The following is a 109,175-nucleotide window of genomic DNA, read 5'->3' as shown; positions in this document are numbered from 1 at the left end:
CTTCCATCCCAGAAAGAGGGCTCTTTGAATCAGTTTAGGCTCAAAATGATAAAGAAGTTAAATTACAAGTAAATAGTCTGACCTGGAGTAACTATCCTGGGGAAGTGACCCAAGGTAATTACTATTTTAGCATGAACTTGTTTGGCTTATAGATGATGTAATTTGGACTTAAAGCCCTGTTTTGTAGTTTGCACTCACACTCTCCTCGTACTACTCCCAACTAACCATCATACAGGTTATTTGGGAATGCAGCTGCTGCTGTTGAATTTAATGAAATCTTGGAGGGAAATTAGTGTAAGCATGCCTTCTTTTTTTTTTCCCCTTACAAACCACTTTTTTTTTTTTTTTTTCATAGTATTATGCATCTATTTGAAAGAGGAAAATGTAATCTTTTTTTCATTACACTGACTATGTGTGGGGCAGAAGGGAATTGCATTGTACATCAAATAAGTGGTATAACTAGTTACAAGCCTGTAATCAAGCTCTAGAATATTAAAGCAGTTCTATGCATTTTCCACCTCAGTGACCCCTAAGTTCAGCAGCTGATAAGTGTTGTTTGTCAGAAAAGATCCGTTACAGCTTAGCTTTATGAGAAAGTGTTCGAGCTACAGTCAGGTAAATCAGAAAAAAATAATTCTCTGTAACAGATCTTGAAGGGCAACTAACTATTTCTTAATGGCAGACTACATCTGTAGCACTATTACTGCACGTATACCAGAATCTAATTCTGTATTCTCAGTAATAGAGCCACAACTCAGTAGAAAGGTGTTTTCATGAACTAGTGCTGTAACCATCAGTATTCTCCATAAACTTGTCCTACTTTGCCATAGAAATATATCGTGATAATATATCATGCTATATATATATTGAGAGTAGGTAATATATGAGCCAAGAGAAGGTAGGAACTCAGCATTGCAGTGTAACTAAGAAGCTGTATTTTCACCTGACATACATAGTGTTTTCATTGGAACTTTAAAATCTGATTCTTGTTTTGTTTGTTTGTTTTTGTCTTTGGTTGTGGTTTTTTGTTTGTTTGCTTTGTTTTTGCTTTTCCTAATTTTATTCTGTGACTTATTCTTAAATTATGCTACTACTTTTGGGCTCTTCCTGTGCATGTAGTTCCTTTGGGAGCAGCTCTTGCACCTGCAACCGCAGCTGTTGCTGCAAATGAAAAGCAGACCAAGTGCGTCTCCTTTCTTGTTTCTGCAGCAAAGAGGGAGGCTGCACAGAAATGCTTTTATTTAAATCGCCACATTCAGAGTGCTTTTGTTTGTTTTCTTGACTTGAAGTGTTACTTCCATTTTCACTTTTCTGCTGGAGTGAGAAAATGATGGGTGTGAAGGTGAGCAATGGTGGAATGAGGGTTGATGTCTTGGAAAAAAAAAAAAAAAAGAAATGAGTACTGGAAAATATATCGATCACCCAAAATCTAGGTCTTGATGGTGGTTTGATATGTTTATGCTAGTAAGTATATGCTTTATTTAAAGGATACTTTTCCACTAAAACTTATTCCTGCTATGTTTAAGCTTGGCTCACTTTGAGGTGGGGGATGTCAAAGAAAACAAATCAGAAGAGATATGCTGGCTCTAAAAAACATTTTATTGCTGATGATCTCTGAGAACATAGTTTCTTGAACAAAAAAAAGCATATCTGAAAAATGTGAAAAAAAAAAATGTGTTGCAATAAATTCTTTACTTACAACAATAAATCTGAAACCTCCCTGCTAAGTTCCATGTATATTAATTTTATGCTAGAATGTGAGACATCTTGTTGTCTTGAAACATAGAATACAGGGGCTAATTCTTTTTCTGGGGAACCACATAGTTTACAGATGGACAGAGAGGACATTATCCCTGGTTTAACAGAGAGTTGGCCTGGCTTTATGAGCCAAATCTCTCTAGTACTCAGTTTCTTTCCTTTGGTGCAATCCTGTTTTTCATATGTAATTATTCTGATCTTTTCTCCATCTGTTACAAGGTTGTGGTCTGTTCATGATTTACATTTAATGTTCCATGATATTGAGAATATACAAAAGTTCTTCATACTCCATTTCTTTCCCTTGTAAAAGTTTTAAAGTTTATCTTTCTTTTTATGTCTGTGAATTGTTATGCATGGAATGGCCATTGGAAGATCCCTAAAACAAATTATTAATCTTACACAGTATTCCACTTCAAGAACTTCATTTTTCTAGATGCCCTTTCCTTTTTTTCATTTTAGCTTCTCTTTCCTGCCATATCTTTTAGCTATCTAAATCCAGCTGTCCACCTTCTACTGGCTCATAAACTTTTCTTTTTCTTTGACAAGTGAATGCCATCATCATCTCAGAGAGGATAAAGCAGAAGGATAATGAATCACTGCTGCAGAAATAAATGTCATAAGGAAGAGCCAGCTTCGATGTTAACTTGCTTTCTAGAGCCTATGGGAATACCTAAGAATAGAGAAATATTCTCCTTTTGTTCAGATAAAGCATTTAAAACCTGCCTTGTACCAGCCTGCTAAAAGCAAGCTTTGGCTAGTGTACATGTCTCATACCCTATATGGACACAGCTCTTTCAGCTCCCTCTGTTAGCAGGGCCTCTTGCTGCTTGATGATGGAAGTGTTTTGCCTCCAGAGACCCTCTCCAACTCCTCGGTGCCATTGGAGCTACATTTCCTTCCCAAGAAGTACAAAGCTGAAGCTGAAAAATAAGCAGAAGGCTGCAAACCCCTACTAATCACTGACTTTGGGAACAGTGTCTAGGCAATATACCAAATTTTCACTCATGCTGCCTGGGTAATCCATGGGTGGATTATGATCTACTTCATGCCTTCTTGAAAAAACATGCCATGGGGATGCCTCAGCTCCTCATTTCCATCTAAAATGTGACATGAGGTATTAAGAAAAAGATGTTTTTACTTTTTAATTTTGTTAGACAACCAGAACCCTCAAATCTTCACTCTCATCACCTCTACACTGTAAGATTATTTGCACCTATGCTTTTACTATTTTAAAAAGGATCTACGCATACATTACTTAGAAAAATATTACACAAATCAAGTAGGACAGCCGTAATTAAACAATTTAGTGTTTGTCTAGTCAGTGTGATTAACTTTTGTCACAGTAACCCCTGAAACAATAGGACTAACAAATATTGCCAGGCATTTTAAAATTAAATGAAACGTTCCTTTGATTACATTAAAGATAATGCATTTTAGAACTATCCTTTCAGGAGCTGTTTCTCACCAGTGACAGCACGGATCAATTTGTCTTGTCGTTCCCTCCAGAAGTAATCTCTGAGTCTCCTTGAGTCATTGTTTGATCAAAGTGCATTTGCAATTGGGTGATTTGAGCAGTCTAAGTTGTTATTTTAATGTAAAAGTCCTACAGGAAAGAAAAAATGAGAGAGAATGCGCTTATGCATACATTAATAAATTGATCTGAGTATGTGGATAATTACACACCGACAGGAAAATGCAAAAGTTGGAGGCGGGGGGGGGGGCGCGGGGAGTAAGGGAAGGGAAAGATGTGACTATTCTTAAGAGGCTTGATAAAGATCCGTATGAGCTACTATTTTTCCAGAAAAACCAAATCATAACTTAGCTATCAAATTATACTACTTACAGATGTTTGCAGGGGAAAAACAATTCCTGGATAGGGCAGGGCACAGAAGTCCAGTGTTACTGCTTCTCTCACAACTTAGTTTCTTTGTAAAATTTTCTCTGAATGAGGAAATCATAAGAAGGATTTCCAGCATCAGTCCAGTAAGCTCTAGAGGCATGGCTTGCTCATGCTCCAGTGCAGGCACTCAGTTCACCCGGGGAAGCTCTGCATTCCCCTGAGGGGACTTCACCAGAGAAGAAAAAGCACTGCAGTCCTCACCTTTGGGAAAGGTAATACTTCATTTGTGGATGGTATTACCTTATTTAGCAAATTCCTGGCTATGCAGAAATATGGCTTTTGTTTCCAGCCCAAGCAAGTTTGATTGAGTTTGTTTTTACACTGCTATAACTGAAGGTGAACCCAGACCCTTCTCAAACCCCATACTGGGGAGAGGACGTTGTGTATATCCTTATAGGGAAATGATGGCTGTGTGTAGGGAAAAGTAATTTTCTGGACAAAAAACATATGACATTTAAAAAAAAAAAAATACACGCAATTAAAGATATATGTTTTGTTAGTACATGTAAAAACGACTTCTGATCTGGGGATCAGAACTGTGGGAAAAGTGTATAAGAAATCTGTATTATCCCACACTTAGAGTAAATTTCTGCTCTTTAAGAGGAGTAGATATTACTTTTTCCGGGTAATTTTGTGGGCATTTGGAACCTAAGAGAGGATAGCTAGAGAGTATGAGGGCAACAGCATTGTCACTCTCATGCATAAGTCAGTAAAGCCAGGGAGAAAATAAGGATATAGTGGTATTTGGAGCAACTGCAGACTTGGCATAGCAGGTTTTAGTGCAGGTCACCCTAGGGAATTTCGAAGTTAGCTTAGCAGCATTCCCACTGCTGACCAATAACTGACCTATATCAGGATATAAACTCCTCTACGCAGCCTCTCAAATACCATTCACTTTAATTAAAACTGCTAAAACGCTATAAGACTTGGTTTGAAGATTTTAGCTTTGGGACTACCAGTCTGTTATGATGAAACTTAAATGGAGCCAATGTTGTCCCTCCCTTTCCCACTTTTTTAATGGATTTACAGCTTCAAGAGTTGTTAGAAATTAGTGGTTCCAGATGGCTTGTCAGCTGCTTGTAATTCAAATATGTGTTTTCTGAAAATGATTTTCTTTAGTCCTATGTATTTCAAAATATGTTCAGAAGGAAAAATTAAACAATTTCATTTATAATTAGAGTTTACTTTGTGAAGGGACATTGAAAAATTAAATAAAAAGAATATTTCATTTAGGCTGGGGATTAATGCATGTGAAGAACAACACAAAGTAGTTCACTGATTAAGTGCCAATATATTCATTGACAATACAAGCTATTATTTTATTTAATCAGTTGATTTATTTTATGTCACTGAGACCACGTGAATTTGAACTGATAGCAGGAATGAGAAATCAAGCATTTTCCTTGTTTTAACCGTTTCAGCTCTTAACAGTTTGAAAGTTCATTTCACCTTGGGAGATGTACCAATGCGTAAAGAATCAGAGAACTTGAGTTTAAAATTACAGTGAGGATGGGGAAAACATATTCTGACTCAGAAATTACTTCTGTGGGTTATGCTACTCCAGCATAGTAGCTACTCCAACAGTAGAGACTGTTCTGCTTTTACCTGAATAAATGGATGAAAATCTTTGTAATTCTCAAGACTTTTCTGCTTTGGGTATTGTTCATTGCTCCTGTTCATTGAAGCCAATTGTCATAAACCAATTTAGTAAACATTTATTTTCACTTTATCAACTTTTGAACATTGAAATAAAGCTCTAACCAAAGGATTGTGAAATTACCCTTACTTGCTGCTATGCAATGGCAAATCTATATTGAAGTTGAGGTTGGAAATCTCACTTCTGTTTGAACACAGAACACTTTTTATTCTGCGACGGGATGCTGAGGCCTAACAACGTTTCAAAGATTGTTTGAGACACTAACAAAAGCCTTTTGTGAGCTAAGAATTTCTTTTGACTTTAAACTTAACCTCAAGGGAAATCTGTGTGATTTTGGGAAGAAGAAAAAAAAAAAAAAACAGTGCTGTGCAATCTGTCACTACACGGTACTTCAGTGAAGTCTACTGAGGCAAGTTTTCTATTAAAAGAACTTGAAACATTTTCTGGTGTGCCAGGTAGCATCTTATTTCACTTATATCATATATCATATGATATAATCTTACAATCTCCAAAAATATGCCTTGGTAAATGTTATTTGGGGTACAGCTGTGCCAGGTGCCTGAATTAATTGTGGTTGCTCTTTGGCATGCTGTTTTTCCAGTATTCTGTAAATTCCTAACAAATGCCACCATACACAGTTATATAAAGATATGTTTTCTTTTGAAGAGTATAACTCTAAAATTAGATTGAAACTTTTTTCAGAGATACATAACTTAGAAAATTAAAGAATTTCAAGAACAGATTGCTAGGAATTGGTTTTGGTCTTGATTGCTGAATTTTTATGTTTCCATGAAAGTTTAGGAATACTTTTTTTCTAATATAATTTCCTTGAAATAATTTTATTTATGTAAGAAAAGAAAAATACAATTTTGTTAGTAAATTTGAGACATGAAAAATCTGTTAAATTATTAACATGAATTTTAAGTAATGCATTATGTTTTTTCTCACTGCAGAATGCAGAAAGATGTAACTTTCTAAAGATGAAACTAAAGATGAAAATGTGTGCTGCAGTGATCTTTAATAGTGTGGCCATGAAGAGCAAGTATGTGTTTTCTGTAGATCTAAGTTTTCTTACTTAGACTTTTACCTTTTCCCAAATTCAATTCAATTACATATTTCTATAAAAAATATGATTTGCCCAAACAGTAGTGAATTTGCTCCCGTCCCCCCCCCCTGCCCCCCCCCCCCCCCATTTGCTGCATAATCATGGCTATATTGATTTTAGTGGATATATACCTATTTGTAGGTTGTTACCTTGCTGTTCACAGAGAATGTTTTTACAGCTTGAACACAAATCATTCTGAAGAAAGTGCGGGTGCAGGTTTCATTGTGGCAGTATGTACGCATCTAGTTCAAGTATAGCCAAAAGAGCTATAAGTCACTCTGCATAGTCACATTCTGTATTAGATCGCAATTGGTTTATATATATATATATTATTTTTTTTCCTTTGGAGATATATCACAGCTATTTAACTAAAACATAGTTTCAATAATTTCTAACCTATTTTTTAACTAAGAAAAAATGTAGATAACTACAAAGATAAGAATGTTTAGATACAACTTGGTATGCATCTAATATACAGTTATGTTGTTTTAATAGAAAAAATAATTTCTAAAATCTAAATGCAACATGCTGAGATATGTTTAAATCTTAGAAGATTTTAGTACCTGTTCTGTGTGAGAAACAATTATCCATATCTTACATTCTTATTAGCATTTCTAATAGAGATGTGACTTAGGGGATCATTTTTGAATTTATTTTTTCCTGACATTTTTAAATTCTGTATATATAGAGAGAGACTGTTATATATATATATATATAGACTGTGTCTGGTGTTAGCTGCAAGGACAGAAATTTATTTTCTCCTTTCAAATCATGTTTACCACCATCCTTGTTCTCCTGGCATTGGACCACAGTCCTGTAATCCAAATCCAATCCCCATTATGTGAACCAATACAGACATCAAAATCTCCCAATGGACCTTTTCAGAAGTAAAATAATCTATTTGTCCCAATTACTGACATTAAATATTACAATGAGATGCCAGCAATGTACTGTTGGGGAGAGGTAGGGGGTAAATTGAATGCATATTAGGGAAAAGTAAGGCAGGTTGAGCTGGTATGAGCTATAAGATTACTCCAAAGCACAAAGGACTTCCCAGCAATAATGCATATTGAACAGGACATGAGAATGGAATTTAAGATGCAAAATAAAAGCCTTTAACATCTCTTCATAGCTTCAATTTGAATTTACAGACAGTTTGGAGGATGAGAAGTTTAGTATTAAGACTGCAGTTTGAAAGATACTGAGGAATTTAAATCCAAGGCTTGAAGTTCTCATAAATCTTTCTATTAAGCTCCCTGACAAGTTTCAGAAATCCAGGCAATTGGATCTGCAGTTATTTACGTGCTACCTGACAGTAGGTAATAAAAGTGTCCTGCTTTCTTAGAGGCATATAAAAACCTAAACTGTTTTGAAACATCTTTAATTTACACATTAGATTTATTAATATGTATTTCACTTTTTTTTTTTTTTTTTTTTTTTTTTTTTTAATGGACGTTATAGCATGGAGGGAGAAAAATACCTGCAAAATCCTACAAGGCTTTATATATCCAGATATTCTTTCTGGATGCCACTCTACCTACTTATTCATGCTCTCTAGCATTGCTCAGAACAATACCTAACAGCCCCAAGACAGGGAAAAAACAGCACTCTGTGAGTACTTAAAAGCAATTCATGCATTAGCATTAGGTTCCTTATGCTATGAGATATTTAAATGAATGGCAAACTTCAAGCAGCTGAGTAATCCTGTTTAAATCCTGGTACCTTGATGAACACTTAATAAAAACTTTTAATTGAAGGAGGAAAAACTTGAGGTTTTTAAAAATGAAGTACACATTTTTTCTTTATGTACATATTGCCTCATTAATTCCCCTCTTTACTTGTAGACTGTAACACGTGACAATTTGATGATGTGGTGACATCTGCCTGGTGACAAGAAATTGCAAGTTCTCTCCTCAGTGCATTACTCTGTGGTGCAGGAAGGCTGAAAAAGCTGAGACTGAAGAGGAATTGCAGTAATTGCTCAACCAGCAGGAATATTGCAGTGCAGTATTGTAATGATCATTGTAAAAGGGTATATTTAATATTCCTGTGGGAGCGAACTTTTAGAAGCAGCTTATCCTTCATTGTTCACATTCCACATATTTCCTTTGCCTCTTCCACACAGGGCATGATTTCATCCCTGCTACTTGGACAAATGAACACAGAGACTGAGTGAAACTTTTTCCAGACCAATTCACTGAGCTTCAGTTTTTATATTGAAATTTTCCAAGCTACTTATGGGATTTTCCCAATAGAATTTAGTCATGTATTTCCTATTAAATTACAAATTAAGTCCCCAAAGTCATTGTATGACTTTCAAAATCACAGCCTTAGTGCTGTAACACCAATAATGATTTCAGTCAATTGGGTACATCAGTTCCCCATACAGTATGTATTTTATGTATTTTACTTACCTGTAAAAGACAAATCTGGTTTATTTTCCTCTGTGGTCAGATTTGCCTCACATGATATGTTATGACACATTGGAAAAGTCTGAATATTTAAAGAAGGAAGTAGGTAGGCTGTTGGCTTTGGGTCTTGAGCGTGGTTACCTTATAAGCAATGCTGATGCATAAATCAAGAAGTAATTGCTGCTAAGATGACAAAATATTTTCAACACCTGTTTTTAGGATTTCATTCCCTGATTTTTTTACGTATAATGTTTTCAAATGGCCCATTATGCATGTGTACAGTAATCTCTTCCTTATATGAATGGGTCTCCATTGGTCTTACTGGGATTGCATGTGGCATGGAACAAAATCCCAAGTACTTCTGACACTGCATGCCTGGCTCTATCTCTGCAAAGATCAACTGGACTTTGATACATCTCTGACACATACATAGGCAATACTCAAATCAGGACAATCTGTATTGTATTCATCTTGGTGGATCAGTGCTGATAAAATTAAAGCTAAAGTTAATTTTTAAGGGGAACTTTTATGAATTGAATGTTCTGAATTGGTGTACAAAAAGAGGAAAGAAGAATAAGTCAAAAGCCTGTAAAAAAGAGAATGAGAAAAAAAAAATCAAAAATCAGTTCCGTGATGTTAAATAAGCACCAATTATTAAACACCGTAATAATAAAAAGTTTGTTCATGCAAAACATAAAGCTGTACAGGAACACATAATTTAAAAAAAAAAAAAAAAAAGAATAAAGCATTTTTCCTCACACTGTTTTGCTACACTGTGAAAACTCACTCTTATGCTATGAAATTTCAACACTAGAAGAGACTGAGTAAGAGGGGTCAAAGAAAGGATACCTTTAATGAATTCCAGCATGTTACATCTGTGTTTTATGCATGGGAGTTATTTTGTTACACCTTCCTTTTTCTTTGACCACTAAGGACTGAACTGATGAAGCAAAGCTCTCCATTAAAAATTGTCTCATAAATTATACTGCAGATGTGAAAAGAACAAAGACAAGGAGATAGAAAGCTTTCATAAATTGAAGACATATGGCCAGGAATACCTAGGGACCTTGTGTGCTTTTTTGTTAAGTATACTCTTCAATGGATTACCAATTTTTTGTTTGTTTGTTTTTGAATTATAACATTCTTGCAGTATTAAAGAGGATTGTTTTTTTTTTGTTGTTGTTGGTTTTGCCTGTGAATAATGAAATTCATTTTATAATTTTTCCATATTTCTTAGCTTCACTATGTTGTTACAGCACAGGCTTTAATTTTTTTACTTTTCAATAGAACTGTGCAATGCAATAGTGGCAAAAAAGGTGCAAGGTCAAAACCTGTTTTGGTATGGAAGAGAAAAAAGAGAAGAGGAAGGGAATAAGAAATATGGGATTCAAAATCTGGGAGCAGGACTTATAGGAAAGTTAATACTGTACTATTATATTTATTGAGTTAACTCAGTAAAAATCTCACAGATTATGGTACCAAACCATACGTAATGGTATCAAACAGTATTGTATTTGTGCAGTGTTCTGTCTTTTTGGCTTGGATGCCTCAATTTATTATGATGCAAAGCAATTCATTTAGCTTTATTAATAAAAGTAATTTAACAAGCAGTGCCTAAGCTGTCTCTCATTGAAACTGGAGAGAATGTTCTCCTTGGCTTTGAGACAGAAGGGAATAAGCCTTTACAATGTTATGCACCAGGGGAACATAGGCATTTCTGGAAAAAAACTTTTATTTCTCCATACAATGGGGCAAAGTGAAGAACAGGGAAAATACATTAAAACTTAGATGAAATACCAGCGGTGAAATACCAAGTCAGTTGTCTAACTCATTGATAATATTTATTCCATAACTTCAAATTATTAGGTAGAATAAATGGAATAAAAGCTGTACAAATAAAGTTCACAGAGATGTGTGACTACATCATACATTGCAAGCAGCAGTACAACATTGCAGATGTGCTTTGCAAAGCAGCTACATGAGGAAATAAATGTATACTATAATGTAAGCCAATGAAGGTTTAGATAAAACGTGCTGTTTATCTTATGCCATTTCATACTAAAGAAAGAGTGTCCCAAAGACCCCTCCCTGTCCTTTCTTCAGATACATGAATTGCATCTTGAGTGCATTAAAACCAGAGGTGTCAGCTCACATGGACTGGAAAGGGACAAGCCCCACCTGAGGAAAACCCCAGCCACAGTGTTCCCTACCAGGAAATATGCAGATTATCAGTGGCTGTTCTGTGATGTATCACTAGATACGTGTTTTGACTGTTCCAAGTGTTTGCCTTGACTGTAGACTTGTTCTTAATGTTAGAAATTTCCATGCAGTTGTCTGTTGTTATCAGTCTATCTGGACTCTAAGAATACCTTGTCTCTTTCAAGAGCTCAGGAGATACAGTGCAGAGGTTAAGGTCTTTGCTTAATGGAGGTGGAGGGAATGAACAGTATGGTAGCAAACCTTGACCAAAACACCAAAGAAGGCCTTACATTCTATCAATGATATTTATCCAGTACAGACCAAACCAATATCACTCCACTACTTGCATTTTGCTTGAATTTAGATAAGGAAAAAAAGCTGTTTTGTAGCATTGAGGAATTATTATAACTTGATGTATTCTCACCAGAATGTCATATATTCTCTCATCCTGCAATTAATCTTGTAATGGAGCAAACAATGACATAGAATTAATCAACCACTGTGACAAAAAAAGATTGTGATGGAAAGATGAACCCAGCTAAAATTAATTTTTTGAGCGACAGCTTGAAGCTCAAACAAGTGGAAAACATGGTGCAAATTGTACCTAGCTTCAAGAAAGGGATATTAATGAGAAATGCAATGGCACAGCAATACTAATCGGTTGTTAAAACAAGATCCTCCTTGGACCACTGAGTGAATATCCTCCCCTTTCCTGTAGTTTCCCTTCTCTTGGATAACACACTGGAGGGAAGCAAAAACTGTACTGCACCACTCACCCGGAGCCAACAGCAGAGCCAAAATGCCACTGCATCAGAGGGAGCAGTTGTGTGGGTTTGTGCTCATGTGCAAATAACTGAGCCAATGTCCCCTGGCAAATGCAGTATGATTATTGAAAATAAAAAGTGATTGAGCTTTCCTTGTATGCTCTGTTCCTTGCTAGATATAAGATAAACAGAAAATGTCCCGTGAGCTACCTTTATGTCTGTAATACACTGACACCTGTCAGAAAAGGAGAGAAACCCTGGAATCCTCATGCTGGCATCATTCTGCAGCTGCAGACTGGACAAGCATCAAGCAAATTACATGAAAGTCAGTTGATGCTCAGACCCTTAAGCCTCAATTCCTGCCTATAACACAGCAGACATCATCACCTTCTTATATTTAGGGATGTTTAGCTTTATATATTTTTTTATTTTATTATTTTATTTTATAAGCTGAGAAGTTTTCCGGGCTCATTATTTCCTTGAACTGTCAGAGAAAATCAGATAACCTTTCCCAAAAATGTATGCTTTCCTCTATTGCCAGGGTTGGTGGAAGTCAAGGAGCAGCCTGATAACTTCTGCCATAGACTCCAGGCTGAAGAGAAATTAACCCTCTCAGTTTACAGCTGAATTTCATCTTGAATAGCAGAAAGGGAGGGTAAGTCTCAGCTGTTCCTCATGTCCTGCCCAACCGCTGTTTATCATTTAATTACCTCTGTTAGTGCTGTCTGAGTACCTGAAATGTTGCTGAATTTGTTGCAATATTCTTACTTTTCTAAACAAGCATTTTTGAAAATATCAATTTTATTGTGTGGTTTTCCTTTTCCTTCCAGAGTTTAAGTCTGACTGATCAGTGCAAGGTAACTTGCTAACTTTTTCATTTTTGAGCTTAAAAATGCTGATTCCCTTTGAATCCTTTTGTTTGTTTGTTTGTTTTTCCTTACAAGTATGATTTTAAAACTAATTAATATTAAAGTTGTAACAATGATAATAACATACATGACTTCTCTTGGTTTTCAAACCCATATCAAGATTTTCAAAATCTTGTTTTTAAGTAGCAAAAGCAAACATAGAAATCTCTTGGCAATAAGTTGTCTCCTTTATCTAAGTGTATATTAGATTAATTCCCTTAATGAATATATTTAAAAAGTACTGTGAGACAGAATAATATTAAGGATCTTTAGGAAGAAAGAAATACAGTGATAAAACATTATTGATTGGCTTAAAGATGTCTTGTCCTATGTCTCATTATTTCATAAGGAAACTGTATCTTCAGCTGATTAATGATCATCTACTTTTTCTGTGATTCCTTAGCATGGCTAAAATTGGACGTTTATGTGGAGCTACAGACAGACTGTTGTGATGTACGTGTTGTATATTAAGAGTGAATATTTTGAAACTTCTCCTTTACTTGCTTTCTAAGTTGTGTGGACTGCAAAAAAACGCAGATCACTTAGTTGATAACAGAAGATAATATGGCCTCTAAAGAGTGTTAAGTCTGACTTTTGTGCAATGTTATATCTTAAGCTAGTGAGGTTTCTCTGATTGTAAAAAGAGGCCTATCTTGGGTACTGTTAGTGGAACAAGCATTGTTATCAGCTTTGTGCATCTGCAGTTTTCTTCCTTCACTTCTCAAAAAATTCTTGCTTTCACTGCATCTTTGCAGGATTCTTTTTGAGTGACTTTTTTCATACATCCAATTGAGACACACAAATCTGTCCCTTACTCACCTAAGGTGGGGTGAGCTATTACAAAATCACTTCTAAATGTCATTGTCACACTATATTCAGGATCTGATTCTTAAGTCAGGTTTCTAGATTAATGTCACTTCCCTTCAAGCCTTTTCTAGTCCAGGCAATCTGATTCAAATTACTTCAACGGCTCATTGTAGGTCATGTTTTCTACATCTTACCCTTTTCATTTTAATTCTAAATAATTAAAAGATACGAAACAACACATAAATACCAACTGAGAGTAGTACTTTAACCCCTGGATAATTCTGGGTAAAATGAAATTATTACTACTTGTGTTTTCTGAGGAATATCCAGTTTATACATCTTAATATATCATTATCCTTTTCTACACTGTCTTTGTATGATGTGACCCATCTTCTTGCCTTAAATCTTCGTTACTTCACAAATTTCACAGGATGAGTCTATTTTCTTTTTCTTGTATATTTATGGAAATAATGTACTGAAAATCTGAGAAGAACACTACTACAACCTAGAGCATACCTCATTCTGCTGAATTTTGCAAGAATTAAAATGGCTTTTTCCTATTTTCACTATTTCTTTTTTACTTATATATAGCTAACATTCTTAATTTTGTTTTACTGCTTAGAGTATGACAGAACAAGGAAAGTGTTCTATTAAGACACAGGAATCTTATTTTTTAATTGATTGTAATTGCAGAAAAAATGCACTCAGTTGGATGCAGGTCTTCATAATCAAGGCTACCTCTAGATCCTCTCACCATAAATAACCTGATCTGCGAACTGCAGTAGCTCATCTTTCTTCTTCACGTCTCTCCCACATTGAACCATACAGTGACATCTGCAGCTAAGCTCATCACACTGTGCTCCAAGGTTAAACACTCACAGAGCTGGGAAAAAGCAGAATTTTTTCATTCCCTATCATGGATGGGTTGTAAAGGTTTCAGCTTAAACAAATCCAGCAAAAATACTTTTTAAAAAATCTAAAAGTTTAGTTGAAATTTTACATTCAAGCTTCTGTTTTGTGTAATGACTTTACAGCACACAAAAAAGAAACAGATGTGATTATAATCTTCCTGTGACTGTTCTGCCTGCTGTATTGATTTAGTTGTCTCTCCTTGTACTGGATTTTTCTCCCATGATTTTCTTCTTGTAAGAAAAATGTCATCAATTAAAAATTCTCATCTCTGCTGATTATTTTTGCAAACACCTCTTGGAATTATACTTTGGGTTTACTATAAATTTTTTGTTTTTCAAAACTTTCTAGTACAAGAAAGTACAAGAGCTTTTTCTATACCTTTCATGAGTAGCTATGTCTGCGGTATCTGAGCTTGTGACTCAGGACAAGGTGGTAGTCATTCCTGAGCCAGTTGCTATCCTGTTTGTCTGAATGCTTTGAGGGGTCCATTTACTGGCTCAGGAATGACTACCATCTTCTAGACAATCCTCACAGTGCCTGTTTTGGGAACACCCTTGCTTGCAAGCACCTGGAGGAAAGGATCATCAGAACAAAGATGAAATAAGTTATCTGTCTGCAATCTAGAAGATCTCAGGACAACAGGCAGCTGTGGGCTCCCTGTCATCCTGACAGTATCTGTAGTTTGAAAGGAAGCAGAGAGATAGAGAAGGACTGGGAGACCCCAGAGGAGCATGAGAAACATCTGATCTTGTCCCTTGTGGCACTGGCATATGGACCCTCATGAGTATTGGCCTTTCTCTTCTGGTTTTCAGCATATATTTGAGACTTCTGGGGACTCCCTTGCCTTGATGTACAGCTGGATGCCAACAGCATATGTCTTCTGCAACAGATGTGCTCTCCAGATGTCCACAGAACTTGAACAGAAGTTGATGCAGACCAGCAGCCAGCTACACTCAGGTCCAGAGGAAGAGGGTGCTGATAAAAGGCAACGCTCCAGGAGTCTGTCCCAGTGCTGGCTTCAGCTGCTGCTGTTGAAGCAGACTAGAAGGTTCTGCACCAACAAAGGAGATCCTCCCCTGTACAGGAGCTTGAACACATCCTGTATGCTGGTCACCGTGAAGCTGTGCAAGCGTTGGGGGTCTCAAATCTTTCAGATAGTTATAGGTTGTTGGGAAAGTGGATGAGCACTGCAGAGCCATTCCTTCAGTCACTTTCTATATATAATGTCCTACCAAATATGTTTATATATTTTAGAGGGAGGGGGTTCCAGATATTAATTATATATGACATAATCCAAAGTAGTTTGTCTTTCAAAAACGATATATTCCATGGCAAGCTTTATTTTGAAATTGGTTGTGAAATCTGGATGTATATAAATTTATTTATTTATTTATTTATTCCCAAAAGAAATAAACACAAACCATACAATTTGTACATAGTTAGTGCTAGGGTCCACACACAAGTTAAACATCTCCCCAGGCAGCACACTGCATGTTCTTTGTGATATTTCTCTTATCAAGCCTATTAACATTAGTACTTCCTGATCAAGTCTCCTTTTTGCTTTTTGTTGTTGTTTTCTTTTTAGGCTTATATTTCTTTTCCTTGTTGTTTTCTTTACTTGGCACTTCTCTTCCCCCCCCCACCCCTGCAGTCTGAAAGGGTGTGGTGATGGCTTTTGCATACAGAGTATAGCAGAAAGGAGACTTTTGTCTGGTTCCTCTCTTCCTCTCTTTTATAATATAATTTGAAGTGAGATAACATGTTCCTGCTGTATCTAAATGCACAAATAGTTTAAACACAATAGAAATACAAACAACAACAAAAACAGTTCTAGCCCAGAAATACTTCAGCGGAATCATTTTGACTTATGACTACTGTTGTTTTTTTTTTGTTGTTGTTGCCAGTCTGGACATTCCTTCTGTTGGATCTTTTTTTTTTTTTTTCATGTCAATCATCTGCTAACAGCAACAGACTCCCATTTTAAAGAGTAGATCTTTTATCAGAAATCAACTTTATCTTCAAAACAGTTATCTTTTCAATTACTGCCATGGAAAGGATGGGAGGAAAAAGGTTTATTTTCCAAATTTTTCTCCAAGAGCTTGCCTTTTATGCACAAAGACTCTGGAAGGAAAGGCATCATTAACGCAGCATCAAAGAATCCAAAGAAAGAATAACCTTTTCTCAAAGCAGGGGTGGCTATTTAATGAACAATTCGCTTAATTTTTAGACACCTTCTCCTTTCAGATGAAAAGCAATAGAAATACATGTCAAAGAAACCAATCATGGCAAAATCTCTGTCCAATAGGCAGACTCTAATAGAAAGAGATGATAGTACAAAGGACTGAAAAAAGCAGATCTTCTTTCTCTTTCTTTCTTTTGTTGCGAGCACAAAGATAAGTGCATGGCAATCAGATGATTTTAATGAACAATCCAGTTGTTTGGCCTGGATGGTATAATTCCAGATGCACTCTGTAGAAGTTGTTTGAATTTGAACTAGTTCCTTTCTAAATTCTCCCTCAGCTGGCAGTAGTACACTGCCGGCTGTCAAGGCAGCCCCAATGCAGTGGAACTGTTTTCTCTGGAGGGTGAAGATAAAGGTGTGTGAGAGAGCAGTTGCAAGAAAAAATAGGTTTTGAAAGCTTGTTTCCCTCCATACTCTGCAGCAGTTCAGTTTTATCACAGTGTGCTGGACTGGTCTGATTTTGAGTAGGGAGTTCCAACTGCACTGAATATAACATCTGCAGTGATTATAAAAAGCCCTAAAATTTCGAGCTAAAACTTATACTGCGTGCAATCAAAATCTTGGAGTACAAAAACAAATATATGCTTTTTTTTTTTTTTTACATTACACTTAACAGCTGGTTTTGCAACTATCTGTGTGGCAGGCATAATGTAGATGTGGGAGACGTACAGAAGACCCCTGAGAGGAGTAATTAAGCATGATAGTACAAAAATTCAATTAGCAAGTACATAGAAAATCTTCAATGTTCAGTGAAAGTACGTAGTAACAAGATGGCTGAAGAATTCATGTAGAAAACCTGCTTATTTTTATAGTCTTTTAAACACTTTGAAAGGTCCCTTAAACTTCCAGGCAAATATTAAAGAAATAAGTATTTGGGGACTTTTGAATTTAGCCACTGTCCTCTTTTTCCTCACTATTTTCCACTACCAAAGTCTGTTTAGCATTGTTTCAAAAATCAGGTGTCCTTTGAGCTGTATTTTACACTAAGGATGGCTTTCTCTTCTTTCCATCTTCTTCAAAATCCAGACAACATATTACATAGTGTTCAGGTTTTGCATCAGTTTAATGTTTTTCTCAAAAGTGAAGTATGAATAATAGCTTTGTATATGTAGAGGAGTTGATTGGACTTCAGAGTATGAAGAACATCTATACTGTTGACAGTAACTATAAGGTTCTATTTTCTCTACTAACAGTTTTAATACTTCTATTAGTGTTGTGGGTTTGTTTGCTTTTTTTTTTTTTTTTTTTTTTTTTTTTTTTTTTTTTTTTAATGAATGTTCTCTGTGGAGCTTGCAAAGAGATTCCAATCTGTGAATTACATGTAAGCCTGGGGAGATGGAGTAAAAATCTTACTCATCACTTAACTCATAGCAAAGTATGGTAATAATAACTATTGGAAAAACTGAAGTGATTTACGTCATTAGTGTTTTGTGGTTTTTTTGTTTGTTTTGTTTTTTTTTTTTTTTTATCTTGGGCTCTAAAGAAAAATAAATGTTTCTATATACGTGTGTGCATATATATACATGTATATGTTTATAGTTGTATGCCTAAATCCAAAAGGTTATATGTAGACATTAGAGGCTTCCTGGATGATTGTGCTTAATTCTCATCTACTGAAAAGAAAACCATGTTTCAACTTGGTTCAGTAATATGGCTTCAGTAATTAAGCATTGAAGGAGTCTGCTTCATATGAAGAATACTCTAAAGTCTTCAAGGTTCTGGGCTTCTTTCTTGCAGCTGTCTGTACTGAGGGGGATCCAGGAAGAACTGGTGTCTTTGTCTGTCTGTGTAGTACCTGTGACTCTGAGGTGTTGGCTTACCTCTGCAGCCTGAACCTGACAATGACGAGTGTCATTAGTGCCTACGAGTTTGCAGGGATAGGAGATCTGTGGAGGTTTTAGGAGAGGAATACTTTTAAGATATTGCTTCTAAGGGAAGTTCAACTTTTATTTTTACTATTCTTTTGAGAATACCTATTTGCTTTTATCTTCTCTTTGTATTCTTGTTTGTCTGTTTTTCTTTACTGTGACTCTTAACAATAGCGTAGTACAGTAAACAGTTTTTCTTTTTAGTTCTTTGCCTTTAAAGATGCTCCCTCAGACTTTGAGCTGGTAAATGCTTTTTCTAATTGCATGGTCCTCTCTTTTCCCTAGTTTTACATATGCAGGAGATTTTTCAAATCTTTACAAACTTTCTAGGACATCTAACACTATCGCCTACAAGCCATTTCAATTATGCCTTTTTCCTTTTTTTTTTAATGTAAAACAAGCCAGCCCCATTTCCACACACCCCCCTCCCCAAAACAGCCCCACAGACAAACAAAAACCTTTGCACCAAGGATCTCATGGTGTGAGAGAAATGATGAGAAATTGTTAGGTTTTTGTTTGTTTTACTTTTTTTTTTCACAGCTGATTGTTTGTTTGTTTTTGTGCAATGAACTCTGCTTTTGGCTTAAGAAGAGTTTCTGTGTCTACCTTAACAAGCAGAGGTCTACAAGGGCAGATTGGTATAGCATAGTAGTTCTTGCTGAGGACTTGCCACATTTCAAACTGTTCAGCAGCTGAAGGTTTTAGTGTCCTTGAAAAGGACTGAGCTCAGTTAGCTGTGATAAACTCTGCTAATGTGAAGGTTATGTGTGAAGTCAGACTTATATTTCTGCCTCTGCCAGAGTCAGGTTGCAATTTGGATAGTTGCTCTTTGTCCTGTCAACGAAGCATCAAAACTAACTAACTAAATATACATACATATATATATATATATACACACAGATATATATATACATATATAATATATAGTAGTAATGCAATAATTATTCTTTAAAGAAACAGAGTTGAGTGATATCTTCAGGATTCAGAAATACATTTAAAAGTGGGAACTACATAATGCTGTGGTGACTTCATGTTTCCTGTACAGAGCTGTCCTAACATGCATGTTCACAAAATAGTTTTGCTAGGTCAGTCTTACAGTTAGCTCTTGGGCTTTTTGATTTTTTTTTCTTTTATTTTTTTCTTTTCTTTATTTTTTTTGTCTGTCGTTCAGCAATCCTTTTTTCATTGTTATAGTAAGGGTTTTGATTTCTAATTTAAGCCAGTTTTAATTTCCTTCTTGGCTAGATTTGAAGGGGATCTATTAATACAGTCCATTTCCCCAGAGAAACTTGATGGATATAGCTTTTGTAACATTGCATAAATTAGAAATATTTCCTCTTTATTACTTTGTGTAGCTGTTTCATTTATTAGCTTATGTTGTAGAGAAAAAAAGCTTTGAATCGGATTCTCTTTTACTTGCACTTAATTTACTGTGAGATGTTTTGGTTTATTGATTTCAGAGTTAGCTTCTAATATGTCAAGGGAGAGAATTAACCATATAAGGGAAAGCATGTATTTTGATATTGTATGAATCTATTTTTGTTTTTACTTAGCTCATAATTTCAGCTTCAGCTCTTGCTATTGCTTTTGTGTGACATCCAGAAAAGTCTTATGCCAGAATATCCTATATATTAGGTGTTTTGGAAGAGACAAATAAGCGCTGGCGTACTTCTATAACTTAGTTGCCTTGAAAAGGGTGATCAGACTAGCCTTATCTAAAAAAAATAAGTATTGTGCTTGTAGCACATCTCGGAGGTCATCTGAGATTTTCCGTGAGAAAATGAGAGATCATTTGTGCCTTTGCTGCATCTGATTCCCAACACTACAGTAGGAGGACAAAAAACAAGCATAGCCATGTCCTTGTGTGCTTGGCATTCAGCTAACAGACTTTACACAAGGGAGCTAACAGACTTTACACAAGGGGTAACTCCTTCCCCCTCCCCCCCAAGAAAAGACCAAAAATTCTGATGTTGTCTACAACATCAGAGGTGTGGCAGAGGTGGCCAGCAGCAGCTCTCATTTTTCATCCCCATTCCAGGGTTCCCATCAGGCCTTGGCTCTTTCACTGGCAGTAGTTCCTGTTGAGCGCTTTGCAGAACATTTTACTGAGCCAAATAGTGAAGATGGGTACTTGGAAAAGAAACCTCTGGATCACTGCTATCTGGAGTCAAGTATCTAGTTTTCCACAGGCTTAATGAAGTTTAACATCTTGGCCAAAGTCCTCAGGCTCTTGTTCCCAAGTAGGTGAGGGAATGCCTCTCTTCCCACCCTCATGCATCAGTGAGAGCTTGGATTTCATCTCATGAAGTCAAAGAATAGCTGACTGGGGCACGCATGTGAAGAAGTCTGGGACTTTCTTTGGTGGATTTTTTTTTTTTTTTTGGGGGGGGGGGAGGGGAAAAGGTGCAAGAATGGTTAACTTCCAATTTGAGAGCATTGGTTTGCAAAGTTAAGCAACACCTTAAGGAAACATATTAAGGCTCTGCCACATTCTGTGCAAACCCTGTAATCCAGCTGTGGACCGAGGATAGGGACCTTGTTTGAAAGTCCCTGTCCCCTTTATATGCAGGTTAGATAAGTCAGAAAGTGGTATATGTATCTATATATAATTTTGCATATAATTATTACACATACTTAATTGCACACATTCCCTCTGTCTCTGGGTGAAATATGTATATTGTGTGTTTGTGTGTATATATATATATACACATACACACACTCTCAGGGTTCAGAGATTAGGAGTGGAGACCCCAGAAGTGGGTCTCTATCACTGACTGTGTATCTGTGTTTCTCTGCAATGCTGGGAGGAGTAGGGAAATGCCTGTGCCTGAGGAGGCTGAAGTGAGACTGCAAAAACATCTTCATTAAACTCTTTTGTGTGTCTGTCTTTAAATATAGGTTTTCTGTATGCAATTTCCTATATTGGTTTATAATAAGGAACAGTTTTCATGTCTGCTGCACTACAAACTCCTCCATCTATCAGTGACTCATCTGGCTGTTCAGCACAAAGAAACAGCCTGATTTTAAAATCCATTTGTATATAGAGCTGACAGAGACTTGTCAATGTTTGAAACTTTCTCATCATGAAAGTTTTTTTTTCTTTTTTTTTTTCATTTGGCTGCCACTAGCTTACAATATCATTCCTCATCTTTTAAGACTAAGAAAAACTAACAAAGAATGAAAGTACAACGAAAGTGCTTTTTTTATTTTTATTTTTTTAAGGTAAGAGGAGTGAGGTAAATTTTCAAAGTTTACTTTTTCTTTTTTTTTTTTCTATTGCTGCCACACAGTCTGCTCACACTTGGCTGATGGTTTTCCCTGTTCTGTGTAAACAATGTGATCTGCACTTACAGTTTGATTCATTTCCATAGCCTCATTTGTGAATGTTATCTCACAAGGAAAAGCCATCAATTATGCTGCTGTTTAATTTACTTTTATTGGACTACAATAGTAGAAATGGATGCTTATGTTTAGATTTCATTATTCAGAAAATTAATCTTTTTTTACACTTTCAATAAATATGAGCAATTGCCCAACTCTTTCAATTTTATTGCTGCTGCTTTCAGGCTCCCTTTGCAACGAGTTCAGTTCTGCTATTTATCTCAAGGTGGCAAGTAAGTGTGAAATCCTTTTTATTTTATTTTTTATTTTTGTGCATTTGCTTGATGATGACTGCATGTGTGTCAGGTATGTTCCTAGCACAGAAACCACAACCCTACAGGTAATTTCATAACCAAGAAAATCTTGCTTACACCAGTTAGCATGAAAACCCAACCCCTGCTGTTAGAATCTTTTACAGCTCATTTTTCAGCTTAAAATTTGTCTAGATTCAGTAACACTTCAGATGTTGGAGCTCATGCTCCTTAAATACTATTAGATTGTCTCTTTAAAACTTCTTTCTATTGATGGTTAGGTTAAGGCATACATAATTAATAGTAAATGACCAGTAAACAATTTTATTAAGGTAGCAAGTAACTGGGTGCTTTGCAGAGAAAATTTCTGTAACTTATTCTGGTTATTTATTGTGACACTGGGAAGATCCTGAAGCTCCATTGCACGGTGGTGTACCACTGGCAAGTTTTACAGGCCAATATTACAGACCTCTAAATCTAGAGGCTGCTTTTCTTATATATTTGTCTCCAAGACTAGACTGATACATGCCAGACACTGTTTGGGGCATTCTCCTGCTGTCACTGAAGTGAACAGCAAAATGAATATTCCTCATGTTTTACAGAAAATGTGTGGGTGGCAAGAATAACATAAATGACACATCAGGTCTATTAAAGCAGAGGCTGCCGTTGGTGGCAAACTGTTGTTAAATCATGTCAGAGAGAAGCTTTGGAAATTACTATCATGTGTTGGGCTTTTTTTTTTTTTTTTTCTCCATTCCGCATACTCTTATGGATCATGAATTTTGGGCTAGGATTCAGCAAGAATCAGGCTGCTTTTAATAAATAAATAAATAAATATTGCCTTCAGAGGGCCCTGTGGTAATTGGGAAAGCACAGTAATGGTCCAGGTATCCTCTTGAGAAGAAAGTGTCATCTTCTGTCTGCATTTGGGATAGATGTGACAGACTGCTGGACCTCATCCACCTCTGTAGCAGCCCAGTAAAATACCCCTGCAGCCTGACTCAAGTCTAATGAGATTCATCTCCTCTTTTACACACCTCAGAAGCTCACCAGGACTGTAACAGGGCTGCTGTATGTACACAGCAAGGTGTTGGGTTGATGGGAATGCAAACCCAGTTGTTTGTGCAAATGTCAGGGAGATTCATGGTCTCCTTTCTTACCCTTCTTCAAGAAAAAATTTAATAAAATGACAAGTCTGTGAGAGAAATTAAATGAAACAAAACTAAAAAATATATTTTAATATTTTAATGTACTTGGTATTAACTCACTAAAAAGATATTTAAGTACTAAAAAGATATTTAAAGCTTAAAATATATATTAAAAATATTAAAATATTTGAAGTTACCAGGTATTAACTCACTGGTAGAACATCGATATTAAAGACAAAAAAAAAAAAACCAAAACTTCAGTTCTTTAGTTCAGAAATTAAGGTGTGTGGTTTCCAGTTTTGTTTAGGTTTTTGTTTGTGTTTTGTTGTTGTTTTTAAATAGCACTAACCTGTAGTGGAGTGTTCTTTTGAACGTTTCCATTGCCGGGATGGTGCTGAACATGATGGGGGAAATTGTTTGAAAGGAAATGAAATGCTAATTATACCTAAAAATGGCAGCGTCTGTTCCATCTGCATAATCTAACTTGTATGGCTGTCAATAAAATGTCAAACCTCTAAACAGGCAAGTCGAGTATTTACGAAAATAGACTTGCCTTACAATTGTAAATAGAGCAAAAATCTTTTAGGTCTGAACAGAAGACATATCTTGGACCAGTCAATTCCTTTGCTGGGACCCAGAACAACAGTGGGACAGGCACTGCTTGAACAGGATATGGGAAGGAAAAAATTTTTATTCACTAAGGAGTTAGTATTGCATTAGAAACTGCTTCGGACTTGTCTAGGCTCACTTTACACAATGGGTATTGTCAATCATAGATAATCCTTGAAAATTAAGTATTGATCTCTTTTTCTTCTTATGTATGGCAGCAGGAAAAACTGTCCCCATGCAGCTGCTCCTGCTCAGGTTACCCTTTTAAAAAGCACGGTCAATTTGAGTAGCCCCCCTTCTGTGTCTGTATGTTAGATGCAGTTCCCTGTTGGCTTACCTTTTTGTCTTCAGCTGTAAATGTAGGTCACCTGGCTGCCATGCAGTATGTTCCTTATCTGGAAAACCACAGGTCCTTGCATGTAACTTCACAGTACACTCTATTTGTCTGTCTTGTAAGAAAGTTCATTTTGCTGGAATAATGAGTGGCCCAGCTGCTCTTCTGACATCGGCAGTACCAGCAGCCCTTCTTATACCCATCCTGGGCAGCCCATATCACTCTTTGTGACACAGCCACCTCCAATGTTCTGTCTGCTGTGACACAGCCAGGGCAGGTGCCTAGAGTTAGTGCTGTGCTCTGAGGTGTGACACACCTTCCACCATGTAAGCAAGAAGAAGAAATATAGATATCATTAATAATAAAAAACAATAACCTCTTTAAAATTAATAAATCCCAAATAAATAAATAAATAAAGCTCAACCAACACAATACTGGAGAAATTAAGTAGCTGTTGCAGCATTTTAAAAAACAATAGTTCATCAAATGTTAAATGGCAAGCAAAAACAGGTTCTATCCACTGCCCAATATTGAAGACTTATGTGGTACTTGCTGCTGAGATTTATGGGTTTGAAGGCTAAACCTTGGGAGAAAAATGCTTTTTACTGAAGTAAAGTGATGGAAGGTTCATACCTTAGAATTAAAGACATGTTCCACATGTCCTTACCATATCACAACTGCATCCACAAGTGGCTGGCCGTAGGTGAGGAAATGCTTTTTCCTCACAACAACAACAAAATAAAAAATTGTTAGGGTGATGGAGCACACTGGCCCTAGTTGCCCAGAAGGTTGTGGAGTCTTCTCCTTGGAGATACTGAAAAGCTCTAGTGACCCTGCTTGAGCAGGTGGCTGGAGCAGATGAACTTCAGAGGTCCCTTTCAACCTTAACCCATCTCTGATTCTGTGAATTCAAAATATGTGACCTAAACAAAAAAAAAAAAAACAAACAAAAAAACAATATTTATAAAACTTTTTCTTCATTAATTGCATAGTGGTTATGAGTCGTCTCTTGTCTTTATGTATTTTGACTCATTTTTCTGTTCAGCCAAGAAATTCATTTGCTTTTCATTCATATAATGAATAACACTGAACCGTTTATATGAGTTTTTGCCCGGAGCTAGCTCAGGGTTTTCATACCTAGAGCCAACTTGTTTCTGTCCTCTCTGCAACTCTGCCTGACTCAAGCCTTTCAGACTCCAGAGCAGACCACAGGATTGCATGTCCTCAAAAAAATCCTCTTGTCACTGTAATCACGTCTTAAGAGGATTCTGAACTTCATATTCTTTCCAATTCCTCCATGTTTTCAATAGGATATTTTAAAAGGGATGTTTTTTCTTTCAGTTTCAAGCACCATTAAGAGGCTGCCTGTGGAGTTTTGCCTCATCTCTATGTGCAGATACTGCTGCTAGTTTATAGGAACACTTTTCTCCTTCTCTGATAGACATATTTATCATTTGAAACATGATTAGGAAACTGCAGGGTTTATTTTTTCCTTTAAAACACTTAATTTTTACCCTTAAGGAACAGAAACCCATCAGTTACATGTAACATTCTAAATCCCTCTTTTAATAGGCATGCTGTTTTCTCTTTTATTAGGTAACTACTTCACCATCTCCAAAATATCCATGTTTCAAGATGAAAAAGCCAATTTCATTTTGAGCATTTTCTTGTTTCTGTATAGTCTTCTTTTGTAGATTTTCCTCACCACTTTCATCTCTTCCAATCATTCTGAATAGACAGAAATTCACCAGCAGCACTTAAATTCAAAACAAAATAAGCTCTAGGAGGGAACAGTTTTATTTTTCTTAGGCAACACATAATTATCCACTCCTCATTTCATGTGGAATTTATTTTCCCATTAGGCTTTCAAGGGGCTGCAGCTGTATCCTTCCCTTCAATCTCCCCAAAATACTCCCATGCTGGATTTGCTTTCTGGTCATTTTAGCAAACCAATTTAATTGGGGAAAAAAAAAAAAAAAAAAAGAAAAAAAAAACTGCCATTTCTGAGAATGAATCCCTCTGATAATATACCTAAACAGGGAGAGCCCCAGGGAAGAGCAGACCTAAATTTTGGTCATCTCTTTTTCTTCCTAAGCATCTTCATTGGGAACCTTAGTCTACAGGCACAGTCTCTCCTTTTTACCTGCAATAGCTGAAGAGCTGGTTCTGTACCCAACACAGCAGGTAGTAAAGTATGTTGTTTTTTGCCTCAGGAAGTAGCAAGCCTGTAGTAGTTCGGACTTTCCTTGCTGGGTAGCAAGATGAAGTAGGCAGACTAGTGACTAGGGAGGTACATGTTTATTCAGGATTTCTGCTTAAATGAATGGAAATGATAGATTTGGGTGGAATAGTATAAGTATGAAGTATGTATGACCCCATAAATTTCATGCTTTGGGCTTATTGTTTTAATTTGGAGAGAAAATTAAAAAGGAGCCTAATGAGAAGGCTCATATATAATCAAAACAAAGCAGGTTAGAGGAGCATAAAACAACCTGCTCCTCTAAAAGCAAAGACTAGTGGGAAAAAAATAAAAATTGCTATCAGACACCGGGAAACTAAAACCTACATTGTCAGAGTATCATCTACCTGACCTATGGCTGAGAAAAAGGATTCTTCTTTCATTTTTTTTTCTGCTCATTCCACAAATGCACCAGTCTTTTAACCTCCCTGCATAGTTTGGGCACTGTTTGAAGAGTAAATAATGTATCTGATCTCTAAGTCAGGCTTAATGGCATCAGAAAGGAAAATAAAGGACACAGAGAACCTTCTTTTCACCATGGTTTCAATGGCCAAAATTTTATTTTTTTTTTTTTCCCCAAATAAATGTCTAGTTAAAAAAGAAGAAAATGTTCTCCTAATCGTGTCCTTTAGTTGGTGTCATCCCTTTCTGCGGGGAAGGATGTGCACAGCAAAGATGTTAAAAAAGATGTTAAATAACCACAGGTGTGTTCTAGAATGAATTACTGTTCTGGTCACAGTGTGCTATATTTTATGTTGCCTTATACTCAGCACACTGCATTTTAGAAACAATGCTTCTATTTTATTATTTTTTTTTTCTTTTAAGTGTGCTAGTCAATCTTCCTTTGCTCAAAATGTTTGCATGTTTTTCACCTATCAACCACCAAGTCAAAGTTTCTGAAGGTTCAGTCATCAAGAGTCTTAAATGTCACAGTTGATTACTACATAGATTAGAAATCACAGTATAAGCACGATGTATTTATCCTACCCGTTAGGTTCACAAAAATATGACGTGAAATTCAGAATGTGAAAGACCAGAGAGACTTCCAGATCCTTCAGCACTGCTTGAAAAGTATGTAATGTTCTTGCCACCTTTTTGTGATGGCATATCATGTCTGTTTGTAAATCTGATATTCTTGTATCCTTCCTTGCAAAATAGGAGCATGCCAAGTATAACTGTAAGTGACTCACAACTGTACTTGCCATAGTGAAATGAAAGACCTATTTTGCCTGACTCTCAAAGGTGACAGTATTGACATTTTGTTTTTATCTTGAAACAAAATGTGCAGTTTCAAGGGTGCTCAAATTATGCTGCCTTCAAAATAAAGTGTATTGTACATTTCAAATGCTCTGAGGGGCTCATTCACAAAGTTAATTTCCTAGAATAATAAAAAGCAAGAAATATGTTTTCCAGGCACGTGAGCAAAAGAAAGTACATCTTACTACCCCTGGGTAGTAAATGCAATAGAACAGAAAAAAAAATGAAGTCAATTAGCATGTACACTGATTTACTGCAATGCATAGCCTGGACTAATGATATTAGTCAGATTATGTTGGCCCCCAGTTGAACTGATGCTGAAGGATTTTGTAGGGTATTTAACCCCTTCATCCTCAGGTTGCTAAATAGATGCCAAAGAGCTGTCTTGTCTTTGGTTTGGTTGGATACTAAGCAAGAACCTTAGTAATACCCATATGTGGATTATTACTAATAATCACGACATTTTAGAGGTGTAAAATTTCACACCTAAGATGCCTGAGTAGATGTGTGCAACACAGTGTCTGAACTGTTATGTTATGGCAGAGTTAAAAAAAAAAAAATTCTTGTGCTGAATCTGATGCTTCCCATTTCTGAGAGCATCCTGTGACATACTGGGATATGTACTTCAGGTTCATTCTGCACATTGCCTGTACTGAATCTGTGATAGAACTATAGCTGATGAGAAGGTTGCAACTTCTTAATCCAAATATAAGAACCCATTGTGAGCTTAAAACACCTATTTCTGGGCTCTCTTCATTTCAGCAGGGACTGAATTGAAAGTGATAACCGATAGCTTATATAATTGAAGCATTGAATTAGAGTACAAAAGATGAGGCAAAGGAAGAGGACAAGCTCTGTTCCTTTCTTGAGTTTTTCTTGTCCAAGACTGAGCAAGCAAAGGCAGTAGCCAAAATAGAAATAGGGGTTTAAGACAAGTAATGGATTTCTAGCCTTCAGAAAGAGATCTGAGGTGAATTTATCTTTAGTATTTCTTCACTTGCAGCATGTAACACAATTCAACCTAGGAAGCTAGGTATCATGTATCTAATACTAATAACTATTTAAAGTAGTCTTCAGATTAATGTTTATGTAATACCTACTTTGCGAGGGTGTTTTCCAGACAGAGTCATCCAGAGTTATCTCACTGGACAAATAAACTTGCCTTTGAAAGAAAAATAGTCTTTGCTAAATTAGGAAATATAACCAGAAAGCTATCAATCTAGTCTCTCTCAGGATTATATTTTATTTTATTTTATTTATTTATTTTTAATCACTGAAGGTAAGGACTTTAAGTACATCTACAACATGGATATTCTTTATTATAGTATTTCAGAAGGCATAGAAAATGTCTATTTTTTTTGCAAACTATTTCTGGTCATTGACAAAAGAGGATGCCTGAATGCTTTTAGATGATAACAGTTGCATGAAATGAATCCTCAGCCTTTGAGTCATCCTAAACACATTTCAACATTTCTGATTCTTTCCTCACACTGCCAAAATTTACATAAGTGTAAAAATGTGTTTCAGATGTTCTGAAATTGTTTTTCAACAAAAGACTGAGATCCTCAACCCCCTTCCCACCACCACCTTGATACACTCATGAGTGAAGATTTTAAGAAGAGAAATACCTTATTCACTCCACAATAAAGCAGATTAATGTGAATCTGCTCAAGTTTTGGAAAAGGTTTTGTTTGTGTAGTTTGTCCTGAGGTTTGCTTCAGGTTCTGCCCTCAATACCACATATAGACTATTAATTCCTTTTTAGCATTAATGTGTGGGAAAGCTGGTAGTGTTGGTGACAAAATGAGTTTCCCTCTTTGTAATGAAGATGTTTGGAGGATTTGAATTTTTCATAGCCATCCCCCATATCCCCATCTTGTAATTACCAGGATCAAGAAATTTCCCAGCTTTGCTGGGATGCAACCACAAGCCAGTTCCATTTTGGCACACCATTACTACCATTATATTTGATTTATGCATGTATCAAACCAGGGGACACTTAAAAATACTGTTAATAGAGTCACTGAAAAATGTCTCATGAGCTAGTCACATTTCATAGCACAATGATGATACTAATGCAGACTTTGCTAAAAGGAGCTAAGTCATATAGACAAAAAAAAAATAAAAATAAAAATAAAATAGTATTTTGTTTTGAAATACCAGAAGCTGAGAAGGGTGCCAGTGAGAAATTCTGTTTTAGCTTCTGGGGGAAGCTGAGGAAGCTACTGTAGTCGTGTGATGCTTTTCTTGTCTAATACTCTCACAGTGTTCACTATATGTGAACCTGACAAAGCCAATGTGGACACTGGCAGAAGGATTGTGCTGTCTCATATTTTCTTTCCTTATATTTTCTTCTGTCCTGAAAAGGCAGAATGAGACAAGGGGCCCACAAATCCAAGCTGCGTGCTAAAAACAATAGAATGTAATATGGAATACCTATTCTTTTGTGGATATTGTTTGAAGGTCAGAAAAATTATTAGAGATGAAAGACAGAAGGAATGAGTTAAATACAGTGCCTATGGAGCATGTTAACTTCATTCAGAAGACTGTGAACAAGGAATTTACTAGTGGTTTTCTTAACTGAGCTGGCATCTTTGCTAGTTTTCACTTTTGTTCTATCAATGAGTAGATACATTATGTGAAGCACTTTGGAAAATGTCTGGCATTTCTCCAGGCTAAATTTGGCGCACTTACTAAATCTTTCTGTCATCAGCTTGTAGTGCTGGACCTGCCTACCCAAAACCTTTATCTTTTTGATTCCTCCTGTTGATTCTAAAGAGAACAAAGAGGGACTGTGGTCTCCCATATGAAATTGTTAGTTACTTTGGGAGTTATTTTCTTCAGGTACCGAGATTGATGTGTGTATGAACTGATCCTTTATCACTGTCTTTATCTTAAAGTGAAAAGACACCATTGCATGATCTCTCTCTCTCTCTACTGCTGCTCAGGCTTTACTATTTCCAAGCATACTGCTTTTGACTAGTTACTGACAGTCCTGGACGACAGTTTCTACCAACTTTTTTTGTTTCTGAGAGATCTTAAATAACTATTTACCAATTTATGTTATTGAGATTAAAAGTTTTTGAAGTACTGCTGGGAAGTTCACCTTCAGCTAGCTTGCATTAGCTGATAACTCTGAGAGTACTGGCATCACACCAGCATCCATAAGCAGCTGTGTTTTAGACAAGCTTGGTCTGGTGATAACACTGTTTACAATAATGTTTCAGAGAGGAAGAAAGGCCAAAACAAAGTTAGGTTCAGAAATGTATTTTCAGATGTTGTCTTTCAGGCCCAGGAAAAGTAGGATACTTTAGGACATACAGGCTGCTAACTGCAAAAGTTGACAATATTGGTGCTTAAGTGTACTGCCTTGAATGTCACAAATACAGCTTGAACCCTCTGTGTTTGCAAGTATTAAAGTGAAAATTTAATGGAAACACTGATTTCAAGGGCTAAGCTTTTCCATTTTATAACTTGGGTTATTACCTAAGACTTTTTTAAACTAAAGTAAAATTGAATGAAGTTGATTATTATCTGTCATACATTGTGTATTGTTTTCAGTGTTTGAAAATTGAGATGGAAAAGCTTATTTTAGACAAGCACAGTTAATCTTGGTTCTGTTTTTTTGGCCTCTTGAAACGCTTGAAGGAATTGAAAAGCTATCCCAAAATGTTATCTGATTTCCCCTGTAAAGAGAGAAAATGTGAAGAGTAGCTCCCAGGAGCTTGTCTCTGCATGAGACTCATCAGAATCACACTGGCCATAGTGAAGACTTGCAAACTCCTGCTTGTCAGCCTTAGTGATGATCCCTGTGGGAGTTCAGAGCTACTCTGAATTAACCTGCAACAGTGAGCTACTCTAAATTACCCCTGATGAAAAGTGGGAGTGGAGAAAAACAGCTTTGATATCATGCTTCTATTCTCTGATTGCTTCAGCTATCTACAGGGTAAGTATGGCACAGCTGAGGGTTTGGAATGCCACTGGTAGAAGTTGTGTTCACCTCTTATGAGGCATCAAGAATACAGTATTTTAGAAGAACTAGGAACAGTGCGTACTTCTGGGGGTTGAAAAGTCAAATAATATTCTTGTGCTCAAAATCTGAAGCAGAAATGAAAGGTTAGTGTAGACATATCATTTCACATGGAATGTCTATTCTTCAAAACATGTTTAAATATTACTTTTAAAATATGATAATATTTGCATTTATTTTCCATTTTGAAATGGCTTTATATTTACAGATTACAATCTAGAATCAGATAATGAAAGTAAGCATGAAGTAATTTTCTGTCATGGAAGCAAAAATATCTCCTTTGATCTATAATTAATTGATTTTTTTTTTTTAAAGTTGTAATTTTATAATGGTTTATTTTTGTTTTGCTTAGAAAACAAAAAAATCTGAGATTTCTCATTATGTTTTTGTTCTTAGACAGAATATCTAGTTTTATTTTATGTCCTTTTCCCCTCTTGAATATTGACTGTTTTGAGATTTTTACTCTAAGAGATGGGTAGCTTATTCTTAAGGGCTCTTATTTCAGCTCTTCAATGTGTTTATTAATTCTTGCTAAAATGAGCTAAAAATCAGTCATATGTTGATTTTCTTTATGGACAGTGTTTTAGGGCACACTCTTATCCATACTCTTATCCATAGGGATACTTGAATGGAAATAAAAATATGGGAATGTCATTTTGTAATAATCACACAATTGTATTCTTTTTTTTCTTTTCTTTTTTTTTTTTTTTTTTTTAATTTGTGAAGTTCTTTCTCTATAGGTATTTATTTCATTTTACAGAGTACAGAGAGATTTCTGTAATAACAAATGTAAAAATTCTTTATTATGTAATTACAGTAAAATCCTTTTTCCTTGGAATTACAACAACTTACAGAGGAACAAAAAGACAAACAGAATGTTATGAAAAATTGGGAAGGTCTGGAAAGGAAATAAATAAATAACATAAATAACTCTACTGGGACAAAAATAAATAAGTAAATGTTATATTGGAAATATTCTCTTGTTGGTCATTGGTTTCTATATCATCTATGATCAAGAAAAATATTACTTTACTGAATGCTTCTGAATTTGTCTTGTTATATGATACTTCTGGAGGGAATAATATTTAACTGAGATATAAGTAATTCAGAAGACATCAGTGGAAATGTTAAGATGGGACATCTTTGTGAGAGTAAGACATATGTTCTGACTTTTAAATGCAATTAGAGTGGAATGCAGAATGAGAAGGTATCATGGGGAAAAATGTCCATAGGGATTTTAACCAAACATATTTTGGAAATGTGCAGGAAGTGTTGCATAAAATCTGATTAGAAAAGACAGCAGAGGGAAAGGATTCAGAAGGGAAAAGGGAAGTGTTGAATACTAAATTAATACATGCTCAAATGTAAAAGTGTCCATCTGGCAACTCACCCTTAACCTGTACCTTGAGGAGAAAAGAAACAATGATTTTTTACATCTAAAACATTAGTAGAAACAAGCAACCACTTAAAAATACAAATAGGGTAAAGAGAGTTAGGAAAAGTCTAGAAAGCTTATGTAAAGTTTGGGAAGATACAATGGAACTGGAGATGAACTGAAAGGTAAGGTATGGATTGTACAGGGCAGGGGTTAATAAGGCAATTGTAAGCATGTAGCCTTTCACAGACTTCTGCTGAGATATGTTTAACAAGGATACAGCTGCTGTTGTATAAATGAAAATGAAAGAAAAGTTGTTGTACTGTGATGTTTCTGACTCCTAGCATGACCCTGACCTGCAGAATCAACAGAATTCAGACTGTAAAGAACAGATGACAGTACAGACGACAGCTCTATTCTTCATATTTGTGATACAGTCACATGCATGCACGTGTGGCTTTAGATATGTGCTCAAAGTAATATAGCGAATAAGTATGGATTTGAGCAGGTGCTTAAAGTTAAATACACATTCAGTTGTGTTGAATGAGAGTCTAAGCTAACATGGAGAAATTTAAACTTTTTTTTAAACATATATCTGAAATTTGCTGAAGTTTATCATCACAATTTTATGTGGAACAGGACATACCACGTGAGGTGGGCTGGTTTATGTGGTAATTTCACTGGAGTGTATTCTGTGATGGGGATACTTGTGTCTCTGTAGCAAGGGTCAGATGGGAACAGCACTGATGGGGAAGGACAATAAATGTCATGGCCTTGGATGGACCCATATGGCTGGCATTAAATGGGAGATTGTGGAAATATCCTGGGAGGGGTTCCAGTGAACATGTCAGCTGTTACCATTCAGGAGAGAGTGCAGAAGGCTGCTTTACACAGAGATCCTGGGTACAGTCTGGAGCTGTTGTTCTGGTGGCCCTCCTCTGTCAGGGGAGAGAGGGGATTGATTGCATTGATTGTTTTGTTTGTTTGTTGGTTTCACTTTCTCCCTCCTCCCTTACTTCCCCCCATCACATACACACATTTCCTTGGGCGGCCCCCCTAAGAGACAAGCTGTCTAAAGACAGAAAACCGATCTCAACCTGTGCCCGGAAGACGGAGAAGCAGAGGGGGTGGCACGGTCAAATGAGGCAGACGTGCAGCGTGTGAGAGGGAGAGACCCCAGCAGAGCCCCCCGCCCAGCTGGGCGGCCCAGAGGCAGCTCTGCCCTCTCCAGGAGGGCTCTCTCGCCACGCCTCCTCTAGGGCAGCCCTTGGAAGGGCGCGAGGGCACTTGCTGAGCTCCGGACGAGGAGGGGGCGCCCTGAAAAAAAAAAAAACAAAAAGAAAACAAACAAACAAACAAAAAAAAAAACAACAAAAAAAAACACACTGAATCCACACCTACAAGAGGAGGACGGCGTGGGAAGGGAGGGAGGGCGGGGAGGACAACGCAACCCACATGCCAACCTCGCAGCAGCAGGCTCTTCCATCGGGAAGCGAATCCACGGCTCTCCCGGGGAGCTCTGCCCCAGCCGCGCGGAGGGGATGATGATGAGGAGCCGCCTTCATCGAGCCGCCGGCGGCTGCAGCAGCGTGGACAGCTCCCGCCCCGTCCGGCACGGCTGAGCTCTGCTCCAGCACCACGGACAGATCCAGTTCAGCACCACGGACAGCTCCGGTTCAGCACCACGGACAGCTCCGGTTCAGCACCACGGACAGCGCCGCCATGGGGGGCCGCGCCCGCGCAGCTCCGCGCAGCGCCCCGCGCCTCTAGGGTGAAGCGGACCCGGCCCCGACGCGCACATGTAAGCTGCTACACCTAAGCCGAGAGGCTAGGAGCCCCCGGGCTCTGCCTCATCCAGAACCGGCTCGATTTTCGGTTCGTCTGAGAAGCGCCCTGGCTCCAGTGTCGGCCCCTAGTTGTGCTCCGGGAAGTTTTGTTGGGGTTGGACATGTCTCGGTGCAGCTTGGTTTCCTACGAGCCTGGGTCTGGGCTGGTGCTGAGCGGGGTGGGTGGCTGTGGATAAAATCGGTTCGGCTTTCTAGCCTTGGAATTTGTGCAAATCTGTTTGGTCTTGGTGTACCTCGAAAGGGCTTGGTGTTTGTTGCTGGCCACATGGTTTGGAGCCATGCTGTTGTCATCTCTTGTAGCTGGGTGATTTTTTTTAAAAGGGTTTATTCATCCTGGAAATAGTTTGACCAACACAAAAGGGGGAAAAATGACAGATGTTAATTTTGGACATTATATCATGCCTGTTTCAGCTTGCTGGGTCTGAGTGTCAGGAGTCTTTCTCTATATTTTTTTTCCAGTCGTATTAAGTATCAAGCAAATAAATATCAAGTAAAAAGGGTGCAGCAATAGGGGAAAATGAAATACACTGAGAACTGAGATTTTCATTTCTTTTCAGACCCTTTTTTTTTTCTTTTTAATGGAAGAGTTTGTTGAAATTCAGCATTACAGTGCCCCCTGCTTGCACAATTAGAAACAATTTTCGTTGCTGTCATCAGTAGTAAAAAATTATGAATGAACAGGTATTCCTCTGTTGTGTTCTGGGTGTGATCTAAGACTGACTTTTAAAGTACTTCAACGGTGAGGATAAATCATTCCTAGTTCAACTAGCCAGATTTTTATTTTAAAGGACAGATTCTCTTCTTGATAGTTCATTTGGTGGCTAAAAATGTTAATGAATGGACAGCTGGAGGTAATGTAATAGTAGACTTGATTTTGATATATCTCATAAGAGGTCCATTATACCTTTGCAATAATCAGTCATTTTCACTACTCTATATATGAAGGAAAAATAAGGAAGGGGAAAAAAAAAGAAAAAAAGAAAAAAAAAAAAAAAAAAAACAAAACACAGTAAATAGATTATAAAAACAAGAGGAAATTTAACACAAGAACCAAGGTGATTATTTCATGATCTCTTTTGATGTAAAAGACTTGTGTTGGTGAGTGACTTTGCTTTGGAAAGGGAAACAACATGCTTATTTTTAGTTTGTGAGGGGAAAACAGCTAAGAAGTGGTGGGTGTTTATTTTGTTGTGTTGTTTATTATTATTATTATTATTATTATTATTATTATTATTTTGGTTTCATTTTTGTTTTTCTGTGAAAGATGTCTGGTAAAAGTCAAATTCCATTTCCTTTTTTTTTCAAGCCACAGGGAAGAGTTGGATCCCTTCTACTAGACTTCAGAGAGAACATGAAAATTTACGTGTCAATAAAGCTTTAGTTCTCTCTCAGTGTTTTGGGGGTATTAGCCTCAGACCTCATGCTTCATGACAAGAAGATTATGAGACTGTTAGTGTGTGTCATTCATCAATGTCCTTTAATGATGTGAAAGACTTTTTTTTTTTTTTTTCTGCCTGAATGTATCTCACCATAGCATTTATCAAAGGGATTTCAGAAGGTGTGGCTTTGCTGTCTGCACCTGTACTTCCACAAGTAAAGAGGCCTCTTTTCAGAGACTGACCTTGAAATATCATTTTCCTTTATCTATAGGAGCTGTTGGGAATACAGCTTCCTGCAACTGCTTTGTAGGACTACTCTGCAAAGGAATGAATATCTGCAATATTTATTGGGTATGTGCACACCGCCCACCCCCACAACCCCCAGCCTGAATAGAACTAAAATAGTCTATTAATTGTCCTTGGATATGTATGCAGAATGACCAAGTTTTTAGTAGTACTGTAACAGTTTTAGCTATCTCAAGACTAAATAGAAAGGTACTTTTGCATTTCAAAGCATAGAAAGCTTCAGAATTAACTGTTCTAAATCCAAGCCAGCTATCCCAAATGATATTCAGCTGTATACATAGTAAGTCAACAATATATAAAAAACAACACTTAAAACTTTTGTCTTAAAGGATAATGTCCTGACTTAAAGTAAGACTTAGAGAGTTTATTTAAGATACTAGAGAAAATAAAGATCTCAGAGAGATCTGATAACATATGCCTACACAGCACTTGGAACTCCAGAGTACCCTGTTGCATATACTATAATAAATATTTGCAGTTTGTGTTCAGTCTGTGTTCCTCACCTGAAGTCTGGAGTCTCCTACAAAATATATTGTTAATTTTTTAACCAAAAGGTACAACATCTTACTATTTTTGTTCAGAGCCATTTTATTCACTGTTTTAAATGTGTTAATTTCTATATATCGATTTGTGTCTACTTGTAGAGCTTTGTTCCCTTATTTTTTCTTCATGGTTATAGCATGGCTTCAGTGAACAGAATTTCTTTGTGGAAGGGCTAATAGGGAAAAAATGTTCCATTTGATATATAATAGCTGTGGCAATTCCAAAGAGGCCTCAGGGATTCTACAGCCTTTCTGTGCCCAGATTCTTTTTATAAACATTGGTGTAAGTAGAAAGAAAAATAACAAGTAAAATTTCATTCTGACAGTTTCTGAGGCTGCACAAGAACCAAGGGTTATGTCTGAGAATGGCTTTCCAAAGCTAAAATTTACTTTTCACCATGACACAGTATATGTTTTATCAAAGCCTCCCCTCATGGTTGTTTTACCACGCGTGGCTCATAGTAATGGTTACTTACCCTAGTTTTCTGTAGTAGTTTCTAGACAAAGAGGCTAATTGTAAGGGAACAAGGGAGAATCCTGTCAGCCTCTCTTCACAAAAATTTAATTCAAAGACTAGTCAGAGTCCTTAAGTTCCTAAAGGCACCTTTGTGAATGCCCTGCTCAATTTTCAGGCTTTTGGTCGTTTTAAAGGTGACATCACTTGAGAATTCCAGAATTACTATGGATCCTAATACCCATTCATTTCAATACCTATTCAGACTTCAGATATATCTACTCAACCAGATATCATTCAGCCTGTTCTACATGCTTTTAAAGTTCTGGTTCAAAGCCCTGTTGTAAAAACTCCAATTTAACCTCTTAAGGTATTTGTGTCTTTGAACATTTTCTCCAAGCCTGGTGTTGAGATGGAAGTTTTGCTGATCTAGAGTTACTTTTGCTGTGTGGGAACATGCTGCATGGGAATATGCTGTGTGGGACATGAGAGGTGACAAAAGAGAAAAAGAGGTGACCAAGGAGAAAAAGCATTTTTTAGGGTAGTCTCAAAATGAAGCAGCCCAGTTTCTTCTCTGTGTTTCCCTTGTCCTACATGTATGGCACTCAACCAAGAGAGTTTTGTTGCCAGAGTAAGATTTTCAGCTTCAACAGTGTTTTCAAGTGACAACACACCAAGAACAAACCTCATGTTATGCCATGTTCCCATGTGAGATGTTGAGTGTCTCAGCTCCTGGTAACTTCAGTGCAAGTTCTAAGTATCTATTCTTAGTCATTTTAATTAAGAGCTGAGATACTCCCAGATGATGATTTGTTAAGAGCTAAATCACCTTTCAGAAATGGCTATTCTTCTTCACTTACCACAGGAGTCCAGATGTATTATGGCTCAGTTGGCTTTATAAAGCTGGATGCACATTGCTGCAGGCAGTATTTAGGCCCTGAAATTTTTGGTTTCCTTTTCCCAGAACATTTTCTCTCCAACAACACCGCATACATTGGCATTCTTTCCTAGAAAAACACAATATTTAATTGCAGTGCCTGATGAGTTTGATCGCTAGCTGTCTCAATAAAATATGCAAATGCAGAGTCATTTCAATGCAAACCACCTTTAAATAAAAATGGTAAGATAAATGCAATCAAGTTACAATTACTTTTTTAAGAGAGCACATTACACACATTCAGTAAATATAATTATTTCTGAAACTGCCTGCATATAACTGAAAAGCAGAATAGAAAATGTGCCGAGTACAGTCATGACATTAGAGAAGACTTGGGTTTCCAAGATTCTCAGCTACTGCATATATTACTCTTTGCACTGCCACTTCTCTATCACGATTCAGTGTTCAGGTCAAAGAGTAATTATAACTTTATTTTCAGAACAGGAGTTGATAGCTGAGCATTTCTCATGAAATCATTTAAAGTTAAAAGTATAAATTTTTATTCTTCTCCTGCTCTCTAGAAAGACAATAAAGTGCAGTGCTGAGATATTGATCTTCCCTGCTCATGAACAAGACTGGGGGTCATAATTCCCCTGAGGTGAAGCCCTCTGATTTACGGTGCTCTTGCCCCTGTCTGTAAGCAGTGGAGATTAACTCTGTGCTGTGGGAAATCCCTGCAGAACATTTATTATAAGAACAATGTTGTATATTAATTATCTTTTTGGAGGGCAGGTATGCTATTCTGTTTCCTTTTTTTTTTTTTTTCTGACACAATTTCTGTTGCTAGAAACAGTGTTTGAAACCAGCATTGTCTCTGGATTGAAGAAAGTGAAATGAAGGTTCTTTTTTGTCATGTCGTTACTTATACAACAGACCAGTGTGAAGTAACTCTAGGCCTAACTCTAACCTCTTTCCTCAGGCAAAGCTCTTAGAAATGGGCCAATGGTAGTATTTTATGTAGTTTTATGTTTACTTTAGGTGTCATTATAAGATTATTTGTGCATCTCTTGCCTGGATTCTAATTTGGAAATAATATTTCAGTATAAAAAGGCTTTTTAAACATGTATTTTGTCACTCTCTCTATATATCAAGAATCATACTTGTACAGCAGGCAAAATATCTAATAGATTCTTCCCTGCTGGAAATGCTCCATGTTTCTGGGGAGCTTCCAGTACTGACCATTGAATACAATAATAAATGTAAGCTTGCCAGTTATCTTACCATAAAACATTTTAGAACATAAAAATTCTTTTTGTATATCAGAATAATCCAATGGCATTCCACTTTCTTGAAGTAGCTATCACGATTAACTTCCTAAAATATTTAGGCATCTGCAATCCCACCACACTCGTGGGTGATCACTGAGCAACTACTGGAGAAGGATTAATTTCCAGCAGTTGTTTGAACCATTGCCAGATCATCCTTTTGAGGTTCTTAACATTTTAAGATATTTCTTTTATTTCTTTTAACATCCAGGAAATCCCAAGACTGAAAATGTGTAAAGTGTTTTGGGGTACTGTATGTCCTCAATGAACAAAACCACAATTCAGATGGAAAGCATTTATTTATGTGTGAAGATCTTGCTTGAACTCAGAAAGTCTTCAATTTTCTGTTTCTTAACCTTTACAGGTTTCTTAAGTGCTGTCCTGAATAGCTATGGACATGGGCTCCAGTTTACACAAGCACTTTAGCATATGGTTCATAATAGTTCATTTTAAGCACATTAGTCTTCTTGACCTCACTGAGACTGGCTGTGAGATGAAAGCTAATTGCTGTTAGTAATATTTGGGCTCCACTGCAATCAATGGAACCTGTTTAGTCAACTTCAAAGAGGTCCCAGTTTTACTCCAGGCATTTTGCTGCTTTAGAGACCCCTGTCTCCTTCTCAATGTTAGGTATGTTAGTAGCACAGTATTTTTTATTTTATTTTATTTTATTTTATTTTATTTTATTTTATTTTATTTTATTTTATTTTATTTTATTTTATTTTATTTTACTTTATTTTACTTTATTTTACTTTATTTTATTTTACCTTCTGCTGTTTTCTCCTATAAAAAATTTGTGCACTCTTGAGGATTAATTTATTTAACTCTTTGTCCTCCATTATTCTGCCCCTCATCTTTGTGTACTTCCTCAACTTTTATTCATCCTGGAAGGGATTAATTTTAAGATTCATGTAGAATTTTATCTCCCAGTGGAGCATGGAATGTTATGTTCAGTTCCTTTCAGTTTTCAAGTTGTTCTACTGATGTATTAAAGCCTACGGGGAATGGTTCTTACTTAATTATAAACCTCATTTTCAACCTTGTATAGTCACAAAAAAAAAAAAAAAAAAAAAAAAAAAAAAAAAAGCTTTATTAGGATTTGTTTGAATTTTAATGCAGCTGTTAAACAATACTGTAAAATTTATATATAAATATAAACCTCTCTTTGATACTAGTTTTCTCACCTGGATCAGCTGAAAAAAAAAAAAAAAAGAGTTAAAATGACAGGTATATATGTGTATATCTTAATTCCATAAGAACAGCTATCTGAAGAATTTCTGTGTCTGGAAACTGGTATTTGGGGGTTCATATATTCTCTCTCTCTCTTTTTTTTTTTTTTTTTTTTATTCTTGCTTCCTTTACTTTTTTCTTCTCCCAAAGAACACATTACTGAAAGCAATGTTTCTACTCCACTTTGTCTCTTTGTCTCTTGGTATCTTTTCTTCTCGTCATTCATGACACCACTTTAAAACTCCAGTAGTAATTTTTTTTTTCAGAGCACCACATGAACTTTTCATTGAGTGAAGGTCAAAACTGAGTTGGAGAACAGATGGAGCATGGAAAGATGAACCTTTGCCACCCACTGAGCATTAACACCTGCTTATTTGTTACATCTGCCTGCTACAGCTTAGATGCTCCTGAAAATTTTACCCAAGTGATTTAGGACTTGCTATTGGACTGAGTGCAAATGCCATTTGTGAAAGTGTTTTTGTTTTTATCTTTTTACTCAAGCTGTGCATTCTTTGGGGGTGTCAATTAACTTCATGTGTTTAGAGTCTAACAAAGGGATTTTGTTGAGATGTTATTGAAGTAAAATGTAAAGATTAACAGTGAGACAGCACTAAATGTAAAGTGTGAATTTTAAGAAGGTAGGGAGATTCAGGATTTCTTTTGATTTTGTACAATGGGGGAGTCTACATCCCCTTGGAGCCCAGTTGCACATAACAGTTTTCTTTGAAGATTTCAGTGGAGATGGAATAAGAGTAGTTTGTCTTCACCCGTCTACTCCAAGTGAAGGCTTCTCCACCACATAATCAGTGCGGAAACTAATGATCCTTTCTGATCAGTTCATTCCTTTATCTTGTTTGTAGTCTTTTTGTTTTTCAGTACTAGCTCTCAGAAAACTGCTTATTGGGAAGTGACATGATCCTAAATCAGGAATTTTACCTGTGTTTTACAGTAGTGGGCCCTAGATTTGAGTACTTGTATTTAGAGTAACTACCAACTGTATTTTAGCATGAGAATTTAAGCAGTCATACATTGAACTACTCTAGATCAGGAAACAGAAAAATGATATAATGTAACACAAAAGCAAGCAGTATTTCTTGTTTAAGTCTAGAAGGGTGTATGTCAGAAGAAAACTTGCCTGTTGTCAGGAAAACTCTTATTTATTCCACAGATATCCTAAACAATTTTAAACATCTGTTTCATATCATAAAAATCCAGTAAGATCAAATAGTAATGAGGTATTTCTAACCTTACTTCAAGTTACGTGAAATTCTAAATCTCCAAGAATAAAACCAACATTCTTTTCTGTTCTCCTGCAGGTTGAGAAACACCAATTATAAAAACATGCATCGAAGGCACACAACCCTTCGGGAGAAGGGCCGGAGGCAGGCCATTCGGGGTCCAGCCTACATGTTCAATGAGAAAGGCACCAGCCTGACTGCAGAAGAGGAACGTTTTCTCGATTCTGCAGAATATGGCAACATTCCAGTTGTCCGAAAAATGCTGGAGGAATCCAAAACCTTGAACTTTAATTGTGTTGATTATATGGGACAAAATGCCCTACAGTTAGCTGTAGGCAATGAGCATCTGGAAGTGACGGAGCTCCTCCTCAAAAAGGAGAATCTAGCTCGAGTTGGGGATGCACTTTTGTTAGCCATCAGTAAAGGATATGTGCGCATAGTCGAAGCAATATTGAATCATCCAGCCTTTGCACAAGGGCAACGTCTCACACTCAGCCCCCTTGAGCAGGAACTGAGAGATGATGATTTTTATGCCTATGATGAAGATGGAACTAGGTTCTCCCATGACATTACCCCCATCATACTTGCTGCCCACTGCCAGGAGTATGAAATTGTTCACATCTTACTACTAAAAGGCGCACGGATTGAAAGGCCACATGACTATTTTTGCAAGTGCAACGAATGTATTGAGAAACAGAGGAAAGACTCCTTTAGTCACTCTCGATCAAGAATGAATGCTTACAAAGGATTAGCCAGTGCTGCTTATTTGTCTCTTTCCAGTGAAGACCCTGTCCTTACCGCTTTAGAATTAAGCAATGAATTGGCCAGACTAGCCAACATTGAAACTGAATTTAAGGTAATTTACTACCATGGCTTTATCCTTGGTTTGAATGTGTTCAGAGTACTGTATATTTCATATGTCTGATCAAGTCTTGGCTTGCAGTCTTGGGGGGAGGAAACAGAAGCAATAAAATCTGTCATATGCATTCTCCAGATAATAAATATTTGGGACTGAATATTGCTTATTTTAACAGAGCCATCCTTACTTGGAATTTTTATTTTGTTTATTGTGATTACTTAGAATCTTTAGCTTGCAGCAGGAATAAAAATCAAATTATTTTATTCCAAAAATGAAGACCCATTTCCTGTAAGAAAGGTAAGTCTTTCTTAATTGATTTTTAATCTATTTTAGAGACAAAGATCAACAGATTGTCTTAATTGATTAAGAATTCAGCATATCTAGTTGTGTTACAATGACAAAAAGTGTAAATTCAGCACTTTTGCTTTTCTGCAAAACAATTCAAATTGCGTGAATGATGAATTGATGACTGATGAATATCATGAAAAAGGAGGGGGGAAATGATAAAGAGATTGTTATGGAGTTTATTATCGTGCCAAACATAACAGTGACACTTGCAGAACTCTTTGACACGTTCTTCAAGATTTGCATTATCATAATGAGTTTGTAAATATCCAATGTCATTTGCATTATTTCACTAAGTCATGTACATGGGATAAATAGTGTTGTCTTCCTTTATAACATAAATTAATTATGGAAAAAATCATTTTCAGTGGCTCAGTCATCAAGTTAAGACTGTTTTCTGACTTATAACTACTGTGCAGCTACACTCGTGATCAATGACTCTGGGGTAATAAAGTCTATGTTGTGGGTAAACTGGGGCAGGATGCCTGTCAGGAATCCATTATTTTCAATTTAGTAAGCTATTCAAGCATTAAAGCTTTCCTTTCAAGGTATACAGATTATGCTCTCTAATTAAAGAGTGACAAGAAGCATGCTCTCAAGCTGTTACACTTGAAACTTTGTAGTAAGTCTGTAATAGGGGAAAAATACCCAAACCACAGACCTTTTTAGGCAACAAAATTAGGGAAAATCTTGCAAACTCTTTTTCCCCTTGTGAATCAGAATTGGAAAGACATAACATTTTAAAAGAAAGTTTTTACCCATGTAACATTCAGTCCTGGAAAAGCAGCTAACAACATTAATATCTCATTAATGTTCCAGCTTCTTTTTAGTAGGAAAACATATCCTGTGTGAAGCATGAGAAGTCTCCGTATTGCATGTCTGTCATCTCTGAAAAGTGGCTTGTTGCAAAAAAACAAGTCTACCAGAATCCTTCCTTTTGTTCATAGAGCTGCCAACATAGTTGAGACTGGCACTGGCAGATACATGAATCCTCTGGGAGCAAACAAGATCTTGAGTGTTGAATAGTCTCATGGTGGTTAGCCTACAGCTCCCCAGGCTGACAAATAGAATAAATCAATAGATGAAAATCATTAAAAATCCTTTTCCAATTTTTTTTTTTTGTATTTCCAGTAAGGTTTTCCAATTTTCATTGCCTTATTAGAAGGTTCTGTATGTTAGTGAGGTACCTCAGCAGTAGTGCACTTCAAAGTTTTCATATTCTTTTAATATATTTACATTTCCAGAAATAGGAAACATCTGAATATTATAATGTATTCTCATTGTAGGAAAAGAAATTAAGATGTATGTATTTATTCAAAAATATTTATTCTTATTAATATAATCATTGTGGTACAGAAAAGGGTATTAATACAGCAGTGTTTTTTTTATTGTTTTATTTTTTTTTACAGAAAATTATAGGATTTTATTTCTAGAAAATATAACATTTTAAGAAAATGTATTTAAGAAGTTCACAAATGGTGAAAAATTTATGAAATCAGACAAGTTCCAGAAGACTTCTTTTGTGTGTGCTTTTATAAAAATATTTTCCTCAACCTTTTACTTTTTTCTTTTTTTTTTTTTTTTTGAAGTTCTGTAATTACCATCAGCCCAGAGAACTCAACATTTCTCATGCAGATATCTTCACAGCCAGGTGACTCTTCTAAGACTGAAATGTTAATAGCAGAGATAACAGAATCATTTTTATATTTTCATTGATCCCCTTGGCAGATTAAATTTCTAGGAAAACATCTGCAGGAAGTGCCCTTGCAACTACTTTTAAGAGCAGCAGCAGGCTTACATGTAATATTACTCTACATAGCCTGAAAACTGACAGAAAGGCAGGATAGCAGCTGTGTTTATTTACTCTTGTCTTAAAGCTGTGACTGTGAACTCCTGGTTCTGATGGGATCCTACTCTACACCCAGGTCTGTGTTACAACCTTCCATGCTCCCAAAATAAACTACATTCTTCAAGATCAGGAAATGTCCTTGTGATGAAGACAATCAGCCAATTCATTCCATTTAGCAACCCAAGCAAATTAAATTACAGAATCACAAAGTAGGCTATGAAAATATCTCACCAATTGTAAGTGGTAAATAAGATCTCAGGTCCTGTTGATTAAAATGTTACTGAAAGCATGATCAAAAACACCACCTGGAAGACATATGGTGTGTGGTCTTTCTTTATCAATCCTACCAATGTTGTCAGTTCATTTACTATAGCATGTGTTTTGTTTCTAAATGATATGCCTCCTGCTGTTGCTCTTTTGCCTGTTGTCCTTTCTTTATAAAATGCTGAGATCCAAAATTGACCATGTATTTGTGGCATGTCCAGGCTGATGGGCTGCAACTGGCTGCTGCCCTATTTTGAGGAACAATGGCTCTTGTGACAGCAAGTCAAGTGTGTAGATGCCTACAGAGATATGCCTGCTAGGAACTGCTTGTCGTTTCAGTGGGGCTGCAGTAATGTGAGACAGCTGAGGCTCAAAATACTAAATCCTCACGGTATCAAAAAAGAGTGGTAAAATAGCCCAGGAGTTTCAATGGCTTGTATCAGTTAGGGATGATCTGGTATCCCCACAATTAAACTCTTTTTCCAGTAAGATAACACCATCTTTTTTCTACCTAAATTTTTAACTTCACAAGTACTTGACCTAAACATTTTATGAAAAATGACCTTATAAAGCTGTTCAGATTTCTGGCTTTAGCTGTGTAAATGAGGAACTTGGACCAGATCCTGTACCACTTTTTATTTATTTATTTATTTATTCTATATGGAATGTAAAAATAATGTGAAGTTCTAAGAAAACTTGGAAAGAAGAGCTGACCGAAAAGATAAATCTCTGCAGTCCTGACTGGGAAATATTTTGGCATAAAAACATATGGAGTTAGGAAAAAAAAATTATTTGTATTATTGCTTTTTGAAATGAATGATAAGAAAATGGAAAAGAGCAGAAAACTTGTGGAGGCAAAATAGCTGGGAGAGGAAGCATTTTGTGAGAAGGGAAATAGCAACAAACTTAGACAAAAAAATACTGAAAACCATCCGGATGATAAACAATAAGATGCTACTTTGAAATTGGAAGGAAGATATAATAATCTTCCTTAGACCTTTTTGTTCTCAGAACAGACTGGTTGGAGACAGCCCCTGAGATTCATCTTCCATTAAAAAAAAGACACTGTTGTGGGAACTTTCCTAATTAGCTTCATGAACACTCTTGCAAATCAATTGCTTAATTTTTCTACTCTGACCTGCTCTTCCTTGAGTGATCCTTTTATCCCTCCATAATCCCTTGCCTTGACATACTCTCTGGCAAGCATCTTACTTCAGATATGTTCAGAAACACCTTTTATTAGTCGTATTTATTAATTCAGCAAGATGTTTTTTGAGACTTTAGTGTTTTTTTATGTGGAGTTACTTTAGATTTTCATTTAATTTTCCAGCATTTTTGTTCTTTCTATTATTTTTTTTTTCAGTCAGATGGGACCTGTGCTTTTAAAAAGACATCTTTTCACTTGTGCAGCCTTTTCTTTGCTGCTTCTCTTTGTTGGGTTTTAAGAAGAGAAGACAGAAGAAACTTCTAAAATCTAGTCCCATAGGTGGAATATACTCACTCCCTTTTCCAACAATTTTATTTTTTCCTCCACAAATACAATCAATTTATCTAGTTCGTATTTTGAAAAGTAAGACTCGCCATTATAAATTCGTTCGAGTATATGAATGGTCAGAATTCCCAAGTGATTGTTTCTTGCACCAGCTCTGTGCACGCTGCAGTGGAATGGTTATTTCTCTTCCTGGGGATTCTCCGGCAACTGCTCCAAAGAGCATCTGCTCAGGAGTGAAAAACACTTCTCACTGTATCCCTTTCCTCTGCTGCCTCTTGTGACTCATTGCTAAATTTCCTATTGAGAGAGCAGGCCAGCAGGTTATTCAGCTTTATCCAAAATTAATGCCTGATGACACTGACCTTTGATGTGGCTGGGCCAAAACATCCCTTTCAGATGCCTGTTGATCTGCAGTCTGTGTTGTAATTAGCTTGTTCTCTTCTGTTGTCTCTGTGCTACATCAATTATCTTTGGCTCCTCTAAGGGAAATCCCTGCTGCCTTAGAGGCCATCTTGGTACCAAAGTCAAAAGGATGACTCACTTTATGATTTATTTTTTTACTCAAATATGACCCCTGAGAAAGAAGAAAAATCAATACAAAGCTAAATGCATTTATACTTCTAATACACAAGACTTGTACACTTCTGTAGAAATGATGAAAGCTCTTATGTTTTAAAGTATGCTTGTAACTTATAATCTTTTTTTTCAATTTTTTTTTTGGGGGGGGGGGCATATAAACATTTCAAGGTCAGTCTTTAATGAGAACATTATTTGTTCTTAGAGGTGAGGTTAGGGATGTGGTTTGGTATTTTTTAACTTTAGAAAATAACTGTCCCTTTTCTTTTTCACTCTCACCTAAAAGCCCTTTAACCTTACTGCCTTGAAAACGTATATTTAAAAGATATTGGTCTTTTTTTTTTCTTTCTTTCTGTCTTTTTTCAGTTTGCAAATGCATAAGAGGTCTAACCAATTACTCAGCTCATAATACAGGAAACAATCAAGTCCCAGTAAAGCAGAAAAAACAAATTTCTTATTATTAAAATTTTAACTTGTTATTGGAAGAACGTAGGTATTAAAATAAGAGAGGAAATTAAAGACAGTCATGGGAATAACCTGGGAGAAGGAAAATATATTTAAGTCTTGTAGTGAAATTTGTGTTTCACTCACCAAGTGGGATTCTGCACATGAGGAATTCATTCTTCATGCTGTTCTTTATCAAATACCAATCCACTAATAATAGATTGTACACTGGATTTGTCTGAGCTAAATTAATTAACCACAGATATATTTTGCATTGATATATATAACAAGGACTCTGGAAAATTGATGCAGATAAACCTTCTGACCTTAAAAACAAAGCAACAACAAAAAAACAAACAACCAAACAACCAAACAACAAAATATTACTCTTTTATTGTTTTATTTAAATACTTATAAATTAAGAAATATCTTTTTCTTTTTTTTTTTTTTTTTTTTTTTTTTTTTTGAGAGAGAGAGAGAGAGAGCTGTTATTTCAAGTGCTTTCTCTATGCCTGTTCTGTGATTAAATCATTTTCTGCCTGGCACGTTGCCCAAGCAAAATGGTTTTAAAATGTTGCTTGAGAAGAAAATAAGCTTTTCAGCATGGTTTAGAACCAATGCCAAAGCTGTGATGCCTGGAGCTGTCTTGAAAAAATAAATCTGTATCTGTGAATGTGAAAGTATGTTAGCATCTGTCTACGTCTATTCACAGTAAAGCAGAGTAGTGGATGCTATGATTCATAGTAAAGGGTATAACTCAGCTATATACAACCCACATCTGCATCTGGAAAAAATAAGACTTATTCATGAAAGTTGTAACTCTAGCAGCAGTACTCACTGCTTACAAGGTCATTTAGCCTACTTTTTGGGTGGTTGAGTGACGTTGTTAAAATCTCCCAGCTAATATTGGTTAAAAAAAAAAATAAAAAGAGAAATCTTCTTTAAGAGTTGACTTTTGATAATAAGTAGAAGGGGAGAGTCATTTACTCTTGATATAGACCATCTCTGAATATTTTGTAGTCAGGATAAAACATAATAATCTTGTAACAAGTTAAGCAGGAATATAACATATTTTGATAGCAGGGTACAAATAATTTAGAAATAATTTCAAAATTTGATTGCATATAAAAACTTCAGCTTCTCACAATTGTATTAATTTCATATTTTGTAACAGGTTTAATGTGGGAGAAAAGCTCCAGTACTTGGTAAAATCATGGCTTATTTGACCATCCCATCCTCTTGGGATTTGTTGAAACCAGGATTTCATCCCCCCTTTTGAAAGAAATACATAAAGTTAAACCAGTAGGTTTGATCTACAGCTGCTTACTGCTCATAGGTTTCTCTCTTTGTACAAATGAGAAATAATCTGTCACATCTTGGATGGAGAGATCCATCACAGCAAACTAAACAATCAGCAATTGTTTTGGTTGATAGGATTTATGCTCCATCCCAGCCTTTACCAAGAGTCTGGGCTATCCCAGAGCAGTTTATTTTTGTCTCTCCAGTCTCTAGACAGGATGGGCGGGGTGAATTTCTCTGTGCTGTCCTGTGCTGCTCTGCCAGGGGACATGGGCTTGTGCAGGCAGATGGAGGTGGCTGCTGCTGCAGTGCTGAGCTGCTCAGGACTGGCTCAGCTGCATCCTCACTGCTGCTGCTGCGGAGAGGAGCACTCCTGTTTCCCTGCTGTTTTGCTGCCAGCTGCTAGTAGCACTGGGATAAATAGGAGGAATGATTTGGCCAGTTGCCTGGGTTTAGTTAACAGTGACGGAGTGTTTTCTTTTCTTACCCACTGAGTGTGCAAGGCCAAATGAGTCCTGGTGTTCAAAACTGGTGCATCTACTTGATGGAAATGCGGACGGGGCTCCTGCCACATGCAGCTGGCCATTTCTAGAGGAGACTTGTTGGCCCCTTCCATGCCAGCTCTCCAACAAAAAGCACAGAGTTTGTGTGCCTTTGAGCTTGCCCTTACCAGCACACTCACCATTCATTTTAGAGAGTTTTCTCGGAGCACTTATGGAAATAAAATTGCACAGTAATGCAATTACCCTTTCTCCTCCCCTCAGCAATAAATGGTACCAAGAGGTATACTCTAGAGCACCAAAGATGAAGACATTTTTCAGAAAGATGAAATCAAATTATTGATGGGGAAAACAGATGGAAAATGATTCTATCACTATTGCAATATCAGAGTAACACAATATTGGTAAGCTTTGTGTTTAATTGGAAACACCAAATGCCCAAGCTTTCAGCTAATACCAGTGCATTGGTTTTTAGGGAATAGTTAGGAGCCAAGCAGTTTGTGATGAGCAAGATGACTGGTTTCCAAATACTGCTGCTTATTATTCACATTGGGCAAGGATATCTACTGGAACTACAAAAGAGCATAATTAGAACTATTGCTCTGAATAGAATAATAACACTAGATCAGCAGATGGGAGAATAGAGTCAGGTACATTTATCCAAGGCACTGTAGGGAATTCATATTGTATTAATGAATGTAAACGAAGTAATACATTCTGAGCATCTCAAGTCCAACATCAAAGTGGATGCAGATGGGAAGTGATTTAGTTTATCGCTCATTGTGTTGTTAATTGTTGTTATTGTAGATAATTATAATGAACCCATCCTCACTGCATCTAGGCAGGCTATCCACTGGATTGTGGATAAACAGGAATGGTATACAAACAATTTTATATTACCACAAAATGGAGCTAGGTACTTTAGTGTCTATGGTTTTTGGCATTTATGTGATAAAAAATACCAATTTCCTGGAATACAATTTGTTGCAGAGAATTTTACACCAGTGCAGTGTAGAAATTGCTCATTGCCGAGTGTGTCATTTCATTGTCACCATTTGATCATCAGGAACTGGACTCATTTCAGAACAGAGAAATGTAATTATATACTTTCTATATTCATACTTTTACTTTAAAAAGTGCCACAGCATCATTTCTTAGTGCTCTAAGGGAGAGGATTGATGTCCATACAGCTCAGTGCTCTGCAGTTGGAAAGGTTTTCTGAAGTGCTCAGCTGCTGGTTAGATGCTGTGGGGACCACTATTTCTTCCACCAGCACTTTGTACACTGGTGCTTGTTTCTAGTTTTCCAAGGAGCTGTTGTTGTTGGACATTGGGAACTGTGGCTGTTGACTGTTTGAGACCTGAAAGACATACACGTGTTTTAGTAATCAATGTAGTTGCATTGTGGCTCTCAATTAAGCCAGCATTACTTGCAGGCTCAATTAAAAGGAGTCTGCCTCCTTATATACTGGTGCAGCCTGTAATCAAAACTCTTCTGAGAGACGGGACTTAAGCAAGCTGAAAGTGACAAATTTAGGTCATCTTAGGAAAAAAAAAAAAAAAAAAAAAAAAAAGCATAGGTGTGTTAAGTAATTGATTGATTTAAATTTAAATCCATTATTTTTTCCATCTGGTTATGAGGAAACACGAGGGTTTTAAGCAGCTGATCTGAAATAAGCCATACAATTGAGGAAGAGTAGCTAATGCATTTAGTGCAAACTACCTAATCTGTCTCAAGTTATATAGGAAATGTTGATTTCTGCCAGTGGAGCTGGTAACAGAAAGGTCAGGGAAGTAATAACCATGGGAAAATCCCACAGAGAAAAAGTATGGAAGGAGTGTGAAATGAGGAGTGTGGCCCAGAGGTAACTTTTGCTTTTATATATCTACCGCATCTGATTTGCAGATGTGCTGCACATCCTCTTGTTGTGTGCAAGTGCTCTTGAAGAAAACAAAATAGGTGACAAAAATTTAAGTTAACTCCTGCACTGCACTGGGCTCCTGTTTTTATGAAATGCTTATGGGGTAAGAAAAGGAATTCTTTCTGCAAGATGACGGAATTAAGGTTGTGATAAATGTTCCTCTAATGCAAGGGATGCTTCCATTTTTTAAAAAATAAGAAAAGCCATTTCTCAGTGTCATATCCACACAGAAAGAGCAAGCAAATATTTGTGAATAATGCAGAAGGATCGAGCCTTGCACTGTATCATCATGGGCTTGATTTTGCAGCTGGTATTAATGGATGTTAAGTTCTTCACCAATAGAATTAGCAGGATATTATTTTGAAATTAGTATTTTGTAATTAATAAAGAGAAGCTGTCGACAAGGCATAGGGAGACAGACCTCCTTCACTGAATGTGTGCATCCCTGCACTTTGAATGCCAAAGCATTTAGCTAATACCCCTGTATAGCCTGTCCTGTTTATGTTACATCCAGGGCTGCTATCTTCTGAAAACAGGTGTTTCAGCATAAACATTCAAATGAGCTTGAGAAAATCTGCAGGAAGGTAAAAAACACCTTTTAATTAGTTGAGCAATCAAAAACACGTGGCTTACTTGTGATGTGGGTTTGAAAACCAGCTGAGATTTTATGAAAGAGAAGCATATCAAGAATCAAAGTTTTTCAGCTTTTTTCTTATGCTAAAAAGCTACTGTGCCAACTCTGAGATTTAAATACTCTAATTTAAAAAAAAATAAAAAATTGTCGATTAACATCATTTATGTTGTAAGTGTATTTAAATATCTACAGAGACCTGGAATAAAGTGTTAGTTCTCTGCTGAATAAGATTGATTTTATTCTGTGCCCTGGCATGCAATGGAGATGTTCAGTGACAGTATTTGGCAGGATGAAGGTGAAAGGAGTGCAGGAGCAGGAGATGTTCTTCAGGTAACTTCTTAGATGCCTTTAAAAAAAAAAAAAAAAAAAAGGTATTATGCTCTGTTCAGGGTGAGAACTTTAAATAAGTCAAATGATCTACCAATTTCAGTATTCACTTGTACAGGAAATATTTAAAATTCTCTTATGCTAAGGAATCTAAAGTTTTGGCTAAAGAGTTAGGAATTGTCTTTTTTTTTTTTTTTTTTTTTTTTCTTCCCCATAGGATATTTGAAAAGATTATTGTATTTACTTCCTCAAATAATCCATTTGTACAATCCAAAGTAATTTTAGATTACAATTTATATATATGTGTGTGTGTGTTTTTAAGATCTTTGCATAAAATGAAAGTTTTTAGGATATAAAAGTGAAGTGTTTTCCATGTTCCTATATTTTTATTAATGGAAAGAGTGCATAAAATCTGTTAGTTTAGGTCCTACAGAAGCTGTGTATATTGGTATAGTTGGTAGACATATAGGAGACACAGAGAAAAATAGTAGACATAAAGTGGGGAGGTTTCTGCTGCCTTTGACCATTTAAACTTTATAGTTCTTGGAATATTCAGTGATAAATTTACAGGATCTGTTTCTCATAGTTATCACTTTCAATAATGAACTTTATTCTGCATTCAGTTTTATGAACTGATAATGGATATAAATCATACTGCATAATGAGGTTTTTATTGAGAAAAAATAGAAGGAAACAACCTTCTGTTGAACATAATTTATATTTAGTGACATCTGGTGTAACATCAATAATCTATTATTGCAGAAGCTCACTCAATGTTATTCATCTGGACCTGTGGAGGATGTTATAAAAGCACAGTCATAAATTTTAAGGGATTTCCTAAGTCCACCACAGAAATCCTTATCACTGTCTTGGCTAGCTTCTTTAATGGTCTGGTGTATCTGTCGGAAAAAACTGCAAGATGAATTGCAGTCAGTGCATTGTTTTCATACAGCTCCATCCCCTTGTTGAAGGGAGATGTCTCAGAGATCAGCTTCAGCAATGCATATGAGGAGATGAATTGCAGCTAGAAAGCCTGACCTATAGAGAAAAAAAAGAGGTAAAAAAAAAAAAAAATAAATGTGATGAATCAGTCAGTGCCATTGAAATCCCTGTAATGATGCAAGGGATGATATTTTCATGGCTCGTTGGAAGGCACGCAATTTTTGGTCCTCACTCAAAGCATACTGTTGTTTTCTGGACTTCTTTTGCCAAAAATAACATGAACACAGACAACACTGTCTGCTTTGTCCTTGGGCTCTTTTATTGCATGCATCTCTTGCTGTCTTCTGACACTCCCTTGCAGGACTTAAAAGCACTTTGCCTTGAGGCATTGCCCCTCTGCACCGCCACACAACGACCTGGCACTCCTCAGAGAGCAATGCAGGTGCCATGCTTAGCTTGGCTCCATTTAGAAAGGACCAAATTGTTTGGAAAACAACACAGGCACATTTTTGAAATGTCAAACTCTTGTATTTGAACAGCTTGTTTATTATATTATGCTCTTTGGGGGTGAAGAAGTCAAGGTCTAGATGGTTTCAAAATGAACCAGTGGCATCTGTTGCCATCTCCAGACAGACTTAGCAACATGCACCTGAGTAGTGAAATGTTTAAAATGAGCACTTGGCTTTATTTTCAGAGATATGCCCATTGAATGTGACACAGCACACTCAAAGCTCTAAAAAATCACTGATGTGCTGCCACTTAAGAAATAAGAGAACATAAACCAATGAGATGTTGTTCTTTCTGGAAGATTAACTCTATAGCCTTGGCATCATCTGTGCATACAGGCATTCAGTCTGGAAATAATAGAAATGCACTTGGCTGTATTCAAAGATACCAGCAGTTACATGCATAGTCAACAGAGCTCTGGGGAAGGGTTTTCAGTGCCCCTGAGAAGACAACATGGTTACAGGAGCAGGAGCAGTGCTAGGACCTTTCATAGCAACTCCTCTCATCTCCCTTCCTCCCACAGACCTTGTGCTTTTTTTCCTTCTGAAGCATATGGCCAGTCATAGACAGTGTAAATACCCAGAAGGAAATTGGTCCAACAGCTTCTAAACTGGCTCTTGCATTTTTCATGTGAAATCTAATTGGTAAATATTTATAAGCACTTTGAGTATTTGACATGATTGTTATTTAAAATCTTCATTTCAAATCTGGCATGTAATATTACTGGCTTCCCCCCTCCTTTCTCTTATCTTTTTTTTCTTTCTACATTCATTTTTATTTGAGGCAGTTTTACAGAATTATTTTACATTTTATTTCCTTTCTGCTGCTTCTCCTCAAAATGATAATCTCATCAATGCAGTATTTCCCTCCGTGATATATGTGTATGTGTGGTGCGGACTAAATGCAAAGAGCCAAGAGCTTCAAGGAGATATCAAGAGTCTCTGTGCTACATGCCTACAGCTTTTATGTGCACTGCAAATTTAATGCTAGGCAGAAATGCCAGATTTACTGCCAAATACATAGCTCACAGAGAGAAGGTTGGATTTAACAGGTCTGTGCCATGCAGTTAACCTATGAATACACTGAGAGCACACAGAGGTTTTCTGGTGCCATGACAGCCCCAGTTACAGGTGCTGGACGTGCATGGTCAGGAGTTGTAGACATCCTAGATTTGTGTGGAAACCCTCACATTCCAGAAAGCCAGGTTTATAAGACAGGCAATATATGATGGACATTATATATACATATATATATATATATATAGTATATAGACCAACCATCCTCTCTGCTCCCCTTTTTCTTTGCTGACTTTTGTTTGGACATGAAATGTGTATTGCTAAGCAACATTAGGCTGTATTTTTTAATAGAAAAAAGGGTGTAGGTGAAATCATCCTGAGCCAGATACATTGTTGTATATTCAAATGGGTACTCTTCTCTGATATTAACTTTCTTGATCTGACCTTGTAGATTTAGCAGAGGCTAACAGAACAATTAGTGGTTGTGGTGCCTGCCCTGCTTTTTATACATGTTATTTGGATGAAGTTAGAGTGAATTTAATGAAATGCCCTAAATGGTAACATATGGACTGATTTTCATGAATGGTGCAGGTTGTATTTTACTCATGTATTGTGCACTATCCTGTGGCTCTGTGGCCCATTTACAGCAGCAACTGTGTACTGAGTAGTCTACAGCAATTACCACCCCAAAAAAAAAAAAATAATTAAAAAAAAAAAAATGATTGACAAAGAAGATGGTTTCAAGCAGATTGCTTGAAAGTATTTTGTTAGCATTCATAGAACTAGAGCCTAAAGTGCACTCTTGAAGCTGGGATTGTGAAGGTAGAAGGCTTGAAAGCAATTTTGAGGGACATGGGGGATTTTCATAATTGTATACAAAGTTGTTTGATCCTCTTTGTTTCTGAACCATTGGCACCACTTCAGTTTCTCAGCTGCACTGATGGGTTCAGCAAATCTCAGACCTGTTTGCTGCACGTCACAGCATTGACACCAAATTTCTCAACTTGCCATCCAAAAAGCACTTGCAGTGCTGGCATATCAGAGGTAGACTCCCCTGGATGAGGACGTTCCTCTTCAATCTTTGATGAGAATTGCTTTTGAAATAGTTATTTTTTCATTAACTAACCAAGTCAGGTGACTGGTCTTACTTTTGCCATTTCACTTAACTTTTTAATCAGACTGTATCCCTCTGACCTGAAACAGTCCTTTTCTGAAGAAGTATGGGTGGTTTTGAACAGATGTAGAGATATGACAGACTTCATTTAGAACATAATCAACAGATAATAATACGGTACTCAGAGAAATTGCAGTGAATGACAAGTACCATTAGCCTTTTCAAAACATCAAAATCAGACATTTTTAACTCCACATGAACAACAGTGTCAGGAGGAGCAGGAAATGACTGATTTGGATTTTTTTTTATTATGTTCTAGTTTTAAAAATTATATTGTAACATTCCCAAGTGTTATCCAGATTTTTCTCTGATCACTGTCTCTATAGGAAATAAAATACTGTGTTATCTGAAGCAGATTGGCACTCTTGTGCCCTTGGTTGCATCCTTCATCTCCCTCCCTGAGGCTTGCCAGCACTCAGGCTGTGAGGATGAGGCCCCAGCATCCCTCATATATGATTTGTGGTTTTCATTACTGTAAAGATTAGTCTGCTTTATGAAACTCCTACTTTTCAGACTTTTCTAATGTGGTGGTTAATCAGAATACACAGGAAGTGTTGGGTTATAGTCACTGCCTGGGTACAAAACCTGTCTTTTGCATTGCTGCCCAGAGAACTGAGCTGGGTTTCCTCTTGGCTCTGCCAGCCCTCACAAAGCCATGCCTGGGGGTGAGGACTTTCATCCTTCTCAAAAGCTCATCTCAGCACTCCTTGTGCAGTATCTCAGATGCCCCCAAATGTGTGAACTACAGGCAGTTGATGCAGCACTGGCATATACACCGATACCATGTGCATACACTTGTAAATCTAGTTTTCTGTCAGATTTTACCCTTTCCTGTGACTCATAACTCAGTATTTTATACACAGGTAGGGCATTTCTGCTTGCATCATCAAAGCTGTCTGTGCAAGCCTGGGTCAGGAGATGTTTGCCTGGCAGTGTCCTTCTAATCTCAGTTTTTACTAAAGATACAGCCAACAAACTGCTTGCAAAGGGAAAGACACTGACCTCAGGAGAATCACTGGGTGCTGTGTTCTCATCATCAAATGGAGTAAGATTTCTATGCTGACAGTGAGCATCAAGGAAGCCAGAAAAAAAAAAAAAAAAAAAAAAATTGTATAAGAGATCTAGTCAGAAGTCACACCACTTGCAGTGATCCTTGATGGAGTTTGCCAGCTGGGAGTATGCCATTTATATCTGCACCTTCCTGGTTGCTAACTAATTTCCTTAAAAAAAGCAGAAAAGGAAAATTAATCAGAGCTAATGCATACTAGTTGTTCAGATGATGTGGAAATGGTGATGAGAATTACCTAAAATGTGCTGGCTAAGAGATAAGCTTCTGAACTTTCTAAACAGTGTATAAATAGGGAATATTATTACAGCTTAGCAAAGTTTTCACCCTGTTTCTTTTCAATCTGCTGGGCTAATTAAGTGTCTGCATTACCTGGGGCAGTTACACATTTCATTTCCAGCATACATCTATTTTTAGATCTATCTATATTTGTTGCTTTTCATGATTCCTGCAGTTATTTCTTTGCCAAAGTGTTTGGTCATCTATTCTCTCAGTGAACAGGCAAGTTTTCTACGTGCTGAAACATATCTTGGCAGGGTGAAGATTAAAGCACAGAAATGATTAGAGAGGAGTGCTTTGAATCCACACAGTGCAATCTGTCTTTCATTTACATTTCAGACTCTAATTCACACTGTATTTGATAACATTCACTCTACAAACCCTATCTTCACATAATACTTAGGTATTAGATTTAGATGTAAATGTACAATCATTTTCTGCCTGACCTTGAAGACACCTTAAATCTTACTGTCCTAATCTGGCCTTTCGATGGATGTCTTGAGGTCAAGGTTACCTCTGCGGGCAGGTTCCTGCCCTACCAGAAAAAAAGATGTGCTTGTGATTATATTAGATCCCCTTTAAATGAAGGAGGAAAAGGGAAACCTTTTCCAGATTTCAAAATTTTGGGCAGATAGGCTGTAAACACGTTTCCCCTCACACAAGACGTCACCACAAAAATACAGGCTATTGTCCAGCTCCTCTCACCAGCCCATTCTCCCAAACACCTATCAGAACTGGCAGCTTCCCATTTCTGCAAGAATGCTCCATCTCTGAAGCACTTTTGTGCTACCTGTAACTACCAAATTTGTTTGTATTGGGTGAAACAGCTCTTCCATGCTGCAAGAGAGCTGCCTTGGGACAGAATTCCTGTTCTCAGAAGGAGGCCAGGGCTGGGGAACCCTGGAACAGGAACTCTGTTTCCTCCATCACTTCCTTAATGGGCTAATGTGAATCCAAGTTTTGTTGGCAAATCCTTGTGCATGAAACTGGGAAGCAAACTTGATGCTGGTGATTTCCCTAGTCTGAAGAACCCTAAAAGTGGCTGCTGTACAAATAAACACTTATGCATTTAAAAAGGTAGTGTAACAACATCATATTGTGACCTGGGAAAAAATAAAAGCCATAAAAAAATAATCAAACCAACTTTGTTAAAAAAGCATTTATTACCAAGAACATCTCAATTCTAAAGAACAACAACAACAACAACAAAAAATACATACAAAGAAATTTATTCACCTCTAAGCATAACACCATCTTTTAGCCACTGCTGTGCTGCCCAACTAATATTTGCACAGTGCTTTGAGATCTTTGCCCAACAAGGAAGGCCAATATGTTGCTATGTGTAAATGTAAGAATTAATAATTTAGAAAATATAAGAGTACAAAGCCAGGTTACTCTTATCATTTCATCAAAGTCAGGTTTAACTATCCTCTCTTTTGGCTGTTTGCTTAATTAGATAAGCTGCTGAATTTAATTAACTCATCAAACCTAATTTGAAAAGATCTCTCAAGTCAGTAAGAGCTTGTCTTATGCTTATTATTTCTATTTGTTGCATTGAGTCTTTAATATCACCATTTTGTCAGGATATTAATGGTAGCCTTAATTGTGTTCTAATTTACTGCATTTACTCAGATGGTGGCATTTTCCTCATTTTTAAGTGTCAGCATGTGAAAATCAATCACAATTTAAGGCAGTAAAATTACTCTTCCAGTCAGCTATCAAGTCAGCTATGTACCATCTCTTTTCCCACAAGTGTAATTTGGGTTTGCAAGGTGAAATTATTTCATAGGAAATCATGTTGAGTTTCTGAGGTCCTATTTCCTGGAGAAGAGTTATGACAGAAATTACCCTCTGGATACTCTTTTGGGACAGTTTTGTCAAATTGTTAGGTAATACATTTGAAACTGAAATTGATGTTACAACCATATCATTTATTTGAACACATCTGGGTGTGATGTTACAGTTAGATGTAGCAATCTATTTCTCAAAAGTTATTAAAGAAAGTTATTAGTAAAGGATCTAAATAGTAAAATTTGATATAAATTCAAACCCAGTAGGAAGATCTTGTGATATTTCTAGAAGATAGCCATGTAAAAAGAAGAGGTTGTATGATTGATTAAAATAAAAATTCCTTTATATATTATTTGTTTATTTTTATTTATTTGTGTTAATTTGTTATTTATTCCAGAGAGGGTTTTTTTTTTTTTTTTTTTGTAATGCAAAATATGCTGCTGATAGGACCATTGCTGATTAATTGTGGAGAATTTCATATATGTATTTCATATATATTTGCAAAAGGTTAGCTGTATGTTGGCTGAAATCAAGTGCTTTCTTACTATTCCAGGCAGCAGGTTTTGCAAAAGTAACCCTTCTCACAGTTGCTTGCTCTGGCTTTTTCTGTTGGGTTGTTTGAGGCATGCTCTTAAGTGCAGAGCTGAATATCTTGTGTTTCTCTCTTTTCCCTTAGAATGACTATAGGAAGCTATCTATGCAATGCAAGGACTTCGTAGTGGGGGTGCTGGACCTCTGCAGAGACACTGAAGAAGTAGAGGCAATCCTGAATGGAGATGTGAACATACATCTGTGCCCTGATCACCATCGACCAAGTCTGAGCAGAATTAAACTGGCTATTAAATACGAGGTCAAAAAGGTAAGCTATTTATTTGATTGTCTGCTAGATATGTATTCACATTTAAATTATGATTCTTTGAAGTCACCTGGAAAATAATAATTGAAAGATGGATTTCAGTGGAACCAGAACTGTCCCTCAGGTTTTAGCATTTTATGGCATGATTTGCTCACATACTTTTATGTGCAGAGGGATATTTGCAAAGGACATGTTATAGAAGGTGCAACATTTCTGTTAATATGATAGACATGGATATACAGATGAGGTCTGAGAAGTCTTCAGCAGTGATCAGAGTGTGTTTCTGTAGCAGACTGTGAGGGTATTCCTTCACTGCAACTTACAGGGAGATGAGCAATGAACCTACCAGATGCTGTGGCAGCTTTAGCCTAAAATTATAAAAGCAAAGGATATAAATCAGCTGCTTACTGGTCCCAGACTATCTGTCTTTCCTTCAAACTAGATCTCTGTTTAGACTGGGGATGACTTTATAGCCTGATTGAAGTTAGCAGACCAAGTCTCTGGTTGCCTCAGTCTTCTCTCAAATGCTCCCTGATCACTTTGCTTTGATCCACAGCTCCGGTTAGTTACTCTCCAAAAGCACTTGCAACCATCAAAAATGTTCCCTTTTCTGTAATGTTACAGAACTAACATATACAAAAAGTACCAATTTCTTCATAGTCAAGACCCTTTATAGCAGTCCACAGGAAAGTGGAATTTGAATTAAATATATATGTATATATAACTTGATTTTTGATCAGAGTTGGATTAAAACCTTAAAAAAAAATAACCTGATGAACTCATATTATTTATTTTTTGGAAACTTATTAAAGCAGATAAAGATTGCTTAAAAGTGATAGTTTCACAACTTCCACTCCCCCAAAACTCCCATCCATATTCTAAGTGTGCAGATTTCCATAAAATCTAGTAAATAGAAGGGACATACATATTGTAAATTTTTGGAGAAAAAAAAAATACTTCTAGAAGTTTTATAAAAAATAATAATAATAATAATTTTATGCAATTATGTTCTGTGAGTGGAAAATTTGATTCTGGCAAATCCTGGGACTGCATGGTCCCAATTAATTGCTTCTTCAACATGCATTGATGAGAACTGGGCTCCTGCAACAGATCTGGAAGAGTGTTCCAAATTTGTGTGCTAACATCTGCTCTCTCTTCCCCCTTGCAAACCCATCACCTGCTCCAGTTTGCCTCTTGACTTTGTTACTGTGCTGGCCAGAGAAGGTCTTTTCCTATTATGAAAGCCATTAGTTAGAGAATCTTAAAACTTATTTCAAATGAATTGCTTTCACGCAAGACCTCAGGGTAAGGAGTGAGATATTTCCTCTTAGGGTGTTGTCTGTCTGCATCGTTCCATCACTAAAACTGAGCATAACATCTCAGGCTGTGCTTTGTAAGATGCTTTTCAACAAGCTGGGTCAAATTCAGCTATTGAAGGTATTGCTTTGGTAACAGGGGACCAAACTTATTCTGATGCTCATGAACTCGTCTAAAAGACACAGCACATCATCAAGGAGCAGCCCCCAGTGACCCACGGTCCAACAGTTACCACAAAGCTGGTCAGAACATCAAGCCCTTTCAATGTATGAAGTTTTCTTTACCATTTTCCTTGTTTATTCTTCTAAATATTTGTCATACTTTATACACCAAGATCATTAGCCAGGGCTGAATTCTACAGTGCTGCTTTGAGCACATTTGTCCTAAGAGCCGGTTTCAAAGGAACATTTCCTCCATTTCTGGTATTTTATATTAGTGTATCATTTCTTAACGCATGGCCACTAATCTAAAGCATCTGTGGTAGGTCATAGGCAGTTGGTCTCTTTATGTATAAATAACTTCCCATGCCCAGGAAAGCTGATTATCCTTTCTGGATCAGAAACTTGTTGTTCACAGATAATAACTGTTAAACTAATTACAAAACATAAACATGAGCATTAGTCAATCTCATGGTGACTCTCAGCTTAGCACTTTTCAGAATAGTCATTTCAACAGGCAGTATATGTCTGTGTAAGATGAGAGTTTAACTGCTAACTCGAAAATAAGATAGTTTCATTTGTGGGAGGCAGAGATACAGATGAATATTCAGATAAATGGCTTTGGTTATTGGCAGTGACTTATGATAATAGACTGATATTTATTACACATACTTGCTGAACAAAGAAATTGTGTTATGGTAACACAGAAATGATTTCCTGAAGAGGCAATAGAATTCAGATACAAATTTTGTAACCATCGGAGAGGCGTTTAGGCTTAAGTATACAAAACCTGTGCTGTAAAATCTATTTCATTTTATGAAAAATCATATAATAGAGAAGGGTGAGATGGAGAGTGAATTATAATACAAATTTACTAAATTCTTGGACTGATGCTGTAAATTTCAAGTCACATTTCCTAAGCTAATGCAATGACTCACAGGCATCATCTGACCCTCCAAGTGTGAAATGCAGACAGAGGTGCTCTGGGTGACTTCCACCTACAGCACGCAGACCCCCAGACCTCATCAACTTGTCTGACAGCACTGCCTGCCCTGGCCAAGTCTGGGTGCTGAGACAAGGCTGTATGCAACTCACCCAGAAACAGCCCCAGAGAAGTCTGATTGAGGGGAAAAAAAAAAAAAAAAGTTGTTCAATGTTATGTGGTGAGGTTTATTATTAAGTTAATCTCTGGATTAAATATTTGCATTTTCAAATGAAATTTTAAGATTATTTTTTTTTAATTTATCTCTACCACTAGCTTCTTATTTCACAGTCTTATTAGTACTGTAAGTGCCTGTGGTAAGCTTCATTTGATGAAAATTTGCAGAGAACTATTTATATTGAAAATTGTTATTTAACACTTTTTATCACACTTTCATATCCAGAGTCTGTGAAAAGTGTCAAGGGCTCCCATCCTCAGGCAGGATAGCAAATTGCATCTGTGGAACTTCATCAGGCCTTTGCATAAACTTTGAAAATCTTCCCTGTTCATTTAGATTTCTTGAAGTCTCTTACTTCATCACACTTCATAGAATCATAGAATATCCTGAGTTGGAAGGGACCCTTAAGGATCATCAAGTCCAACTCTCGACACCGCACAGGTCTACCCAAAAGTTCAGACCATGTGCCTAAGTTCACAGTCCAATCTCTTCTTAAATTCAGACAGGCTCGGTGCAGTGACCACTTCCCTGAGGAGCCTGTTCCAGTGTGCAACCACCCTCTCTGTGAAGAACCCCCTCCTGACGTCCAGCCTAAATTTCCCCTGCCTCAGCTTAACCCCGTTCCCGCGGGTCCTGTCACTAGTGTTAATGGAGAAAAGGTCTCCTGCCGCTTGACAACCCCTTACGAGGAAGTTGTAGATTGCGATGAGGTCTCCCCTCAGCCTCCTCTTCTCCAGGCTGAACAGGCCCAGTGACCTCAGCCGTTCCTCGTACGTCTTCCCCTCCAGGCCTTTCACCATCTTCGTAGCCCTTCTCTGGACACTTTCCAACAGTTTCATGTCCTTAATGCAGTGCAGCCACAACTTCCACAGTGTCTAAGACTGGTATTTTTATTTAACTTCAGCAGCTGGCCTACCAGCTTCTCCCATACCCTGACCAGCTCAGCAGAGTTGTCCTCCCCCTCAAAGGCCCCACAGTGTTGAGTTTGGGAAGAGGTAGAGGAGGCATACCCTTGAAACGGAGAGCCATTGCTTTCCATTTCATGGATTTAATTCAGCTCTTTCACCTTCTGGCTTTTATTTCCTTTATACCCTTATCAAAACTTTAGGAATGCAATTAATTTACATGCAATATAAATTATTGGTGCTAATTTTGGTCCCATCACAATATCTCCTTCATCTGAAATTCAGCGATCGTGTTCCTGAGTAAGTCACAGTTGGCTGGAGGTACAGGCTGCTCTTCTCCTGCATGCACAGCAGCATAACAGGGAGCTTGCCCATCAACCTCATGGTTGCTCTTAGCTAAGAACACAGTGCTTCTCAGGCCTCTGTTTTTGAAGGGCAAATCCCTGCTTGAAAATACCCAGTTCCAAGGGCAACCTGGCTTTGAACTGAATAGGAGGTCAGAGCTGCTTAGCCATCACACCCTGATGGTGCAGGAAATATCTTGAATGCTAAGAGGACAGAAGCCTCCTTACCTCCTCCGTCCAGTAAACCTGAAGCTGGAAACTTCAACACTCAACTCATTCAAGAAAGCATCAGAAGCTCCAGACATTGGAGCTCTGTCCGTTTCTCCTTTTTCTTTCCTTTTTTTTTTTTTTTTTTTTTTTTTTTCTGACAAACAACCTCCTAGCATATATGGCACACTGGCTAGAAAGCAAGTTTAACTCTGTAACATAATTGAAATACTTTATATTGAAGGTCACTGAAGAATTAAGAGACTCTGCTTGTACATATTTCACAGCAAGGAAAAAGCCAAAACTACAGTAGCTTAAAAGCCGTCTTTAAAAACCATATTACTCTAATTCTATACTTGAAAGAACTAAATCATTTTGTACCCCAGGATTCTTGGAAAACTGCGCTCAAATGTCCTCTGTTCAAGTTTTTCAGAGTTATTGCTCCCTTCAAATTAGGTATCTTAATGAGTCATGATTCCTTGAAAATTATTACAATCAGAACAGTTTGTCAGGAGTGAGGTAAACAATTTGCAAACATTTGGGCATGTATTAAATTCTGGATGCTTTTCAAGAAATGGACTTTTAGCCCATGTTCTGGAACTGTTGTAAATTTACTGTTGTCACCCCCGGTATTATTTAATTATGCTTTGCATGTGCATACCCCAGTCAAGGACAGATTTCTTTCTCCTCCAGCTGTGCAGGGCTGCTGGCAAAGGGAGGAGAAAGGCTGGGTGCCGAACAAGCAGCAGAGCCCTTTGTGTTGCTGCTGTGCACACGAGTCCTTTGGGCTGCCATGGCTCCCAGCCCTCTGCTACGCTGCATGAGAGCAAACCCTGTGGAGGAGTCCAGCAGCTACTCATGGAAATGGCAAAATTAAAAAGTAGCATTAAGGTGAAACAGTAATTATTTAGATTGGCTGTTTCAGATGGATTATAACCAAAAGTTTGAGATGCTAAATTTGAGTTCTGGTTTCAATGAAAGAAAATAAAATTACTCTCAACAACCAAGCCTGTTTCTCTTCTACACTTTTTCATGTGGGCTATACAAGATCCAGATTAGCCCCAAACTAAGTGAATTCCAGCAGAATTTTGATACCTTAAAAGTTCATCTGCCCTGAAGCACCGGGCCATTCCCCATCTCCATAGCTGGTTAGCAATAGGCTCATAAGATCTGAGAGATCATAAGATCTGATTTTTTTTTTTTATTGAAACAATTGAAGAATTCCAGGTACTGGAAATGTAAAGTTTCCCTTGTGTGTGAATTCATTTCTAATTAAGCCAGGGTGTGATTTTTGCTAGTGAGAAGTATAGATATAGAAGCTGGGATAGCACTCTCTTGGACTCTTCCCTCAGACCACCAATAGTGTAGAAACATGGTTTATGGATGGACCCCAACAAAACCATTTTACTAGTGTACATCAGCTTTACAGAGCACTCCGTGCTTTCTGTTCTCATTTTTGTCCATGTTGCTATGCTCCTTTCTTGTCATCCTTTAATAATGGCAGGGGGCTTCCATGTTGACATTTACCTTTATGTCTAAAGCTGTTGTTTCTCTGTAGGAGGTGACATTCATTCTCTTCTTCCCCAAAGTCAGACTCATTGTTGCTGTATTCTTTTAAATGCAAATGTTGAGTGCCCATCTCTATTTTCTCAGCAGCTCTGTTCATATTTATCACAAAGCCAGAGCACCTCTTTCTTTCACGAGTTTTAAATTAATTAACAGTAAGACACACAAATTGGGTTTAAAAAAAAATTAATAAGAGTTAAACAGAACACCAGATGGCTGTTTAAATCCTATTTAATGGAGAGCTGGAACAGGAACTTTTCTCATAAATGTATTATTAATAATTAACATATGGAGGATGCTCCAAACAGAATACTCATGGCTGCATTAGATTATAATTTTTTCACTGCCTTGGTCACGCGACTCAGGTTCTCAAGGACATGAGCAGTCCTAGCTATTGTACACTGCTGCAACAACCTGTGCTCCCCGTTCGCTTGCTCAGAGAATGCGGTTTCACCTTGCACAATGTCTTGTACACAAACTGCCTTCCAGGGTGCTCCTCCCCATTGAGTGGGGCACCAGCTGCAGTATTTCCATGCTGCAGGGAAGCCTCAGGTTAGTCTGCGGAATGGGCAAAAGAGGCAGCCCTTGCTCCTGTTGAAGGGCCAGGTCTTCCTCTCAAAGCGTGTGATACCAGCCACTTCCCCAAGCACAGGCTGGAGCAGAGCTCAGCTAGCAAGAGGGACTGGGAAAGCTCAGTGTTTGCAAGAAGGACACAAGGAAATATGTTGGAGAATGGATGGCAGAGGAAGCGTGGGGCCAACAAAAAGTACTGCAGCTCCTCTCTTCAGAGAGCAGTGAGCATATCTGTGCCATGCACCATCGTGGGCGAGCTCTGAGTGCTCTTAGTTTGCAGTTATTCTGCAAATTCCTGCAAGGCTGTGCCCTGGGGAGCATGCTGCAGGGCAGAGGTGGAGAGGGCACACCACCCACAGCCTCACTCACAGCCTGTGTGCTCTTCTTAACACCAATGGAAAATGGCATTTCAGTAACCCAAATGAAGAGTTTCACCTCCACAGCTTTCAGAGCTGTCTAGGTCACAGAAAATGTCTCTTGTGGCTGTTTGTCCCTCTTTGGAACAGGATGAAAGTTAGGAGTTTCCCATGGGATGAGCACTGATTTTCTGTACTCCTATGGCTGTAAAGTGCACAGATGAAAGCTTGAAGCAGGACAGGGCTCTGTTTTACCATCCAAAAGTGAGGTCTCAAGGAGAACTCCCTGAGAAAAAAAGCTTTCAGAAATTGTTTTTTTTGTTTTTGTTTTCTGCAATTCCTCGTCTATTTTTTTCAACTCTTTAGTTTCAGGAATGTTTAACTGAGGTCATTCTTTAATAGTTGGGACTGTGGTGGGGAATGAAAAGTGCCTCTTGCCTCCATCACTGGAGCCAGCTGATATTGTATAAATGTCATTAGTTTCTACATGAACAGTCATGTGTTTAATAGTTTCTATGTGACTAGGGTAAACACTCAGGTCATTGTGGACTCTTAAGTTTATCCATGTAACTACTCTTTTTATATTTTTATTTGTGTATTAATTATTTTTTTTAGAGATAGGAAAGGGAAGAAGTTATCTCCCTCACAGAAGCAGTTTCTATGTCTGAGTATTTCATTAGCAAGGTTCCTTCCTCCCACTAAAATTCATGGCTCTGATGATTTTCTTTTGCCCAGATGTTTTAATTTCTTTTCTATTCCAAGATGAATCTCATTTTGTTATTTCCTGCCCATACATACATCCTCTCAAGACTTGAATGAATCATTTCTCCATCCTGAGTGGTGTTTGCAATATTCCCAATTTACTGTAATATGCAGACTTAATTACTTTCATTTGCAAAGTGTCACAGGGTCTTAGATGTTCGTCAAGACATTGACAAGAGAGCAGAGGAATACATCGAATCTTTTGCATGTATCTCCATCGTAGACAAAAGGACTTAAAAATATCTTTATTAATATTAAAAACCTCTTAGAAAAGAACAATTTACATTGTCTGCTATAAACCTGACCTTAGGTGCCCCCAATTTGGGCTTCATCTATCTCCCCATAGGCAGTAGGCATGTAAATGTGTATTTGGGATGGAAAATCAGATGGGGATGGATACCAACCCTCAAGAAAAGAATAAGATTCAATATTTCAAATTGAAGAAATTTTCCTAAGTGGTGTTTAAATTTGGATGTTTCCATGGGTAGTTACCTAAGCTGCATCTATCCTATTCTTGTCATACACCTGTAGATGGCTACAATTAATAATTTTGGGGGGACTGTCTACCTCCTAGTGAGGAGTCTTATCTTACAAGCAAGTCTTGTAGCCTTGGGAGTGGAGTTCTCTACCGCGAAGGCATACTCTGAGTATGAACACCAGCCCAGCCTTTCTTCATCACGCAGTCAAGGAAAAGAAGTTGGCACACTTGCTGGGGAGAGGAAGAGGCAAGGAACTTGTTTTTTGGTAGCTTTTTATTGTGGCATACTTTCAGATGAATAATTAAATAATAAGGATTTCCAAGGGGATTTGATTCTGCAGAGATATGAAAAACCTGGAGGCTGGGATTGCTAATTCATTTGCTTGTTTTCAGATAAATAATTCAGTGATAAGACTTATTCATACATGTAAAAAGGCATACTAGACATTAGCAACAAATCTCTTCATAAAACATGCAACTCATTAGCTTGTGAAACTGGAGTTTTCTCAGGAGCCAACCACCATATTCACTACCCTAGAGAAAAATGCCTAGCACTAAAAAAGAGCCCCCATTCTTGTCTCACCAAATTATGAAGAAAATTCAGACAGAACAACATTTAAACTGAAATAATTAAAGAATTTTTGTAAACACATTTTCTGGTTATGTATCTAAAATTTATCAGACTAAATTTTACATAACATGAATTGAAAATATGAGAGAACATCAACAATTAAAAAAAAAAAAAAAAAAGAAGAAGAAGAAGAATCCATTACTAAAAGGATTATTAACTTTGTGTTTTCACTTGGCACTAGAGAGCATTTCTGTCAATAGGCAAATTGCATTTGAAATGGTCCTGGCAGCTTTATTTATGCCATTATTTTTGTTTTATATTAGGCTAATTTGTTTTTATTTGAGTTTAGTCTGTGCCTGTTTAATATGTTGTTCCCATTTCATATTTTGTGCCCAGTCAAATCCTGTTTCTATTCGCATTGCTCATTCACATGGGACCAGGCTGCCTCCTTTAAAGCTCTGCACTGCATGGGTAGTTTAGGCAATTACACCAGCATTGGGATGCTGTGCTGACCTTTGTTGCTTTAGCCCTAGCTTCTTGTCACTTTTACGAAGTGAGATCCCAACCGTGTTAACGTGCTCGCTGATTTAGCAGAACATCTATCCCAAACATGCATGCTTTTATAGAGCAGACTGAGTCACAGGAAAGCTATATGGTTGCAGACAGTATCTATGCTAAAGTCTGAAGTGTACAAAACCAACATTTTGCACTAGAGATCTCAGGTTAACCAGCAAGTGGATCCAGATATTAGATAAAACTGCACAAGTGTCTTGGGATCTGACGCAAGCATGTATTTCCCCATTGCCAAATTGCTCCAATAAGAAAGATTTCTTAGTTAAGAAAGGCACACGTGAGAGATTTTACAAAAGGCTTAGTTTATTACTAAAAGTGTAATAAATACCTTTTTTTTTTAAAAAAAAAAAAAAAAAAAAAAAAAAAAAAAAAGCCTTAAAAATAACTCAGAGATCAAGGTAGCACAATTTGTTTTTATTTTGTCCTGATAATTTCAGGTCATCTGGGTTCTGAATGCAAATAAAATCTCTTCCCCTTTACCACAAAGTTTATAAATGCTGATGTTTGACTCCAGATAGCAGGTCTGAATATTCACCAAGGCTGTCATAAAGATCATCTACAGGATGAGCAAGAACCTCATGAATATTTGTGCGATGATATTAGACAGTCAAATGAACCCCAGGGAGAGAGGAAAAGCTGCAGAAATCCTCAGGGCAGGGACATTTCCTTGCTTCATGTTTTCTGTGTGTCTCTCCAGCAACTGCAACAACCCAGGGGACCCTTCCTCATGCATGGTTTATTGTTATGCTGTGGTCAGATCCCACTGAAGCTGGTTTGATCTGCTGAATTTTCTTTCATCCAAGTTGAACAGGGATCCATTAAATTCTTTTTTGCTCCCCTGGATGAAGGAATTTGGGCCAGCTGATGCGCTTTCCCTTGTAAGGCTACTCTGGTGCAAAGGGTTTTAAAAACTGGGCCTGTGGCCATGGATAGCATTTAACTGTAATTGGAGTAGGTCTTATTTGTGAAGAGGTCACAGTCCCACAGCATGGATATTTGGGTTGGAACTTCACTTATTTTTTTAAAAAATTAATAAATAAAGGGATAATGATTTGAGTCCAAGTACTTTTCTATTTCTTTCTTAAAATTTCTACAGTGTTCCTTGCACTCCTTATCAGGCCCGACAGAAATTGGAGAGTCAAGCTGCCACAATATTTACCCTCTGACAACCATGTTTGTTGGAGTTTAGCAACACAAGCACTGCTGAAGGCAGATTTTTTTTTCCCCACTCTGGATCATGAAATAAATATGTCCCATCTTGTTTTGTTAAGGTATCTCAAAATAGTTTATTCAAAACAAAGCTCTCTCTGTTCATTTGGAAGTTCAGAGAACACAGAGTACAAGGTGAGAATAAGAAAAGGCTTATCTGTATATATGTATTGGCCTTTTCCTCTACTGTGTATTTCTTAGAAAGCTTCAGTAATTTTCACCGTGCTCTTTCATCTCCCGTTCTGCATTGGTGAAAAAGCACTGCAAGTATGGGGGTCTTTTACTAGATCAGAAGCTGTTTTCCTTTTTTCTTTTTTTCTTTTTATTTCCAAGATTTTTGGAAAAAAAAAAAAAAAAAATGCTTCAGTTCAGACAAAAGCTGTTATTCAGCATAAATGCAGATATTTAGGTCCCAAACCTTAAAAATGCTTTAACTATCAAATGAATCCTCAGAAGTAATAAGTGCTTTGATAGCAATATATATATATTTGTTTTTAATTTCTTTAAGTTATGTGCATGTGGGCACCTGTTTAACCCTTTGATTCAGCTCATCCTCTTTGGTGAAATGGCAGTAAATTTGTTACTCTTCAGGGAAGCAGCAGTAATATCCTGCTTTCTGAGCTTCATCCACCTCTACCTATGTTTCTGATACTCCCAGAATATCTCCAGCAGCCCACTGAAAAAGGATGATTTCATATCTCCTTTGATGAAGGATTTGGTGCAAGAAACATGACATGTTCTACACAGAGGTGGAGGAGGGCAAGTCTTGCTTTCCTGCCCTCTCTGCCTCTGTTTTTGCTGCTGCCTGGATCAGGGCTGGCCTCCATCCTGCTGGAAGCAGCAGCACAGCAACTCTGTGAGGTATAACAAGAAGTTCTCTAATAACAGTAAGGTACTTTCATCATCTCAGAGCACATGAGATGCATGTTCTTCAGGTCCCACCTGGGTTTTGATATGAGTGGATTCCAGGTGCACCATTGTTTCTTAGTTCCCTGCTGACATCCCTGGCAAAACAGGAGAAGCCGCGTGTAAACACCATGCTATGCTCACCTCATTTTCCCTTGTACATGGTGGCACAGAGAGGCAAGGTGGTACAGAGGCACAGGGTGATTATGTTTGACTCAAATGTGTCACAGGATTACTTTTGGTGTTTTCTCTAGGATCTCCAGTGTTGGAAACATCATGCAGCCAAGTCAGGGTTCCCATGAACAGGTGCTGCAGTTTTAAGCCTGTTAGAGAAGGTTTGCAGAAGCAACAAACTACATCAAAAGACAAATGTTTAATAACTCAGAAAACTGGTTCAAAGGAGATGAACACAGTTACATGATTGAAAGAAAAATGGCCCACCTCTGCCTCTTGCAGTGTCTGCTGACATTACAAATGTTCTCCTGCAAATCTGTTGATGCGGCTTCTTTTCTAGCTCTCACTTGCTGATTAAACACACCACTGCTCCTCTGAATTGCCGCTTTCATTTGCTGATATTTGCCAGCACTACGGGGCTTATGGTGAAGGGGTGAGCGGGAGGGAATGTGACAGGAGTGTTCCCTGTGAAAGCAGAATGTTGAAGTGTCTGGTTTGCATTGTTGGTTCTGGCATGAAGTTCTTGAACTGTTTGCACTGACCCACTGAGGAGTTTTTCCTTCCTGCCTCAGCCCTTGGCTATTTAGCATCATGTACCCGAGTGGAGTAGATAAACCTGTCTGAGTGGTTAATTTTTTTGTCTTGATGGTGGATTTCTGCACTCATAAGTTAATTACAATTCTTTCAGTAATACAAACATGTTTGTTTGTGGTTTTTTTTTTTTTGTTTTTTTGTTTTTTGTTTTTTTTTCCCCATGTGATTAATTCCAATCACCAGAGGCCAATCTCTGCCTTTTACCTATCTTGCCATAAGTTTTCTTATTCCTGCTGATAGATTTGCAGCATTTTTTCTGAGATAGATATTTTTCCTGTTTGATGTCTCAACATGGGCTGGTGCTCTCAAGAATTTCCTATTTTTCTGTCACCTGCTTAGTTTAAACTGCTGTAGTTTATCCAGTACTTGGATGATGGAGAGATGCCCTTCACTTAAGGGCTGTGGAGGGTGGTGCTGGATGGAGTGTTTGCAGGGTGCCTAAACACTGCCAGCTCAGGCACCAGCAGTGCTAATACTGACCAGCAGAAGTATCTGGGTCCTCATCACAGGTCTCTGTATAATATACTAGAAAAAAAAAGAAAAAAAAAAAAAAAAAAAAAAAAAAGGACAGAAATTCCTCTATTTTACAGTGTTCTGGATCTGAAGGAACTTATAGGGATATAAAGATTTTTTATTGTCTGTGTAGTGAAACTCATGCATTTTAGAACACAGATGCTGAGGAAATAGTCTTGCTCTCTGTCATGAGAGCTGTAAAGTGCTTTCCCACAACACGTATACATGATAAGCTACAAGAATGAGCTGTCATGCATCAGATTAGACAGCAATGTGGAAAAGATATCATCCAATGAGTTATCTACAGTCATCTCTAAAACATCCTCTTTATTTCTCTGTGCAAAACAGTTCTTTTGGACTCTCAATTCACACTATAGGCTTTGAGATTTTTTTCCATGTTTTATTCAAAGCCACATCTCATCCAGAGCTTGCTTACCTGTGGCACAGAACGCTGGCTTTTGGAGCTGTCAATGTGGCTGTGTCTTTCAGCAGCTCTCAAAAATGTCACGCTGGTAAATTTGTTATTTAAGCTGTCTTTTCACATTGGCATGTGATTTTTTATTTATTTTTTTAAGCCTTTTTAACTTAAAAAATACATGTAACTGATAGGCTGGAGAGAAGTGTTATATTTTAGTAAATCATATAGGCATATATGGCATAAGGAAAAAAATGTGACCATCTACCAGCATGTGTATGGCATGGGATCAGAAAAGCTGCTGCAGCCATTTCTGAAACCAGAAACTTTGGAAAGCAGTCTGCTTGAGCTCACAGATCCTGATGGATCATCCTTATTAGCTTGGAGGACTTCTGACCAGGAGGTAAAGCACTTAATGTTTTCAAATGGCCACTTTTTGTGACCCTTGCAGTCCTCCCTACTGCTAGTGCTTCCACTTCAACTAAAGAACCTATCAAATTCCTTCACTCGGAAAGTTTTATTCAGTGAGAGGTAGTCATTTTTTCCTTTTCTTTTTCTTTCTGAGAAACATAGCTCCCCTACCCCGAAGCTTATCAAATTCATCTGAAGAAGTGTATTTTAAATGGTCATTAATGTGCTGTTAAAGAGGAAATGCAGTATTCCACAGCCATCTTAATTGCTGTGCAACTGTATTTCATTCAGCGCTAGCAATGAACTGGTCATTAAAAATCAAGTAACTGTTTTGTTATTATACAATCATCTAGAAAATAGTCCATTAGATTTCTGATGTGATCATCTTTGCAAAGACAATGAAGATAAAAACGCAGTTAGAATTTTCTGGTTTTCAGCTTTGTGTATCGCTTTTCTAGGATGCATTTGGATGAACAGTGTTTTTTCTAAGATGTCTGGACTGACAGGTTTTTGGGGACAGCTGAAATACCTCCATCTGGTTGCAGGGAAAAGGGCTGGAGCGAGGCAACAGCTGGCAGACCTGGTGCATGTCCACGATGCAACACACCCCTGTGTGGGGCCACAACAGCCACAGACCGCCAGTAGCCTCCTCTTTTCTCCTATTTCTGTGCTCTTCCAACCTCTCTCTCCCTCGAGAAAGTTCTACTTTTTGAAATAGTGGAGGGTTTTATATTTCCCTTCTAAGAACTTTTACTCACCCATCAAACTCATAAATGAAACAGTCAGTTCTCCAAATGTAATCAGCTACATTAGCAACTTATTTATTTTTCATCTTTTCTTCCAGTTATTTTCCTTTTAATTATCTTTCTTTGTTATTAAAAACAGTCATATGCTAAATTCAATCACTCTGAAGAATAATATGAAATAGAGAAGCTTAATCTTTTATTGTAAAAATCTTTCAAGGGATCCAGTGGGGCTGTCATTTTCCCATTAAGAAATTGCCCTTTTCAGTTGTTTGCTTCTTGCCTTTTCTTCTTCCTCTGAACAATAAGCTGATGAAGAATCTCAGTTGCAGGATACAGAACATGTACTTTCTGTACCAGAGCACTTCCTTCTGCTTCTAAATTTGTCTTTTTGCCTGAGCAGTAAAGAATGAACCATCATTTTTAAAAGATAATTTGAGATAAAGTATTTAAAGTTGTTCACTGCAAAATATCAGCCAGACATCTTATGGGTTACAAGAGAAGAATAGTGCAAAATGGTTCATTTAAGGTCAATATGTAGTGAATAAAAACAATATAATTTTAGGGCTGTGTTGAGCTACTACTTCAACAGCCTATGTCTTTAGCAATTTAACAGAGGTTTTTTTGAGTTTGGCATCGAAGTGCCTCTATTTCTTCTCTGAATCATGATGTGGACTGTCTTAGCTGCAGACCCTGACCCCACAGAGTTGCTTTGTCCATGCTGACCACTGACAGATGTTGGGTTTGCAATCTTCTGTTTGTGACACCAAAAGCTGTGTTGGATTACAAAGACATGGCATTCCACTGGGCACATTCTGCAGGCTGCTCACAAAAATCTAATTCTCTTCAGACAATGCTACTGATGCTTCTTTTTCTCTTACAGTTTGTTGCTCACCCCAACTGCCAGCAGCAATTACTCACCATGTGGTATGAAAACCTCTCAGGCTTACGGCAGCAGTCTATAGCTGTGAAGTTTCTGGCTGTCTTCGGGGTCTCCATTGGCCTGCCCTTCCTTGCCATAGCCTACTGGATTGCTCCCTGCAGCAAGGTACAAACTCTTTAAGTGCATATTGTTGATGGTGATTTCTATTCAGGGCCTGGAATGAAGTCACAGATGTTTCTGTGCCACTGTTGGGAGGTGATTTGTGATTATCTTTTAAAATTGCCTCAGAGAAGGGCTACCTTGAGGGGTTGATTGATAGATGCAAATAGACCTGTTAGGCATGGTCTCAGGTTCATCTTCAAAATTAATGAAAGTGGTGGTTGTGGGGGAAGGAGCATTGAGATAACAGGTGAGAATTAGAAATAAGAACGATAGCAAATGGAAAGGGGATGACAACATGGGAGTGGGGTGAAGAAAGAATAGAAGAACTGCCAAAATGGGGAATAACTAATGGAAGGGTTTTGTTGCCCTTTAAGTTCACTCTGCTGTTTAGACTCTCATTACTTTTCTGTACTTTGTGTAACAGATTTGTCCATTTTTCAAGGTTCCTTTCATCCTTTTCTTCTTCCTTTCTGATCTTATGTTTTCAGTTAGTGGAGCATTATTATGGCACATGTGCCTGAAACTCTGGCCAGCCATGGTGGACAGCTTAGTGCTGGAGACTAGACTTAATCATACAATCTTTACAGATTTGAGGGAAAAGATTATGAAACTTGGAAAACTTCCCTTTGCCTAAATATGGCCATGCTATATCTCACAGCATCAAATGGAGCAGGAGAGTTTTGCCAAGGCTTAGAGGTCACAGAACCAAACATTAGTTTGTGTAAAAGCCTGAGTTGTCTGTGGTTTGAACTCAGTAAGTAGGTTTCCATCTCGAGGGAAACTGTTCAAACGAGTTGAGATAAATAGGTATGTGGCAGAGTGATGAAAAGCTTTCTCACTACTCCTGGTGAAAGAAATATAGATAGAGAGAGGGAGAAAAAATGGTGGGAGGGGAGAAGTTCATTTTATGTTCAGCAACACCATCCATTACAAGATAAAGTGTCCTCAGCAAGAGGGTTATCAAAGGTACTTAAATCTGATAGAAATGACTCCTGGCATTGGTAATATTACTCAGTCTTGAAAGCAACTTTTTCCGTTTCTGTCCAAAACTCAGCAAGGAATTATTTCTAACTTTGTCAAGCCCAAGAAATTATAGATCCACTGACTGTTATTAAGGAAACCCTATAATTTCAAAAGATTCATCTGGTAGTATAACCAGGCAAACCTTTGGAAAACAGTCTTCTTAGAATATCTGAGATAATAAAACATGTTTAAGTCTTGGTGTCCTTCAAAATATCTCCAAGACAAGTACTTTCTCTTAGAGTGCTTGAAAATGTAACTTCATTTTATCAAGATATGTACCAACACAAAAGCCCACAGCTCTAATGAACACTGGACAGGACTCCAGGGTTTCTCATGGAGAAGTGCATGTGAAACCAGGGCTGCACTGTGGTTGGTTTTGGTTAGGCCGCAGTGGGAATTTGTGTGTGAAAGTACTGTTGACTGCTTTATGTCAGAATTCAGTCTAGGAGAGATTTATGAAACTCTTTAATTTCCTTCACATCTGCTGAATGTCCTGTGAGCTGGCACACCAGCCAACAACTACATTTGTGGTGTATTCTCAGAATTACAAGGTTTGTGTTTGAATAGAGTAATAGGTAAGGAGTACAGTTAGAGTAGAAATAAGCAGAGAATTTAAATGAAAAACATTAAAAAAAAAAAAAAAAAAAAAAGCCAGAAAAAAGAGTCAAAATCTTGAAGTAAATTACTTTTGCAGGAGAAAAAATAAATAATTGAAAAAGTTATTTGGTTTCAATTTAATGAGGTAGCTGTGTTAAAAATAAGATGGAGACAGCACAATCCCCTTGGACTTTTCAGTGATTGTGATTTTATTCCACTAAACCTTTCATGCATTCTCAATTTTCAGTGTCAGTTTTTTCTTCACACCACTTTAGATTTTGAAAAACCATATGTAACTTTCTATCCTAAAGTCAAATTGTAAGTTCTTTCATCAATTGTCTTTCAATGCATGGTTTGCCATTGATCAGAACAATGTAGTCTTGATTTTTGATTGGGGCCTTTGATATAAATAACCGAATATTGGCATAATGAATGCATTTTCCCCCTGTGAAATGAAAATTCACCCTAAATCATCGTTATTAAATTCAAGGGCTGAGGGCTGATGCATGAGCATACTATTACTGCAATTTTATGCAGGCAGCTATCCTATAGGAAGATGATACTGAGAGATTTGTGTGTGATGCTCTAGACAGTCCGTGTTTCCCCTGGTCACTTTTTACAAGTTTTTGTTTGTTTGTTTGTTTGTTTGTTTGTTTGTTTTTGTCTTTAAGTCACTAAAACAATTGTAATTTTAAACAACTGGGTGAGAATTAAATATTTTTTCCCTAGTAACAATCAACTAAAGATATTTAACTTAAATCAGTCCTGTGGAGTGGAAGCCTATCCTATCCTGAAATGTCTGTGTTGACTTACCCATCTCATGGAGATTGAGACTCTGAAACAAACTGCTGGTTTATATGCTGTTCTCCAGAACATTTTACTGGTGATCAATAGAGAAGATAAGAGTTAGGATGGAAAAAGTGCACAGTCTGCTGCTCAAAAATGTAATGACAAGAGCAAGCATGTCTGTTTGGCCTGCCTGCAGAGTTTTACAAAGTGTCACCTTTCTTCTCTAGTCCATTGAAGTCCATTCAAATGCTACAGAAGTAACAGAGATAATTGATAAGCAGCTTTCATTATCTGGGTTGTTCTTCAGCTTTATTGTAGCCATGCTGGGGATTTACAAACCATAGCTTCCACTGGGACAGACTCAGTATCGTTTATGCACTGGAACTATAATGGTTCAGTTCACCTACATTCTACAGCAATCTTTGTCAAGCTTCTGCTATGAACACACCATTGAAAATAGTAAAATTTTTTCTTTTTCTTTTTGATATTTCTATCTTTATTTGTTCCTATATCTTGGAGTTGAGATTAATTTACATTAGGAAAACTTTGTTTCACTATCACATTTTTTTTGTATTTTCTTTTTTATGTGTTTTTATGCTTCTTCTGATATAGATAGGATATTAAGTCTTGAAATGAGCTATTCTCTTAAGAATTAATCTTTGTATTCACATTCTGTCAGCATTTTTGTCATCCTAACAGTGGCAGGCAGGCATTTCCCTGCAGTCCCATTCTGATGAAAGATCAGATTTTGATTTAGTAAAGTAATTGAGAAATTGGTACGTACAAGTAGTTACACTCCTTGAGTTTAACTGTGTCGTGTTGCTTGGAAAAAATATCATGTTGTGATAAAACATTAGACTGACTGGAAGTATTGATGCTTCATTAATTTTCACAGCATAATTTAAACTGCAAGAAAGAACATCTGGTAATAGCAAAAAAAAAAAAAAAAAAAAAAAAAAAACTTGGAAAAATCTAAAACTCATTGCATTCAAGATATAGAATTCATTTCTGAATTTTTGTTAAAATTTGAACCAAATGGTTAAAATTTTATAGGAAAAAACTTCCAGAGTGTAGTTGGAAAATAAATAAAAATATAAATAAATAAATAAATAATCTGATGTCTTGTGTACATTTCATTTCAGTTGGGACGGACCCTCCGAAGTCCTTTCATGAAGTTTGTGGCACATGCTGTTTCTTTCACAATCTTCCTTGGACTGTTAGTAGTAAATGCTTCAGATCGATTTGAAGGAGTAAAAAATCTTCCCAATGAAACCATCACGGATCATCCAAAACAAATATTTAGAGTCAAAACAACACAGTTCTCATGGACAGAATTGCTGATCATGAAGTGGGTATTGGGTAAGCAAAACCAAAATATCTACAAGTCCTCCAGGGAAATTAAACATGACTAGGAATAGTGTGATAGACAGTGATATGCCAAAGAGAGAAATAAATAAATAAATAAATAAATAAATAAATAAATAAAATGAATAATGATTAGCAAATTGTCACTTTTCTACCTTTTCGTTTTCCATATTGAATGTTATAGATGATATTTGTTTACCCTACTTGTTTAATCATTGCGTCTTAAAGAATGTAGTAATCTATATAGTCATAGTAACCTACAGCTTCTCTGTAGGACATTGCTCTATCTAAAGTGAGTAAAAAAAATGTGTTGTTTGGGACATGAATGACTAGCCTGTTTTATTACCCTCACATAAAATCCTATTGTAACTCACTGAACCTCAGTTTCCTCATCCGTAAAATAGGAATATTATTGTTATTTGGTAAAGCACTCTGAGATCTAGTGATGAAAATTACTGGGTAAATAAGGGCAAAAATTATAAATTTTATTAAATTTATAGTATGACATATTTTATATTTTCTATTTTTATGTTTTATTTACCAATGAAGTTATCCAAAAATTCTAAGTTATGGATTCATTTGGATGAACCCTTCAAGTGCAAAACTATGTCAAATGCTAAAAAACTGCTTGGGAGTTTTAGGAAGACTCAGATGTATTAAGTTTTCTGTAGGCACAATTAATTCCCGGCAGATCAGCTACTTTGAACCACTAATCTAAACAAGCTTAGAAGGATTTATTGGGAAATTGAGCCTATCAACTCTGCAGAATCTTTATGTATCTCTTCTATATCTATTTTTATTCATCACCATGATTTTCATTATTTTGTTGCAGAAGGACAAATAATTCCATGGTTCTATAAGCACTGATGGCATTAAACTGCTCTGAAAAATAGGATAGGACTGCTCTATCTGATGACTTCCTGGCCACCATTTCTTTGTTCCCAGTCCCCACAATAAGCAGAATCCCATACAGGATATTAGACAAGAAAAAAAAAAATGAATAGATGTCAGACTGGATAGAGTAAGTCTGTAAGAGATATTTTAAAAATGATATTAAAGCAGTTGGACAAGATGATTAGATTTTAGCCTAGGTATTCTTTTCTTATAGGCAGTAGGTATCTGCCTGCCTGGTGAGTTCCTGAAGGATGAAGAAGAAAACATTTCATTTAAAGCAAGGGTTTTCACTTTCCTGGCAGAAGAAAGGTGATTCATTGTACAGACTTCTGAATATAATGAGATTTTCTAATGACTGCCTACATCTGCACTGACAGTCTTCTCTGGCCATTTTACCTATCTGTCTTCATGGATAATATTTCAGCAATACTATGGAGAAATTCTAGTGTACACAGCCAGTGGACAGCTGTCCTGGGGGTTCGGGCACTTGCTGTTGTCCTGTATGTGACCCTCAAATTTAAGAACTGTCAAAACATGAAGGGTCATGAACTGCCCAAACTTTTGGTGCAAAAACATTATAGATATTGGAAATGTACATGTGTAAGTGTAAATATAGTTAAATAAAAATAAAAGTTATAGATTAATATCACAGGCAAACATAGCAAGACGTGCTTTCCAAAGAGACAAATATAAGTAGATAGTAAGTATATGCTGAAGTGTAAGAAAACTCTTAGGTACTAAATATGCATAGACGTATTTAATCCTGCTTGGCAACATCTGGTTGGACTCGATGATCTTGAGGTCTCTTCCAACCTAGACAATCCTGTGATTCTGTGATTCTGTGATCTGCAGCTGCCCTCTTCAGTATCAAGAGCATAGGCGTGTTACCTAGATTGCAGTTCACCGTACAATTAAAAATTGAAATTTTATTTATTCTCAGCTCATAAATTCCTTCCTCCTGTTTCTGTACTTTCTCTTTTCTCCTTCATACTATGACAGCAATGATGAATGCTTAATGATGAATTACTTGTTCCAACCATAGAAGATGATTTTTGATCAATTAGTTTACAGGTCCCTGCTCTTGGTTCCTTTTGGGGGAGAAAAATTGGATGTCTGAGTTATTTGGCTGTCAACCATAAAATAATGATGCATGTTCAGAATAGCATTATTTGAGAATAATGTGACACATTAACATAACATACTGTGGCCATGAGTGAGTACAACCTGTAATAGCACGCCCTACAATTAGTCTTCCTGGAGGTATGAAAATTGACCCACATACATATACTGTAAGAGAAAACTACTAGTGCAAGAATTTCAAGCTACAGTTAGGCAAAAAGCTCACATTGCTACGTCTGATTCTTAACTGTCTGTAATGGAGGTGAGTAATAGAGTAAGCCCAGCAGAGGCAACAAATTTCAGCCAGGCAAACATTTCATCCTGCTTACAAGTCTATATCAGTGCCTTTATTTTCCATTAGCCTGCAGTTCTGAAATTGATATAAAACATTGTTGGATCAGCCAGGTAGTGTTGGTAGCCCATTTAACATCCCTGTGAACAGCCAGATAAGGAATAGCATTTTAGATGAGAAAATGCTGGTTTGGTCTCACTCCTCTTTGTTACAAATGAGAGTTCAAGGGCTGCTGCTGACAGCCCTGTCAGCACAGAGAAATATGGCAATGCTGTTGTACAAGAACTTGCCCCTTGGTCCATAGCCTTGCAGTGCTGGGCACAGCAATTTAGATTTATGCACCTACGGCTCGTCATCCCTTGGCTTCCTTTCTCCCCTTGCATCCCAGTTTTCCCATTTCTTCTGTGAGGAAGGCTGGGATTTTCTGCGTGAGTGATAGGCTCAAAATGTTCACTGAAAGCAGAGAGATTTCATTTTGAGAGACAAATTCCCTGTTGCAAAAGCAGCAGAGGAAGCAGTTAAGCTCTGGGTGGACGCAATCTGAGCACCACTGCCTCTGCTAATCCTATGGCCTTTGGCAGATTGAGAAGGGCTCAAAGTAGGTTCTCCAACACCGGCTGCTCATGATTTATGTATCAGGCCAGTGGACATAAAAATCTGACAAACTGTTCCTCTTTGTGCACAGGTGGTGAACAGCACTTCTTGCATGCTTCCATTTTTCTCCTAGACAGGCTGTGCCAGTAACTTGACTCTCCCCTGCTGACACCAGAAGAGCTCGTCAAGGTGACATTTCCAGTTATCCTCACTGTGGGATAGCAGGCACGAGAGACATCCAGAAACTGGAGAGCAGAAGTTGCTCATATCACCTCTCTGTGCATCAAAGTCAGGGAAACAACCTCTCCCAGAGCTATCAAGGGGCCTCAGAAACACCATTACTGAGGTGCCAGCACACCCTGCAAAGTCTGCTTTACCCAGCTGCCTGCCCTTATCTCTGTTCTCATGTCTCATCTTATGTCTGATCCCCTGATTTTTAGCAGCTTTCTCTCTCCTCAATATTTTTATTTTAGAAGCTTTGAATTACTCCTCCACAGTGTATATACAGTTACCCAGCAGCACTGACCACATAATCACTGTAACTTATCTACTTGTCCTGAATAGACATTTTTCCATATGTATGGATAAAAAATGACTGTCACGTAGTTGGCAAAAAGAATGATGTAAATTATAGGCCAATAGTGTGATACTTTCACAGAGTGATTCTAATTTTAGTCAGTCTACTCGATTTTAGACACGTCTTACTTCATTAACGTGTGACTTAGGTATATTAAGTGACAGAGATTAGAAATAAATTTGGGTTGGAGAGTTAATATTTAAACCAGGAAAGACATTTATGGGCATTAGTGAAGAAGTGCTGTGTTTGGCAATGACGTGCAAGTAATATCTCCTGAAGTACTTTGGTACTTTTTATACTGTGTGCACACGTAATGTGCAGCCTAATGTTTCACAGCTATCACTTCTGGGACTTTTTTTTTTTTTAAGATAGAAATGTGTTTCTTTAATATTTCATCCTCACTCCAGGACAGTTCCTGAGAAACCAATTCTTTCACCTTCTGCCTTAGGCTATTTATTATTAAATCTCATCGTGGTGAGTGATGGCTGGGGAAGAAGTTCTTGCTTTTACTCAGCTGTGCACCTGTGGACATGAGCAGGAGAGCTGTGAGGTTCCTCTCTGCCCTCCCCCTGCTCACCACTCAGCAGACCACAGGCTTTCTCTCAAGACAGACATATAGGAACTATAATCTATATCACGGCACAGCTCCTGAAATCTGCCTGGAGATCCCAGGGCTCCTAGGTCACGGGCTAGCAGTGCCTTAGAAAGCTAGTTTAGTTTTCCTTTGCCTTTCAAAGCTTTCCCAGGGCACAGGGAACATGCTGCTGCTCTGCATTCCTCCAGCCTCCGGCTAGATTCACACTGTCTTGTTTCCTTCCCTATAACCAACCTCTGGCTGTGCCCCGTGGGACACCGTGTACTTCCAGAGTCTCTGAAGTAGCCAAGCAAATGCATTTACACACCACACCATGAGAGCTTCCAGCAAAGAAGAGTTCATATAAAGGACAAGGTTGCAGGAGGCCGCATGGCAATTGGCAGGCCCTGCTCCTGCTTGATTAAAAGTGAATTTTGCTGCTGCCATGGAAACAGGATTGGAGGAAATATTTATAATTATCAGTGGGTAAATTACTGTGACATTTTATCCAGTCAGAAGCAAGATTTTGGCCCCAGATCGTTGCTGTGACTGAGAGTCAGGCAAACTGGTGAATCTGACCTGAATCATTTAGCTCCAGTTTGCCCCGTGAATTTGCCTGTCCTCCCTAGTACTACCCAGTAGAAGACAGATGTCAAAATATATGAATTTTCTGGCTTTGGCATTTGGATTTATCTGTAACTTTATCATTAGGAGGGTTCTAAGTTCAGGTTAAACTCAGGATATTTGAAGTGGTAAAGCTGACTTTAGTGTTTGGAAATTCATTATTAATTAATAGATAAAACTTCATGAAAAGTTCTGCAGTGGCAGAACTTCTGGCTTCTCTTTTCTCTGATCAGGTGGTATTTCCTGCTAGATCAGGGTTCCATTCACAAAGCTATTTCCATTTTCAAAATGGACTCACCCTCTAGGTTAGGAGAGAAGAAAAGCTCTTGCAGAGCAAGCAACACCACCTTCAGTGGCCCAATTTAGCATGAAGATTTTAGAGGGAAGAGAGGAAATCTATGTTTTTTTCCAAGTAGATCAGCTGTAGTTGCCTTCAGTATTTGAAAACCATGCTTTCACTGACAACATCAGAAACTTATTTTAGTTTTTAATAATATAGTGAAATTTTAGCCTCACATGCTTAAAAGATTATTATTTTTATTTATTTATTATTTTTTTAAGGTGACATATGAAGTATTATCTTGAGAGATTCAGTTTAACTGTAGATTTTTATTTATTTATTTATTTTTGCTTTGGTCTTAGAAGCCACCAGTAGCCAGGCAATGGGCTGTCTGAATCCAAAAAGTACCTTCTGTTTATGTTGGTTAAATGCGCTCTGGCCTTTCCACAGGCATGATATGGTCAGAGTGTAAGGAGATTTGGGAAGAAGGTCCACGAGAATATGTGTTGCATCTCTGGAACCTGCTGGACTTTGGGATGCTGTCCATCTTCGTGGCATCATTCACTGCCAGGTTCATGGCTTTTCTCAAAGCCACTGAAGCACAACAGTACGTAGATCAGTACGTTCAAGACGATGACCTCAATAATGTCACCCTTCCCCCTGAAGTTGCTTACTTTACTTATGGTAAGATGCTTTTTGCTATCTAATGCTTCCTGTTCTTTCAGGCTTGTGTGTGGAACTGATGAAATCAGTTTTTGTGGTATTTATAAAGGTTATTTTCAAATTAAGATAAATTATTCTTCTGAGATTTGCCCATTCCAGCCATCTTCATAAATAGCCCAAGGGAATCAAGAACTGAACCTCATTGAGTCTCTTATAAGTCTAAGTCAATCACATCTTTGCAAAATAGCTTGAGTAACAAATAATCAGGAACTGTGAGTGAGCAGGATATAATTTAAATTAAAGATGAATGAACCTGCTCCATTTTCCAAATACAAGAGAGGGAACATGAAAATAAATAAATAAACAAATAAGATCTGGAGCTGCATTTCTAACTGGTGGTGTACTATGCATCTCTGCTAAAACCGATACCTGTGTAACAGACACAGAAACACAAAGTACACCTATAAGCTGCTTCTTCTAGAGAAAATCTCTATTTTGGAGATCCTATATCATCTGTAAGTTCTAACATTTGAAAATGCAAGCAATAGTATAGCCTTGACATTATTTTTGATGGCTGAAATGGTTCTTTGATATTCATAAATGAATAGAGCTTTGTGCCTTATATGTAGGGGCTGGACTCAATGTACAACTCTGCAAGCATGAGATGTAACCCTGGGCAAAATCTGTGGGGACTTTGTTCATGGAAGGCTGCAGGATCTAGAGATCTGGGCCCAGAGGAAAACCCTTAGCTCCCTAGGTTTGCAAGACAATGTTCTAGAAATGTGCTTGGGGATGGAAAAGCAGATCTAGGCTGTCAGATTTCACCCATTGTAGGCTTGCACCATGCAGCACCAGAGATGTGCCCTGACCCCACACCAGGGTGCACAGCCACAGGTTTGCTGATGGGATGAGCTGGCACTGGCTCATCCTCCTGCTTGGTGTGGTCCCCCTGCAGGTAAACATCCCTCTCCCTGCCTGGGCAAGCAAGAGGCTTCTGAACTTACACTGTGGTTTGCCTCTCTCTGGTTTGCTGCTGACCCATTTAAAGTCAGTTCATGCTACAGAGATGCAAAAGGTCTAGAACAGAATGTCACAACCAAGTTCTGTGAATTCCTCCATCTGCTTCTTGTCCTTGGGTTCAGATTACTGAAAATAATGCCTGAGTTTACTGCTGTGTCCTTAAAGATGCCCTATGTTTTAGCTCTGAGTCAATATTTTTGTCAAGTTGCTCAGCTGATGCAATGACACTTATAAGCTACATTAATATAAATTTTCACATTTTCAGTAGATTAAACAAATGATGCATATCTGGTATCAACAAGAAGATTTTCAAAGTAGAAATATTAGAACGACTACATTGCCAGAATTGGTTTTAATTTAAAGATAACACAAAGATAATACACTTGATGGCTATATCTGCTTTATCTGAACAAATCCAAGCCTCCTCGCATAATGGTAGGGAGAGAAGTCTCAGCCTCCCTAATGTTTTCTTATATTCCTTATACTGACACAGTGCCGTGTATCCAAAGCTATGGCCGAGCTCCACTGTGTTGTAGTTTTGGTTTTCCATCTCAAGGGCTTCAGCTGGAAAAGGGACAGCACAGTTGTTGTTCAACTAGGATACTGAAAATACCGAATTTGTTTAAACCCATGTTATTTATTTGCTGTGTGACTTTGGTAAATCCCAGTGACTTTTTCATTTCTCATCTTTTCCATGTGAAAAATACAACTATATCTTACCTATCCTTGTAAAGCATGCTTAGGACTTCAATAACCAGTTGCTTCCAACCTTATTTTTTTTCACCTGGCCAAAACCAACATTCTGCCTTCAGAAGGGGTCATTTGTCATCATAACTTCCATCTGCCTCTTTTCATTACTAATACCTAATGTACGTGTATTGTTTTAGCCAGGAACAAGTGGCTTCCCTCGGATCCTCAGATCATTTCAGAAGGACTGTATGCAATAGCTGTGGTACTCAGCTTCTCCCGCATTGCTTACATTCTTCCAGCCAACGAAAGCTTCGGCCCCCTGCAGATCTCTCTGGGGAGGACTGTGAAGGATATCTTCAAGTTCATGGTCATCTTCATCATGGTGTTCCTGGCCTTCATGATTGGAATGTTCAACCTTTACTCTTACTACCTTGGTGCGAAATACAACCCAGCATTTACAACGTGAGTACCTAAGGAAAAGTGGCTGCTCTTGCAGGGCTCAGTCCGTCCTGGTCCGTTGCTGCTGCTAAGTCTGCTCAGATAGCCAGGGTGCTGCCAAACACTCTTCTGCTGGTAGTTCTGTAAAGACCATGTAAGGTGCTCGGCTGAAAACAGAGAAGTGTCTGTATAGCAGGTGATTCTGTGTGCAAACATAAGTCCATCTCCTAAACATGCTTAAACATATCTTTGTGTTCTTATTCCTCTTTCTGTGAGCCCAACAATTTTAATTCTCCCTTCATCATCATCTGCTCCCTTCCTATTTCTGCCAGGGCTGCCCACATTCCTTTTTGGCCCTGATTCTTTAGGTTCAATCATCTTTCTGTCCAACCAACACACTCATTCAATTCTATTCTCTCCTCCACAAAAAGAAAAAAGAAAAAAAAAAAACAAACAAACTTTTAATCTCAACAAGATAAGAGCCCAAAACATACCTGCATGGCTCTGCAGAACTAGTGTTTTCAGGGTTAGAGCTTCCAAATGTACAAGATATTCCTAGGGTTACAAAGAAGGCTGGAAATGATACAACTAATGGGTTTTATACACCACCACCTCCCCTCCCTCTCCCCCCCCCCCACAACACTTCTTATTTGTATAAGTACTTTATTTCCTTGGAAATAATTAATGGCATTTTATAAGAATTCTGCCATTTTGTAATTTTTCAGAGATTGTATGTTCTGCTCATTTGAGAGAGCTATCTAAAGTTTCTCTTCTAGCTGCGTGGGGAAGTCAGATACAGACTTTGGCTGGGAAACTCGTACCACAGCCTCCAGTCCTGGCAGCCAGCTCAAGGACTGAGCTTGGGGAGATGGGTTAGTTCAGAAGTGTTTATTTCTGGAAATCAAAATAACAGATCAGGAAAACGTTCTGTGAGATGTTCAGGAAATTTTCAGTTTCTCTGCTTCTCTATTAATAGTGCAGGACGTCAGCCTCCCTCCTGTGTGCTGGCCATCCTGCAACTTACTGCAATGCCACTATGGGAGGTTTCAGAGGTGGGAACATCCCAGTGATCTGCTGTATCTGCAGGAATGTCCCCTGTGCCCAGAGGAAAGCCTCCTCCCTTGCACCAGCAGAACACCGCAGCAGGCAGCTTTACATGCACACGAAATCACTGTGACTGCCCTGGGGACGCAGTGGGGACTTCCCTTCCCATATGCCAACCTGTGAGGGAGTAGGAAAGCTGGGTGTGATGTTTTCCCCTTGCTATGATCTGCCTTCAAGGCAACCGTGCCACACTGGAAATACCTGAGCTGCAGAGCAGGCAGCAGCTGGCATTTGATGTGTCATTTCTCTAACGTGTCACACAGCGAGCTGGGGGCTTAGCTTGTGACTCCTCTAGGAGAAATGACCTTTTCAGCATCATTTCTCCTGCAAGTGGCTGTTTCCTTCCAAATGCTCAGGAGCCAGTTTTACTGCCCTACTCTTTTGTGCAACATGTACTTTGTACCCTAATGTTTAAATTTTCTGATTGAGCCAAATATGCCTTCCAAACCTTTCTTGTAACCTCAGGATACGTTTTAATGGAAGGATTTATGAGGCTAGACGCAATTACATTTATCTGTGCTTGGTAGTAAGGTAGAAGAAAATTGAGTGTGTGGGATGTGACTTGCTGCTTATTTGAAAAGGAGATGTCCTTGAAGCACGAGAGGTAATGAGAAGTTGAGTCGATACCATCCCTGGTTGCCTCAGTTATGGTCCTCAGTACAAGTCTCAGGCACATCACAGGAGCACAGCATTAACAAATTCCAGTCTCCAGTGCAATGGTGGTAACTGTCGGATTAACACATGTGACCCAAGTGGGTCTTCCAGGAATTACCGTCTTTTGATAGAAATAATGAGTAAGCATTGACCAAAATGAGGACTGCTCACTGGACTAGAGATTGCTTAAATGCCAAGGGATGTCTGGGCTGGGGAGAGTCTTGTCAAAAGGTAGTGCTCTTCCTCATTAACTTCAGCCTTGTGATTACCTATCCTATCCTGGAGGGACTTCATTTTGTTATGAAGCAAATTTTCCATAAACATGAATTTTCCTTTTAAGAATTTGGAAAAGATTTAAAATAGACTTACTGGCTTCTGGTTACTTAAGCACACGGGAGGGTCAAATGATGATGAGTGAAAATAAAATTCTTTCATCATATGAAACAAAGACTGTAGATTAACATTCATCCTAAAAATCCTTCTCAGATATCTCATTCAACAAACTAGAAACCTTGAAATGTACAGTCCCAAACAATTTTAGTAAGCTATTAACAACATTTTGTTGGCAGACAGGCAGCTACCAATTCCAGCAACGTTTCCTCCTCTGTTTATCCTGAGCTGCCTGTGGGTCTTGCTGAATGCTGTGGTCTCCTTCTGCCATTAACTTGTTTTTGAAAAGAAGGAAGATTTCACTATTAGAGTAGAATAAATAACTCAAATATTGTCAAAATTCACTGAGGCAAAGAGTAATGCGTACTTTCCTGTACTCGTAATGACTCTGTGACTTCAGTGACTTCACTGAATACATTTCTTGGCAGACACGGTGAGAATTCTTATGAGGATAGGTGAAATTTTACAGAAAGCAAGTTTTGTACTAAAAAATTTGTCTATTTTAATATGGGTCCTGAATCAGATATCACTTGCCTAACCAGGACAGAAGAAGGCCCTCTGGATTTGCTCATTAATTAGATTGTGGCCGGTTCCACAGTGAGCAAACAAAGAGCTACTCACTGAAATAACTTTGCATTGAACATTTGAGAAAACCATGGCTTACCAGGACAGTAAGAAAAAAAGAGTGTCTAGATATCACTGAGAGGGAATTGCTTTCTTAGTTCTAATAATAATAATCCGTGAATGTTTGGTGTAACTTACCATGCTGTTGCACTTTCAAAATCATGTGCTGAGTTTTGCTTTTGATGCCTTCTACAGGGCAGTCACGTAGCACCCCAGTGGCCTCTGAACTATGTTATCATGCACTTTCTGTCATTTCTAAGATCTTAATGTTCTTGACGCAAAGGAAATAAAAATGTGGTGTACTTTACTTCACACTGTTAAATACAGAGATTATTTAGCTAACCATAGTATACTTTGAAAAAATGTTGAAGTTCTTCATTGCTGAAAAGTAGACAATTTTCATGACTCTTGCAGCCGACCCTAGTTATGTTTATCTGTTTATTGTATGCTGTGTACAGAACACAGCTCTCAAAACAGCCTGTAATTAAGAACATGCTATGCAAACAAAATTGAAATGGAGGCAAGACTGATTGTGTTCATCTTGCTTTCTGCATCACAAATCAGGCTGAAGGCTACAGCACAAGGTTTTCTGTCTGCTTCTCCCCGAAGGGAAGTGTGACTCACTGTTCAGTGCCAATGTTACTTAGAAGCTTGAAGGCTTTTTTCTTCTCACTCTCCTTTGTCAAAATGTGATATTTTTTGCAGATTGTATTACCTCCATTGCTTTTCTGGCAGTGTTAAAGCTTTACCAATCAATTTAAGGAATAACTTAATCTAAAAGGATGCTTTAAGCTTTCTTAAAGAGGAGGACACAAGACTGACATGAAATTATGGCCTTGCTGCTATCTTTTTCGATGAACAGCACACTGCTGTTTACAGAAGCAAGGAAAACTTGCAACTAGGTGATCACCTCTGGTCTGTATTCTTCCTCTACGCAAAATTTGTGTTTAATTTCCACAGGACTATGTCTGTTGAAACAAAAATCCCTTTGCTCTTTCCTCACTGCCATAGTTGGCCCTGACCACAGTAGTGAGAGCACAGCATACCCAACTCAGCAAGGAGCATCAGTCAATCTGCCACTGCCAGCTCCTCCTGCTGTCAGGAGCTGTCAGCCTGGGCAGGACTCCTGACCTCCTTTGTTCCTTCATTTGTCTGCTTCTAGGAATGATAACCCCTCCCGATGTTGCAGGAGGGGGGTAAATTGCTTAGTTGGCAATGATGAGACACATCAACATCTTGGAAACTTCAGGAACTTGGCTCCAAACATCCTTGTCTCGTGTTTCAGTGAGACATTCTCAAAAAGGAGAAGAAAAAAAGGTTCCCTGTAACCTCTGCCAAACCTCCTGCAATTTGACAGTAGAGTAAAAGGAAGAGAGAAAGCCACCCAGCCTTTCCAGAGGGTAGGGACGAACTAGTACAAGGTCTCCTTAGAAATATTTTTCCCCACGAGTGGGAGAGCTGTGTCTGTCTGTAGGCATTGCTGAGCAGTTTTGGGGTGCTGCAGACAGGTTCACCTCTCACAGCACCTCCCACTACTGTGGGCACTGTTCCCACACATGGCACTGGGAATAAGGACTGTGGACATTTGCAGAGGAGCATGGTGGCTGTGCTGGAGCCGATGCTTGCCTGGGGCAGTCAGGGCCACATACAGGCAGTAATTAACTTTTCAAGGAGAACCTGGCACCACTCCAGAGCAAAGGTTAATGCCTGAGCTGCAGAGAAGGAGCAGATATGGCGTGTTGTATTAAAACCCACTGGCAGGGTGGAAAACTAAGGGAACTTTTCCAAATTAAAAAAGGAAGGTTAATAGCAGGGTGCAGCTGGGATCAAGGCTACTGGTTATGTTTTTGTATTAGTTTGATAAGTGACTTGGATGATAGGTTTCAAAGCCAAAGGTTTTTGGTGTTGTATGCATTCTTTATCTAAAAATACAACATTTAATATAATAAGTGCAAACCAGATTGCTACTATAAAAGTGAAGGGTCTCTAACATAATAATGTCAGCTGCCCTTTCCTGTACTTGAGGGCAGGAGACAAATATATCTCTGCACAGTGTCCCAGCCTTATGAAAGCAGCAAGGAGTGAACACAACAGCACACTCTGAGTAACGTGGAGACTGAATAGAAAGCCACATTTTTAAATGATGTTGTGCAACATCTCTCTGACACATCGCTCAGGGTTATCCCCACATGTAAATGCAGTTATACTGGTGGAGAATGGTACCTAATTATTTACTGCAGTCTTACTAATGCTACATGCAAATGGAAGTGGGAATGCCATGAGTTGTGATGAGACATAAGTACTAGTCTGCTGTGGCAGAAAGGAATTGCCCAGTGCTCTGCACTAGCCTTTCAAAGGGTTGAAATTAATTTGTTTTGCTTGCATGTATAGTGTAATTGATACTGGAGTAGATGTAAAGCTTATTTTTGCCTTAGGACATGTTGTAGTTTGTGTCTATAATCTGTTTTTATAAACATGTAGCAAAATTAAGCTGCCATCCTTATATTAATAATAATAATTTAAAAGAAATCAAAATCATTTGTTAATGGCATTGTTTTCTCAGAAGACATTACTTCCTGGGAGGCCAGGGGAGAGTGGAGGTAATTGCTTGTTAATATTCTAAGGATTATTCAGTAAAGGCATATTTGCTTCTAACTTAAAAACTAGGCAAAGAGCTTCCAAAATGTACCAGTTTCCCTCCTTTTCCTCCTTCCTTCATTTCTAGTTGTTGCTGCTCCCCTTCTGCCTGTTTTAGCTTTGGCTCCCTCCAGGTCTCCTTTTGGCCTGTAAGTTCAGCTGCAGACTTCCCATCTCTTTGTCATCCCTTCCTTTTTTCCCATCCTTCAACTTTTCATTTTCATCTAGTTCCTACTTTCAAGCAAGGGTAACAATAAAATTAAAGTGCCTCTCTGTAACATCTTTTACTACTCCTTAATTTCAAATTCTTTAGGAACTTAAATTTTTTACTACACATCTTTGGGCATCTGATTTGTTTACAACCCCAATGCAGGAAGAGAAGAAAATCAGACCAGGGGATGACTTTACTTGCACAGTGTGCTGGTTATGTTAATGCCACAAAACAGAACTTTTCACTGACTCCTTCTGGGTAAAAAGTCTCTTTTGCCCCAGAAATTGCATATGAGGCAGTCAACATAGGTTCCTTCTCCCCTTTCCTAGATAATCTCTGTCTATCTTCTCTGGATGAGAAATGAGTGACTGAGTAGAAGTACTGGGCCCTACACAAAATGTTTCAAACAGCAAGTGGCCCATGGAGAAGGAGTCCTTAATAGGGACTCAAAGGCCAAATGACAAGTAACACATCTGAGAAGAACAGATGGAGCAAACAAAGGGGCACTGTCACTTCAGAGTATTTATTAGAAATCATATTTCTTTATCAGATCAGGAAATATGATCTGGCATGTCCCTGGGTGATAGATAATGGCTTGTAATAGCTGTGCCAAGGAATCATACTTATATTGGTGGATTACCACTTTTACTATTAGGGTTTGGCCAGTCCAACCTGGTGCCGACTCTATAAAGTGATCATTTGCTTTATTTTTTAGGGTAGAAGAAAGTTTTAAAACCTTATTCTGGTCAATATTTGGCTTATCTGAAGTGATATCTGTGGTGCTGAAGTACGATCATAAATTCATTGAGAATATTGGATACGTACTCTATGGAGTATATAACGTGACCATGGTGGTGGTGCTGCTTAATATGCTAATAGCCATGATCAACAACTCCTATCAGGAAATTGAGGTAAGATAAGAAACTGCATTACAAACTCAATGTACATAATTATTATTAATAATGAAAATGTGAAAAGAACAAGGAAGCTGCAGTTTATTCCATATGCATGATTAGAGGGTTGTTGAAACACAAATCCTACACTGTGCAAGAGTCAAGGCTGAGTCTGACCCCAAATTAGGGCTGAATTAATAATTAACAATGAATCATTCGTATAACAACTTCAACTTCCTTGTTTTTAATGACCATCTGTGAGCAAACCCAATTTCCTTTACATGTATTTAATGAAAGCAGTTTGTGGTATTTTTTACTCCCTGTGTTAATTATGATAATTTATCCATGTGTATTACCTTAGCTGTGCTGTTTGCTTAAGAAAGAGCAAAGAATATCTCATGTTTGCCTTTTTTTTGTTGTTTGTCAGTTTATTTTCTGTGTGCTCTGTAATGGTTAAACACAAAAGCCCACCTAGGTCTGAAACTCATGGATGCATATATAAAATTACATATTTTTCAAATACCAGGCACACAATCTTTATATATAAGTAGGTGGAGGAGGAGTCCCTGGACCTACAAAACTTAATGGCATGAGCAAAAGGCAACATTGAAAGGATATGAATACAACCCTCAAGGAAGGTGTTTGCAGGTTTTACCCAGCTTTGTTCAGTAGTATTAATATTAGCAGGCTGGATTTGTTAAATGCTTTGGACATAAACAAATCCCTGCTCATGTAAATAGTGACAGATAAAAAAGATTAATATTTGGACAATGTTTATGCTGATTCACCTCTTTCTTTTGATTTGTTAAATATCAAGTTTCTGTAGTTGACTTTGTATTAATTATTTGTTCTAATCTTCCCTCAGAACCTAACACTGGAAAAGGCCGGAGTAAAAAACCTTTTCTCACTGTAATGTCTAATTCTTCCATGTACTGTAGTGCAAATATAGCTCTATCTTTTGTGCTGCAACTAAGTCTAAATGTCAGAGAGACCTTACATATGTTCTCTGCCCCAGAAGCTTTCCCATGTGCAGAAAGCAGTCATTTCCCCAAAGATTTCTAATCACATAAGATCAAGTGTTTCCTGAATCCTCTTCTACAGAAACAAGAGTTATTTCTGAAGGGGTCTCAGCCTATTAATGCGTATAGTAAGTAGAGATGCCCTTGCAAGTTTACTAAAGAAAAATCTTAAGAAATGTCTTACTAGATAGACTATATTAATTTTCTAGTTTGAGCTATGTGATCACCAGTTTCCTAGAAAAAGGCCTTACCATCCTTTTTGGCTGCTTGGAATTCTATAAAACTTTGTTAAAGAATATTATAACTATAACTAATTATAATTATAACAAATGTGAGCTACTCATTCCAGATCCTCCTGCTTGAGAAGTGGGAGAAACCTAGTAAATCTCATACTAATTCCTTTAAATCCTCAGCAACAGGGAGATTAAGGAAAAACAAAGTCATTCTACTGACGAGACAAAGTCCCTTTTGCCAATGTATTTTTCTGACAACAGCAATGTCAATAAAGATAGAGGATGTCAATTACTTAGGAATTAAATTCCATTACAGTCAGTGGGGACATGCATTACTGTTAGCTGCAGATATAAGGCCACATTTTTATGCTTTCCATTGAATATCACTCTTCAGCTACTTCTGTTTTTCTTCTGTTTATCCCTCAAGTATTAGTGCTTCCTGGCTACATTGCATTTATGGAAAGAAAAAAATTCTTCTGCCAGCCAGAAACCAGAACTATTTCCATCAGTATCTCTTTAGCAGAAAAGCATTAAAAATGTTAATAAGTGATTTCTACTGTAATTCAGCTTTAGGTTTTTGTGAGGTTCAACCCCAAAGAATGAGAAGGCCAAATAGCAGATGTGAATACTGCTCCATTGGCAGACATTTTTATATCTATGACAGAATTAAGCTCAATTGTGTTCTGCCAGTTTTTGACTGGGTTTCAGAGGTACGGGGTAATCACAGGTTATTAATTTTAGCATGACACAGATGTACATGAGTATGGGGAATTGGCGGACCCACACTTCTATTGATGCTGCTGGCCTCCACATAAGCCACGATGAAAACAGCTGTAGAGCAGCTGTATCTCCTCCGTTCCTTTGTCTGCTAGCTGGTCCTGATACTTGGGTCTGGCCATCCTCCTATATAAATGCCAAGCAGATCCATAAAGAGTGTGCTGACCTTGCCCTTGTACTTGGAAGTGATCCTGGTCCATCCCAACAATTCATAAAGGAGATTCACAGGCACAGTGATTGATTTTTTTTTTTCTCCACCTGCTTGAGTGGCAGAAGGTGAATGGCAGGTCTATTTATCTGGGGACATTATGATGGTGAAAGCAAATGGGACTAACGAGAAAATAAGCTGATGATAGAAGTCACGGACTTAGTCTCCTTTATGGGGGATTTTTTGGCCAATGCAGTGATAACGGTTACCTGGTAATTAGTATTGCAGTTAATCAGAGGCAGCCTTCATTGCTGTTCAGTCTAGCATTTGGAGAGCTTGTGCTCTTTGTTTATTCATTTATTTGGTCAAATTTTCCTTAGTTTGAGATCACCACAGAGAAGCCTAAGAAGACATGTTGTGTCAGGTATCTTGTTTTGGAAAAACAAGACTGATTCTAGTAATTTCTTACCTGTATGTTTGTCCTTATGATAGCTAAATTCTTTCCTATGTACTAATTATGTATTTGTGTGTTCTTTTCTCTTCCCTTCCCAAGGAGGATGCAGATGTGGAGTGGAAGTTTGCACGTGCCAAGCTCTGGCTATCCTACTTTGACGAAGGAAGGACTTTACCTGCTCCTTTTAATCTAGTGCCAAGCCCTAAATCATTTTATTATCTCATACTGAGAATAAAAATGTGCCTCATAAAACTTTGCAAATCTAAGGCCAAAAACTGTGAAAATGATCTTGAGATGGGGATGCTGAATTCAAAACAACGGGTATGTTGCATCTTTACTTTTCACTTTCTTTGTGTAATGGATCCACACCTGCCAGAGACCTTCAGGAGAGGGTTGCATGGTTCACAGGTAGACCAGGGACAGAGCAACCTCTTACCCAGAATTGTCATTGCATGTTATTTGTATTGTATTAGCACCTAGAGGGTCCTCCCTGGCTCGTTATACAGGGCACCGTTTGGACACCAGTGAAAGAGCAACTCTTCTAAATGGAGGCACTTTCCAAAGCCAAATAAGCAAGGTCAAAGACCAAGGGAAAAAGCAGATGCATAAATCAGATCCTAGATCTGGCTCCTAACATACTCAGCAGGCCTTTATGCCTCTTCAAAACATCCTCTGGCCTTTAAGTGATTTCCGAATTTTACTGCCATTACATTAATAGCATTTACTGCCATTCCAGGTTTGGGAACAAGTTTCCAAGTAGGGATTAATAACACCTCCTAAATACCTACAGCTGTAATTAGCAAGTTCTCTACTTGCATCTGTCTAGTGATGCGTAGCTACTAATGGGCAGATTGTGCCTCTTCCATCTCGTTTTTTTGTCATTTAAAATAGAAATGTGCTTTGTAAGCGCCAGCTGCATGGTGGCATGCTTTTCCCATCAAAAGTGAGTGTCTGCATGATAAACCAAGAGAGCTGCAAGAATATGCTTAATGTCCAGACCCTTCCCAACAGAATTAGTTTTGTTCCTCCCCTGGGGAAATGCCAAAGAAATCAGAGAAAATGATGTTACCCATGGAAATTTTTATCCGCAATGTACAAAGCATGCCTGGGACAGAGTGTTCCTAGTGTATACATTTGTAACACACCCAAACCTACTCACAGGACAAATCCACCTGCAACATTTCTGCATTACACAGGAGAAGAAAAAGTCCAAAACATTCACTGGAACTCAGCTGCAGCTGCTTGGCTGCAGTCATCAAACTCAGTGGATTAAAAGATGTGAGGAGACAGCTTTGCTAATTTAATTTTCTCAGCTCAGGTTGGGTTTGAAACAAGAGAACAACACTGAGAATTGATTCCTGGGGGAAAAGAAAAGCCCTCCAAAATGTGTTGTCTCATTTCTTACGGTCACTGCATGTGAGAGGCTGGTGTGGCTCCTCAGCACATTGCTATTCTAACAACCTGCTTTCAGAAGTGAGCAGCCTACCCCCATTTTTAATCTTGCAGAAGTAAAGAAAGGGAACAAGTTACACCAGGAAAAAGAAAGAGAGCTTGGAGAAGGTTCTGCAGTTTGCCTTTGTGTAGCCTGCTTTGGGCTTTGTTTGGATCTCTAGGGTTTCCTTAGAGGAGCACGCAGTCTGGCAGGATGATGACTCTTGGTGAGCCACCTGGCTCCAGGCAAAGCCCACACCTGGGACAAGATCAAGCTCATATGAACCTAAAAGAACTGCATATGTATTGGGCCTGCTCCATGTTTTCATATAATTTGACTGAGTTCCTTATTTGTGAACAGTTTTTAAGTTAGACAACATGTGGCAGCATTTTAGTCCATAAACTCATTTAACACTAATGATTACTGAAGGACCCATTAGAACAGTAAATTCTTGAAATTAAAGAAATATTTTTTCCTCTATCTCAAATAATGATTTAGAAAGATAATATTTTCAAAACATTATTTTAATCAAACTACAAAATGTCTGCTTAGTCTGGATTTCTTCCGCTTCAGAGCATAAACCAAAGTAATACAATTTTCTCTAAGATTCTTCTTCCCCAAGCCATATAAGTGAAAGTGTCTGGCTTGTCCTTTCTTGTAGAATTCATGCAGAACTCACAGTTTCCATGGCTTTGACATAAGCAATGACAACTCCCAGTCATTTCTTGCTTGCCTGTTGATTTTTTTTTTCACAGATCATCTCTATATTACCATGGCACACCTCGTGAATGAGAAAGAAAAACCAAACAAACAAAAACCAACAACAAAAAATAGAAACACCATTGTTTCACAGGATCTCTGGGCCTGTCAGGGATGAAAAGCCCTTAACTAAGGCCTTCCCTGTACATACACTTGCATGCTGTCACAGGGGTTTTTGATACCCACCAGCTCCTTTGGGTCTACGATATGACTTAATTCCTTTGAGAAAATTTTTTTCTTTAGCACTTGGGCCAAAAAATTCATAGGTAAATAATAATGTCAAAGAAAACTGTTACAAATATTCTCTGTGCTGTAAAAACTCCTTAGAAGCTACTAGAGTGCAAAATTAATAGGTCCAATGTCATCTGATTTAAAAAATAAACTCTGTTTTAAAAAAGTATTTTTTCAGCTAAATGAGTAGCAAATTGTACTGTTGTAAAAGAACTGCTGAAAATCAATTCAGTTTCAGAATGTTTTCATAGGTACATTGACTTGTTCTCTATAAACCTATTTATTTTTATTCTATTTTTTAAATTGTGTTCTACTTTGATAATCACTAATCCAAGATAAATATATTTTGTTTCTCTTAGCACCTTCTTGTCCAAATATTGAGCGAGCATGTCATTTTTGTCTAGACAATTTAGAATCTCTTTTTTTTTTTTTTCCTGTAATTTGTGTTTTTCAACCTTTTCTGTCTTTCAAAAGTTCACTTTTTTAGACCTGAATGTGCTGGCTTTTATCCTACCCATAGATCAAATCATTTCCTACTGTTTCTATAAGGCTCTGTTTACTTTGGGGCTGCCTGGGTATGAGAAGCTATCATTGATTTAATCTATCATGATGTTTTATAATTTCAGAAAGTTCGCTTTCAGTCTAGCACTCGAAACACAGAAAATTATTCGGGGAAGAATGCTTATAACAAGCCCACGAGATATCAGGTAATCACAGCATGAAAGCAAGAGCCAGGGAAGAGATCTGTCACTGAAGAGCTCTGCAGGGGTTGTATTCACTCTGGTCCAGCTGCTGCCAGCCTGTGATGAGCTGCACTGTGGCTTAGCACGGTCACAGGACTAGGCTGGGGCACCTCACGTTCACAGTGCTCGGAGAAAAGCGCAGCGTATCATCCATGGCAATAGACATGGTGTTAATGTATGTCATGCTAATTAATTCCACTCAAGGGTGTATAATTTAATACAAGAGATATCATTCAAGCTTTAATCTCCTGGTCTTGCATTGTCAGCAATTCATTTTGTCATGACACCGTGTCACGTCTCCAGCCTTTTCATTATCATTTGCATGTGCTTTCTCTGGCAGTAACTTGTTCTGCAGAGCTAAACCTGCAATGTGGTATGGTTCAAACCCACCCGCGACTGTAGCAGTGGCACAGGGCACCTCAGCCATTGCACGAACTAGCACAGCTCTCTGTCTTGGTTGGAGCATTCGTGCCAGCATAAATATTATTTCTTCTGCAAGCATGTAATCGGATAACACAATAAGCAGAAGGCAACCCATGGGATTTGATGAATCCTGAAAGAAATCTGATGGGAACTGTTATGTCTGAAGGAACTAACATTGAAGAGAGTTGAGAAAAATAATATTTTAATGGGGTGTGATGTGCAATGGCAATTCTAGGACTTGTTTGTCATGTACTGGTGTGGCATCCAGCACAGTGTGTTCCTAGTCTGTACAACATACCAGTAATAACATTTTCCTGGTCTTAAAAGTTGTCTAGGCTTTTGTGCCAAGATAGTAGGTGTCTCTAAGACACCTACTACAGTTAGAAACAGAATTCATTTGTTCTGGCATCTGGAGTTAGTTGGCTTTACACCATCAAAGGCGAAGGGAAAAGAGATGATTGTCGCGCTCAAACTGGCACTTGAGTATTTCTGACATTTTTCTGTACATTCAGACCCACAGGTAACAGAAAGATGTGTCAGCCTCTGCTGGACTCATTCTCTTCCTGCACCTATTATTTCTAAATGAGAACACCTAATGTTTGTGGTAAATTAAGCCCTTACTTCCAAGGTTGAAAAAGCCAAAAGCAGCTGTGAAAAGTATTTGTGTTTTCAAAGAGAGAGATAACTACATGTTATTTTACTTTCCTAATGCTCCTACTAGGTTTCTCTTCAAATAATCTTAGAAAGTTTCCATTGCTGCAGAAAGAAATTGTCCAAATAATACAAGAAAGGTGTAACAATCTTGATTATCTAAATACAAAGAAGAACAAACTTTGATACTCTGGCCAGCAAGCTTTCTTCTGCAACTGGAAAAACCTTTGAAGTAGTGGCTTAGCTCTGAACTGTTTTCTTTAGTGAAATTTATCAAGTGATGTATCTGCGTTTTGTGCACCTGATGTACATGTATGTACGTGCAGTGCTCTTGAGGGATACCAAAAAAAGACAGCTTGGCATTCATTACCAAGAGTCTGTCTTGAAGTTTTATTCAGGATTTTCTTGCAGTAACCAGGTTTATTTTTCTGAGAGGTTATTTCATTTAGTGTAGCAATAAGGAACAGTACCAGGGAGAAGCAAGACTTGGAAGCCACAGGGGCAAAAATGAATTAATTTCCTAAACCTAATGGCAGAAATATCTATTCAGTGACTAAGTAGCGTCTTGTTAAAGATGGTCACATTTTTAATATTTTGTTTCTGTAGACATATCTAAGTACATTGTGTATTTGATAAATTAGGCAGGCACCTGTAAACTTTTGGCTTTCATCACAGACAGCAGTTAATATGGTTAGTACATGTATTTGAGTAGTGGCTATCCACAGTACCAGCTATATGGAAACTGGAGTAGAAAGATGTTATCATATCGGTCCAGGTAATAATAGCATCCATTGTCTATGTTGATTCCTTGTTTTATTCTAAATTTCCTCTGTCATCTGTTCTGAAAAAAATAAAAATAAAAATTCTTTTTGGATCCAGAATTTCCCTACTTTCCCCAAACATTACTTCATTTATGTTTCCCCAGGTGGCAACCCTACCTCCCTCTGGATTCTACTACCTTGGCCATCTTCAACACACCGTACGTGCACTGTGCCTCATCTCTGTTGACTTAATTGACTCACCTGCTTAGCCAGATGCCTCTCTGAGACAAGGACAGAGAGTCCTAAACATCCCGCATTCCATGACTACATGACCTTTATATAAATGACTGGATCTTCCTTTGATATTCACATGCCTTTAGTACCATTATAATTCAGAGCTGGCTACTAAGAAAAAAGAGCAGGTGTATTCATAGAATCGTAGGCTGGTTTGCGTTGGCAGGGACCTCAAAGCCCATCCAGTTCCACTCCCTGCCCTGGGCAGGGACCTACCCCCAGCCCAGGCTGCCCAAGCCCCATCCAGCCTGGCCTTGGGTGCTGTCAGGGACAGGGCACCCACAGCTTCCCTGGGCAGCCTGTTCAGTGCCTCCCCACCCTCATAGTAAAGAATTTCTTCCTTATATCTAATATGATTTACTCTAATCTGATTCCTTAATTCATGTTCCATAATCTTCGCAGTGTTTTCAGTGATGTTTAAGGCAGTCCTGATTGCTCTGGGAATATATGAGCTCACTCTGAGATGTTTTTCCTTTAATAATGTCCATCTAATCAAAAAACTAGAAAAATAAAATAAAGGATGTTTTCTATCTTTTTGCTATCTTTTCTTGGATGTTTGCTGAGGCCTCTGTTGTTTACAGAGTATGCAGAAAGCTTTGAGGGCACAGAAATCTTCATTGAACCTATCACTCTTTTGTCTCAAAGAATGCGATTTGAATACTACCTCTTTCTGGCAGTGGTTAAATCAAAATAGGAGAGTAAAAGGCTCTCCTATTATACTCTGCTTCAAGAAGCTGCTCCCAACATGACAGCATGTGCTGCCTTATCTACCTGAGGACCTTCAAGTCTGAGTTGTGGTGTAATGTAAATATCTGATAACCAAATTTAGGTATATCTGTTGGGACACCTAAATCATCATCTCTGTTAGAGCAATGATTTCACATTTCTCACGCTGATGTCACTGGCAATGATGCAGGCCTTCAGCTGTAACCCACTGTGTAGCTCGACTGCCAAAGTTACTTTCCTTTTACAGAAATGTAACATGCATTTTTGGAACAATATCACATTGCAAGGTCGTATTCATAACTGTTTCCTACAATTTCCGTATTCTCTGTTCCATACTAACAGTCATCGCCCATGTTATAAATCCACATGGTGCTATTTTTACCCTGTGTATGTCCCTTAAAATCTGCCATTTTACTCTTGCCAAGCTCTCCATTTTTGTTCAAACTCTTTTTCTCCGTCCCTCATTGTCTGTTTTCTCTCCATAAGCCTGAATTCCGAAGCAGAGTCTTTCTGTTTAACCTTGGGTCAGATGTTCAGCTCATCGTCATGAGTGGCTTTGCTAACAACATTAATTATCCACTTAATCCTTCCAGTAAATTATATTTTATTGATACATTAAATAGCAACATGCTAAAAAATGATCTGGATCCCATTTCTTAAATTGCTACTGCATCATCTGTGTTTTCATCCTGTCCATTTGTGTGCATCCCACAAACACCCCAAAGTATCTTTATGTGTACTCATTATGCAATTGCTGTCAATCAACTATTTTAATACAGAGTTCATAATATAAAGTAGAGAATAAATGAAAAGTCAGTAATAAAATTCCCTTTGTTTCCTCTGAGGCCAGGCTTCATCCTTAGAGAAATCAGGCACTTGAATTGCTCATAATAAGTCTAGAATTAAGGAGGTGTGGATAAGCTCATGTTAAGATAAGTGTTTCTGTTCTCTTTTCAGAAAATAATGAAACGTCTGATTAAGCGGTATGTACTGAAGGCTCAGGTTGACCGAGAAAATGATGAAGTCAATGAAGGCAAGTGGATTTTTATTATTGTCACAAATTAGAGCGTGTAATGTTATTGCTACTGATACCTCCAGTAAGAGGATTTTGCTTTGTTAACACCCTCTGCGAAGAGAGAGCATGCTCAGGCTCACACAAAGGCGAACAATGGTGACTCTGAGCCACCTTAATGCTCTGAAATACTCAGCAGAACACGTGTATCGTAGGATCTGTCTACACTTAGTCCTGCTCTTGCCCACACCTCTACCTATCCTTGTTTTACAACATCCAGGGTACAGCCAATACCTGGCCTTTTCTTGAGGTCTAAATACAGCAGTTTCTGACTGTGCTGCCTACACTTGTAACTAGCCCACAGACATTTTGGAACTGGATAAAGATGTGCACTGCCATGGTGTCATATAGGAATTTTAAGTAGATGGAAAAGAAACTCCTCGTAATACCTTCTCTCTGCTACCCTCCTGTAAATGTCCAGTATGGATGGGGATCTATACATGGAGAGGGAACAGACTTTAGAAGAAAGATGAACTTTCCATATACACTTGCTATTGCAGTTGGTACCACTGCTGCAAGTATGGGTTATTTACTGTAAAGCCAAATATAAAGGGCATGAACCCAGCAACATCATATAGAGTGTCACACACACTGTTGACCAAGCACACTTAAATACTCTCTCATGTCTTAAAACCATAGGGATGACTCCTTTGATTCAATATTGCTAACAAGAATATTTTCCTCCCTTTAGGAGAACTTAAAGAGATTAAGCAAGATATTTCTAGTCTCCGATATGAACTCTTGGAGGAAAAGTCACAAGCTACCAATGAGCTGGCAAGACTAATACAGCAGTTGAGTGACAAATTTGGGAAGAATTTAAATAAGGACATTTGATAGTGGACACAGAGAAAAACAACTGATTTTCTAAACATTTTTCAGTCTCAACCAGCATCTTAGGAGGGCAAAAGCAGTGCAAAAGATGGGTGCCACACACTCAACTTTTGTGAACTAGCAAGTATTGGTAGGAGCACCTCACATTACTCCTGTGTTTGGTGAATTACCAGTTAAAACTTTTAAGACAAAGAAGTGACTTACTGGTAAAAATATATGCCCTTTGACATCAGAAACAAATGCACCATAGGGAAGGCACCTTTAGTTAAAAGCAAAAAAAAAAAAACAAAAACAAAAACAAAAACATATCTTCACCCGCCTGAGTCCAGTGAAGGGACTGTGCTTGTTTATACCAACTCAGACTGAACTGATCAGAAGTGGGTGAAGTCTGAGAAAAACTGTGCCAAGCAAATGCTCCTTGCAAAATTTTTAAAAAATCCTAACTTTGGGTGTGTACTCTCCTTTTATGTTTACATGGGCATCCATGAAGATAACTTTGAACAGCACTGTGGTTAATGAAAAACAAATGAGAAATCATCTGCTGAAATGACCGAGGCCAAGTGTCTCAGGTGGAGGTCATCTACTTTTTAGGCTGAATGACAGAGTTGGAAAAATAAACAAAGCTTGTTGGATAAAGCATCCTTTCATCCCTCTACTAGAACCTGATAAAGGGATTCCCAGCCAAAAATTCCTCTCTGCCTTTTCCAGCTATATTATCTAACCCACTAATGGATGTGGTCTCTTCGTACACACCTAGCCTCTCTTTTATCCTCAGATGATCCCAGCTTCAACAACAGTGTGCTGACATATTCAGAGTGATATGAAACTCACTTCCCAGTAATATTCACAGCAGAAATAATATATATTGTGCTAATGTGTTCAGTACAAGGAAGAGCATTAATCCAACAGCAACACAACTCTGCTATACTTATGGATTTCAGAGGTCAGCAAGCCATAGAGTGAGATAAATCATAAAGAACATACCCAGTAGTTTCAAACATTTAAAACAATATGAAAAGGCTTCAATTCCACCAAGGACAATGTGAAAATAATAATAATAATAATTAAAAGAAAAAGGAAAAGAAAAAAAAAAAAAAAGAGAGAGAAAAAAAAATCGTCGGAGCAATGATTGTCTTGAGTTATGAGTTTGGCTCTTTCAGAGGACCAGGATGGAATTAAAACTGCTTTAAAGGCTGCAGTAATACAAATAATCAGACTGCATTTTTATGAATGGTAAAAATAAGTCGATGCAAAGCAACTACAGACTTCGATTGCTTGGGTTTTTACATTTAGCTACGTGATTTCAACTATTTAAAGCACACCTTACTACTTGGGAACCACTGAAAGGACCTGTTTGTTTACAAGATACACCTATAAGATGACCATTGCATTTAGATATCAGCTAAGAAAAACAAGCAGAACCAGAAGGTGACCTGTGATCAGTTCTTAAGTGCCAGATGAGAACACAGATAGCCTAATAGAATAATAGTTATATTTGTATAAAAACATTAAAAAAGAAAACAAAATAAAAAGTGTACTGTAAGTAGATCTGTTTAGAGAAAAAGCAAAATACTGTATTTTTACCTTTAATAAGATTATCTTGTATACTGTAATATTTTTACCTAAAAATGGGAAAAAATAAAATTACCTCATAATATTTTGTTGTACACTGGGTGAAATATTTGCCTGATCATTTGAATATCCAATACATGGACATTTTATTGTTTTAATGTGATGGGTGAACAACAAAAGTGTTGTATGAAGCAATTTTGTCATAGATTTTCTGAAGCCTGAACTAGTCAAAAACAAAATTTTAACTAAAATACATTTCAAGGGAATAAACTAGGGAATCAGAAGTTCTGCAACCAACTATATTCTCCAAAAGTGACTCTGTATTTGTGGTACTTAATTTGAAATTATTCTTTACTTATTAACACATTTGCAAAATTTTGTTCTAAGAACGGAAATTCAGTTCAGGTGGCTACACACATATATTGATGGTGCTGAGTGTGCAATCAAAAATTAAATAAGTAACATTTTTGCAGTGACTTTTAGCTGAGAATATAGCTGAAACTGCATTTGCCTCTGCGTTACCCCATCTGTATGAAAGGTACTTTCCAATGTTGCAGCACAGAATAGCATTTCCCAGAGCCGTGGCTGGAAATGTGGTAAATCTGTTACTTTTGCATGGTAGCTCTTACAATGTAGTGTCAGTATGATACATTTAGATGACGGCATTCATAAGCAAGTATTAAATGCCAGTGCAAGACAGTCACTGCATATAATAATATTTGCAGGAATAGTAACTCACTGGCCTGTCTTTCCTTACCTAAATCAGAAAATGGTGCTGATTTCAAATATTATTCTTTCCCCAGAAGAAGAAAGAATATCTTCCCTGGTAATTTTTTCTCCCTTCCAACCACTGTACAAAACTCATTTCAGTTTTGGAAAACCAGCTCTGTTGCGTCAGCCTTGTCTTCAAGATTTGTCTCATTACAGCTCTACACCTGGCTCTTGATCAAAGCATTACTTTACCCTTCCCATTCAGTGTTTTAACATTTCCTAGGAATGTAAGCAGAATTCTTCAATGTAGAGCAAATAATAACCATAATTTGCATTTCTCATCGTACTGCATGCAAAATCACATGAAAAAGGTAAGTGGAAATGCAGTGAGACATTTACTCTTTGCATATTTAGATGTAACTCAACAAAAGGTCTGTCCTAACATCCAGCAACGCCAACAGGAACATTATTCTGCTGCCCAATATTGCAGTCAGTGCACATTCTGGTCACACATACTGTGAAGAGCTTTGCTGAATTACATGAGCCTATGCAGAAGCACGGCCATGCCCCACCAGCTACCACCTGCTGCCCTGGTACCATCAGTATAAGTCCTGCCACAGCGTGTCACCATGCTGTTCTGCATGCAGAAATATATCTATGAAAGAGCATAATATTTTCTAGAACTTCAAAAGGAGACTAAAAGATATACAGGAAAAATACAGTTTAAAAAATATGCTTCTTCCCTATTTACATTCCATGAACTATCAAGGCACAGAGTTTTCTTGTATAAATATTCATGACAAGCAAAATCCCACTTCTTCAGAGCACTTTTCTCATCTGGTCCCAGAAACACACACAAAGAAGCTGCACACTATGTATTAATGTGCTATCAGCAGAAATTATGTTAAATTCACTGCATAGTTTATTCTCCAAGCTCTGTTTACAATAAATTAAAGTTAAGAAGCCTTAATAAAAGATCCCTGAGAGAACTCAGAGAGTTTGAAGAGGAAAAATCAGAATAGCTGGGACTAGACCTGGGATGTGCAGGGCCCCTGCCCCATCTCCCATCACCAGTGGGCATAGCTGGTGCCAGAACAACTCCTCTGATGGCTTAAATTTGATCCAGTCTGTAACAGTTCTTACATGTGGCTTTGAAATATAGAATTTATATTTCTTGGACAAATTCAAAATGTAAAGGGATTTTGCCCAAACTATTTGTAGATAGAGAGTTGTGACATTTTACAAGCAATATGTTAGAGGGGTGGTCAGGAAAAGATTAAATAAGGGTGACTATTCTCCAAGTGATCTTCCTAATTGTGCAAACCCAGCAGGTCAATCAAACTAGAAGTTAAACAAACTGAAGAAGATTGGAACAAAGCCTTTTACTAGCCAGTAGCAATTTATTGACTGCCCAAGTGTTCAGACAATTGCTTCTTGTCTTGCAAAGACAAAACCTTTCAGCTGATGCTACCAGAAAGGGGGCAAAAGCAGAAAGCATTAACATGCCTTTAATTAGGTGAACTGCAAAGCCTTCAGCCATGAACCCCTCCTGTCCAGAGATGCAAATCTTAAAACAAAGGAGCTGCCCAAGGGTATCTGGCATCTTTGCACTGCTCTCAGCAGCATGGGATGGGCTTTGCAGGGCACAGGCTGGGGGTGATGCTTCATACACAGCTTTGCCTTCAGGGCTGGACTAATGCTGCCCACAACTTTACAGAGAACTGCTGCTGTCCCTTGTCCCCAGAAAATACAACTTAAAAGTAAACAAAAAACAAGAGCAGTGGCATGAATAACAGTTTAGGAGACTGCCTGCATTCCAATCAGCCCTCACAGCACATTAAATTGTCAGAGATAAGCTTTATTTCTAATTATCTGTAAGAGAAATGCCTTTCCGGCAGGCCAGAAGAAGCTGGCCTTATTAAAAGATGGAAGAGATTAAGGATCGTTCAGCAAGGACAACCCGTGAGACATCCCTCTGCCACAACTCACAGGCTGGTGGCATCTCTCCCCGCACCATAGGCCAGGCCAGGGCCCCAGAGCTGCGTGGGGCAGGATCAGGCCACAAAGCAGCTCCATGGCCTCTCCGGCCAGGCAGGCACCTGGCGAGCAGGACTTTCCTTCATTCATTTGGCCTGCATTTGCCTCCCTGCTCACCAACAGGGAAACAACAACCCTGACTTTGTAGCCAAGGCTGCAGGTTCTGCAAGATGTCTCTCAGATGGGGCCTTAAAGAACTTAATTTTTAGCAAAAGGGGAAAGAGGGGAAGCAGGTGCGACACCTCTAGCTTCCTGTGAGGAGAGGGAGGCACAGGGAAATTCAGGGATTTGCCTTAATGAGCTGGAAGTCAGGGTGCAAAACAGGTTTCTGGATAATTGAATCCTATTTGGAGCAATATTTACACATTAATTCTGCCCTCTCTCGCTCCCTGCACTGCACATTTGTAGGGCACATGCAATGTGCAAGGGATAAGCTCTGCCAATGCCCAGTGAAAGCAGTGCAAGGAAGGACACCAAGAAAAAAGACTCATTGCTTCAGTAGCAATATATCATTTGGGGATGTGATTCTCTAAATCTCTGGGAGGTTTTAATGGCTTCATATGACACTGAGATAAGTCTTCACTACAGTTTAATTTAAATAAATCCATACAGAAAGGGAGATAATAGCCAAGGGGGCAAAATAACTAAACTGCTTGTAGAGTTTGTAATGGCTTTAACAGCAAGTAAAAGTGTATCCACTTAAGGTCATTTGAGAGAGAGATTTAACACAAATTTGCAGCATGACAAAGAGGATTTGGAAGGGCTTTAAAGGTTA

The 109,175-nt window shown here is 37.8% G+C and overlaps 1 protein-coding gene and 2 long non-coding RNA genes across 5 annotated transcripts; all 3 read left to right on the top strand.

Annotated features, from left to right (window-relative positions):
* The first annotated feature begins 1,209 nt into the window (after positions 1-1,209).
* LOC311444807 lies at positions 1,210-10,449 on the top strand. Its single transcript, XR_014698080.1, has 3 exons — positions 1,210-1,342; positions 6,269-6,357; positions 8,265-10,449. It is a non-coding gene; the product is annotated as an uncharacterized lncRNA (long non-coding RNA).
* Positions 10,450-12,524: 2,075 nt separating this feature from the next.
* On the top strand, positions 12,525-17,594 carry LOC311444679. Its single transcript, XR_014697999.1, has 3 exons — positions 12,525-12,651; positions 13,106-13,155; positions 15,234-17,594. It is a non-coding gene; the product is annotated as an uncharacterized lncRNA (long non-coding RNA).
* A 17,072-nt stretch (positions 17,595-34,666) lies between these two features.
* TRPC7 (transient receptor potential cation channel subfamily C member 7) lies at positions 34,667-105,150 on the top strand. 3 transcript variants are annotated; one of them, XM_084535220.1, is made up of 13 exons: positions 34,667-34,956; positions 42,432-43,209; positions 60,315-60,497; positions 75,313-75,477; positions 79,026-79,242; positions 84,653-84,886; positions 86,773-87,037; positions 93,349-93,544; positions 96,257-96,478; positions 99,206-99,286; positions 101,322-101,375; positions 103,135-103,210; positions 103,941-105,150. In XM_084535220.1, coding segments are annotated over exons 1-13 (2,616 nt in total). In that variant the 5' UTR covers positions 34,667-34,954; the 3' UTR covers positions 104,084-105,150. The 3 variants fall into 3 exon arrangements, with proteins under 3 accessions (XP_084391346.1, XP_084391348.1, XP_084391347.1); XM_084535222.1 differs by lacking the exon at positions 99,206-99,286; XM_084535221.1 differs by lacking the exon at positions 101,322-101,375.
* The last annotated feature ends 4,025 nt before the right edge of the window (positions 105,151-109,175 follow it).

This window comes from Aythya ferina, assembly GCF_964211825.1.
Source record: "Aythya ferina genome assembly, chromosome: 14".
Lineage (NCBI taxonomy): Eukaryota > Metazoa > Chordata > Aves > Anseriformes > Anatidae > Aythya > Aythya ferina.
Note: the sequence above shows the minus strand (reverse complement) of the source record. Positions and strands in the feature narration are given on the sequence as shown.

What these genes read in the sequence shown, in the direction of transcription:
- TRPC7 (XM_084535220.1), top strand. An exon ending in ACTCCTATCAGGAAATTGAG is followed by an intron (nt 93,545 to 96,256) that starts GTAAGATAAGAA and finishes TCCCTTCCCAAG; the next exon opens with GAGGATGCAGATGTGGAGTG. An exon ending in TTGGCCATCTTCAACACACC is followed by an intron (nt 101,376 to 103,134) that starts GTACGTGCACTG and finishes TTCTCTTTTCAG; the next exon opens with AAAATAATGAAACGTCTGAT.